This window comes from Lampris incognitus, chromosome 11 (genome assembly GCF_029633865.1).
Source record: "Lampris incognitus isolate fLamInc1 chromosome 11, fLamInc1.hap2, whole genome shotgun sequence".
In the NCBI taxonomy this organism is placed as follows: domain Eukaryota; kingdom Metazoa; phylum Chordata; class Actinopteri; order Lampriformes; family Lampridae; genus Lampris; species Lampris incognitus.
The window spans coordinates 12,965,532-13,069,617 of NC_079221.1; the positions used below are offsets into that span (position 1 = coordinate 12,965,532).

Genomic DNA, 104,086 nt, shown 5'->3' on the forward strand with positions numbered 1-104,086 from the left:
TCACTCATCTCTTTCCGGGGAGATCAAAGGGCAATGTCAACCACAGAACAACACCTCTGAAGCTAACAGGGGACTCAATGTCCCTCTTTCCACTAATGGAACTGGAACTTTTGGCACCTTTTTAGCACTAAAAAATGGGAGCTTTAGCATTTCAGTTGCCATTGGTACCTTTTCGCAAAGGTTTTGTTGTGGATTTTTGGTACCTGTTTGAGGTGTAAGACTAAACTGTACCAAACAGGACCTTGTGGGTGGGACTAGCAGCACTATTTATCGCTGATTGGTTATGCACAGTGCATCACTCGAGCATCTGTGAGTAGCCACCATTTTCAGCCAGATTCATTTCAGATTTCATTGTATCTTGACCTTGTGTTCTTTGAACATGTTCACCGTCAGTGGAAACAAAAACAGGAAAACGGTGCCAGTTATCATTAGCTCCTATTTGGCCTAGTTCTTGTTTTTTCTTGTGCAATGGAAAATGGCCTAATGTCTTGCCCAAGGACTCCTTAGTGGGACACTGGCACTTAAAAAACACCGAAGTAGCAGTAAGTTTTCTCCAGCTATTCAGGGTATACTCCTGCCCAGCCTAAAAAAAAAAAAAAAAGTTTCATTCACTCTTGATTTTTGGGGAGTCGTCATGAGGATCGCAGGGCCATGTCAGCTGCTTTAAAATGAAAGCGTGCATCAAGAGGGTGGAGGATGTTGAAAGCGTACTGACCTGAGTTCACAGATCAGTACTTTCTTGTTTATCACCCGCTTTCTGCCAAACGCTCCAAAGAGCTGTACCTGTTCCCAGTGTTACATCACCTCAGGCAACTTTCTGCAGGGAACCATCCAGGAAAGAAACATCTACTTAAAAAATGGAGAAAGTCATTTTGGAGAAAAGTCGATAGACGTCAACACCTGTGTAGTCTTTGCAATCTTTTGGCGTTCTATTGCAACAGACACAAACAAAACCAGGAGGACAGCCAGTGATTATGTGTCAGGTAGTTTTAGCAGCACAAGGAGATGACAGGTGTTAAAGTCCTCAAAACATGTATATATTCCAAGCAGTGAGGGCTTAGCCTAAAGTTGCCCCTTGACCCCTATCTCTCACTGGGGGATTTACCCTGATTTTAAACACTGACTCCCATCTCTAAGTAACAGTTTGTGAACCGATCCCATTTGATCCCAGTGATGATCTATGGAATAATCATCAAGTTAGTAACACAACCCGAGTTTGGTTTTTTTGTTGTTTTTTTTACCTCTGGCTGCCCATAACTATAATCCTAGTATCTTTTACCTTTTTTATTAGACAGTAACAGTGAAGAGGCAGATAGGAAATGGAAGCAAGAGAGGGGATGACTTGCAACAAAGGACGCCAGCTGGAATCAAACCGGCGATGGTTGTGACCATGTGGTCACGTGGTATGAGCTGTAACCATTCGGCTACAGAGGCCCCCAATCCTAGTATCTTTATACTCGAAATTGTGGACTGTATCATCAACAATAGTGGACACAAGATAATTCAACATTGATGAAACTAAAACTACACACCAGGTCACAGAGCTCACTGTTTACTCCTCCATGTTAATCTCAGCATAAATACATCAGCAGGAAGAGTCGGTGTCACACCAGCATTACACGACAGAGAAAACAATACGAGGTAATGAAATGTAACAGTCTAATAGATGCTATCAGGATTTCAGTGGGCAGACAACTGCAACTAATGATTTTTGTGTGCATGGAGTCTGTGAAATGACAGTACATTATAGTCCACAACAATTTGAAATGAAAGAACAATGTATTTCTGGGGAGTTTCTTCACCCCATATCTGTTGTACAATCTCAGGTCCTTAATCGCTCCAGCCTGTACTTGCAGGTTATTCATCTATACCATATATGTGCTTATAATGGATATTTAACCCAGCCACTGAGGATGCACAAGCCAGTGCATTCTTAGTGCCGTTCCCAAGCCCTGAATAAATGAGGAGGGTTGTGTCAGGAAGAGCATTCGGCATAAAACCTTTGCCAAATCAAATACTCGGATCATAAATCAGATTTCCATACTGGATCGGTCGAGGCCCGGGTTACCAATAACCGCCACCAGTACTGTTGGCCCGCAGAGTGCCAGTGGAAACTATGCTACTGTTGGACAAAGGAGAAGGGGGAAGGCATGTCCAGAGGGAGTGGGAGAGGAAGAAGGATAGCAGTATGGAGGTGAGAGTCGGGAACTTTGAATGTTGGCACTATGACGGGTAAAGGGAGAGAGCTGGCTGATATGATGGGAGAGAATGAAGGTAGATATACTGTGTGTGTGTGTGTGTGTGTGTGTGTGTGTGTGTGTGTGTGTGTGTAAGAGACCAGGTGGAAGGGGAGTAAGGCCAGGAGCATCAGAGGTGGGTTCAAACTCTTCTACCATGGTGCGAATGGGAGGAGAAATGTGGTAGGGGTAATTCTGAAGGAAGAGTATGTCAAGAGCGTGCTGGAGGTGAAGAGAATGTCAGACAGAGTGATGAGTATGAAGCTGGAAATTGAAGGTGTATTGATGAATGTTATCAGCATATATGCTCCGCAAGTTGGGTGTGAGATGGAAGGTAAAGAATTCTGGAGTGAGTTGGATGAAGTGGTGGAGAGGGTACCCAAGGAGGAGAGAGTGAGGAGTGGAGCGGCCTTCAATGGGCATGTTGGTGAAGGGAACAGAGGTGATGAGGAGGTGATGGGTAGGTATGGTGTCAAGGGAAGAAATGTGGAAGGACAGATGGTGGTGGATTTTGTGAAAAGGATGGAAATGGCTGTGGTGAATACATATTTCAAGAGGGAGGGAGGAACATGGGGTGACATACAAGACTGAAGAAAGGTGCACAGAGATGGACTATATCTAATGCCGGAGGTGCGATCTGAAGAGATTGGAGACTGCAAGGTGGTGACAGAGGAGCGTGTAGTGTGTGGCGTTCAGGGAGGAGTTAAGACAGGCACTGGGTGGTAGTGAAGAGTTGCCGGATGGCTGGGCAACCACTGCAGAAATAATGAGGGAGACAGCTAGGAAGGTACTTTGTGTGTCATCTGGACACAGGAAGGAAGATAAAGAGACTTAGAGATGGAATAAGGAAGTACAGGAAAGTATACGGAGGAAGAGGTTGGCGAAGAAGTGGGATAGTCAGAGATGAAGGGGACCAATTTCTGGCGCAGCGTGTCCAACCCAGGGATCAGGTCCACAAACAGTGGATCATGTTTCCATCTCTTCTTGTTCTCTGCATCTTCCTCTGTCACACCAGCCACCTGCATGTCCTCTCTCCAGCACTATTTGACACACCAGCGATAACTCACAGAAAGCTGAATCAGTTCATCTGGACACAACGTTTATTGACAGATATGTTTCATCACTCATCTGAGTGACCTCTTCAGTCTCAGCTGACTGCAGGTATCCCCACCCTTATAAACAATACAATGGCATAACGACCGAAACCAACGATCAGTTTCATATGCAAATATGGGTGCGACCATGAACTAGAGGTTCGATGGCCATGTGTACTACTCACAGAGGATTTGGGAATGGTTGTAATCACAGCATTGTAAGATGGTGACAGATGTACTCTTCGCCCCCTCCCCCTCCCCTCGGTTCAGGGATGGTCGTTCCCTCTTCACATAGATGGCCTCTTTGACTCCCCATTCAAATGATAACTGCACACTATTCTTTGCTAGCATGACACAGCATGCAGTGGCCTCATTACAGCCTCATCCAAAGGAATTGAATCAAGTGCAACTGGACTTGGTATATATCTGTGAAGACGTTTCGCCTCTCATCCAAGAGGCTTCCTCAGTTCGTGCCTTTCTGACTAGACCAAGCTAATCTTCACGGATATATACAAAGTCCAGTTGCACTTGATTCAATTCCTTTGGATAACTATGACCTGGATGAATGAGAACATTCACAGACATTACAACCTCAATATAATAATGCATAAATGATATAAAGGAGACCCTGTGACGGCCTGGTGCCCTGTCCAGGGTGTCTTCCCGCCTACCGCCCAATGACTCCTGGGATAGGCTCCAGCATCCCTGCAACCCTGAGAGCAGATAAGCAGTTTGGATAATGGATGGACGGATATATATTAAAGAAAAACAAGTGGTATTCAAAGTAGGCCTTTAGACTTATATGACAAAGGAAAATATTTGTTAGACCCAGCTTATATAGGCAGACCATATGGAAAATATTGGTTGGTTAGCAGTGATTTCAGGGCTCTTTTAAACTGCTGTGAAGGCAAATTCAAAAAATATAAAGGCAGATAATCCCATATTTTGGACCCTCTGTAGAATATACTAAACAGACTGGGAAGTACAGGGAAGGGGGGGGTCTAAAGAGAGAAGAACTGCACGTGGAGTAAGTATGAAATGTGATGAAAAAAGTGGGAGGATTCTTTTTAAGGAATTATGAACAAATAAACCAATCTGGAGATGGTTCACTTTATAAACACTGAGGACACCTAATTGAAGAAATGGAGGCTGAGAGGAATGTCTTCAATGTACACAATTTATTATTCTTAGTGCTCGTTTCTGAAGGAAGTATATGGGCTCACGTTTGGTCTGATGAATACTAGCCCAAGCTATATTACAATAATTAATATACAGATAAACCATTGAATAACGGAAAACAGACAGCTTATTAAGTTCTTCATTTAACACCTTAACGATGGTGTCAGGATTAATAGAAGACGTGTCATCTGCAAATAAAATTTTAGACAGCTTGTCTGAAACATTGGGGAGGTCATATCATTGTTTTCGATCGTTATGCCACTGTGCTGTTTATAAGTGTGGGGATATCTTCAGTCAGTTTAGACTGAAAAGGTCAGTTGGATGAGTGATGAAACGTTTCACCCAATGTGTCCAGATGAACTGATTCAACTTTCTGGTATAGCGAGAGAAACATTTTTCAGAAGTTTTTAATCACCGCAACCATTGCAGGTTCTTTATCATACAGTCATAACTTTGCACAAAAGCTGATAGGTCCAGTGGTTTTCGAGATTAGCCGCAGACACAAAACACACACGCATGTACAAACACAAATAAACAAATGGATAATCCCCTCCAGGGTGCCACCTTGTGGAGATAACAACACACAGCTGTAGCGTCACCCTAAGGGTGCCTTCATACATGAGCTGTTTGGTCTGTTTTAATCGAACCCTGGAGTGTTAACCCCCTTGGTGCCATTTGTTTGGGCAGGTGTGAATACAGCAATGCACTTGGATGCGGACCAAAACAACCGAACCGAGACCTTGTTGAGGTGGTGGTCTTGGACAAGATCTCGGTCCGGTTACAAACAAACTCTGTTAAGTTTTGTTTGTGGTATGAGTGTGATCTGACGTAGGTAGATCCGACCCATCTGCAGGAATCATTGCACATTTGTTGGATTAAACCAGCTTCCCTCATACATCTTTGCATAATGTGAAGCAACACATTATTATCTAGACGTTGCCTTTAAGTGTGTTCAAACGTGCTAGTCTGATGACACATTTTGGCTTGGTATATGACCCAAATGATAACCGCAATTATGAACAATCTGGTGATGGTCCATTTTGGAGAGCTATCCCGGAAGTGAAACAAACACTCCTTACTCTGCCTGCAAATGCCTCGAGATTTCTGTCCAATTAACGGAGTGACAGCTCCCATGTGGCTTTTGTTGATACATTTTGGTTCACTTGAAATGTTGCTGTGTGAAACCAAACCAATGGGAAAATACAAAAAAAGTAGCAACTAAACCAAAGCAAACAGATTATAGGTGTGAAAACACCCCAAGAGCTAGACTGCTCAAGAAGATGCTGGGAAGGGGATTAAATGGGGTTAGAAGAGTAGTATAAGGGAGCTGACAGACAGAGACACTAAATACGACTAATCTGCAACCCTCTGAACAGATTATACTGGCAGGTATTGTGACCTATAGACCAGATAGAGCCCCTCTCACCTGTCAGTAAGAAAGAAGACTATTTTAGTCTGACACTCGTCTGGACAAGGAAGAACGGTAAATAACGACAAGTCTTCTCAGGTTAAAAGGTACAATATGTAAGTTTATCAACTTAAACCAACAATTAAATAAAAATAACATCCACAGGAATTGTGTATTGTGCTAGCCAAAGTATTGCTTTTCCCACATGGGAATGTATGCCTTACCAGCTGATTAAACTTGGATCCATCCAAAATGAGAAATGTAATTGGCTGCTAAGGCATACATTCCCACGTGAGACCTGCTGTTGTATTTGAATTCCCAACATAACTGGTTTTGTAGGCCATCAAATTTTTTAAAACATAAAAATAAATGGGTATTACTTTTTTCGGGAAAAGCAATACTTAAGATCAGCATTTTTATACAACTCCCATGGATGTTATTTTTGTTTGTGTGTAAAAACTGCATATTGTGGCCTACCTTTAAGAAGCAGAATTTGGATAGAAATGTTAAGTACATGTCTGGCTCCAGTAAATGGAGCCAGAACCACACCTAAATGTCCCCCACATTTTTTTAAACCTCCAATGAATAGAAATACTCTGGTCTTTTCAGTGCAGCAGTCTAAGTTTCGAGGGAAATAAAATGCAATCAAATAAATAAAGACACAGAATAAGGAGAGTAGTTTGTTTAAAATGCTTTAACTTGTCCTTCAAACTCAATCAGAATTATTTATCTGACCCGATCAGTATACAAATCTGGCATTAAGGATGGCATAATATATCTTATGGAGGAAAACCAAAAGATTAAGAAAAACCATGAACAGCTCAATAAAGACTGATGTGTTGAGAGAAATTAGCAACTGAGCTGGTGGGCTGATGGGGGCCCATGTTTGACACATTCACCTGAATAGTCGCTGTCACAGAGGCCAAAACTTGTCAATGCAGATACTAAATAAGCAGGATCACTGGCAGTGTTGGGGGTCAATGCAATTTCGTTGTGTCCTAGTAGGATTGTAGGATCTCGGGTAGACTGTAAATTCAGGAAACTAGAGGGACAAGGTAAAATATGTGGTTTATTTATGGATGGCGTTCAGTTCCAGGGGATTTTTCCCAGTTACAAATTTTAATTTGGAAGTCAACGAAGGGAAAGAGGACAGAAAACGTCAAGTGAAAATGTACTCCCATCTTTTTCTTGTACATTAGCTGGAAGACAACTCGGAAACTGGACTCTTATGCCAGCAAACACAAGGTGAACGATTCCCTCTATGTCATGCCCTTGTTTTCTGAAATATCTATGCTTTAGCCATGTAGTCCAAGGCCACCAAAGGTAAGACCACCTTCAGTTTCCTCTGACATGGTTACATGGCTAACTGACTCATTAATAACTCTGGAGGCTAAAAATGCAGACTTGGAACGATTTTCAAATTGAAAAACCACGACAATGGCCTTAATATTAAGTAACATACACCTGTCAGTAACACAACTGAGCCCAAATAAAACACAGGAACGATTTAACAGTAGACTTCCTCTTTTTACTTTCAAATAATTTTAATAATAATAAAAAAAAGGATCACTTTGCAGATCTTATACAAAAAAGAATGCAAATGGTTTCTTTCATAAATTATGTGGTAGCATATCACGTAAACAATCAAAAGTCACACAAATTTATGACTATACCCCAATTTAAAATGGACTCTTCCTGCATGGAAAGCTGTAAAATTAATTTACCATAGAAATAACTTCTAATTCTCTTTGATACCAAAGACTGACACTCTTTAAACATGTTTAGTCCAAGCTGATGCATGACACAGCAACAGAATCTAATCTAAACTAAATAAGTTCATTTTACACTGAAATGTCCCATTGCTCAGTATGAGCAGTGTTTAGGTGATGGCTCCAGGAGCTACTTTACTCCATCAGCCAACATTTTCCAAATTTTGGCGCCGATAAAGGTTGAGAATCAGATCCCTTATCTCATCCCGTTTCCTCCGTACCTGCTGTCGTGAAAACCAGCGCTGAAGGCACAGAGGGAGTTCAAAGTCCACCACAGGGTCCTAAAAGATAGAGCATTTTTCTGAATTATCTGAGCTTCAGTGTAAACACCAATATAAAACATTGACAATTTTGCTGCGTACCTTTAAAAAACTTTCAACATACTGCAGCAGGTAGAGGCCACAGTCACTGCTGTTGTCCTGCAGGGGGACTTGGCAGTGTGAGCTCTTCATCCGCTCGCCGCTGAAGTCCCTTACCGAACCCCGTCGGACCTCCCATTCTGACTGCAAGTACCTGAAGCACGAGAATGGATTCCCTTTTTCTAACAATTTACAAACGTGTATATATTATCTATATCTACACATTTATATTAAGATATAATTATTAAGATATATCTCCTACATATTTATATATGCCAACTTTGGGAGAGGAGAAAAGCGATCATCACTGAAGTACTGAAGAGATTCTAGATTGACACAGCTGCCCTTTCCGAAACCCGACGGGCAGACGAAGGACAACTGAAGGAGAAGAGTGGCTACACTTTCTCTTGGAAAGGAAAAGATGCTGATAAACCCAGGTTCCATAGCGTTGGCTTTGCCATCAGGAATCAGATCATCAGCCACCTGTCTGAACTTCCTGTGGGGATCAGTGAGCGTCTCATGACCATCCATCTGGTGCTTGCCAACAACCAGATGGCAACAGTTGAGTGCCTATGCCCCTAACTTTATACTCTGAAGAGGAAGTTAAAAGAGACCTTCTACGCCTGCTTAGACAAGACATCGTCAAGAATCCCCAAGGATAATAAGATTATTCTCCAAGGAGACTTCAATGCCAGGGTCAGCTGGGATCAACACCTCTGGAAGGGCACTATAGGAAAGGAAGGCATCAGGAACATCAACTCCAACGGAGTTTTGCTTCTTAGCAAATGTTCTCAATATGACCTTACCATCACTGACACTCTTTCGCCAGAAAAACACATTTACGGCGTCTTGGAGACATCCAAAGGAGTTGAATCAAGTGCAACTGGACTTGGTATATATCTGTGAACGGATATATACCAAGTCCAGTTGCTCCAGTTGCACTTGATTCAACTCCTTTGGATAACCATGACCTGGATGAATGAGAACATTCACAGACATCTTGGGAGACACCCCCGCTCTAAACAGTTGCATCTCCTTGACTATGTCATTGTACAAACCAGGGACTGCCATGACGTGAACATCACGAGGGCCATGACTGAAGCAGATGACTGCTGGACAGATCATCACCTCATCCCCTACACAATGTCCATCAAACTCAAGAGGAAGAGGAAGGTTCAAAAGAAGCAGATCCGGCCAAGAATGAACCTTGAAAGCCTGAATGAAACTGCCACCCAGCAGTGACTTCAGCCCTCTCTTGGGGAAACCCTCCAAAAGGAATATCCTGATGACATTGAGAAGCACTGGAGCTTGCTCAAATTCACCATCCTCGACACCTGCAAAACCACCCTTGGGTACAAGTCCAGAAAACACCAGGACTGGTTTGATTAGAAAGACAAAGAGACAGAATAGCTCATTGCCAAGAAAAGGAAAGCCTTTGGTGCCTGGAAAAATGACGTAACCCCCAAGGCTAAAAGAGTGGCTCACTCCAGAGCCAAGGCAGACATCCAGAGATGGGTTATGGAGCTTAAGAACTCTTGGTAGACAAAAAGGTTCTGGAAATCCAGCAGCTGGCAGACTCGTGTGACACTAGAGGCTTTTTCAGTGCTACTAAGGCCATCTATGGGCCAAGCAACCGCGGCTTAAACCCCCTGGGCTCAAAGAATGGATAAGAGCTGCTGAAGGATGAGTCCATTAATGCCTGATGGAAGGAGCACTTCCAGGAACTCAACGTCAACAGCACAGCTGAACCAGACATTGCCAGCCACGTTCCCCAGAGCCCCATCAGAGAAGACATTGGGGAACCTCCGACAATGACAGAGGTTCAAGATGCCATCAGGAGCCTTAAGAACAAGGCCACTGGTCCAGATAGGATTGGGATCCCAGCTGAGATCTTAAAGGAAGGTGGACCAGAGCTTCTGTACCACATCCATGCCCTCCTCCTCAAGGTCTTGAGAAAAAAAACTTCCCTCAGAGCTCAGGGATGCTCTATAGTGGCCATATTCAAGAAAGGAGACATGGGGATGTGGAAACTACAGGGGCATCTCACTCCTGTCAAGAACAGGCAAGGTCCTCGCTCGCATCCTTGCAAAGTGACTGCTACCACTGGCTGAGGAAGTATTCCCAGAATCTCAGTGTGGCTTCTTCCCATCCAGAGGTACAGCAGACATGATATCTACAGCACATCAACTCCAGGAAAGATGCCGTGAACAATGGCAGCCTTTGTGCATGACTTTCATGGACCTGACAAAGACCTTTGACTCAGTAGACTGCCAGGCTTTCTTCTCTGGAGCATACTGTCAAGATATGGCTGCTTGACAAATACATCAGAATATTGAGGCTTTTACAAGACGGCATGTCAGTCACAGTGCTCAGCAACAGCAGCTCTTAGAGCTCTTCATGTGGAAACAGTGGTCAAACAGGGATACACCATCGCACCCACCCGGTTTGCCATCGTTATTGCTGCCATACTCCACCGCACAGGTGAAGAGCTCCCACAAGGAATCCGAATCCTATACAGAACTGACGGCAGGCTCTTCAACTTAAACAGGTTCAAGGCCAAGAGCAAAACCTGTAACACCATCATCATAGAGCTTCAGTATGCAGATGACAACGCCACCGCAACACACTCCGCAGAAGACCTCCAGTACATTCTGAATGCCTTTGCCAAGGTATACAGAGCCCCGGGTCTAGCATTAAACATCAAGAAGACCCAGGTCCAATATAAACCTCCACCCTACCAGCCATCGACGCTGCCCACTATAAAAGTGAACAACAAAATTCTTGAAAACACTGATCATTTACCTTACCTCAGCAGCCTTCTTGTCTCAAAAGCTGACATCGACTCTGAAGTCAACCATTGCTTGAGTTATGCCAGCGGTGCTTACGCCAGACTCAGGAAAAGTCTTTGAAGACCAAAAGGCCCAAACAAAACTCCTGGTCTACTGAGCTGTTGTTCTCCCCACCCTACTGTATGGAGCAGAGTCATAGATGACCTACAGCAGGCACCTGAGAGCCCTAGAACAATATCACCAAAGATCCTTATGAAAGATCATGAGGATCAGCTGGAAGGACAGATGCACCAACATCAGCGTTCTGGAAGAACCCAACATAACTAGCATCACCACTACAATAATGCAGCGCCAACTCCGATGGACAGGCTATGTCATCTGCATGTCCAACACACGTCTCCCCAAACAGATCCTGTACTCCCAGCTGAAGGAAGGTCAGCGAGCTCCCAGCAGGCAAAAGAAATGTTTCAAGGACAATATCAAGACCAGTCTGAAGAAATTCAGCATCACATCAAGCAACTGGGAACACAATGCACTGGATAAGACGTTCCTGGAAGAAATCCGTGCAGGAAGGAGTTGCACATCATGGAATGGAACTCCGCTGTGCCGCAGAGAAAAAAAAACAGCACAGCAAGGAGAGAGAGAAAAGGGATCCACCACCACCCCTTTCCCATCTACACTGCACCAAAGTATGTGGCTCAGCCTCTACAGCCATCTGCAGACCCACAAGTAGACAACCCAATGGAGAGGACAGTTATACTTGCTTCGAGTGACCGCCGATGATGATGAGATGGATAGATACATAGATAGATACGAACAGACCACGAGGCACGACTAGAGGCACTCTCACACACATGAATGAGATCATACTTACTCCCGCAAGAGTTTACAGACTCGTTCATGGAGAGAAAGCTTGAGGGAGTCCATGGTAAGAATGCAGGGCCTGGAGAGAAGAATGGAATGGTCATACAGGATTTAAAAGACAGCTCATTTCTGTTTACACGTAACTTTTTACCTCCAAAAGGTGGAGCTAGTATTCAATACAGAATTAATTTTATGAGGGTGCATTTGGCCCCAAATTATTTTTAGGGGGTAAATTTTATATGTGATGGTCTTTGGATGTTTATTACATTACATTATTATTATTATTGTATTGCTGGTTTAAAGATACAATCCTGAGGATTGTTGTCATTGTTAAACTGTGGCTCCTATGTAGGTGTTGGTAAGGTGAGTGTGTTTGAGCTCCATTCAAAATGAGAGTCTGCAGTAGTTGTGTCAGCATCTTCCCCAACACCCAACCTGGTTGAACCCGAGTTTTACTTACTGATGTTGTACTATCTGTTGGTAAAGGTCTTCTACCAGCTTGTTCTGTCATATCTGCTTGTTAGACACAACAGTGTCATTTCTTTTTCAAACTCAACACTACCTGCCTTCTTCCTATGCTTTTGAAGACACAAAAGGAGCCATTAAAATGAGCACCCCAAAAAGCCTTCAAAATTTGGATATTGGTGATTCATCAATAGTCTTGAATATGCCTGTGACATAAAGTATTGAAAAGGACATTTGTTTACAAGTAAACCATTTCAAGGATAGAGATGGAAATGTGCTGACAAGCAAGGAGTGTGTGCTGAGAAGATGGAAGGAGTACTTTGAGGGGCTGATGAATGAGGAAAATGAGAGAGAGAGAGAGAGAGAGAGAGAGAGAGAGAGAGAAGGTTGGATGATGTAGGGATAGCAAAATTAGGAAGTGCAGTGAAATAGCAAGGACGAAGTGAGGGCAGCTATGAACAGGATGAGTGGAAAAGCAGTTGGTCCTGATGACATACCTGTGGAGGCATGGAGATGTTTAGGAGAGATGGCAGTGGGATTTTTTCAACTAGATTGTTTAACACAATCTTGCAAAGTGAGAGGATGCCCGAGGAGTGGAGAAGAAGCATACTGGTACCGATTTTCAAGAACAAGGGCGATGTGCAGAACTGTAGCAACTACAGAGGTATAAAGTTGATCAGTCACAGCATGGAGATATGGGAAAGAGTAATAGAAGCTAGGTTAAGAGCAGAGGTGATGATTAGCGAGCAGCAGTATGGTTTCATGCCACGAAAGAGCACCACAGATGTGGATGTTTGCTTTGAGAATGTTGATGGAGAAGTATAGAGAAGCCAGAAGGAGTTGCATTGGGTCTTTGTAAACTTAGCGAAAGCATACGACAGGGTGCCGAGAGAGGGGGTGTGGTATTGTATGAGGAAGTCAGGAGTTGCAGAGAAGTATGTAGGAGTGGTGCAGGATATGTATGAGGGAATTGTGACAATGATGAGGTGTGCGGTTGGAATGACAGATGGGTTCAAGGTGGAGGTGGGATTACATCAAGGATCGGCTCTGAGCCCTTTCTTGTTTGCAATGGTGATGGACAGGTTGACGGACAAGATCAGGCAGGTGTCTCCATGGACGATGATGTTCGCAGATGACATTGTGATCTGTAGCAAGAGTAGGGTGCAGGTTGAGGAGAGCCTGGAGAGGTGGAGGTATGTACTGGAGAGAAGAGGAATGAAAGTCAGTAGGAGCAAGACGGAATACCTATGCATGAATGAGAGGGAGGGCAGCGGAATGGTCAGGATGCAAGGAGTGAAGGTGACGAAGGCATATGAGTTTAAATACTTGGGGTCAACTGTCCAAAGTAACGGGGAGTGCAGGAGAGAGGTGAAGAAGAGAGTGCAGGCAGGGTGGAGTGGGTGGAGAAGAGTGTCAGGAGTGATTTGCGACAGAAGGGTACCAGCAAGAGTTAAAGGTAAGGTTTACAAGATGGTTGTGAAACCAGCTATGTTATATGGTTTGGAGACAGTGGCACTGATGAAAAGACAGGAGATTTTCACTTGGAGTGACAAAGAAGGGCAGGATTAGGAACGCTTACATTCGAGGGATCGCTCAAGTTGGACGGTTTGGAGACAAAGCAAGAGAGGCAAGATTGAGATGGCTTGGATATGTGTGGAGGAGAGATGCTGGGTATATTGGGAGAAGGATGCTGAATATGGAGCTGCCAGGGAAAAGAAGAAGGCCAAAGAGGAGGTTTATGGATGTGATGAGGGAGGACATGCAGGTGGCTGGTGTGACAGAGGAAGATGCAGAAGACAGGAAGAAATGGAAACGGATGATCCGCTGTGGCGACCCCTAACGGGAGCAGCCGAAAGTAATAGTAGTTTACATGTAAACCATTTGGATTTACATGGATTTAAGACTGAGTGCTAAGGATAAAGGCATAATGTCAACCTAAATTTTACAGTTTGTCATTGACTGTCTTATAAATTTCCTGTTTGTTCACGGAATTAGAAGTATAATGTTACTCTGTGCGCGCACGCGCGCACACACACACACACACACACACACACACACACAAAATGTAATCCTGCCCCGACAATCTAATAACTTACTTCATGCTAGACATCTGGAGTTCTACTCTTTATAGCTTATTCCTAGCCCAAAGCACCACCTCCAAACACTGTTATTAACAACCTGTATTTTTTCTGCTGGAAAGTTTATAGCTTCCCACTTCCTGTGTTTAATTTGTACAATGACGCCCAAAATCTTACGTATTGCAAAATTCCCTCCGGAGAATAGTGGAAGAAAATGACAACTGTTGCAGGCCTGCAGAGGATTAATGGAGAACATCCAAAACTTGATCAGATTGTATTAAGGTTATTTATGAGGACCAGGGAGAACTGGAGTGTTGGCCAGTGCTTTCTGGGTTGAGGTACGAACGTTACGACTCTGTTGATGCACAGTGAAAATAGCAGGTCTAATAACGTGACTTAGTCTACAGAGACCATTAATAGGGTCTTCTTTTTTTTTTTAACCTCATTACATTAAATGTTAAGGTTAGGCAAAATGTAATAGTTTGGATTTTCACTTTATCAACTCTTACTGTAGAATATGTGTGCTTTATCACTTTGTATTCACCTACTCCTTTATCAATGAGAAGAAAATGTCTTGATATATTTCCCACACAGGAGAGGAAGTGAAGCATTTTTCTATATAATAGTGATTTTAGAAACTCTCATCAGTATAGAATGATTTTGAATCCGTGCTGCTAAATTTTTTTTTTTTTTTTTTTAATCAAGCACTTAATATTCATATGTAATAACAGAAATGTCTTGTAGCATGCACCTCAAATTCACATGGAACAGTTTATACTCTGGGGAGACGATGACGCAGTGGCATAGAATAAATCAAGTCTAGTGTGTGTGTGTGTGTGTGTGTGTGTCTCTTGATGCATGCTCAATAATCCAGGTAAGGAAATCCAATCAGTTCATCTAGACAACATTTAGTAGGAGAAATGTTTCTCCACCCATCTAAGTGACTTCGTCGGTCTCAACTGCCTGCAGGTATCCCCCAAACTTATCAACAGCACAGCTGCATAATGACTGAGACCAACGATCGGTTTCATATTCAAATTGCTGTGACCATTAACTAGAGTTACAATGGGGTCATGTGTACTATTCAGAGGGTTGGCGAACAGTTGCAATCACAGCATTGCAAGATGGCGACAGATGTACTCCAAGTCCCCCCCCATTCAGGGATGATCGTTCCCTCTTCACATAGATGGCCTCTTTGACTCCCCGTTCAAACGAGTATTCCTCCTTATCAAGGTTGTGCACATCCTCATCCTTGAAAGAGTGGCCCTGGTCTGTAGATGGTGTAGACTGTGGAGTCCTGGCCTGACGTGTTAGCTCTTCTGTGTTGTGCCATCCTCTTGGCCAGCGTCTGTTTGGTTTCCCCGATGTACAATTCATGGCAATCCATCTGGCACTTAACAGCGTACACTATATTGCTGTTTGTGCCGGCGGACCCGATCCTTGGGGTGGACCAATCTCTGGCGCAGTGTTTCCAAACACCGGGAGAACTGCTGTCACTTTGATGAGTGATGAAACATTTCTCCTACTAAACATTTTGTCCAGAAATGAACTGACTGAACTTTCTTGGATGTGTGTGTGTGTGTGTGTGTGTGTGTGTGTGTGTGTGTGTGTGTGGGTGTGTGTGTGTGTGCGCTTATATGTGTGTGCATGTCCATGGACTCACCTCTTGCAAACAGTCTTCTTTTTGCAGGTTTGCTCTGTGCAGTCCTACATAGGACATACAAATGGAGAAGGACAACGTTTGGATGAATACAAATACAGACTGAAACAGAAATTCATTCATTCAACCTTTATTGGATGGATGGATAAAATACTTGGATTAAAAAATGGCAGTAAAAAAGTAGAAGTAATAAAAAAAAAAATTTTTAAATTGGTGAAATACTAACATATCAAAATCTTAAGAAATAAAGCAATTTAAAATTTACAGCAAATTAGTCAGCTAAAAGCAAGAGCTTTTGGAAATGAAATAAGACGAAATTAAAATTTTAAATTTCCCTAAGGATAAAAATGAGGTAAGTTTTAGAATGTTCTGCATGTTATTCCAGGTTGCAGGTGCACAGTGCGAAAACTTTGATTTTCCAAGCTCAGTAAAAACAGCCGGCACCTGCAACGTAACCCAATCATTTGAGCCTGTTCAATAGGGACCCGCATTAAAAGATAACAACGAAATAGGTAAGGGGATGGGATAGGCTCCAGCATCCCCGCGACTCAGAGCAGGATAAGCGGCTTGGATAATGGATGGCTGGATGGTAAAAACCAATAAAATCCAGTGTTCATCATGCCTTACAAAGAGCGGGGGGGGGGGGGGCACCCAACCTCAGCATACTCAATGATGTGTATTATAATTATCACGGTAATAAATCTTAGTGCAGAGTGATAAACAAGAGTCCAAGGGCTTCAGAGTTGCAGCTGAAGCATGCATGTATAAAATGTCACCAAATGGTCAGTGATGAAGGGGGAAAAAAAAAAACTTGTCAATAGTAGATCCCAGCACAGAGAGATTTCCTACCGTTTGCCAAGGTGGGGGCTCTTTTGTGGAGTCCTTCCGCGTATTTTCTGAAAAATACATTGAAAATAATGATATAATTATCATCAATAATAGAAAATAATACTAAATATCAATAAAAAAATAGCCACTGTGAGCACCATTGTCATGGTCAGCATCCATGTGTCAGTCAAAAAGCTGCATGAGGCCCCTGATTAAACTCTAGCCTGACTGATAGATGATGTTAGCTCACACATACCAAGCGGTGCATCTCTGGAACTTGATGAAGCTGGAGCCTCAGGGACGTCATTAGATCCTTGGGCCTCTTCCTCTGCCTGGGGATTGTCCAACTTGCCCTCCCCAGTTCCCTTTTGCAAGTCCGGACCTCTCCAAGACTCAGATTGTGGCTCCTCCAGGCCGGGGAAGCAAATGACCACTAAATACCAATGAGCCCTGGAGAGATGAGAGAGGCACGTGATGAAATCTTCAACACTCAACAGCAATGTGTAAAACATACTGCGCGCTGGCCCATCTTGACACAGTTGACTTACTCCTGATTGACAGGCACAAAGAGGAAGTCCTTTTTGAAGATGTCAACGTGCCGAGTCCACGTCTTCACCCGCTGATGCCTCCTGTGCCTCTGACTTCTGGATACATTTGGAAAAGGGGGGGGGGGTTGCGATATTTATAATTTCTACATGGATATAAATGTGAATGTGAAACGTGTGTGTGAATGTGTGTGTTAGCCCTGTGATGGACTGACAGCCTATACAGGGTGTCTGCCTGCCAGCCGCCGAATGACTGCTGGGATAGGCTCCAGCATCCCACAACCCTGGTTGGGATAAGCGGCTTGGATAATGGATGGATGAACATGGATATACCAAAAGGACAGAAACACACACTTACGAGGCATAGGTGCTGTCCTCACTGGCGTTGTCCCTGCGTGTTAGCTGCTTGTAGAAAAAGCTGCTGAAGATGTGTGAGCGTTCGGTCACAGCTGCAGGAGCACTCTGAAGAAGGTATCTGATCAAGAGTCATACCCGCAGGTTAGTCACAGTTCATTCTGTCCAACACCAAACCACACTGAAGCCACACAGCTGACAATTGGTGTCACTTACTTGAGGTAGAAATCAATGATGACATCATTGAGGAACTGACCGCTGTCAAGGCACTTCAGGTCCTCCATTGTCACAGTGATACCTCCTTTTAATGGCGGAGGAGGATACTGGATCAACCTGAGGAAAGAGAAATAAAAGAATGGTCATCAGTGTAGTTATTCCTATTCAGCTATTTTCTAAATTAGCAGTTATGTTGAAAGTCCCAAGACTATAAAAATAAATGGAGACAAAGACGGTCCTTGTTATAAAATCTGCAAATAGATTCGAGTGTAACGGAGCTTTGTCCCCCGTGGAGAAACCGTTTCATTGTGTGTCATTTTGTTTGCGTAGATACTGTACTTTGTGTTTGTTATTCATCTGTCGCAGCGACAAGGACCATCTAGTCATCTTGTGATGGATGACAGACGACTTGCACAATGATTAAAATGAGGAAGAGTTGTGCATCATCAACCCCACTCTCTCGTCCGAGACTACCTACTACCAGTGGCAAGACTAGCGAGACGACTGGCACTGGAGACAGATGCAGATTTTTCCTCAGGGTTTCTTGTGCGGGTATACTCGTATACCCGCAAGGCAGTGGAGGTTTTAAATCAGAGTTTTCCTTCTCCTGGAGAACTGCCTGACAAGGCAGTTCATCTAGTACACATATAGTGTACTTTGTGTTACACAGACCCACAATCTGTAAGAAATTAAGGGCTACTTATTTCTATTCTACAAGTGTGGTTCCAGTGTATTTATCCTGGTTAAGATAGCTGAACTTGTGAACTGAATTTCAGTGCGTTTTAATGGGAGAATCTGCCTCCATCCAATTGGTCTTTTATTGTTTAACCGGTTCTGGTTACTTCATCGCTTTGTATTCTTCTTTTAATTTCTGTTTTTTTTTTAATCTCATTCTGTACTTCTCATTTAATGTCTTTAGTGCTTTTTGCAGAGCACCTTGTAATACCTTTGTGTAAGAAATGTGCAATACAAATAAAATAAACTTACCTTGTAACCCATAGTCATAATTGTATTAGAGGGGAGAGCAAGTGTTTTATAGCACTTAAAAGAGCTCTTATTTAGCTCTGCAATATAAAATTTTTACCCTCCTCCTAATGTACTGTCTTATTTATATCTACCTAAAAAATGACAGTCTACACAGTTTTTGAGGCCGTGCAGCACTCCTTCCTCACCCCGGCTAGAGGACTAGCTGGATGAGACCTACATTCAGGTCACTTGCCTGCGGGCCAGCCTCTGGAGATTGTATTTGGTCCAGCTGTTGTCGGGCTTGGAGAGAGACACAGAATAGGATTCTTTGACTCTGCGGTGGCACAGGGTATAAATGGGCCTGGTCTCCACCTTACTTTCCTGTGGAAAGATAGCCGTGATAGGTCACAGACCCCTTCATTACAGTAACAGGCTGCTGGTTGGTGGCGTTACACTACTGACCTCGGTGGGAGATTCCTGTTCCCTGTCCTTTTCCTCCTCTGGTTCGGGCTTAGGCTCTGCGTCTTTCTCTGGCGATGTCTGCAGGTCATTCTCCAGCTGGATTTTCAGTTCTGGCTCTTTCTTGTCATCTGAAAGAGGAAGGTCCTGATCCATGTCAGGCTTCCGGTCAGAGCCGTCCCGGCCCAGTAAGGCGAGCAGCTGGGGGTCCAGACCGGTTCTTTCGATCAGCTCCAGACTGTCGTCTAAGGAGAGGATAGGCGTGTGAAGGTTCTCCATCATGATGGCGGTCTCTTCATTTACGAGGCTTTTGAGACAAACAATGTCCAGGATTGAGCGCAGGACAGCCCCCTCCAAATCCCGCGGAGGAATTTTCAGGCTCAGTAAGAGAAAGGGACTGGCTTGGCCTGTTCAAACAGAAAATATACAGAGAACACACAATACAGATTTGTCTGAAGGCCAGTGTTAAACAAGGAACCAGTCTAGGGGGGAATTCTGACATCCATGTGTGCAACATGTTGTGAAATGTTAATAAAATAGAATTGTCTCTCTGTCATGGCTGTTAACATCTTTAATAGTAAATTGTACTCTCTCGTTTAAAAATTTTTTTTTTCTTTTGCTCTTGCAATCATATGACCAGAAACCGTTTTGTCTATCAAAGGTGCCATGTGCAATATTTTGGCATAATGACGAGTAAATATCAATCAAGAGTTAATGAGCGGTAGTGATTGAAAAAAAAAATTGAATGACTTAATGCCCCTCACATTCTCCAAATTTCTGGATTGAATAGCACAGGAACTGGACTGGTGGAAGGCGTTAAAAAATGGCATATGTTGGAAAATGTGTTATGTATCCATTAACTTTCTATTCAAATTACTTTGTCTTGTCTGTTTTGCTTTATTATTATTCACGTCACTGAACGACAGAGGTCAGGATCCATGTAGAATTACACACAGATCCTTTAAATGTTTAACATACAAGGTGGAGATTTGATTTTAATGATAGCATGATGACAGATCAATTCCCAACACGGTTCCATTACTGTATAAATAGTGTCTGGAGACATCTTTCTGGTGATAGACTGGCTTCTGTTGCATTTTCTGACAGTGTGTCAGAGCCGTTAGCCTTCCAGAGGGAACTCACCAGTGGGCAGGGTTTCCTGCTGTTTGACAGACAGCTTTTGGAGGTCCCTTTGTACGGCTTGCGCCTGAGTGTCCGACACATAGAGCAGGAGTAGACTGTCTGGGCTCAGCTGCTCCTCGCTCGCATACACCAGGCCTCGATCCTGCAGCGTCTCCTTCTCCCACACGCTGTACTTCCTGAGCTGCGTGCACTCCAGCGTTAATGTTACCTCCACCTGGCCGCTCGCATCTGAGGACAGAAAAGATGACGGTTTAGTACAACCACTTAGTGTAACGCCTCTCATCTATTATGCAGATGATATCCAGTCCTGTCTGCCTGTGACCCCTTGATTTGAACAGCTTTGCTCTCAGAAGGAGAGCATAATTCAATATACTCGCCTCTGGTCATTTCATAGAGTTTGCTGAGACAAAGAGAGCTGAGAGGGAGATGGAATGGAGAAAATAGAGTAGGGGAATCTCGTGTGGTGGGAAATATGTGGCTCCAGAGCCAATAGACAAAACAACTGTACAATTTTCTACATCGGATTAATTTGGGAAAATGTATCTCTGCCTGTCTGCTTTCATCTAATCTATCTTGGACTTTTGTAACTGCAAAGTAAGATTGCAGTGATTTAACTTCCTGGTTGAACCAGACACCTCAAATTCTCAGACAGAGCCTCACTGAGCATTCTACAATCCGGACAAGAGACTTCAGCGATAGGACTTTTGTGTCCAAGCTTGAAATGTGGTTATAAAAGTCAGTATTAAATCTATTATACAACTTGCATACAGGCAGACTGTATCTAATGCTGGAGGTGCAATCTGAAAGAGATTGGAGACTGCAAGGTAGTGACAGGGGGAGAACGTAGCTAATCAGCATCGGATGGTGGTCTGCAGAATGATTTTGGACATCAAGAAGAGAAAGAGAGTGAAGGCAGAGCAAAGGTTCAAAAGATGGAAGTTGTAGAAGGGAGACTGTTGTGTGGAGTTCAGGGAGGAGTCAAGACAGTCACTGGGTGGTAGTGAAGAGTTGCCGGATGGCTGGGCAACCACTGCAGAAATAGTGAGGGAGACAGCTAGGAAGGTACTTGGTGTGTCATGTGAACAAAGGAAGAAGACAAGGAGACTTGGTGGTGGAATGAGGTAGTACAGGAAAGTATACGGAGGAAGAGGTTGGCAAATAAGTGGGACAGTCAGAGAAGAAGAAAGTAGACAAGTACAAGGAGTTGCGGCATAAAGCAAAGAGCGGTAGTGACGGAAAAGGCATACGGTGAGTTGTATGAGAGGTTGGACACTAACGAAGGATAAAAGGACTTGTACCGATTGTCTAGACCAGCGTTTCTCAAAGTGTATGGCGGCAGAGGTATGACCCCCCCCCCACATGACGGGGGGGGGTGTAGTGTAGAACTACGGTTTTGACGTCGGAATCTTTTTCACGGCAGAACAATCAACAAATCGTGCTTTCAAGAGACAGAGTCTGTAGGTTCACAGAATGGAGATATATCTGACAGGGATGAAAAGAAAGACGGGCGATGCTTCCGAGACAAACAAAACAAAGTGCTTAGCTGACCAAAAACCAAGTTAAGAAAATATGACATAGCCTATCTTGCTCTTAGGTTCACAGTGAATGTGGGAGATGAGAGACCAGTGTGTATTTTATGTCTGAAAACTCTGGCAGCTGGTAGTGTGAGACCAAACAAATTAAGAAGACACTTAAGAGACATTACACCCCAGTCACATCAATAAGCCACTCGAGTTCTTTCAGAAAAAACTTGGTGCATACTGTCAGCAGGAACATTGCTTTGTAAAAGCTACATCAGTAAACAACAAAGCGCTAATGGCATCATACAAAGTCACATACAGAATTGTCCACTACAAGAAACCACACACAATAGCAGAGGAGCTCACACTTGCCGCAGCTTTAGATATGGTATCAACTATGTTTGATGAGACAAGCACCGCAAAATTGAAGGCTGTCCCTCTGTCCAATGACAGTTTGCAAGATGTATATGAGGCATTTCAAGTTACCTTGAAGAACAACTCATTGAAAAACTGAAAGACAAACGTTTTGCCTTACAAGTGGACGAGGCTACTGACAGCGATAAAGACTGCTTGTTTATTGCTTATGTTTGCTTTGTCACGACAGTCACTGTGTGAGGATTTGCTGTTTTGCAAGTACGTCCCAAGTAGAGCCACAGCTGATGAGCTCTTTAGGCTTCTTGACCTGACAGAACATGGGCTGAAATGGGAGAACTGTGCGGACATTTGCACAGATGGTGCACAGACCATGGCAGGGAAAACGAAGGGAATATGGGCACTAATCAAGAGGGTCTCGCCAAATGTGCAATGGACATACTGTGTCATACACAGAGAAGCACTAGCATTAAGACAGATTAGCCCTGACCTAAACGAGGTTTTGACCGATGATAGCGTGGTCAATTTCATCAAAACAAGATCCCCTGAGAGTGCAGCTGTTCTCTGCACTTTGTGATGAGATGGGAGCTGAACATTCAGCTGTGTTGTTTCACAGCGAGGCTAGGTGGCTCTCATGAGGTCAAGTGTTGTCACGAGTCTTTGAGCTCAGAAAGGAAATTCGGGTGTTTCTGGAGGAGGAGCGCATGCATGAAGTTGCAAGCAAGTTTAGTGATGAACAATTTCTGATGAAACTGGCCTATCTCAGTGACATATCTGGAAAGCTGAATGAATTAAATCTTCAGCTTCAAGGCAGAGAAAGCACCTTCCTCACCTGGCAGACAAGATCAGTGCAATTACTCGAAAGTTTGAGATGTGGGGCAGGCAACTTGATCAAGGAAATACTGATTTCTTTGAGAATCTGAGTGAATTTGTTGAAACCAGTGATTCTGGAGCCATGTGTGATTTCATGTCTTAAGGAGCACATCTCTTCCCTGACAGGATTCTTTCAAAAATACATCCCAAATAGCAGTGCTCAGTATGACTGGGAGACAGATCCATTCAATGCAGCAGCACCTGCTGATTTCAGCTCTGCTGAAGAGGACCAGTTCATCAAGATGAGACCTGACTCCACCCTGAGGCTGAGCTTTACAGCTCAAACACAGTGAATTCTGGCTTGGTGTGGAGAGAGAGTATCCACTCATAGGACAGAGGGTTGTGGGCACTCTGCTTCCCTTCGCCACATCCCATCTCCGTGAGATGGGCTTTTCTGCTGTTGCCTCACTTAAAACAAAGTACAGAGCTAAGCTCAACATTGAGCATGACTTGAGTGGCAGTATCAAGGCTGCAACCCCATTTTGAAAAGATGTGCAGTGCAAAACAGGCTCATTGCAGCCACTAACGCAGTGGTAAGACTTGAGCTCTCACAAACTGACTTGCTCATCATTTTCCCCAAATATCTGCATTTGTTCTTTTTTGTACAGATTAAACTTTGTTCTTGTTCTAGCAAAGTGATTTTTAAATTGTTTCGTTTTTGCTCTGTTTTTGAAAAAGGACACAGACTGATGGAGCACTGTAGTGAAAATTTCACAAAACGAGGTTTGATAAAGTTGAAGTGGAACTTGCATTTGTTATTTGCACAACAGAAATTACTGAAAGAAAAGTGAAAGGAATGTTTCATGACCTTGATGTTATTTAAATAAAGTTAAACTTGGCCCATTTTCTCACCATTTTGTTGGGGCGGGGGGCATGAAAATTGTTCTTCCCCCCAAAGGGGGACATGACAGGAAAAGTTTGAGAACCACTGGTCTAGCACTAGAACGACCGGGATTTCACTCCTACCTAAAATGACTCTGGGCAGTCAAAATGACCGCCGGTTTTTAAACTCTATAGTCTGTCAAGATAAATACCCAATTGAGATATTAACACATTGCATATGTTAGTATGTCTGCTGGGAAACGACTGACACCAAAATTTCTTAATTTTTATTTCTGATTTTTCCCATTTTCTCCCAATTTAGTGGCCAATTGAGCCCTATTTTAGTTCAAACACCCACCCTCATATTGCATGCATTCGCCAACTGCATCTCTCCGGCCGGCAGTCTCGAAGGAGATGCCTCGCCACTTTCGTGATAAGGTGAATCCAGGCCGAACCACTGCTTTTTCCAACACACACAGAGACGCATTCATGTGACGAACACAAGCCGACTCCGCCCCCCTCGCAAAGACAGCGTTGCCAACTATTGCTGCTTCATCGAGTCCGGTCATAGTCAGATCTGACAAGACCGGGGCGCGAACCCCGGTCCCGTGGGCAATTGCATTGACACAAAGCCGATGCTTAGACCGCTACACCACCGCGGACCCTGACACCAAAATTAACATTTTAACAACGACTACTACTATCCAGATGACATACTTGTGGAGGCATGGCGATGTTTAGGAGATGGTGGTGAAGTTTTTAACTAGATTTTTTTTATCCCCCCCCGTATCTGGCCAATTACCCTATTCTTCTTAGCTGTCCCAGTTGTTGCTCCACCCCCTCTGCTGATCCGGGGAGGGCTGCAGACTACCACGTCTCCTCCGATACATGTGGAGCCCCCAGCCACTTCTCCTAACCTGACAGTGAGGAGTTTCACCAGGGGGACGTAGTGCATGGGAGGATCACACTATTCCCCCCAGTTCTCCCTCCACCCCAAACAGGCGCCCCAACCAACCAGATGAGACGCTAATGCAGTGACCAGGACACACACCCACATCAGTCTTCCCACCTGCAGACACCGCCAATTGTGTCTGTAGAGATGCCCGACCAAGCCGGAGGTAACACAGGGATTCAATCCGGTGATGACACGATCACTGGCCAGAGGATCAACAGCCAACAGTTGTGACATTCTCCTATCAGCCTTCAATCAGTCAGTATGAGTGGCACCTGCGCACTGGTTGGCCTGTGATTAGGTGCACCTGTGCTGGGGACCATTTGACTGGGTGCTTTGCAGACATTCCGGGTCAAGTCTCGGAGAAGCTTAGCATCCGTCTGCGGAAGCCCGTGTCTCCTGAACCCTCGTCTGCCTCCTCTGTGTGAGAGAGTGTTTCCTGTGTTTAGTATTTTATGTTTATTCTTGTTTGCATTTTTGCCTGCCCTGTTTGGCAGTGGTTTTTTGGTTATTGTGTGTTTGCCAAAGTCCAGTAAAGTGACTTAGTACTTACCAACTGCCTATGCCTCTTCTCTGCAATTGGGTCCAAACACACTACGTTACAGGTGATGCCCGTGTTGGTAGGCAACGGAATGGACCACTATGCTATCCGGACGCCCTTAACTAGATTGTTTAACACAATCTTGGAAATGGAGAGGACGCCTGAGGAGTGGAAATTTGTATACTGGTACCGATTTTCAAGAATAAGGGTGATGTGCAGACCTGTAGTAACTACAGAGGTATAAAGATGATCAGCCACAACATGAAGTGATGGGAAATAGTGGAAGCTAGGTTAAGAGGCGAGGGGATGATTACCGAGCAACAGTATGGTTTTATGCCACGAAAAGAGCACTACAGATGCGATGTTTGTATTAAGAATGTTGATGTTGAGGATTTAGAGAAGGCATATGACAGAGTGCCAAGATAGGAGGTGTGGCATTGCATGAGGAAGTCGGGAGTGGCAGAGATGTTAAGAGTGGTGCAAGACAAGTATGAGGGCATTGTGACAGTAATGAGGTGTGATGGGATTACATCAAGGATCGGCTCTGAGCCCTTTCTCATTTGCAATGGTGATATACATGTTGACGGACGAGATCAGGCAGGAATTCCCATGGACTATCATGTTCATGGAAGACATTGTGATCTGTTGTGAGAGTAGGATGCAGGTTGAGGAGAGCCTGGAGGGATAGAGGTATGCACTGGAGAGAAGAGGAATGAAAGTCAATAGGAGCAAGATGGAATACATACTATGTGTGAATGAGAGGGAGGACAGTGGAATGGTGAAGATGCAAGAAGCAGACGTGGTGAAGGTGGATGAGTTTAAATACTTGGGGTCAACTGTTCAAAGTAACAGAGTGCAGAAGAAAAGGTGCAGACAGGGTAGAGTGGGTGGCAAAGAGTGTTGAGAGTGATTTGCAACAGAAGGGGACCAACAAGAGTTAAAGGGAAGGTTTACAAAATGGTAGTGAGACCAGCTGTGTTACATGGTTTAGAGACGGTGGCACTGACGAAAAGACAGGAGGCGAAGCTGGAGGTGGCAGAGTTGAAGATGCCAAGATTTTCATTGGGAGTGACGAAGAAGGACAGGATTAGGAACGAGTATATTAGAGGGAAGGCTCAGGTTGGACAGTTTGAAGACAAAGCACGAGAGGTGAGATTGAGTTGGTTTGGACATGTGTGGGGTAAAGATGCTGGGAATATTGAGGAAAGGATGCTGAAGATGGAGCTGGTAGGCAAGAGGAAGGCCAAGGAAGAGGTTTATGGATGTGGTGAGAGAGGACATGAAGGTGGCTGGTGTGACAGAGGAAGATGCGGAGGACAGGAAGAAATGGAAATGGATGATCCGCTGTGGCGACCCCTAACAAGATTAGCCACAAATAGAAGATATATATTATATAACTTGCCATACTTACAATTGTGTATTTCCAATAAAACTGCCATGTATTTTAAGATGGATTACTTAACATATCTGAATTTGATACGTTTCATTTTTTAAAATACAACTCGTCTTTTTTTTTTTTTGTGCGACCCGCTCTGAATATTGTTTTTGGAGAATCCTGACAGACAGTGATCTGGTGATAATGTTTATTCCTGAAAAAACCCACATTTCATATTCCCACAGGACCCACATCAGAGGTAACTTAGTAAGCACCAATCCCCCCTAACAGGAGGGATTTCAGGGGTTCGAAGGTCAAATGGTGTTCTAAAGCCTCAAGAAGGGTCTAATCCAGGGACATGGAATACAAACATGCACCCACCCACGAATGCACGCACGCACGCATACAATTTAAGTGGAAGCGGATGGTATGCAGACGGTGGGACCAAAACAGAATCACACAGGGTCCTGTAGGGTCAGGCTTTACGCAATCCATACCATAGGTCAAGGATGGGTTGTAGCAGATGTTTATCCCACATAAAAACATTCTAATCAGATCAGCTGGTCAAGAAGCAGCTCTTTGCAGGTTCGTGTCAAAAGAATCATAGCGGTTTAGATACAGGGAACCAAAAGCAAACCACTTAGGAAACCAGCCATACTTTTAAATCACTGCTTCGATATTTAGTGATCAATACAGGTTGAAAACACTTTCACTGCTTTACCTTTCAGTGGTATGATGACTCTTTGGCCTGTTATCTATGGAGGAAGAAATAATGTATTAGCGCTGTAGTGTAATATAGATACCAGCACATCAAGACACTACACATGGCTGTGGTTAGTGCTGGTTACCATGACGTCTCCATTAGCCTCTCCCTGGTAACCGCCACAGAGCAGGGTGTAGAAGGCCACGCCCACACAGTAGTCTGCAACGGGGGACACCTCAATGTCGGACTCAATGACGCCAGGGAAGTCTTCCACAATCATATGCAACGTCTGCAACACACACACATAAGTTAATGGGTCAGACAGACAGGAGTGGACTTAACCGAGTGAACCACACAAATCTTAACAAGTTGTTCTGGCCCCCCAGTGATTTCAAAAAGGCAGGTGTGACCAAAAAGTGGATGGTAAAATCATGGCACTTCGTAAAGTGAAAAGAAAAAAAAAAAGCTGATACAAGCGAATATCCTTTCACGAGTTTCACGGCGAGTGGCCTGCATGGTGGTGGAAGTAGTTGTGTATGGCATGAACAGGACAGTAGACCACATAAAAGCATGCCCATGTGCAAATTTCAGTGCACCTGGCACAGACTATTGTCAGGTGTGGAAAGCTACATAAAAGTTTAGATGCAGAGATTTCCAGTCTGGTCTTGGTCAGCTTACAGAGCTATTTGACACCATCTAATGTTCCAGACAGGATTTTGTTTGAAGCATGCAACACGCCTTAGGCTAAAATTATACCTAATCTTTATAAAGGCAAACGTTAAACTCCTCATGTGAGTCTGCAAGTATGGCCACACGAGGGTGCCAGTGTGCATGTCTTGCCCATGTACTGATCGGTCTATTGTTTCTCACATACTTTGCTGCTTGTCTGTGAGTTTGTGTATGGCCTGGCAGATTGTGGAACTGAATTGCCCTTCTGGTATAAATAAAGTTGTCTGAATCTGAACTCAGATAACTGTATCATGAGTATTTTAACACTCGAACGAACATGGCCATTTTGGATTTTCAAAGTTTAATAACTTTGTGAAAAAAAAAGATACAGACCCGCCGCTCCCCAAGTGTGCCAAAAATTGCATATATTTGCATTAAAATTAGTTTTAGATCAATTGCACAAAAAAGTTATAAGATCTACCTAAAACGACCATGGTTGACCGCCCATGGTTTTTAAACTATATTTTGTCAAGATAAACACCCAATTAAGATATTAATGCATTGCATATGTTAGTATGTCCGTTAGGAAACGACTGACACCAAAATTAACATTTTAACAACAACTATTACTACTTTTGACTGCTCCCGTTAGGGGTCGCCACAGCGGATCATCTGTTTCCATCTCTTCCTGTCCTCTGCATCTTCCTCTGTCACACCAGACACCTGCATGTCCTCCCTCACCACATCCATAAACCTCCTCTTTGGCCTTCCTCTTTTCCTGTCGCCTGGCAGCTCCATATTCAGCATCCTTCTCCCAATATACCCAGCATCTCTTCTCCGCACATGTCCAAGCCATCTCAATCTTGCCTCTCTTGCTTGGTCTCCAAACCGTCCAACCTGAGCTGTCCCTCTAATATACTCGTTCCTAATCCTGTCCTCCTTCGTCACTCCCTATGAAAATCTTAGCATCTTCAAATCTGCCACCTCCAGCTCCGCCTCCTGTCTTTTCGTCAGTGCCACTGTCTCCAAACCATATAACATAGCTGATCTCACAACCATCTTGTAAACCTTCCCTTTAACTCTTGCTGGTACCCTTCTGTTGCAAATCACTCCTGACACTCTTCTCCACCCACTCCACCCTTTAACATTTTAACAACTATAATACTATTTTTAAACAATTTAAACTTCAGAGAGACATGGTCGAACTTGAATAGCGAACTTGAAAAAGTGAAAATATTACCTGAAAAACAAAACATAAAAACACCTATTGCTAATCTAACAAACATTAAAAGGCCTATAAAATGTGAAATGTAAAAAGAGAACTGAAAATAACCATTGAAACAGTCCCCAACAGTGACAGGAACTTAAAAAAATACTACAACCAAAGTGGTCATTTTGGATTTTCAAAGTTTAATAACTTCTTTTTTTGGGGGGGGATACAGACCTGCCGCTCCCTGAATGCTCCTAAAATTCCATATATTTTCAGTAAAATAAGTTTTAGATCAACTGCACAAAAAAAGTTATAAGATCTACCTAAAACGGCCATGAGCGGTCAAAATGACCGTGCGTAATTTGCGCATCATGTCACTGTGTGTGTGTTGGTCGCATAATTTCCTTCGCAACATTCAGTTCTTTTTTTACATTTCACATTTTATAGGCCTTGTTACATTTGTGAAATTAGCAATATGTGTTTTTCAGGTATTATTTTCACTTTTTCTATTCAGTTCAAACATGTCTCTCTGAAGTTTAAATTTTTTAAAAATAGTATTATAGTTGTTAAACTGTTCATTTTGGAGTCAGCCATTTCCTAACAGACATACTAACATATGCAATGCATGAATATCTCAATTGGGTATTTATCTTGACAGAATATAGCGTTTCAAACCTGGCGGTCATTTTGACCGCCCATGGTCGTTTTAAGTAGGAGTGAACTCCCAGTCGTTCTAGTGTTAAAGGCTCCATCCCCATATTTTGAAAATGTAACGAAGGAAACATCCTCATCAAACTACTGACAAACAAGCATTTGTTCTCAGAGGAGGGTAGTTTATTTCAAATCTGTCATGTGTTATATTTCTAAGACATTGGAGATGAGAAATGGTTTTTAAAATAAATCCTTTTCTGAGCGCTTATCTCTGTGTGTCAGAACCGGGTAGACCTAGTCTTCATAGACTACCTTCGGAGAAAAGGCATTCTGGCTTGTTTCTTTAAATCAAGCCAACAGGTGGTCATTCCCCCCCTCCCCAACACGCGCGCGCGCGCGCACACACACACACACACACACACACACACACACACACACACACGGGGTGGTTTGAATTACAACCGAAAGGTGGATGTGGTTTTATGATTTCATAGCTATTGGCTACTGAAATTCAGGGCGGTCGTGTGGGTGTGGCTGGGTGTGCTAAACACTGGGGCTAAACCGCTTGCTGCAGAAAGCAGCTTTGAGGTTGAGGATGTGGAAGACGATTCCTCTTTCTCAGTGGAAGTTGACAACTCGCCTCACAAGTATGTTGCTAAGCCAATACAGCCGTATTCCTTCGAGCCAAAAGGGTGCGTCTCCACTTTCATAGCCTCCCACTACGGACACGCCCTCTGATTCGTGACACGGCAAGTTATCACATTTTCGCCAACTGGAAATCAGTTACTTGGCCGCTGATATCTCTCATCTGGCCATAAATGTAATTTTAGGGCTACCATTTGTCTCATCGATCACATCCACACTCCTTACATTGATTAACAACAGGAGAAGTCAGATTTTGATGCAAGTATCTCTTTAATGTCAGCTAAACTCAATTTAAGCTCTTTTAAGAGAATCTCTTTGTGTGAGCATGTGATGTAATAAATGAAAAAATCTGTTTTTCTGAGGGGAACCTTAAATATTTCTTCCCTGTTATGATGTCCTTTGTGATGCTAGAGTCTCTATGACATGACTCCTAAAGAAATGCGTATGTGTTATCATCTCAAGAGATATGCATGTCATGAACAGTGCAAGACAGAGCCATTTTCTGCCCACCTGCATGTCAGGCTCTTCCCCCTGCGTAGCAAAGACTTCCTGTGTGGGCGTTCTTTGATTCCTCGCCTCCTCAGCACTGATCAGTGGATCAAACAGCGGGTCGTAGTGCTGAAGGTCTTCAGCACCCTGCTCATCATCACTCGACAGGACAACTGAAATACACATTAAAAAAAACAAACACATTTTAGTCATGCGTTTTATATGTGATTCAACGTATTAGCCATTTTCCGTGCAACTCACTCTGGATTTGCCGTTTCTCACATTGATAAACACGCATTTTCCTAGATATGACAGCAAGAGTAGGGTGTAATGGGCTTTGAGGGAGAGTCAAGGACAATAGTAATCCCTGAAGAAACAAGTGAGGGAAACGCAGAGAGAGGCATCACCACTGGGTGACAGGGCTCCGAATGCATGCACACGTACAAAGGGCAAAACACAGAGCTAGCTAACTAGCATACCATCTCACAGCCATAACAGTCAATGTATCAGAATAGCGGAGACTTGGCCTTTTGCCTGAGAGAGGAAAACGGGTAGGATTAATATAGCATCAAATCAGATCCTGCTATTCTATGGGTTGTGTTTATGTGTGTGTGTATGTGTAGGGACAGCTAGTTATGTGCTCACTGGGTTCAGAGGGGCTGGCCTTGGCTGAGTCATCCTGGCTGGACGAAAGACTTTGCCTGAGAGCCACTCTTGAGTCTTTGGGCACTGAATCGGGACTGCCAGTTAAACTCACACCCCCCTCCTCTCCCTCGTCTGCTCCCAATGCGATCTCCACAAATCCATATTCAAGAATCTCCAGCCCTGTCTCTCCTTCACCCCCATCCAGGCAACGGCGCTTCGGGCCTAGCTCTCCATCTCTTGCTCCCTCCTTGTAGAGGCTGAGGACACTCCCTTTGTGGCCCATGGGTATGCCTTCTCCATTGTGGCAGGGCTCTGGAGTGTCTCTTTTCCTCTGTTTTGGTGGGATGAATCAGAAAAGGGGACACGTTAAAGTGCAAGGCAGACATGCGATTAAAATGGCTTTGTTTCTTTTGGATGTAGCATTGACATGGTTATGTGAAGAGGGTGTCTTTATGCATGCTCAATAATTCAGGTGAGGAACTCACATTAAGGTGAATCAGTTCATCTGGACACAACATTTATTGAGAGAAACATTTCATCACTCAGAGGTTGAATCAGATGAAGTGATTCAACTTTCATCACTCATCTAAGTGACCTCTTCAGTCTCAGCTGACTGCAGGTATCCCCACCATTATAAACAATACAGTGGCATAACGACCGAAACCAATGATGGGTTTCATATGCAAATTGCATAGTTAATGGTTATGGGATTTTGCATATGAAACCGATTGTTGTGCTACTGTATTGTTTACAAGGATGGGGATACCTGCAGCCAGTTGAGACATCATCACATCACACACCTGCAGCACTGCTGTGAACAAAATAAAACAGACTGAATAAAATAGACCAACAGGCCTACATGAAAAATATTTCACTTAAATAGTAGCCAAACTTCTTAAAAAAACAAAAACAGATTAACAAAACGAAAACACACACCGAATCCTCCGGCGCCAAGTGCGCTGTATAATCAGCATAATAGCCTAGATCTCCTGTGTAGAAAACTATTTTATAACTTTAGGAGCCAGACTTTCTAATGTTTACACAGATTAACCAAACGAAAACACACACTGAAACCTCTGGCTAATTAATTATCAAAAACAGTGGAACAGATTAACCAAACGAAAACTTGTCGCATTTTTGTTACAGGCTTTGCTACTGTTCGGTCAGACAGAACAGCTGCCCACCGTTGTTCAAGAAGTCTTGTGAACATGTTGCACACCGAATTCCAACTAGTTTTGCATGACTGGGTGAGCTGGAGGTTCATTTGTTCTTGTTTGGCCTCCAGTGCCTTGCATGGAGGGGTGCTGTGGTGGAAGTGCCTGACAAGCCACCCGGCTGCAATGATAACCCGACGCACATACATGTTAAATCTAAATCCATCATTTACCACCGGCTGCAGAGTATGTGCAGAACAGGCATCTGAGTCCCAGTTCACCCGGTCTGGGGGAATTAGCAGCAAGGATGTTACGTGCATTGTCGTGGACACATACAGACACATTCCCAGTAAGTCCCCAAGTTGCATCAATTAGTTTAGCTGTGGGGCCGTTAGGCGCGTGTCTGCCTGGCATACTGTGTTAATAGGACGGCCAATTTCACCTGCCAGTCCTCATTGGTATAGTGGCACACAGCTGTCACGTAGCTCTCCGTCGTGACAGCCATCCAGCAGTCGGTTGTAAGAGCCACACTCAGTGCCAGCAAGTCGCGTTTTAAGCTCTTGTTTTTTCCTCTGCAAAACAGGCTTCAATTCAAGGGGTAATAGTCAGTCTTAATGGGATTTGGGATTTATAAAACCTGCTGTGGCGACCCCTGAAAAACAGGGAAAACGCTTAAAGAAGAAGATGGGATTTGGCATTTAGGCTGGATATAGCCCAGTAGCTCTTGAAAACCCTCACCACTGACGAGGGCGAAGGGCAAAATGTCTTTCTCCACCCCTTAACAGCTTCTCGGAGTTTTCTCCTCCGACCGACGCGCATCACACCTTCTCCCCGCTGGAGGCCAAAGTTTGTTGTCCTCCATCACCCGATGCTTGCCGATGTTTGCTTCGCAAGTGGTATTGCATTGTGCTTGTAAAATCACCTTAATATCAGCGTAGGAAAAACCAACCATCGATCATATTGTAGCGAATTCGGGTGACAACGCAACCACAGGAACTGCCGTGGCCGGACGCGAACCCAATCGCCCGCACCGCAGGAGACATCGCTAACCGCTCGACTAAAGGGTCAGACCCGCGAGCCAGCGGCCAGCGTGACTACTTATCCATGCACGTTACAATACCTTCAATCGTCCATATACACTCCGATCACCAATCCACACTGGCATTATATGTTACACACACACACACACACACATATATACTATGTCTATATTAAGAGTGTAAAACTACTTTAAGACAACTTCATGTGACCTTTATTAAGAACGCCCGGGATTTCACTCCTACCTAAAATGACCATGGGTGGTCAAAATGACCGCTGGTTTTTAAACTCTATATTCTGTCAAGATAAACACCGAGTTGAGATATTAATGCATTACATACGTTAGTATGTCTGTTATGAAACTAACTGACACCAAAATTAACATTTTAACAACTTTTAATACTATTTTTCAAACAGTTTAAAGTAGCGGCTGTCCAGCGCCTGTAAGTGCTGCAATGCGTCGGTGATAGTCATGATGCGTGTGTAACGGCATCTGTAACCAGACATGTTGGCAATAATCAAAAATCAAATTTAGACTATTTCTCTGCACTGGAGAAAGCTTTTTTTTTCTAGGACAGAGTAATGAACTTCGTGAAGGAAATGATGCGACCAAAACACGTCATAGTAACATGACGCGCACAATCACGCGCAAATTACGAGACGGTCATGTTGACCGTCCATGGTCATTTTAAGTAGATCTTAGCGTAACTTTTTTTTTGTGCGATTGATCCAAAACTCGTTTTTATGCACAGATGTGATATTTTAGGAGAATTCAGGGAGCGGCGGGTTTGTATCTCCCGCCACAAAGTTATTAAACTTTGAGAATCCAAAAACGGTCATAATGACCGTCTTGGTCGAGTATGACTTCGTATTCTTCTTCAAAGAAAATAAGCACGCCAAGAAACACTTCTAAACCTCAAAATGCAATACTTAACTACATTCATGACCTCTTGGGTCCTTATGTTGACTTGATATGATATTTTACATTTCTGTCCAGTATATGCTGCAGACTACCAAGACTTTTGATTCTGTCTCATGTACAGAGCACTCACCTTGCTGTGCCCGTCACATCCTGCGCCAGTCTGAGTTTCCGTTTCCTTGCTGTTCTCTGACGAAAGCTTGTTGGTTCCTGGCTCCACCACCGCACCCGAACTCACTGACAACACACAGTCTGTCCAAAACATGGCAACACAGTTAATCAACCTCTGGTGCTGTAACAAACGTGCAACTAATCTGCACAAAGTGGGACAGCAAATGGAAAATAAAAACAGCTAAATTGTGAGCCGAGGTATGCGTGGGGGGAAAAGCAGGGCCAGCAATTTAGCTGCCTTTGGTTTTACAGCGCCACGACGCCCAAAGCTTGTCTTTTTCTTCTCCCTCTCTCTCCGTCAGTATATTACACAGTGAGGACTTTATTGCTTCAATCGACTGCTTTACTCATCAGTACACAAAACCATCAGAGATTTTCCTGTAACTCCCAACATCCTGCATTTCAATCTAGCCTGAGAAATGTTAAATCTCACTCCACACCTGTGTAAAGAGGCAATAATATATATAAAAAAATAACCTTTAGAAAGTGAAAAAAACAAACATGCCCTAGTGGCTAGATGGCGAATGACACGGGGGGGGTCAGCATTTGCATCTATAATATCCATGCGTTGCTGCTGCTGTTATGAAAGCACTCGTCACTCAACATACCAACTTGTAACACCTTCAGTATGAAACACCAAAGTTTGCATGTTGTCCATTTTTATACCACCCCCCCAAAACAAAAGGACAGATTGTACAGAACTAAAATGAAAAATAAAAACATGTAAACATACACAGACAAATGGCAAAATAGATCAAAATGTAAACAAATACACATACAAAAAATGTATATATTAGTTACAGTTGTCTATAGCTAATCTACATTGTAATTTGACTGAATAAGAATCAGTTATGGAAGAGTACAATTTTAGCATTTTCATATACGTCAGAAATGTTTGCCATATCTTATAAAATTTACGAGCGCATCCCACCGGGACCGGTCCTTGAACCCCATGGTCTCGGTTTGTTATCAAAGGAAATACACCACTTGTCGTGTAGCATAATGTTAGCCAAAAAGCTACAGAGCATAAGTAGTTCCATAAGCACGCGATCATTACACAAAAGAAATGCGTTCTGGAACATTAACAAAATCAAAGGGACACGTCAGTTATTAACATTAAAACTCTTCCCACAGTTAAATCCAGTCGAATGGGTCATTTTTTCCATTGATCAAACCGCCCTAACGTAGCCAGCCTATGTTGACAATGACAGCCTGTTGACAACGACAGATAGAACGAAACTTACAAACTCCCCAAATAGTTCAGGGATGGGCAAAATGATCCAGAAAGGGCCAGTGTGGGAGCAGGTCTCTGTGCCAACCAAGCAGTTACACACCTGATTCTATTAGTCAACCAATAGTCTTGCGCCAACCAAGCAGTTACACACCTGATTCTATTATTCAACCAATCGTCTTTGCCAAGGACCTTGATTTGTAGACTCCGGTGTGTAACTGCTTGGTTGGAATAAAGGCCTGCACCCACACCGACCCTGTCTGGCTTATGCTGCTCATTCCTGAGATTAAGCCTTAATAGTGACAAACAAGAATCTGTTGGGGGATAATGTTAGTCGAGTTATATAGTACATTTTAAACTTTTTTTTTCTCCCTCGCTCTTTTCTACTAAACTGGGGTTGGTCGGATCTTGGTCATGTTGAAGTCCTTCACTGCCTGTGGAGTTTGGAACATCTTTACTTGCCCGTTGAAGGAAACGTGCTGGATACAGAAGACCATACCAGATCACCTCTCCTTTCCAAAGAATTTTTTCCACCTCGTTGAATTGGTACTCTGCATCTACTTAAGTCAACGCTATAATCTGGGAAGATGAGGAGCTGCTTTCCTTTAAACTCCAACCGTCCCTTCTGACTGGCCAGACACTGGGTCCACTCCTTCTCCTGGAGATGGTGAACTCGAAAGATGAATGGCCTTGGTCAGTCCCCCTCCCAAGGCACCAGCGCCGCAGCACGATGAGCCCTATCCAGGATCCGGGGGGCCTCCAAGCTGTCAGGACCCCCGTGTAGTATGTCATATAGAAGTCTGGTGATGAATGTGTAGGACTTTCCCCTTTCCAGACCCTCAGGTATTCATATGCTACGTAAACTGCATTGTCTTCCCCTATTTTCCAGATTGTCAATTTTAATTGGAGAGATGGCTTGTCTGATCTTTTGTAGGCCATGAATAACTTGACTATCTCTAGGAATGCCTGTAGCATGTCAGCGTCTACAGTTTTCTTGCTAGTAGCCTCCAAGTTGCTAGTTTGCATGGCTTTAGGTTTGGGAGGCTTTTCTTCCTCCAAAAAACTAATACTTTAACACTCATAAGTCACTTAATTGGACAATTTTAACTTTTTTTTTTTACCTGACCCTTGGGGTTTCTTTTTGTGTGGGGGGGGGGTTATTGTGCGAAGCACTTTGTTACATTTGTACGAAGTGCTATACGAAGTCTGATTTATGTGCAAGACTACAAATGTGAGCTGCTTCCCTCCTTGCGTGAGGACTTTGTCATGATGAAAACGGAGGTTGTGTGGTCTTAGAGTGAAATGGCAATAATTGGAGCAGATGTTCGTGCACTTAAAAAGGGGTTTGAGGACTTTAAAACAGCCATGAAAACGGAATTAACCACACTGCGCAACACCATGGGGGATGCAGAACGGAGCCTGACTGCCTGCTCTGAAACGAGGGAAAGCGGCTGGGAACCCTGAGTCACTACAAGATAAATGATGCTCTAGAGTCTAAAGGGCCCCAACAGTAGCTCCACAAGTTCAGTTGCAGACCTGCTGCAGGAAGCATTTCACCTTGGTGACGCCCCATTGATAGGCGGGTCACTACAGCCGGTGCCAAAGCCAGGACAGCAACTCGGGACCGTTGTATTGCGTCTTGCCAGGGAGAAGCGGAGGATTAAGGTGAAGGCCATGACCATATGAGTCATCCCTGACTACACCACACAGGTGGCCAACGCCCGTGCAGCCTTCAATGGTGTCAGGCAGCAGCGCGGCGGACTAGAAGTCCAGTTTGGTATCGCTCGTCCGGCCCGACTTCACATCACGTATAACGGCGTGGAGAAGATTTTCCTGGACCCAGAAGAGGCCCATTCCTATGTCACGCAGACCATTAGTCCTCACGCTGCTCGGGCGGACAGACACCGTCCCAAGTTATTTGAAGTCCAGACCAAAATCAAGGAGAATAAAGACTCCTTGATTCAACATCTTTTGACACTTGGAAATATAGCTGTGCTAACAGCGGGCACAACAGTTACGTGAGTATTTACTCTGGACTGTTTCAATATTTTAGAGGTTTGGTGCTCTTTAAGGGCTATATTTTGATACAAATGTTTTCTACCTCAGGTTTGGGCTACTTTTGCCTGATTTCATTATGGTTATTGCTATTATGTATGTTACTGACGACATTGTTTTTGTTCGCTGTTTTTACTATTCTATTAGCTTTTTTTGCCTTACAAGTCTGACAAACCATGTACTGCTGGTCCTAGTTAGCTTGGCGGTTTCCTGGACAAGCACTTCATGTGCTTTTCCTTTAAAGGAGGTTGGTGCCTTTTTTCTGTTCTAATGAGTTTTTATATATTCATACTGTAGCGAATTCGGGGGACAACGCAACCACAGGAACTGCCGCGGCCGGGACGCGAACCTGTATCGCCCGCACCGCAGGAGGCATCGCTAACCGCCAGACTAAAGGGTCAGGCCAGCAGCCAGCGTGTCTTATCCGTGCACGTTACACTACCCCCCCCTCCTTCGGGAAGCGCGTTCCCGCGCTTAAGCATACCGGCTCCTTCGAGCCTCAGGGCGCCTACGCTTCCGATGGCCTTACGGTCGCTCCATCCCACTTCTGACACCAATGTAGCGAATTCGGGGGGGCAGTCTGGGAGACCGTCGCCACAGCCGGGACGCGAACCTGTCTCCCGCTCTGCAAGCGACAACGTTGACTAAAGGGTCCGACCCGCGGGCCAGCGTGTGTTCTTATCCATGCACGTTACACTACCCCCCCCCTCCTTCGGGAAGCGTGGACGGGGTGGGTGACGACTGTAAACTACTAAAACACGTTAGTCCCTAGCTAACGGGTCTGACCCTTTAGTCGAGCGGTTAGTGATGTCGCCTTGGGGTGCAATACACCCCCTATCGAATCCCGCACCGGGCAAGAAAATATTCGGTTACATTGGTGTCAGAAGTGGGATGGAGCCATCGGAAGCGTATGCGCCCTGAGGCGTGAAGGAGCTGATATGCTTAAGCGCGGGGACGCGCATCCCGAAGGAGGGGGGTAGCTTAAAGTGCATGGATAAGACAGACTGGTCGCAAGTCTGATCCTTTAGTCGAGCGGTTAGCGATGTCTCCTGCGGTGCAGGCGATACGGGTTCGCTTCCCGGCCGCGGCAGTTCCTGTGATTGCGTTGTCCCCCGAATTCGCTACAATACTTTTTTTTCCCCACTTGGAAAAGACTAAACATGGACTGAAAGCTATTCAGACCTGTACCACTTCATCCCATTGCACAGCCTATAATAAATTATGGCATCACCTAGTTCCAGCACTTTAGGCTCTATTCGACTCACCAGCTGGAATATTAAAGGAATCCACCATTCGATTTAAACGCAGCCATGGGTTTGCACACCTAAAACTCCTGGACTCAAGAAACTCACCTTTGCAATAATGAATGCATCAAAGTTGAGGCTGGATTGGGCAGATATTTTGTTCCAAATATGAGGATGGGTCCAGAAGCACAGCCATACTGCTGAAAATGGGAAACCCCTTTTGTCCCAACTTCAGTAATTGGCGATGAGAATGGCAGAACATAATTGTTCCAGAAACTTTTTGGTTGACATTGTTGTAGCTAAAATACCAGATCTCCACATACACCATCAAGTTTTGAGAGGTGACTTCAACTGCATGCTGCACCCAGGCCTCGACAAGTCCAGACCTAGACCCGATAGTGCGATTTATACCCCCCCCCCCCAAATCCAGTAAGGTTCTTGTCATTTATGGACTTATACAAACTTACAGGCCTGTGGAGAAACGCAAATCCTACAGCTAAACAATATTAATTTTTCTCGCCAGTTCACTCATCTTCACGAATCTGGGGGTTTGTTTTTTTTCTTCTCCCCCTCTTGCTCAATAGCGGTTAGTCAGTCACAAATTGCCAGTACCGCAGTAGGGTTATCTGACCACAGCCTGGATCAGTTAGATATGCGTTTTCCCAATAGTGTAGCACTGCAGCACACTTGGCAACTAGATACATTGTTGCTGTCCAGTGATAAATTCAAGTTTATAAATAAGCAAATTGATGCCTATCTAGACATTAACTCAACCCCAGGTATGTCATACACTATAATATGGGAATCCCTCAAAGCCTACCTTTTTAGAGGACAAATTCTTATTCAGCTTTTGAGAAGCAAAATTGCACAAAATGTCTTTCAGAACTGTCCACTCACAATATGGAAGAAATTTTCTGTTGACCCAAAATCTGAATTGTATAAGGAACTGCTACAGACTGAATCTGACAACTTGTCAGACATACTGAACAGCTTTTATTTAAATCAAGACAAACATGAAAATGGCAACAAAACGGGTAGACTGCTATCCCATCAACTTAAAACAAGCGGTGGCTAATGGAGCTATGTGAGACGTGTCGCACCTGGCGTGACTTCCATACATCCCAAAACTGTCAGTTTCAAAGACTTTTCTAGTAAACGCTATGCAACAGAGGCCAATGTAAATACTTCCAAGGTTAATGGCTTCCTTGACAAAATAAACATTCCAATGATCAACCCAGAAGTCCAAAGCAGCCATGACAAGAAATCACTTCAGCTATTAACTCAATGCAAAGCAGCAGGGCCAGATGGGTTTCCCATAGAATTTTATTAAAAAAAAAAAATTCTCCAATCTAATGCTCTGTATACCAAGAAACACTACTGGAACAAAAACTGAAACGGTGACAAAGGCAATCATTTCGGTTCTACCAAAAAAAAGGCAGCGCTCCATTAGACTGGTGCCTATCGGCGGATAAGCATTGTGTTCTGCCTCAAATTCTCACCAAAAATCCTCTGAACATGTTGAAACCGATTTCTAGCATCATTGCACCTGACCACACAGGTTTTATACAGAGTAGGCAATGCTTCTACAACATGCGTAGACTGATTAATGTGCTCTATTCTTATTCAACCCATCAAGCACAAGTTGTACTCCCTAGATGCTGAGAAAGCTTTTGCTCAGATTGAATGGCAGTACCTTCTGGCTGTTCTGGAAAGATTTGGATTCAGTCAAGTATTCATTACATGGACCAGACTACTTTATGCCACCCCAAAGGTCAGTGTGAACCAATTCCATAAACTATTCTCCTCCATTGCGGTGTTGGACAAGGCCCTGGCCCATCTCCATATTTATTTACTATTGCAACTGAGCCCTTGGCTTTAGAGCAATAGAAAAGATAGCTGTCATCGTGAGATGGGGCTCTACCCATAGTTTCACTTTATGCGGACAACCTTCTTTACATATCTGATCCAGTAGAATCCCTACCTCAGCTTATAGATGTTTCGCCACTTTGTAACACACAGGCAATAAATTAAAACTTCTCCAAGTCTACTTTTCCCTATTAACCAAATGGCATCCGATCTCGACTATTACTTTCCGTTTAAGCTGGAACACCATTCATTTAGCCACCTAGGAATCACTGATAACGTGATTGTTACGACCCTTGGTCTGGACAGGGTGCAACTATTAGTGTACTGAGTAACCGTGAGGTGAGGGTGCAACATAGACAAACGTATAAATATATGACAGGACAAGGGAACCAAACGGTTGCCAAAACAAACTATTAACAAAAGTAACCCACCCTTGACAGTGCTGAAAAGCACCAAACCTAGAGACAAAAAGTGGCAACCGCTGCTAACCTAGTGTGTCTAACAGAGGTAAGCTACGTGATGGGGTGTTTGCCCATGGGCATCTTACCTTGATCCCCTTGCCCAAAAGAGCTAAACATAACTCAAAATGCAAACTAAACCAAAAACGGGCCAGACGTTACAAACACAAAGTAGCTACATCACACAAACTAAACTAGCTGGCCGGTGAACTGAACACATGTGGGGGTTTAAATGGGAGACTGCACAGCTGATGAAAATTGGATGATTCGTTGACCGGTTGATTAGGTGATGAGCACCTGGCAGATACCTGAATGTAGAGTCAGAGTGATACAGGAGGCAACACAAAACTATACGGACACACCCGTGGCCGTAACACCCCCACCCATAAAAACAAGCCCCTACAGGCTTAACAAAAAAGAAAAACCCACAAGAACCAAAAGACAATGTGCTGCATAACAGCAACATGTGACCAAACAAAACGGCGGAGCACCTCAGCCACAACAAAGGGTCACCACAAGTAGCGCCGCTACATCCAAAATGTGACCCAAATATGGCCAGCACCTTCCCACCAACACATGGTCACCTACCAAGTGGCCCTCAACCACAACAAGTTACTGACAGACAACACAAAGTAGCATACACACCGTCACGGTGGCGACCCACGCTAAATGACGTAGCTGCGTTCGACCCGCAGGTGAACCAGCTACAACTAGTGACCATACCTCGGTCACCATGGCGACCCACGCCAAGTGACGTAGCCGCGTTCGACCCGCAGGTGAACCAGCTACAACTCGTGACCAAACAGTCACAACACAAGGTGTGCCAGCGTGGACCAGCTGGTGGTGGGAGCAGAGAGCGCAGCGCGCCCCGCACTCATAGCCTTAAAGGTCTACCGTCCGCAACACCCCTCCAGCCTCTCTGCCACAAATCCCGCCCCCCAAATCTCCCACTGGAGACCTGACTCAGCCTGCCTCTCAGGCGGGCGTCAGCACCCACGCCGAGTGCAACACAGGGATCGAACCACAACAGCCTGGCCGGCAGCTCCGCCCTAGCATCGGACCTCGTCCGCACGAAGCTCTGCCACCAGAACCAACACCATGGCAGAGGATGAAAGGAAGTGGACCAGCAGCCACAGCCGTACCCACCACCAAACCAAGAACACACCAACAACACCTGTTAACACTAAATAATGAACACTGTGCTTAACACCACCCAACGTTAAACACAGCACACTACAGGAAACAGCAACTAGCCAGACCAAAGCCGCCAATATCCCGGACAAGCCCCCATTTGTTACGACCCTCGGTCTGGAGAGTGTGCAACTATTAGTGTACTGAGTAACAGTGAGGCGAGGGTGCAACACAGTGAGACATAAAACGTATAAATATAATAAAAAATATATTTATTAACAATGACAGGACAAGGGAACCGAACGGTTGCCAAAACAAACTATTAACAAAAGTAACCCACCCTTGACAGTGCTGAAAAGCACCAAACCTAGAGACAAAAAGTGGCAACCGCTGCTAACCTAGTGTGTCTAACAGAGGTAAGCTACGTGATGGGGTGTTTGCCCATGGGCATCTTACCTTGATCCCCTTGCCCAAAAGAGCTAAACAACTAAACATAACTCAAAATCGTCAAAATGCAAACTAAACCAAAAAAGGGCCAGACGTTACAAACACAAAGTAGCTAGCCGGGGAACTGAACACATGTGGGGGTTTAAATGGGAGACTGCACAGCTGATGAAAATTGGATGATTCGTTGACCGGTTGATTAGGTGATGAGGAGCACCTGGCGGATACCTGAATGTAGAGTCAGAGTGATACAGGAGGCAACACAAAACTATACGGACACACCCGTGGCCGTAACAGTGATGTTATAACTATATGGCCATAAGTTTAAAAACTTACTAGACAGTATAAAACTTGATCTTGTGAAATGGGCATCAATACCGGTTTCCTTGGCAGGCAGGGTTAATACAATTAATGACTGTGCTGCCTCGTTTCCTGTAACTATTCCAAGTGGTTCATTTCTTCTCACTTAAATCTATTGTTTCGTAACCTTGACAAGTCACATCTCCATTTGTTTGGAATAGATCCTAGCCATGATCAAGAACCATTTTGGAGATGCCTAGGTTAACGGGAGGACTGGGACTGCCTAATTTTGTTTTATTACTGGTCAGCAAGCAAAGTTAAATTAACTTACTTGATTGCAGAGTTTGAAAATAAGTGTCCCCACCTGCTCCCTTATGGAGACCCATTCCAATCCCAAAGTCTCTCCAATATCCATACCGAGTTCTCCACTACCCGGGGGAACTAAACATGTCAACAATCCTGTGATAAAAAGCGCTCTTAGAATTTGGCATCAATTCAGAAAACACTTTAATTTCAATAGTACATGCAGCCATATGCCCTTGACACTTAACCATCTTTTTCCTCCCCAGACTGATGCAGCGTTTTAAATGTGACAACAATGGTTTGATCTTTTTTAGCTACCTATCTTTAATTGGCATTTTTGCTTCATTTGAAATTCTCCAACAGGACCATAATATACTGGAGACACCTTTTCAGATGCCTCCAGGCCCGCAGCTTTGCCAAAGAATACTACTCGTTTCCTGTCCTGCAGGAAAAGAGCATATGAGACATCATGTTGGACTGGGACTCGGATACCAAGGGAAATGTTTCTAAAATGTATAATATTATCCAAGATATTGGCTCACCTTTAACAAAATCACCCTGGGAACAGGATTTAAACATCAAGCTCACTGAAGAGAAATGGAAACATTCCTTACAGCGCATTCACGCTACCCCTATCTGCCTTAGGCATTGCCTTATTTAATTCAAAGTGTTACATTGTTTACACGTGAGAGAAACTGTCCAAATTCTATCCCAAATCAACCCTACTTGTATTAGCTGTTACCTGAACACAGCCACAGTTGGGTACATGTTTTGGGAATACCCACCTTTGACTACATTTTGGGGTCGTACCTTTGACGCTTTCTCATTTATTTGTTGTAAAACAATTGAACCCAGCCCAATCGCTGCCATTTTTGGAGTTCCCAGTGATGTAGACATCACTACACCCCAAGCTCACTCTATAGCATTTGCATCACTTCAAGCCCAGAGACTTGTTCTTTGCAATTAGAAGTCTGCTAAGCCCCCAGCATTCACAAGTTGGATCAAAGAAGTGCTATCTTTAATTCCATTAGAAAAACTCAGATACAACAGATGTAAGCCCCGTCAGAAATGTATGGATGTCTGGTCTCCCTTTATAGAATTCACTCTTGCTCCACCTTTTTTTTAGAAATGCCACAATAGATCCCCCCCCCATTACAGCAACTACCCTTTTATTCCAAGTATGAGGACTAGGAATGGGTGATGCTTTAATAATTCGGGATAATTTAGCTGGAATAAGTGTCTTAATTGTGTGTTATTGTCAATGAGCCTCTCTGCCAGTACTTAAATGTGTACTGAGATGTTATTTGTGTATATTCATGTACTATATGAATTTGTATTTGTGTGCATATGTATATATACTTAGCACTAGGTGTCTGACTATGGATGGTTCCAATTGTAACAAAGCCCCTTTTTCTTCATACATGTTTGGTTTTTTTTTTGGTTTTTTTTTTGGGGGAGGGGGGCTGTTTTAATTTTTGTGTAAATATTTTTAAGAAAAACAAAATCTATACAGTTTAAAAAAAAAATCCAGGACCGGCGCATTAATCATAACCACCTTGTAAAGCTCACTTAAGGGACGAATGTCGAAGAAGCAAGGAACTGACTGTTTGCAAAATCATGACTGACACACCAATGTACCAGCCAGAGCGGAGAAACCGCATTACTTCCTCAGTTGAAAACCCATTAAGAACACGGAATAGCTGATTAGCAATGTATGATGACGCTAGATTAGCTGATGAATGAATTTATTTCCAACATGTGAATAAGCAGGATATAACATACAGATAAACCATTGTCAATCTGAAGTAATCAATAAATCCTCACATCAACCTTGGCGAACAAATCTCCATATGCATGAGATTTGCTATATGCTGGAAAAGGAGTAGGAGGAAGTATACACTTTTTTCCTACCTTCTCACCCACTCAAGTTAATAAAGCTACTATACGTTTCAAACTCGATTGCCACTGTACTCTATAGTTCAAATACAATACAAACTCAACTGTGAAGAGAAAAAAAAAAACATCAAAACACAAGAATAAAAGAAAAACACATCCCAATATCATGTACCAAGAATAAATAGATCTCAATGCTACATACAACCCAAATACGCACTGTCATAGAAAGAAAAACGTAATGTTTGGAGATAAAACAGTCGACACAACTCTTCGTCAACTCTATATCTCTTGGTAATCAGACCTTTTTACTTCTTGAACCGCATATGTTCGTACTTTGTGTCCCATGCTCAGACTGTTCCACAATATTATCCCACAGACTGAAATGGCCATGCTCTTCAAAGTTGTATGAACATATTTCTTGACGTTTAATTTCCCTCTCAAATTATATTCCCCTTCTCTATCTGAGAATATTTTTTGTATATTACTGGGTAGTAGATTTTTTGCTTTGATCATTTGCACTGCATTAAATTCTACTAAATCCCTGAACTTCAAGGCACTTGACTTTGACAATAGCTTGTTGCTGTAGTTACGATATCCTACATTGTTGACTATCCTTATGGCTCTTTTTTGTAGTAGATATAATGGTTGTAGGTTGGTTTTGTATGTTACCTCATACCTCCACACAGTAGTTCAGCTATGGTAAAATAAATGAACACTACAGAGTGTAACATGATTTATGATCCAGAATGTGACTTGCTTTTCTCATGACTGCAACGTTCCTTGCCAGCTTTGCTCACACATATGTTATGGGAGGTTTCCAGCAGATTTTGTGGTCTAGTCTCACATCTAGGAATTTATTTTCATATACTCTTTATAGTTGGACACTGTCAATCACATTTACGTTGTTTATTTTATAATTTCCAAACAACATAAACTTTGTTTTGTCCAGATTTAAGGATAATTTGTTTTTGTCAAACTGTTTTAATTTTTCCATTTCTATTGTGGTCATCTCCAAAAGCTACTGTAAATTCTCACCAGAAAAAAATATATTTGTGTCATCTGCAAATGCAACAAATTTCAATATTTTGATATCTTGCATATATAATTTAAGTACAGAATGAACAGTTTTTGACCTAAAACTGACCCCTGAGGTACACCACAAGTAAAGTCCATGCATGACAATTTATGTTCACCTATCGTAACAAACTGCTGCCTGTTACTTAAATTGCTTCTTAGCCAATTCTGCACTACCCCTCTGATACCATACCTTTCCAATTTGTCTATTAATCTATTGTGATCATGAGTGTCAAAAGCTTCTTTTAGATCTATAAATATTCCCACAACAAACTTTTTTTGGTCTATGAAATTACTTATTTCTTCAATTAAATTCAATGAGCGCCAGAGATATCGATCCGTTTGGTCAAAACCTGTACTGGCTATCGGTCAGCAGATTGTGCTTCTCAATTAATTTGTCTAGTCTAGCATCAATAGCAAATAGTTTTTTCCAATATTTTGTAAAATTGTGACAATAATGAAATCGGTCTGTAGTTCGTAAATTGATGTCTATCTCTGGTTTTATATAAGGGTATGACTTTTGCTATTTTCATTTTGCTTGGAACTTTGCCAGACTGAAAGGACATTATAGATGTGGGTTTGTGGGTTTGCAATACCTTCAGTTACTTTAACTATTATCATATCAAAATCATTCCAGTTAATAGATTTTTTGTTCTTGCATTTGTTTAAAATGTTTGTGATTTCCTTCCCTTCTACTGCTCTAAAAAAAATGGAATTTGGATTTCTGTCCCCATAATCACTATCAATCCCCTCTGTGATTGTTCGTGTCTTTTTTTTCTGCCAGTTTTGGCCCACATTTACAAAGAATCTGTTGAAGCCATTGGCCACGTCTTCCATGTTATTTTATAGTCTTATTATCTGTAAAATATTGAGGGCAGCTTGGGTTTCTAGATCAGTTTCTAATAATACTATTCAACATATTCCATACACCTTTAGTATTGTTTTTATTGGTCTCTAATTCTTTATTGTAGTATTCCTTCTTGCATATCCTCATAATGTTAGTTAGCCTGTTTTTATTTTTTTGTATTATTTCTGCTTCAATGGTTCTGTCCTTTATGAATTCTTTATAGAGCTTATTCTTTTTATGAAAAAGTGTTACGTAGTCCCTTTGTGATCCATGGACTATCTTTATATTTCTGTTTACTGCTGAATTGTTCTATTAGGCAATTTTTTATCATATAAGGATTGAAATATGTTTAGGAATTAATCATTTAAGCTTTTGTCAGTGTCTTTTCTTTGTATACTATATTCAGGTTATGTGTTAGTAAATCAAAGAATGGAGAAAGGTAAGGCCAAGCTAAATTGTAAATTTGTTGCTGCACAACCTATGATTTAGATTCACACTATCAAGAGTGGTTGATTACCTCTTAACAAAAGTATCTAACAAAGGCAGGTCTAGCAGAAATTTTACAAATTTTGCAAACAGTGAATTAAGAGAGCAGTGTAATGTGTCTACGTTAATGTTCACCCACCTGCAACCTCTGAACAGTTCTTTACACTTTCCTGGTCCATTATCACCTCCTTCACCTCGCTGTCTTCCTTCTTCTCATCCTCCCCATCTGACCAGACCCTGAGGTTTAATCTAAAAAGCAGAAAGAATTAATTCTCTGACATTTTTCATAATGCCGCATGCAGTAAGAGACAATTTCACCTCCTGGAGACTTATATACTAAAAAGCAACTTAATTACAAAATAGCAAGGGAAACGGGAGATTAAACAGTAAAACCCACAACCAACGAGTATTTGAACCAGCATGTTGAGAGTCTTGAAACCGCAGTGTGTGTGGTATTATTCCAAATAAGAGTTTTCTGCCTGGAAAGTATGCAGAGCCAAGGGTATTATAAGCCAAGTCAAACTCCATTAAAAGGTAATTTTTCACAAAATATCTAAAGCAAACACCGGTAATACCACTAAACAAATAATATGTCCAGGGATTTTATAGTTATTTTTAGGCATTATTCACAGGTCCGGCTGAAAAAAAAAAAGTTCTTTTCCCCACTTTTGAAGATCAGACGTCTATTTGAAAAGTGAAACACATGAAGCATCTCATGTAAAAGGAAGAGAGACCATAAATACTCAAAATTCCTTTTTTGTAACAAATCAGCAAGACTCTTTTATACAAGTGATGACAACTATCCATGGCATCATCTACATGCATTAGCTATATCAGTATCTACAGTTCAATTGTTGGTGATCCCCTAATGCCACCTTCTGATTTTTGCACATTTTCTCAGATGGTGGCTGTGTGGAGACAGAACAGACCGGATGTTCTCAATGGGGAATCATTCTCAATCATCTCTCCCTCACATACACAAACACTATGATTGGTGTCTCCTTACCTTTGGGCAGACAGGGAAATAATCTTTGGGCTGTGTTTAGGAGTGGCGCTGCTGTTCTTACAGCCCGATCCCTGGTTCTTGGCCTCCCTCTGCTCCAACTGTCCACCTTTGCAGGTCTGGGGTGTCTCTCTCTTCTGACCCAACTCTCTTCCTGTCACCGCTGTTCCATTTCCCAATATCTGGCTGTGCCTCTCTCTGCTCAGATAAGCCTTGCCTTCCTCTGTCTTCAGGACATCTGTGAGGACCAGACAGGGTTTCCTGCTACACGTTGGGACAGAGAAGGAACCACTCATAACCATTCTTGGTGTTGAGACCCATCAGCATATTTTGACTGCAATATCTGCCATTGCAAATCAAGACTATATACATGTAGAATTTACTGACAAATAGGAGATAGTGGCAATGCTGCAGGGAAGGGTAGGGGAGTGGACAGGGGCAGATAAGCCGCGTATGCCTCTGTATGGTCACGATAAGCCCGACCTCAAGTCATAGCGGGTGCTAAATAATGTTACCCTTGAGCAGGGCAATTCGGTACATGGCACAAAACACACAGGGTACACACTGACATGGACAAGCTTCTGGTTGTGATGTGGGGGCATCAGAGAATCTAGTTTATGGGGGAAAGGTTGGTTTTGTATCGAAAATGGTCCCATGGAACCAAAGGCGTTTTACTGTGCTATTGCGTGGTTCGGCAAAAACAACTTATCATTCATTTATTTTTATGTGGGAAGAACTAAACTGGATCAGTAACATACATACGTGCTTTGCATGTGTGATGTGTCTGTGGACAAAAGCATTTGGACATGTGAACTTTTTGGTGCTTCTCAATAGTAAGACGTAATGGTTCTGAGCATTTTAGTGTGGGATGGATCCAAACCGTGTTCATTTCAGGATTTTCAGCACCATTTGATAAACGTGCTGAACATTACCAATTGTGGCAGTGAGAGGGGTTTTAATGACAATGGTGTTCAATGATTAGCTTTACATTCGCATCACTTCGAGTGACGTAACATCTGATATAGCGTCCATGTAACCCTATGAAGCCATTATTACATCCTGTACTGATCTTACAGCGCATATGGGAATCACAACCAGTAGCTATTTGTTTCCAATCAGAAAACAAAACAAAACTTGAATGTCTGAATCTGTGTCATGATCAATGGAGGAGATGCATCGCATGTTCATTATGTAGACAGATGCCATTGCATGGCGTCATTTGTTGTAGTCATAGTAGTTTTTTCTATTGGACTTCATAGTCCCGATTTCAATTTCACAGCTAATGGAAACATAAATGATAACACGAGTCCTTGCTGGCTCAGCGCAGCGCATAGTGGACTCATTATTTGCTCAGCATGATAATGGAAAAAAGACATTTCAGGACTACACACTTCTGGAAGAGTTCAATGAGCAGGGGCTGAATGTTAGAAGCTTTATTACAGGAAATGCGAATAATATATTAGCATAGAAATGTTGAGATTTCATCTCGGAATGATGTCTTTCAGTCAGCTGAAGCCATATCTTTCCACTCAAAAACAATCGTTAAGAGTAAAGTTACTCTTTACAAAAGGGGTTTCTGCAACTTCCATTAAGGCAAGTTTCTGGAGTTGAATCCAAAAGCACAAATTTCATTGTGGATAGGGAGCAAATTTCTTCTCTCACTCACTTATTCATAAAAACATATGGATCTAAATTCAAACAAGCAACAGAAAAACATAAGAAATCAGATTAAAATCCAAATGCATTTCTCCACTACACATTTATCATGAGGGATATGCTTATGCAGCACCTCCACTGAGATATTAATAACAGAAGGAAATGGGCTGTGAGATCCAATTCTGTAAAGGAATGAAGATAATCACCTGCATTATCAAATTAGTTCATTTCATCTCAAGCTTGGCAGACCAGTTTGAGAGTCATAAACCAAGATAATGAAGGAGAGTTTAGAATTATGAGTCTCATGTATAAGCCAAAATGTTGAATAAATAATGTCTATAAATTGCAAACGTCAGACTTTCATGACCCCTCAAAGTACTGGAAAGGATAGTGTGCTCTACTAAAGACGGTGTTCAACAGATTGCCTTCGGCGCTGTATATGAAACAGCTTGTAAGGAGGCTGGGAGATACTTAGGGTAAGCACCCCACCTTGTGAAGGCTCAGGAGACTGCAATGGCTTGCAGCAGCAGAATAGTACATTGAAATGACTGATAACAAAATTCAAGGCAAACAATACATTTGAGTTAAATCTTTATTATATAATATTTACCAGTTCTTGATGAGACTGTTTTGGTTCAATGTTGGCTCTTATATACTAATTTTTCCAACACAAATTTGACAACTCATTGGTCAAGACTCAGGAGTCACCCAAATAAAAAGCAGGGCACCGTCACTGTAAAACTGATTTCCTACTGGCTGCCTACCTGGTGACCAAGTGGAAACCAGAACTGTGTGTTCAGAAAAACTATGCCATCTATGGTTCAAATTCATTTAAAATGGATGGTTTTCTTAAAAGGCGCTGTGTGTAATATTTCAGCTTTCCTGATGCGTTATATGACATCAGCTGGAGTTGCTGAGGTGAAGACTGAAATAAAGTGAAGGACTCCAGGCCGACCCACTCCCCAGATTTTCACATTTAAAAACACAGCAGCTGGACTGGAGATGAGTTGTTTTTGTTTGACAGCATGACCCCAAAAGATGGGGTCACACCCGCAGTCCTCAGTGAACTACGCAGCGATCGCAGCAAACTGTTGTCTCCGAGAGCATTCAAAAATGGTAGGCGTTGGCAGATGTGTTGTTTAACCACTACCTTCCTATTTTGATTTGTTTTTGTTATTCACATCACTGAACAGTAAATGTCAGTGTTTAAAAACCTTTCTTTTCACAGATGTGTCTTACTGAGCTTTCAAACTTGTCTTTAACTACCTGGTTTACTTATGCAATCAAAAGCCACAGTAGTCTGTGATATCTTCCGTTGGCCGTGCTTACCTGGCCATTCCCAGTCTGACCATAGTGGCGTGGTTGTGATCAGAGAGTGTGGATCCATTCTTATGCTCGAGGTATCTGGACTTGCATTCTGTAATTCTGGTCAAGTGAATCTGATGGAAGGGGGGAACAAAATAAGTACCATCATATCTCCAGAACGGCCACATCACTAGAATGTCATTTTTCAGATGAGAAAGACCTGCTCTGGCAGGAGGCGACATCTACCTTTGCTTTTAAGTTCCCACACTCTGAAGAGAGACATGCCTTGGGGATTTTGAGTGGATTTCTGATCTAAAGAGCAAAAGCAGACCCGTTAATGTTACTGGGTTTATTTAATTACATGCGACAACCTGAATGCTGACTGTACCGTGGACACACGGTTTCTAAAACTCACAGTGTGCTATTGATAGTGGTGATGGCTAGATCTGAAAACAGCGCATGAACAAGAACGTCAGAAGCTGTTCGGTGAGATAAGGTGATAAATGGAAAAAAGGCACCTCAACATACCAATGAGTTATCCTTGTCGACAGTCAGTGAAATGGTTAACGCTTTTCTGTGCTCCATTCTAGTCCAAGGCTCTGCAAGAGGAACAAAAGACAAAAACAATGCTATTAAATGTTGAATCTGACCAAAATCATCCCCTTTATTGTGTGGTCCACAGATTTACATGACAAAAATACAGAACATTTTGAAATTAGAACAAGTCAAGTTGTGCCATTAACAGTCTGTTAAGTATGACATCAGCATCTTGGTTCACTTTTGAGCAATGTGTTCTTAAACCATGTTGCAAAAACAAGAGTAAATTCTGTATATCTAAACTTGAACATTTTTTGCCAGCTAAAAACCACACATTTCTCTCACCTAATTCCAGTAAATATATCACAAAGTTTCATTTTGATCCCATAACCCAGTTTACTCAGAAGCATTTTCCTAACATTTGCTCTTCACTCACAGCTCACAACTTAAGTTAGAATTTTTTTGCTAACAAGATTAACCATATTAGAAATGAAATATGCAGAGAATCCCAGGCTAAATTTGTACTGTTAAATCCACCACTTGACGTCCTCTCTGCCAAACCCTCCCAAATTTAGGTATTCCTTAAACTAATTTTGTTAACTTGTCCCTTGTTACTGGCGTCTTCCCATGTTTAAAACCATCATGATTAACCTACAACAGTGGTACTCACTAATTTTCTTAGGAGAGCCACTTATGAGTAAGACCATTCCTCAAAGAGCCACAGAGATTGCAGATATAACTCGGGTGTTTTTTTTTAATCATCACTCTCAAGATATTTACCATCTTTGTGTATGTTTAAAAAAATACATAGTACTATGCTTTCCATCCTTACATCTCTTTTTATTCTCAATCAATAATTACATTGCATCATTAAAATATATAATACTTGTTTGTGAGTTTGTCAGGCTAGGAGTGGAACCCATCTTATGTATGCATGTACATATGCAATTATACATAAGCATTATCAACATGAAAAAAAGTTCACAAAATGTATATATTGGCTAGCAACAGAGATGAAAAAAGTATTTTTCTCTGTTATATTTGTATCAATGTGTTGAGGCTGTCATGTGTTTTAGCTGTCCCTTGACTTTCTCCACGCAAAATACATAACATCAATATGTTGAGGCTCTCATGTGTTTTAGCTGTCCCTTGACTTTCTCCATGCAAAACTTGTAGTTAGTGGTTGCAATCCTAGTCAAACAATCAAGATGCAAGATGCAAGATGACATACCAAGTCCAGTTGCACTTGATTCAACTCCTTTGGATAACCATGACCTGGATGAATGAGAACATTCACAGACATCAAGATGCACGCGTGTAAGCCTACTTCTATGTTTTCTTTTGACAATGCACAATATAGAAAACGTTGCCTCACATGAGTAAGTGCTCACAAAAAAAGCTCATTGCCTTGTGCACACAAAGCTTTAAATGTGGATAATCCGAGGCTGAAGAATCACTTTTCTCGTTCTGCTTTTTTCTAATAATAAATCTGTCCATTTTGAGAGGGGTGGAGGTCGAGACAATATTTGATATAACCTTACGTGCTAAACTTGCAAAACATTTCGCAAATACAAAGCTACACACATAGGCTATACGTCTACCTGTGATCCCACGCTGTTACGTAGCCTACGTTCTTCGACGTATCTTCAGTATGCTGCCATCTGCTGGATAATTCATTTCAATGTGCTAAAACAGGACACAAACGGAACCTAAAGAACTAAGTTATAGCTATGTTCTTATTGTTATCAGTGGATCTATGAGGCGCAAAACAAAGTCTCACGAGTCGCATGCGGCTCGCGAGCCGCGTAAAGAGTAACACTGACCTACAACAAAACAAACCTTAACCACAACTCGGGGGAACTCAACAACTACAGACTGATCTCAAACCTTCCTTTAAAATCATGGTTAAACAACTCACCTCCTTTATGTCAAACAATCTTTTTGAACAATTACATTTTCATGCTAAAACATTCTCACAAAAGCGATTAATAATCTTCTGCATGCAATGGTTTCTGATTCTACCTCAGTGTTACTGCTTCTTAATCTTACTTGATCATCATTTTGACAATACTTTAGGCATCACTGGATTGACTCTTTCTTGGCTTAGGTTGTTTATCTGAAAGAACACAATGGATCTTTCAGGGTAATGTTATGTTTAAACACTCCAAAGTGAAATTTGGTGTTGCCCGGGTTCAGTTCTTCGTTCTTTCCAATCGTCTCTATGTCACTTTAAGCTACCTCTTGGTGAGATCATTCACTGTTATCAAATCAATTGCAACTGCTACGCAGAATACTCAGTTGTAGGTTAACTAGGAAGATAAAAGATCATCCCCAGTTTAGAAATTTAGAGATATGGGACTTCAGGTTATGGAGGTCATGTAAGATGATGCATCTCACACTGCTCTGCTATATCCATCCATTATCCAAGCTGCTTATCCTAACTAGGGTCATGGGATGCTGGAGCCTATCCCAGCAGTCATTGGGCGACAGGCGGGGAGACACCCTGGACAGGCCGCCAGTGCATCACAGGGTCAACACACACACCTAGGACATATTTAGTATGGCACCACCGAGAACACTAATAATGAAGTTTCTTAACTACAAGGGCAAGTTGGCAGTTATTGCTACTACAAGGGCTAAAAAAAAGACATCCAGTAAAAGGACCAGCAAAGACAGTTTTACTCAAACCTAGCTGCGGGAATACATCAACTGAGGAAACAATTCGACCCAGTCCGCCACGAATTGCACAATCTAGAGATCCGAGTGATTCGCCCTGCGAGACTGTTGGTAAAACATAAAGAATGAACCCACACTTTCAAAACCCCAACCAAAGTACAAGAGTTCCGATTGCAACTATTCCCCAATCCTCTGTGAATAGTATGCATGGTCATTCTAAGTCTAGTTAACGATCATGGAAATATGCATATTAAACTGATCATTGGTTTCTGTCGTTACGCCACTGTATTGCTTATAAGGGTGGGGATACTTGCAGTCATTTGAGACTGAAGAGGTCCCCAGCCTTAACCCAGCCACTGAGGATACACAAGCCAGTGCATTCTTAGTGCTGGTCCCAAGCCCGGACAAATGGGGAGGGTTGCATCAGGAAGGGCATCTGGCGTAAAACATTTGCCAAATCAAATATTCGTATCATAAATCAGATTTTCATACAGGATCGGTCGAGGCCCGGGTTACCAAGGACCGCCACTGGTACTGCTGGCCAGCAAGGTGCCGGTGGAAACTATGCTACTGTTGGGAGAAGGTGAGGGGTAATGGCATGTCCAGAGGCAGCGGGAGAGGAAGAAGGGTAAGGGTGTGGAGGTGAAGAGTCAGACCTTTGAATGTTGGCACTGTGACTGGTAAATGGAGAGAGCTGGCTGATATGATGGAGAGAAGGAAGGTAAATATAATGTGTGTGCAAGAGACCAGGTGGAAGGAGAGTAAGGCCTGAAGCATAGGAGGTGGGTTCAAACTCTTCTACCATGGTTCGGATGGGAGGAGATATGGGGTAAGGGTAATTCTGAAGGAAAAGTATGTTAAGAGTGTGTTTGAGGTAAAGAGTGTCAGACAGAGTGATGAGTGTGAAGCTGGAAACTGAAGATATGATGATGAATGTTACCAGCACAAATGCCCCACATGTTGGGTGTGCGATGGAAGAGAAAGAAGAACTCTGGAATGAGTTGGATGAAGTGGTTGGGAGTGTACCTAAGGAGGAGAGAGTGGTGATTGGAGCAGACTTCAATGGGCATGTTGGTGAAGGGAACAGAGGTAATGAAGAGGTGATGGGTAGGTATGGTGTCAAGGAGAGGAATGTGGGAGGACAGACGGTGGTGGATTTTGCAAAAAGGATGGAAATGGCTGTAGTGAAAATGTATTTCAAGAAGAGGGAGGAACACAGGGTGACGTATAAGAGTGGAGGAATGCACACAGGTGGACTATATCTTATGCAGGAGGTGTGATCTGAAAGAGATTGGAGACTACAAGATGGTGACTGGTGAGAATGTAGCTAGGCAGCATCGGATGGTGGTCTGTAGGATGACTTTGGAGACCAAGAAGAGGAAGAGAATGAAGGCAGAGCCAGGGATCAAATGATGGAAGTTGAAGAAGGAAGACTGTTGTGTGGAGTTCAGGGAGGAGTTAAGACAGGCACTGGGTGGTAGTGAAGCATTGCCGGATGGCTGGGCAACCACTGCAGAAATAGTGAGGGAGACAGCTAGGAAGGTACTTGGTATGTCATCTGGACACAGGAAGGAAGACAAGGAGACTTGGTAGTGGAATGAGGACGTACAGCAAAGTACAGAGGAAGAGGTTGGCGTAGAAGAGCCTGGCTAGTCAGAGAGATGAAGAAAGTAGACAGGAGTACAAGGAAATACAGCGTAAAGCAAAGAGAGAGGTGGCGAAGGCAAAGGCGTATGGTGTATGGTATGAGAGGTTGGCCACCAAGGAAGGAGAACAGGACTTGTACCAACTGGCTAGACAGAGGGACCGAGCTGGGAAAGATGTGCAGCAGGTTAGGGCAATCAAGGATAGAGAATGAAATGTGCTGAAAAGCGAAGAGTATGTTGAGAAGGTGGAAGGAGTACTTTGAGGGGCTGATGAATGAAGAAAATGAAAGAGAGGTTGGGTGATGTGGGGATAGTGAATCAGGAAGTGTGGTGGGTTAGCAAGGAGGAAGTGAAGGCAGCTATGAAGAGGATGAAGAGTGGAAAGGCAGTTGGTCCAGATGACATACCTGTGGAGGCATGGAACTGTTTAGGAGAGATGGCAGTGGAGTTTTTAAGTAGATTGTTTAACACACTCTTGGAAAGTGAGAGGATACCTGAGGAGCGGAGAAAAAGCATACTGGTACCGATTTTCAAGAATAAGGGTGGTGTGCAGAACTGTAGCAACTACAGAGGTATAAAGTTGATCAGTCACAGCACCATTCGAATATACTTTTGCGCATTATGCCCATAAGAGGGCAAACCAATACAATGAGACATAACTACTTGTACAGACATATTTATTTCAATGTAAACATGTCTTTTAAAAGATCCATATACCTACACGCTACAAAATAAACAAATAAAATAACATTCTATACCGTAAAACTTCATTTAAAGACCATAGACCTCTCTCTCTTGCTCTTTCTCTTGCTTTCTCTCTCTCTCCGTGCCGTGGTTGGTGCTAGAGTGAGAAATAGGAACGCACCGTCTATCGGAACGAGATGAAGGATTCGTAACTGATGTGTTATTCAATAGATTTTTATAGAGATTAGGTAATATTCACACTGGTTTAAATCAAATTAAACAATTTGATAGTACTTTTCAATCTTTGTTGAGCAAGAGTTTTCTGACCAAAATCTTAAGTATTTCCAAATGGGGCTTTTTAGATTGTTCTTGGTTAAAATCATTCTCTCTGCAGCTGAGTTGGGTTGTGAACTCACTGCCATCTTTACCACATGGTTATTGTTGAATTATTCGCTCACTTCAACTTGACCTAAATTTCACTTTCAACCAATGAAGTGGAGTTGTGTGACTCCTGTCTGTAAGCGTATTCAGTGTAGCGGCCAAGGCCCTCACGAGAATTCACGAGGCAGACAGCCGCAGTAGTCCTCTTTTTCTTTTTCTTTTTTATAAATGAATATTAATTTTCACTCAAATGTCTTTTTTTCATAAATCGGTTATATATTCGAATTTGGAATATTCAATGATAACCATAGTATGCACTAGAGAGAAGAGGAATGAAAGTCAATAGGAGCAAGACGGAATACATATGCATGAACAAGAGGGAGGACAGCAGAATGGTAAGGATGCAAGGCGTAGAGGTGACAAAGGCATATGAATTTAAATGCTTGGGGTAAACTGTTCAATAACGGGGAGTGCGGAAGAGAGGTGAAGAACAGAGTGCAGGCAGGGTAGAGTGGGTGGAGAAGAGTGTCAGGAGTTATTTGTGACAGAAGGGTACCAGCAAGAGTTAAAGGGAAGGTTTACAAGACGGTAGAGACCAGCTACGTCAGCAGTGGCTAACCACGAGCCATGAAGAGCCACATGTATGCAGGTTTTCACTCCAACTCGATGCCACAAAAGGTGATTTCACTGATACATTCTTCCTCTTTGGTTGAAGGGTTGCTAATCAGTGAAATCACCTGGTGTGGAGTCCGGCTGAAATGAAAACCTGCATACACATGGCTCTCCATGGCACATGGTTAGCAACCCCTGAGCTGTGTTGTATGGTTTAGAGACGCTGACGCTGACAAAAAGACAGGAGGCGAAGCTGGAGGTGTCAGAGTTGAAGATGCTAAGATTTTCGTTGGGAGTGACGAAGAAGAACAGGACTAGGAATGCACATATTACAGGGACAGCTCATGTTGGACAGTTTGGAGACAAAGCATGAGAGGCAAGATTGAGATGGTTTGGACATGTGCAGAGGAGAGATGCTGGGTATACTGGGAGAAGGATGCTGAATCAAAGAAGGTTGAACCAGTTCATCTGGATACAACGTTTATTGACAGATATGTTTCATCACTCAACTAAGTGACCTCTTCAGTCTAAACTGACTGCAGGTATCCCCACCCCTTATAAACAGTAGTTGCATAATGACCGAAATCAACGACCAGTTTCATATGCAAATATGGGTGTGACCACAATGGCCATGTGTACAATTCTGAAAGATGTACTCTAAGAGGCTAGGGGAACATCTGTCTTCAACTTACAATGATGTTATTGCAAACACTCCCAAATCCTCTTTAAATAATACACTAGGCCATTGCAACTGTAGTTAATGGTCACACCTATATTTGTATATGAAACAGGTCCAGTTTCAGTCGTTATGAATCTTGTCACCACCTTACAATGCTGTGATTGCAAACATTCCCAAATCCTCTGTGAATAGCACACATGGCCATTGAAACTCTAGCGAATGGTCACACCCATATTTGCATGTGAAACTGGTCATTGAGTTCGGTCGTTATGCAACTGCAACTGCATTGTTTATAAGGGGTTGGGATACCTGCAGTCAGTTTAGACTGAAGAGGTCAAAGTGATGAAAGGTGTCTGTCAATAAAAGTTGTATCCAGATGAACTGATTCAACCTTCTTTGATTTTCTTACCTGGATTATTGAGCATGCATCAAGACAAGGATGCTGAACATGGAGTTGCCAGGGAAAGCCTCCTACAGACTGTGCGATTTTAGCAAGCCTATAAGTTTACTGCAAGCCACACTGTGCGATATAGATCTAATAAACTTGGGTAGGACATCAAGTTTGATGTATGTAGACTGTACGATAACACCTATTTAATCGCAGGCTACGACACAAGTCCATAAAACCGTCACCAGCATGCATGCTGCATCAGCATGCGTAATCAATCTACGCCGCTGGTACAGCAACATTACGCCAAGCAGGAATTGAGTCCTTTCAATAGTCGCCGCAGCTTGTTTTGCTCATTTTGTTGCTCATTTTGTTTGCTCGTTTTGTTGAATCCATCGCATTTGGGTCACAGATGCTAACTGTCTGTTTGTTTGTGTTTAGCGCCAGTAAAGATTCTGTGTCGCATTGATCAGTGCATCATTTTGTGCTGCATTTCTATTGGTTGGTTAGTAGACGTAGGTCGTAGCAGCAGTCACATTGTGAGATGGTCATCCTAAATTTCTGACATTGTCAGACTTTTGTCCCAGGTTATCTTTGGTCGCAAGACTATAATAACGGCCATCTTTGAACCTGTCTCACAGCGCGACGTAGGACCACCGTTTTAGAGCCATGACCAAAGATATCAACAAGTTTAGTCATCTTTCGTCTGAGACGGCCCAAATCGCACAGTCTGTAGGAGGCTGAAGAGGGAAAGAGGAAGGCAAAAGAGGAGGTTTATGGATGTGGTGAGGGAGCACATGCAGGTGGCTGGCGTGACAGAGGAAGATGCAGAAGACAGGAAGAGATGGAAATGGATGATCCATCATGGCGACCCATAACGGGAGCAGCTGAAAGTAGTAGTAGTAGTAGTAGTAGGATACCTGCAGTCAGTTGAGATTGAAGAGGTCACTTAGATGAGTGATGAAACGTTTCTCTCAATAAACGCTGTGTCCAGAAGAACTGATTAAACTTTCTGTGACAGTAATAGTAGTACATTTGTTACATAGTAATTTTATCTTAGTGGTACATTGGTAGCACTTTTGATACATAGTATTCATATCAAACTAGTACTATATGAAGTAGTAGAGCATTTACTAAATAATCATATAGTATAATAGTAAGTATTTGTAGCAGAACATTTGCCAAACAGTAATCACACAGTAGCACTACATGAAGTAAAACCAGCAGTACATTTGCTAATATAGTAATCATATCATAGCTGAGAGTGCATGTCACGTGGAGTGTATTTACTGTACGCGCTCCTATCAAGAGGTGGTGAGCAGGAAAATCATAATACAAGGTAGATTTACATTGAAACATAGCAGTATTAATGTCTTGATGCATGTCAGTTGATAATGGTGTTAAAATAAGGCCACAATAGTAACTGCCGACACCAATAGTAGTATCAGATGATTTGTGTTTCCCCGCTACGTGTTTACAAGTCTTGCTTAGAGACCACTTAAGGATTAAAGTAGGCCTGGAAGTGGAACGTTTTAAGGCCTTTCTTGAAGACTGAACACAAGACTACAAGGACGACCTGGTCTGCGGCTAACCTGTAATACTGAGCTGGATGAAGACCATTCTTTGTCTCCGATGTCGATGTTTAGGATGAAGCTCCAAACCTCTGGCACTTGCATTTATAACCAGTATCGTACATCACTTCCGCGACTACATTTAGGGTTACCGTTAACTTCCATCTAGTGTTAACAAAAGACACGGCAGAAGAGTGATGAACCGGGGCTAGCTACATTAGCTTAGCCACAGCTTAAATAAGAGGGACGCTTACCCAAGGGCTCGGGCTTCGGTTGTGATTAAAAAAGAAACGTAGAATAACCTGCAGAGAATTTCTGGTTTCTCTTTAGAAGCACCCACGAGTACCCTAAAATCATAATTAAAACACGTCGTTGGGCTGTCCGTGTTTTCAAAAGAGGTTTCCTGGTTTATTCGGGACATCCGATAAACACCGGAAGTAGACTTGTTTTGTTTTTTTCAAAAAAAATTTTAAAAAAAAATTATTTTGCAATTACAAAACATTACAAAAGGCATTTATACACAGATATACATACATACATGACCAAATGCAATTAAAACACTTGCCAGCAAGGGAGGGAATGCATATTATAAAGATGCCACAAACACTAACTCAATATTATGAGACCACAGATGAGTATAGATGTAGAGTTTTCATTCCTTTCACATTGGTGGAGGACCTAATAGTATCCAGATCGTATCCAAATGTAGACTTATTCTCACTGAAAATACTCGTCACAGTCACTGCCCGAGCCCCACCGGAAACTCGAGCTCCGCTTCCCTCTGCGTTATCTTTTTTCTTTTTTTTTTAAGGGTTTTGGCGCTCGGCAAACACAGATTTGATGCACTACCGCCACCAACTGGAACGGAGAGTGGCTCACAATGTCTACTTAAAAAAAAATTCATGTCTTCTCAATTAAACCGGTTATTTCTCACCTCTCTAAGAGGGATTAAAAGCCTCTCTCAGCAGCTGTTGCACACCTTCTCCAGAAACTCCTACAACACCCAGAAGTGTCCTTGCTGCATCTACAAGTATGTCAATTCTCTCCGGTTTCTTTCTACTCCAGCAGTACAGTTAATTACAATTGCCAAAAGGGCCAAAACTTCATCTGGTCCTTACAAAAGCAAAACTCGGTGTGCTTTTTGACTGACTTGTCATCCTTAGGTTCTTGTCTCACATCATTCTCATTGTTTCTCTCTGTTCTTATAGCAGTTTCAGCATAATGTAATCCCTTTTCTGCTCTCATCTTATTCACCTTCTCTTCCTTAATTCTTTTTTGACACTGTACTGACCCCGTATCATGATTTCCCTTGCAGTGCCGGTACTTTTCTTGCGCTTTCTCAACTTTACAATGTTCCACATTGCGGTTGTCCTCCCACATCTCCCACATTTTCTGATTCCATTACATACTGTAGCAAAATGTTCATATTCTTGACAACAAAAACATCTGAGAGGAGCTCTCTCATATGGCCTCACCCTGTAACTCATATAATCAAGGTACATTCTTCCCGGCAATCCATCCATCCATCCATTATCCAAACCACTAATTCTGCTCTCAGGGTTGTGGGGATGTCTATCCTAGCAGTCAGTGGGCAGCACGCAGGGAGACACCAGGCCGCCAGGCCCTCACAGGGCCTCTTCCCGGCAGTTCCCCTTCAAGAGGTCAAACACACAGATCAGAGAAGTTTGAATCAGTTCATTTGGATAACACGTTTATTGACAAATACGTTTTATCCAGATGAACTGATTCAACCTTCTTTGATTTTCTTACCTGAATTATTGAACTTGCACCAAGTCAAACACACAGACTTACTATCCCCCTTCTCACCTTCTCGTCATTCTTCTTGCCGCACACAAACCTGCAACATCCCGAAATGACTCAACCTCTACTGACAGCGGCACGCCACTTACCATTCCCTTCTTCGAGTTATTTAGAAGGTATCTGTGTGACTTGTGTGACACCTTAATCTCTGACGCCTTGATAAACAATCAGTGATAACCATCCCACTTCTTGCTATCCCGATCGATTGGACATCTCCAAGATTTTCCCCTACAAACTTTCCGACATCATGTGGATCCTGGAAAATCCCGTCCTCTCTTGTTACGGCCATCATGTTACAATTTCATTCAGCAGAAGCTTTTATCCAGGGCGACGTACATCTGAGAGTTAACACAACACAAGCAAGGATCTAGGCAAGAGGCGACAGCGCCACTAAGTGGCAAAAACAAAAAAAACTAGGTTCAGGTCCGATAGGACAACAGGCAGTGCACAAAGTCAATTCATACGGTGCATAGAAGCTAATTTTTTCATTTATTTTTAATATTGTAACGAATTCAGGGGGCAGCCGGGAATCGTTGCAGCCAGGACGCGAGCTCAGGTCTCCCTCACCAGTCATTGGGCTGTAGGCGGGGAGACACCCTGGACAGGCCGCCAGTCCATCACAGGGCCCACACATACACACACACACACACACACACACACACCGAGACAATTTAGTACAGCCGATTCACCTGACCTACATGTCTTTGGATTGTGGGAGGAAACCGGAGCACCCGGAGGAAACCCACGCAGACACGGGGATAACATGCAAACTCCACACAGAAGATGACCCGGGGCGACCCCCAAGGTTGAACTACCGCGGGGCACGAACCCAGCACCTTCTTGCTGTGAGGCGACCGCGCTAACCACTGCGCCACCGTGCCGCCTCCCATTGGTTATCTTTGAAGACGAATATATTCTCAATGTCATGTCTTTGAGATGACATGGTGTCCCAATACATTCCATATCACACAATCAAAATGGTCAGGTTTCAATATGTGTTTTTTTAATATATTTTTATTATCATTTTTTGACAATGTCTGACAAAGTTACTGCAGCGGGGAGACATCAGGCCTGCTCATGCCCTGGAGAGAGGGGTTGGTGAGCAGGCCATCAAGCACTGCAGACAGTGAATGTGAGCCTGTGGTCTGGTACTGAATACAGACCACTGACTATGGTATAGACACTGGACAAGGATGAGAGCTGGGGAATAACATTATTCTGTGCCACCAATCAAGATCAATGTCGGTAGTCACAACATCAACGAATTAGTTTTCGGATTTCTAAACAACCGCAGTAAACTTTAAAACACTTTTTGTTAATCACCGATGTGAGTATGTGTATGGTTATGCGTATGCGGGAGGGATTCTGCTCCAATCGACACGTATTTTAGCCAATAACCGTATAAAACAAATAATTAATTTCAAAGGCTAGCATTTGTCATTATTGGTTTGCCTTGTCCTGTTATCCAGTGTCATCTTTAAGCTCAGGAGCCGCACTTCTGCACAGCTGTCTCTGTGGACGGCCCTGGGACTGCTGTCTTACTGATGTCTTCATCATCAGCTCCGGGGACCATGATGGTTGCTTTTGAATTACCGCTTGACCCGTGCTGCTCTCTTCTTTCAGCTTCATAGAAAAATGGAAACACATGTGACTCAGTAACATGTAGGACGTCTGCACATTGTCAGTTCATCCATGCACATACTTTTTTAACCTCTAATCTCATGGCTTTCTTAGATGACATAATGGTCTGGTAATTTTAGAACAAAGACTTCTCATCCATCTAGCCTCTAGTCTCTTGGACTGAGCAGTTTACTGTCTATAAATACAGCCAGAATACAACCTGAATACAAAGGGTTTACCAGTCTAGCTTCCATCATGTGTATGACGTACAGCATTCTTCAACGGATAACAGCAAGATCATCTAGAAGCTAACTATTTACAGTGCATTTACATTACATGTTTTGCAAGAAAGACAGAATCAGAAGTCAAATGAAGTAACATGGGATGCAGGTAATATTTACAAATGTCTACTATTCTCTCAAGACTTAAGTCAATAAGCTGCTTGCATTGCAGATGAAACCTTAACTCCAGGGATGATATAAAACAGTTTGTCCATCAGAGCACAGATGGCTTTAGGCTTTCAGTTAAGAGCATTTCTTTCAGTTGCTGGATTGTTTAAAATCAAGGATCGCGCTTACCTAAAGCACTACATGGTGTTAAGACTGGCTTTTCCAATTGCTCGCCCTCAGCAACGGAAGCCCGGATCTTCCTCACCACATAGATGCTAGCTATAGGATGTACACAGACAAGCAAATTAGTGATAAATGAATACAAATTCAGCATTGTCAGTTGCCTCTGTAGAGGTCAGTGGAACACTATGGGAAAGAAAACTCAATGGTTAGTAAATTTATTTTAATTCTAAAAACAGTTAGTAGGGTTTGTGGAAATAACATTAAATCAAAAGACCTTTTAAAAAGACAAGTTTTAGTGTTCGGCATTTGGGGTGAAATCTCCCTTTAATTACAGTAACAGCACTTCTGCCATCCACAGGTATGACATTTGTGAGTAAGGGTAGGATTTATATCTCACTCATCATCCTCATGACATCACCTTGAAATATAAAATGTTTTACTCCAAATATTGCATTCCTCCGCATGCATTTTTTTTATTTTATCTAAATTTTACATATAGGATTCCTCTTGTGTGTGAGCAATACTACCATACAGCCATACCTTACTTGGCGTATGAGTAGTATTGTACATTAGTATCATTTTTTTGTAGAAAAGTATAATAGTATTAGTATGTTAGTCTAATATATTAGTACAATTGTGATTTACGCGCAATAGTTATATTAAGTGAACTACTAGAAAGCATACTATATATTAGTGCAATTTATCAGCGTATTTTATTCATCAGCTTTAAACGTACAAAGTTCCTTTCTAAAAAATAAAGTTATTCTATTATATTCTATTATATATTCATTCAGAGAAAGACACAAACTGCCCCCCTCCGTGGGCGTGGTCAGTTAAGCTTTTTAACACAGTGAAATACGAAGCCCCCGAGTGCCCGTTGTAGTAAATCGTTCGCTCGTTGCAGTACAACGTAGCACAACCAGCAAAACCAGCGAACGCACTACACATTTTTTTTTTTTTTTTTTTACGGGACCACTCAGGGGCTCCGTACTGAAAGACCAATACATAAATAAAATAAAGCCTACCTTTGATCAACAGTCAGACCATCGTTTTGTTATGATTCGTTATTATTTGTTCGTGGATAATCCCCGTCCAGTCGTTGCCCCCGCACTCCTCGCAAAACACGGGACAGGAAGTAAAGCGGGAGTACTTGTGCAAGCGTCTCGCGTGTCACGTGAAGAATATAGCGCTAGGGGAGGGATTTAAAAAGTTGTCTCTCTGCATTCTGATTGGCTTTGAGAGATGTTGCACAATTCATTATGACCACAGTCATGACCCGAGCAGCCCGTCAACATACTGAGTTGCGCCAGTGGATCTCAATCACGTCCTCAGATACAACCAATACTGCTGGTTTTCTATTCTGCCGGGTACTTCCTTACATTAATCTTTTGTTCCAGGTATTCCACCCCCCACCCACCCCCATAACTGGAACAACAAGTGAACATGATTAACTACTTGGAAGAACAGAAAACTTTAAGTTACTTTCGTAACCCCGGTTCTCTAAGTAGCATGAGTGCGATGCCTCACTATGGGATATGCCCCCTCGTGTAGTCACAGAAGCGCTTGTACCATTATGCCTGCCCTGATTGGCTGGCAGGCATAATGGTACCTTCCTTATATGACTGACGCAGCATCACTCATCATTCAAAACAAGCACACCTCTGGCCGGACCTGATGAAGCAGCAATCATTGGCAACGCTGTCTTCGGGAGGGGAGCGGAGTCGGCTTGTGTTCGTCACGTGAATGCGTCTCTGTGTGTGTCGGAAAAAACAGTGGTTCGGCCTGGAGTCGCCTTGTCACGAAAGTGGGGAGGCGGTCTCCTTCGAGACTGCCGGCCAGAGAGATGCAGTTGGCGAACGCGTGCAGTACGAGGGTGGGTGTTTGAATTAAAATAGGGATCGATTGGCCACTAAATTGGGAGAACAAAGGGAAAAATCAGAAATAAATTTATTAAAAAAAAAACAAGCACACCTCTACTCGCTACACCCCAGCAGCAAGAAGGGCGGTCTGATGAGACATCTCACTCATGCTACCCAGAGAACCGGGGTTACGGAAGTAACCTAAAGTTCTCTTTCATAGCATTCATTTCGATGTCTCACTATGGGATATGGAGACTCCCGTATTGACAGACAAGCTTATCTCAATGACTGACCACCAGCCCCCCCCCCTCCCACGAAGAAGTGTGTGGATGAGGCAGGTCCACTGAGGAACCCACACTCAGGACAGCATGAACAAGGCTTGAAGATGTAACTTTCGACTTATAAAACCTTGCAAATGTGAGGGGCGATGACCAAGTAGCTGCCGCACAGATATCCTGGATAGAGACCCCTCTAAACAGTGTGATAGTATCCACTATCCAGTGAGAAAGTATTTGCTTGGTGATGGGCTTGCCCCTGTGGGGCTTAGCCCAGGACACAAACAACTGATCCCTTTCCTGAAGGCCCTTGTTCTCTCCACATAAGTGTGTAAACGGCGAACTGGGCACAACATATGCAGCCGCTGCCGCACCACAGAGCTCTGAGGAGGCAGCTGAAAAGCTGTCAGGTCCACTGGCAAGCATGAATTGACCACTTTAGGGACGAAAGCAGGATCAAGCTTCAGGGTCACTCCAAGGTTCCCAGGGGTGAACTGCATACAAGCAGAATGCACAGACAGAGCGTGAATATCATTCACACGCTTAACGGTAGCCAAATCCAACAACAAAGCCACCTTAAGAGACAACATTTTCATGTCTATGTGTTTCAGTGGCTCAAAGGGATGACTGGTGAGGGCCTCCAGAACTACAGTCAAATCCCAGGAGGGTGACATAGGCTTAGAGCTGGGTAACAGTTTCCGTGCACCCTTCATAAACCAAGAAACAAGGGGATGCTGGCCTGTCGGCTTACCATCAAAACCGACATGGTAAGCGGAAATAGCAGCCAAGTAAACCTTGACAGTAGAAAACGCCTTCTTCTTGTCAATCAGGTCCTGTAGAAAGGACACAATTGCCCCAACTGAACATTGAAAGGGAATTTCCTGTGCTCTACCACTGAACAATAAATTCTGAATTATACCAGCAAATTCTTAATGAAAATGTCAGGACATCTGTCCGTGAACCGAATCTCAAGAGAACATGGATCATGCAGCAAGAATATGACCCTAAGCACATAAGTCGTTCTACCAAAGAATGGTTAAAGAAGAATAAAGTTAGTCCAAAGGAGTTGAATCAAGTGCAACTGGACTTGGTATATATCCCTGAAGTCCTGACCTTAATCCAATCAAAATGCTGTAGAAGGACCTGAAGCGAGCAGTTCATGTGAGGAAACCCACCAACATCCCAGAGTGGAAGCTGTTCTGTACAGAGGAATGGGCTTAAATTCCTCCAAGCCGATGTGCACGACTGATCAACAGTTACCAGAAACGTTTGCAGTTATTGCTGCACAAGGGGGTGGGGGGTGAGGGGGGTCACACCAGATACTGAAAGCAAAGGTTCGCATTCTCCATCTACTTTTAGGACTTGTGTGAAAATCTGATGATTTTTATGTCATATTTATGCAGAAATATAGAAAATTCTAAAGGGTTCACAAACTTTAAAGCACCACTGTAGGCCCCGAACGGGACGAATTCCATTCTCCCCTTCTTTGGGACCAGGAAACACCTCGAATAGAGACCCTCTAGCCACTGCTCGTGTGGCACTATTCGTATGGCGTTTTTGTTTAACGAGGCAGATATTTCTTCCTGTCACACACCGGGCTGACTCCCTCAGCACGGGAAGCAATGACGCCATTGAAACGAGGAGGCGCCGTGGCGAAATGAAGTCTGTAGCCCCTGACCAGTGTCTTCAACACCCATTTTGACGCCGTGCATGTTTTCCAACTCTATCCGTAAAGACAGGCGAGTGAGTGAAGCTCTGTCTGCTCTACGCGATCTCTCGGAACCTCTTTTAACTGTACGACGCTCGCTCTTAGCGGCTGACAGTGGTCGGTACACCTGGGTGCTACTGCGCATGCGCGAACTGGTAGACTTGCTACAGCTGCCCTGGGGTGAAACAGCCTAGGGCATTGGCCCCTTCTGGTGGTGTTATAGGGGGGAAATACTTTGTTTTGCAACTTTGTCTTTATCGTTTTCCCTTTTGGAAAAAAAAAGCAATACTGCGCCCTCAGCCGTGTGCTCGGATGCGTCAATAAATGATTTTTTTTCTCTGTGTGTGTGTGTGTGTGTGTGTGTGTGTGTGTGTGTGTGTGTGTGTGAGAGTGCTCATGAGACATGATTCCCAGTCTCCGCGGCACGCTTACATGCACGCTAGGCGGAGGCTGTTCGCCCTCTGATTCTCCGTCCTCCTCAACCGCACCGAGCTGGGGTTCCTCGGAGGTGGGGCAGGTGAGAATAGGGTCCTTATTCGAGAGGCTAGCGTGGCGGGCTAGTCTTCGGTGGAAGCTCTTAGCCGTGAAGCGAACGCATGGTTGTTGGCGGCCCGGGACACGCGGGGCAGACCTGGTGTGTGTTGTGTTTCTGCAGGGGCGCAGGCTGGCGGAGTCACCTCGCTCCAAGGTGGCGAGCAGCTTGGCAACTGTATCCATTTAGCTGCCGTGCTAAACTTAAAATGGCTATCTGGAGCGATAACCTCACACTTACCAGTGTCCCTTACCCCCATTATAAACTAAGTGCCGTTTACTCCTGTGTGATCCAATCTTAGTTTAGTTACGATGATCTCCTCCCTTCTGTTCCTTTCTTTATAATTCTTTGTTATGACAGATTTTTATATCTTGTAATACCCCCTTCCTTTCTGGTCTTCCTCCCGCCTTTTCTGCCATACCTCCTTTCCTTCCCTCTTAATCACTGCTCCTCCTTTCCTTTTTCCAAGTGGAAGGAGTGCTGTGTGCGTCAGTATAAGGCGCAGGGCCCTGACGCCGACGTCATGACTGCCAGCCAAAAAAAAACTGATCCGTTTCAATAATTTATTCTGCATTTTGCAGGTTTTATCATAGTATTATTTGACAGTCCAATCCGATCAGCAAAACATCTTATCATGTTTTATTCCAATCGACATGTATTTATCATTAAGAATCCATGGAAGGCGCAACCGTCCTGGCATAAACATCATACAAGTCTTCTCACAATAACAATACAGCAGTTTCTCATACAATTGTATTTCTATTTCCAGTATATACACAGATTTATTTAACTTAAAACAGTTTCATGTAGCAAGACAAACACAACAACCACACATACATTTTTCTTTCTTTCTCAGAGCATTACATTGATCACCACTTACACACACAAAAATACAATCACTGGGAGAAAAAAAAACCAAAAAAAACAACAACAACAACATGACCGGTGAGAAATTAGGTCGAGGAATGGTCTAAGCAATGTGACTGAAGGGTGGAATTTTAGGAGAAATACACCTTGAACCAAGACAGCAATATCGTCATGCGCCGGTCCGAATTATGAAATATTAACCTTGCTAACTCACTAAACTGCAGAGCAGCTTTAGCCCCCAGTTTTTGTGCCCCTCTGGTACTGACAATGCCAGCCATCTCCTAGTGCCCTTTAAGTGTTAAAAAAATACACATTTTGTAATGATACTAATCACTTATGGTTTTTTTTTTTCTTAAATATGTCAGGTGTAAAGTAGGGACCAGAGGAATTCGATCATTGGTCTTCCTACCCTCCATCACCCACATTTTTTTTCACTTTTCTTACTTAAAAGGGAAACCACACAGAACAACAAACATTCACAAGTGGGGAATCTAATTGGACGGTTGGAGTGACGAAAGACGTGAATCAGTCCATCCGGATCTTCTGATTAGTCATCCTATAGATGATGCTGTCATAGCCCGGGTCCATGTTCCATAGGTTGTATGCAATGGCGATGACGGCAAGGGCCAGAGCAATCATCAACCACAGCACAATGTTGAAGATCACAGAATAGTGGAAGTTGTACTTGTAGGCCAGGTTATATGGGCTGTCAGGGTTACTCTGAAGAAGAGCACAGAGAAACATGTGGAGGACGGCAACAAGAGCAGAACGGTTGCATATTGCTTAAGTCATCAGTAAGGTGAAAAACTGAAAAGCAGACCAGCTAGAGACTTACAATCTGTTTGGATTCGAGGATGGATCGGGACTTCCTGGTCAAGGGGGACTCAAAGCTCTTCACGGTGACAACCTCCACAACTGAACTGTTACCATACAGACTGTACATATCCTCTCCAAACTGAAAAGCAGAGCAGCCAAACACAGGTATTAACAGAGGTTTACATTCATATGCAATGAGTTTTGGTTGATCAGACCAATCTTTACCTTCTGTAGAATCGAGGCCAGAATGGAAGCAGCGTCGCTGTACTGAGGAGAGTCTGCGCCATAGTGCAGACGCAGCTCTTCCATGCCAGACAGCTCCAAGGAGTATAGGTCCGGGGAGTGGTCCTTGGCTAGATGCCTGTGTCTCTGCAGCTACATGACGAGGTGAAAAGCACAAGTGTTTTAAGTTACACACTAATGAACACATCCTTAGAAACAGTTTAAAAATAAATGAATCACATATCTTCTGATTTCTGCCCACATAGACAACTTACCAGGGCCGTGATGTCATGCAGCACTTGAACCTCAGACAGGAACAGCAAATCAGCCTGAGAAGAGACAGGATAAAGAGGTGAAGACAGAAGAACAGACAATTACCCACCTTACTTTTGCCAGCTAGACTTTATTGTTTGAAGGAAAACACACCTTTAAACAAATAGGGCATAGTAACTGTATCAATTGAGGGACACAATCACAAAAAATGCAGTAAAACTATTTGACATATTAATGACAGTATTCACTAAATAAGAGCCAGACTTACCAGCACATATTATCTGCCATTTTTGCAAATCAGAAAAAAAACTTGTACTGAACAGGGGACCGCAAACCAAATATTTACATTAAAGGTTCTTATACTTGTGAGAATTACACCATAAATCCAGGTAAAATTCTTACATAGCTTCTCTTTAAAGCTGCAATGCTGTTGAAGTTATGTGCCATCATGGCTGTATCCCTCCCACTCCATGACGTGCTGGTCAGGCACAGGAGTGTTCTGCCGAAATGCACTACAGAACGCCACAGGAGGTCATTCCTGCCTGTGACCATCAAACTTCACAACTCTTCCCTCAAAGTGTCAGACACTGAGTCAATAGTCATTAGACTGGCCCTTCAACTTGTTTTACCCTGTCGGGTGTTTGTTTGTTTCAAGCTGCAGTAGATAGGGTGTTATATGCTGGAGCATGGTGCACGTTTACATATTTTATTCTTATTCCCATTTCTTATTTTATCTTCTATTTCTATTTATTTCTATTTTCTTGTTATATTGTATCTCGTTAGTTTGTCTTTACTGGAGTGTGAGTGTCTGTGATAGGACCCAATTTCCCCTTTGGGATGAATAAAGTATTCTGAATCCCGAGGATCATCATTTTTGTTTAACTTACTAAAGTGTTACTTGAACTGAATAGTTATTTGATCCCTCTTCACTTCATAGAAGCATTCAAAATAAATGAGTCACCAGTATTGTTGTGTCAGCAACTTTCCCACCGGCAAGCAAAACCAACAAAGGTTAACATAGGATTCAGATGTTCATGTTGTATTATCTGTTGATAGAGGTCTTCCACTACCTGCCTTCTTCCTCATTTAGCTGCTTTGCTGAGAATGTAAAACGCTATGAACCCAAATAATTTTTCACAGGAAACCATACCAGGCAGTAACTAATTAAATGAGCAACTGAAAAAGAATTCGTGCTTCATCTATTCATGGAGTAGTTTTTTTCTTTTTGGTATTTTTTTATACCTTTATCAGATAGTGATAGTGGAGGCAAACAGGAAACGGGGGAGAGGGGGGTACGACATGCAACAAAGGTTGCTGGCTGAATTCAAACCGGCGACAGTTACAACCATGTGGCATACACTCTAAACCAGGGGTGGGCAATCTTATCCAGAAAGGGCCAGTGTGGGTGAAGGTTTTTGTTCCAACCAAGCAGTTATACACCTGATCCCACTAATTAACCAGTTGTCTTTGCTGAGGAACTTGATTAGGAGACACAGATATGTAATTGCTTGGTTGGAACAAAAACCTTCACCCACACTGGCCCTTTCTGGATAAGACTGCCCACCCCTGCTCTAAACATTCGGCTATGGAGGCACCCTCATGGGTTAGCTTTTCATTATTGAAGTTGTTGTGGTGAACAAGCAGATTTGGTATGACCCAATATTAGCTCTGAAACTGTTATATGCTGACCTCCACGTTGCGGCTGAGCGAGTTGAGGGGCAGGGAGGTGAGCACAGAGCCATCTTGAGACAGGCGAGCACGGATCTGCTGCAGGGTGACTGGCAGGTCCTCAAACACAGCATTGGCTTTGCCCAGCATATAGAGCCTCTGAAAGGTGGAAAGAGGTTGCAAGATGTTAGAGAAAAACACTTTTGGACTGATGTCAGATTTCACATCAGGCTCACAAAGATGGATGTCAACCATTCTTTAGGCTCTGTGCCATTTCACACACCTCATCACTTGGGGCCAGCTGCAGCACCACAGGGGTGTCCTCAGCAAACAGAGTGTGGACCGTCTCTGCAACACTATCCAGAGTGAAGGGCACGGGCTGAGAGAGAACAAGAGCCATCAGCAGATGGATACAAATCCTTTGTAGTGAAATAAAATCGTAGTCTTTACAATCATGCATGCAGTAACGATGTTTGAAATACAAGAAGCGCTCAACAGGACTACTTGCTGTCATCTAATATTTCATGCACCACATTTAAAAGCCCAGACAGGGTATTTCGCTATGTTAACACCATGAGTCCACAAGCCAGTCTTACTTACATTCTCCATTGGGTAGGAGGCCACGCTCTGGGGCAGAGCCAGGCTGTCAACCCCCCTCACCACCACCAGCACATTAGCTCTGGGACGCTGGAACAGTGGCCCAGCTTGGAGACCTGGCCAGGATAGATCCTGTACAAATAAGCCGAGACTTTTAAGTGAGATCAGATAATCAGATGCCTCAGGGTGATGCATCAGATGGGTGATAATCTAACCCTTGCAGTCAAACAAAAATATTCATGACTGTCGGGGGGGGGGGGGGGCATGATGTGCATTGGCGATGAGGAGCACCCGTCACCATGGCAGCAACGAGCAACACTATGCTATGCTCAGAGAGACAAGTTGAAGTGGAGCTGAGGTTAAATTTATGCAAATTATTGATGACATACTGAAGCTGCAACCAATTACAGACAAGGATTTCTTACTGCCATCATTCCATACATACAAGTGGAAGAGAAATTAATCATAGCCGTCTCAGATTTTCTGGAGTTTATGATGTGTCATTTCTCTACTCTAAGATAGAAATGACACATGGAAAAAAAAGTGTCAGTGTTATTAAGCCAACTACGCAGTGTTTGGAGGGAAATGTACTACAGCTTAAAATGCCAGTAGCATGATGCATAATTTCCGTGAAACTGTAAAGGCAACTAAAAAATTGCTTTTTTTATGAATGAATAATGTGTAATACATAAAAAAATAACAAACCCAATGAATATCCTTAATAACACTTACTTTATAATAAATAGGGATATCTAAAAAATAGTTTATTTGATCATGCTTGAAGCAGTTCATGGCTGGCTTGTTTAATAACTACAACAAACTTGATAAGCTGTTAAGAACAACCCATCTTAATGTCTGCAGCGCAGCTAGAAAGACTGTTAAAGGACTGTCAGTGAGCAGCTAGCAACAGAGCGACTGCTAGCACTCATGAATCCTGATGTAAACAGACAGGAACCACCCACTGGTAAAATTAAAATGTATTGATTCATGTGCATTATGCCTGTTTAACAACTTGCAATAAAACTCAAGTATGCACATATGTATAACATAATATAGCACCTCCTGAATAGAGAAGCCCATAGTTAGAGCCACCAGGTCAGGGATCTTCTCTCCGGAGATTGGCCATTCTCCTTTCTGGAAGGACACAAACTCTGGAGTTTGCAGCACTGTTAAGTTGTCCCCCCAAACGCCTTGAGGAAAACCAGAAGAACAGATAAATGGGAAAGAAGTGAATAATAATGTCAAAATTTTAAAAACACGGAGAGTCAACTTTTTCTGCTAGCACAAGTTATTTTTAACAGCTATGAGTTTTAATATTATAAACCTTCAGATTTTATTGGCATTACTACATAGGCGTATGGCCTACGCAACTGCTAAAGTCTGTATTACCCCTTTTTTTCTCACTCACTCAGGCAACCATTTTCAATTTTACCCACATCCAATGTTTGCATCAAGCCACATCAATTATGCATATCACATATTTGTGATATGCATAATTATTTTGACACAGGGATAATATTAACGTATTCCATTGACAGGTTGCGACACTACTTACATTTTCTCAGCCTATAAAATGTTAGCTTTACACGTGATAAGTGGATCATTCTGCACCGGTTATTATTCGGGTCATTTATTAAGTGACAACGACATAGAGATTCCCTATCAACCAGTCTATGCTGTCAACACATAGCGGTCTCCAAGAGCTCATTTCAGTCACATGCTGTGGGATTTTACACAGTTGCTACTGAGAGCAAGACAACTAGAGAGCGAGGCTGTAATCCATCTGTCAGTAGTGTCACAATGCCCCATTTTAACTACAAGCAACCACCGACTTTGACAGAAGTAAACTGGTAACTAATTCATTGAAAGGGCGATTAATGGAAAAGTGTTTGCAATTGGTAAATAACTGATAATTAGGTGTGAAGTCGATCGGTAACAGAGAGCAGAGATGAGGAATGAATGAACGCGAACAGGAACTTGAGGGAGGTCACATGACGAGCCTCCCTTGACTGACTCAGACCGGCCACAGCACAACGCGGCCAACTGCTCAAACTGACCATTTCGGGCAATCAAGTGTACGTGGATTAAGCTATCATTTTATTAAAACGTGCCGTTTTGATGATTTACCATTTCAAATGAAAGAAGAAAAAACACATACGTACGCACTCGTACACACACACACTAAGTACACCCGTACACACACGCAAGGTTTGCAACCGCAGTTTTTACGATTCGTCCACATTTTTCAGTCATCTTGGCTGAAGTCCGGAGAGTGGTAGAAGCAAACTAACGCCTATTTCCACCGCCGCCTTCAGCCTCAACGCTGGAACCGCGTATGATCGGGGAGCGGAACGGCTAAAACGCCCTTGTCCGGGACAAGACGCGGTCAAAGGTGCAGGTTTTAGACACGTAACGTTGTGGAATCTCACCCGCCTTGGTAGCGAAACAGAAAACAAACGCCACAGCGAATACGACCTCCATCCTTCCACTGTTTTTCAGCGACATCTTCCTCACCGCAGACCCCGAGATCAGCTGACCGTACGTCACCCACTAGCACGGCAAAGGATTGTGGGAAGGGTTCTTCTTCGCTCTGTGTATTAATGGTGGTTGGAACCCTAGCCTTAAAGTGGATTACCGCTACCTACTGTTACAGTATGCTGAAACTGGTTGAGAAGCTACTTAAGAAACAGGCAACAATTTACATCAGCATGCATGGATATGTGAAATAGTTTATTCTGTACATAACTGATATATGCAGAGTATCCAAAATACTGAAATTTGTTCTATTTGTGGACGACACCAATATTTTCTCTTCTGTGATCATAAGCGAAATGAGAGCATCATAAAGGTGGTTTGACATTAACAAATGTATCATTAAATTTGAACAAAACAAACATTATGTTGTAAAACACCCAAGCAAAAATGATGATAGACAATGTCAACATAGAAAGAGTATATGAAAATGATTTTTTTTAGGTGTTACAGACCACAAAATCTGCTGGAAATGAAAGGAGCATTGCAGTCCTGGGAAAAACGAGGCCCATTCTGGATCATAAAGCATTGTATACACCACATTGTTCACTTGTGTTGCCATATTTGCATTACTGTGTTAAGGTATGGGGTAACACCTACAAAAGCAACCTACATCCATTATGCATACTGCAATAAAGGGTCACAAGGATCATTAACAATGTAGGATTTCACGAACACAGTAAGACACTGTTTTTGAAGTTCGTGGATCTCGTAGAATTTAACAGCACAAGTAATGCATAAAGCAAGCAATATTTTACAAAAAATATTCTTCGACCGAGAGAGGGGTTATAATTTGAGAAGAAAGTTTAATTTAAAGAAACTGTTCAGCTATGAAGAGTAGTATGTGTATTTGGATCTGTGGGGTGAATTTGTGGAATAGTTTGGATGTGGAACTCAAGCAAAGTACAAACATTATGCAGTTCAAAAAAGTGTACAAAAATTATTTTTAAGAGGTATAGGGATGAGGAGGGACTGTGATAACTAAGTTTTATATTATTGACACTGGTGGTATGTGGGTTGTACGTAGAACTGGGATAATTGTTTATAAATTGTATATAAAATAAAGTTAACTGAGTAGTGGAGAATGGATATGAATTAATAAGTGTAAACTTCCTCCTACTGCAATATTTAAGTTGTTTTGTTAATGAGAATGTGTTGGATTTGTTATTGTTAATTTCATTGTATTATTGTTGTTTTTAATGGGTTTTTTGTTGTTGTTTTTTATGTGTTCAAAATAATTAAATCAAATCAAACCCATATATAGGTCAGTGAGCTCAAAGTACCGTGGAAGCTTATTGTATAGCGCTGCAGATAGTCAAAGAAGGTTGAATCAGTTCATCTGGACACTACATTTATTGACAGAATCGTTTCATCACTCAACCAAGTGACATCTTCAGTCTAAACTGACTGAAGGTATCCCCACACTTATAAACAATACAGTGGCATAACGACCGATACCAACTACCAGTTTCATATGCAAATATGGGCGTGACTATTAACTGGAGTTTCAATGGCCATGTGTACTATTCACACAGGATTTGGGAATGTTTTCAATCACAGCATTGTAAGATAGCAACAGATGTACTCTTAGCCCCCCCCCCCCCCGGTTCAGGGATGGTCGTTCCCTCTTCACATAGAGGCCACTTTGACTCGCCATTCAAACCAGCGTTCCTTCATATCAAGGATGTGCACATCCTCATCCCTGAAAGAGTGGCCACTGGCCTGTAGATGGTGGAGACTGTGGAGTCCTGGCCTGACGTGTTAGCTCTCCTGTGTTGTGCCATCCTCTTGGCCAGCGTCTGTTTAATGTCCCCAATGTACAAGTCACGGCACTCCTCCTAGCACTTAACAGTGTACACTATATTGCTCTGTTTGTGCCAGGGGACCCGATCCTTGGAATGGACCAATTTCTGGCACAGCGTGTTTTGGGGCAATATAGTGTACGCTGTTAAGTGCCAGGGGGATTGCTGTGACTTGTACACGGGGGAAACCAAACAGATCCTGGCCAAGAGGATGGCACAGCACAGAAGCGCTAACACATCTAGTCAGGACTCCACAGTCTACACCCATCTACAGGCCAGTGGCCACTTTCTCAAGGATGAGGACGTGCACATCCTTCATAGGGAGGTAACGCTGATTTGAACGGGGAGTCAAAGAGGCCATCTATGTGAAGAGGGAACGACCATCTGTTAACTGAGGAGGGGCCTCAGAGTACATCTGTCACCATCTTACAATGCTGTGATTGCAAACATTCCCAAATACTCTGTGAATAGTACACGTGGCCATTGAAATTCCAGTTAACATTCATGCCCATATTTGCATATGAAACTGATCGTTGTGCCACTGTATTGTTTATAAGGGTGGGGATACCTGCAGTCAGTTTAGACTGAAGAGGTCACTTAGTCAAGTGATGAAATGTTTGTCAATATAACATATTATCAGTATAAAATATTGTGTCCAGATGCACAGATTCAACTTTCTTTGATATATGCAAAATACTTTAAGGGTACAGTCCTTAATCCAAATGTAAACCAAGGGGTCGCCCCACTACCAAAATACAAACCACAGGACAGGAAGCTGCCATCATTCCCAGATTGATTGGCAGGTCTCTTAACGCAAGGACTAAGAAAAAAACAACTAAACTGTGCGTTTCCAATTTTTTTTCCTGGCACTTAACAGCACTATATTGCACTGTTTGTGCTGGGGGACCCGATCCTTGGGGTGGACCAACTTCTGGCGCAGTGTGTTTTGGGGTTTGAAAGTAACTGACACTCCTGTCACATACAGAATCACTACTGGTTTACGCTTAGGCAGCTGTTGTCTTGCTGTTATGCAACTCTATTATTTATAAGGGTGGAGATACCTTGCAGTCAGTTTAGAATGAAGAAGTCACTTAGTTGAGTGATGAAACGTGTCTGTCAATAAATGCTGTGTCTGAATTGATTCAACCTTCTTTGATTTTCTTACCTGGATTATTGACCATGCATCAAGGCAGATAGAAAAACTTCCATTGAGACTTTTATTTATTGTGCATTTGAAAAATGCACTGTACATCCATATGCATTCGGTGCCTAGCCCACAGCACTTGAACCCGGGGGGGGGGGCACTAAGAGTACGCCTGTCGCCATTTTACAAGCTGTGATTGCAAACATTCCCCAATCCTCTGTGAATAGTACACATGGCTATTGTAACTCTAGTTAATGGTCATGGCTATTTGCATATGAAACTGATTGTTGGTTTCAGTTGTTATGCCACTGTATTGCTGATAAGGGTGGGGATATCTGCAGTCAGTTGAGACTGAAGAGGTAATGAAACGTTTCTCCCAGTAAACGTATCCAGATGAACCGATTCAACTTTCTGAGGCGTAACCCAGGTTTCTCTATGGTACCGCCCGCCCTCCAGTGGTCGTTTGGGACCAATAGGGGGTTCCAACATAGGCACCAGTAAGGACCCGGTCACACGAAATGGGGGCATTCATAGCCTTCATAATCTTCACAACAGCCAATCATTTCAACTGACACCAGTGAATGAAGTGAGCATCAAAACCTGTGACTGTCCAGAAAGTTGACATTATAGTTGTCTGGTCCGTACAGCGCCACCTCACAATCGCCACGACGAGATAGCATTGCTAAAGGGACATCGCCCTCCTAGATCAATATACCCAGGCCTAAATTACACCTATACCAAACTAAACTTTACCAAACACTTGCCTTAATTTAAAAACCACACCAAACCCCAATCAACCATACCTAAACTGTATCATAATGTAACAGGTAAACTATACCCATGTAGTGGGGTGTTGCATTTTGTGTGCTAGTATAGGCCTAAGTGAATGTGTACCCACCTCACAGCATCTCACCCTCTCTCTTGCTAGCAGACAGAGTTGGTAGAACGGTGAACTGGAACAATAACACATTTATTTAAACTTAACACAGCAGTTAGTTTCTAGTAAAATACAAAAACAAAAAGAAACTACAAATCATTAGTATAAAGTTAGTAAATTTCTACTCATTTAAACCATCAACAGTGTCCATTCCGCTGAAGATCGACAGCGCAGCGCCTTGCCGCATGCTGAACAATAGCCGAAAACCTTGTTCCAAAGACGAATTCCTCCTTAAGCCCAGTGTTAAACTGGACGATGCCAAGTGGCAGGGAATACTCACAGCAGGGAGGTGGGAGAAAAGGGAGGGAGAAACAGCCAAACTTGCCAAACAGATTCACTGATGATGCTGTGTCTACTGCAGCATGGTCCGTTCACCTCAAACACGGCAGCCATCATCCATTTCCTTGTGTCCTGACAGCCTACCTGAACTCACACAACTCCATTTTGCAGCCACTAACCTTTTGGTTACGTTATCACAATCAAACATCAACTTCTCATCCTCACTCAAACTCCTCGTCTTCCTTGGTTAGCCGCCATGTTCCTCTTTTCCCCTTAGTCACACAAGTCCCACCCTCTGCCACCGTTCCTCTCCTTCCAATAGGCCCACAGTTCCTGACAGTCACTGATCGGTCGATGAAGTGCCCACCAATCACCAGAGGCAATTCAACCCTCTACAAGCCAGTCAGTCCCATGTGGCTTGCCACATCCCCCCTTTCCAAACCTTGCCACAACAGAGACTTTTCTACAGTACTGGGACTCAACAGCAATTGTCTTTCATTTACCACTGCTTAACATTATTATTGTTTAGCTGGTAGGAATTAAGGCAAAGCGTTCACAACCAACAATGAAAAGTATACCATCCATTCCATTCTATCCATTATCCAAACCGCTTATCCTGCTCTCAGGGTTGCAGGGATGCTGGAGCCTATCCCAGCAGTCATTGTACATAACATACATCAGTGGAGCAAACACTGATAGTGCAAGACAAAATACAATGATATTCAGGACTATTTTATGGTATAGTCCTTGAACCTAATGGAGAGTTGACCCCTTGTACTTCTCTGAGGCCGACTAGGCCTTGGCATATCCTCACTATCTGCACTGGATTCATCTGCATCTTCAGATGGTGCACCCCCTTCTGAATCATCCTCTGTGACCATCTGGTTTTCACCCACCCCTGACTGCTCACGTTGTCCTCCCTCCCTGTCCATGTCGCTGTGTGATGTACTGTGGGTGGTGTGTGGTGAGTCTGAATTATGCGATGACAACTAAGGGGCAAATACACTACATCATAGCAGTGGCATAACCAGGAATATTTTTTTAGGTGGGCCTGAGGGAAAATGGGTGGACCAAAATTTTCCAGCAATAATCCTTCAAACAAGATGCAAATTCGAACACATTACAGCAGTAATGTGTTGCGGGGAACACTAATTTAGGCTGCGAGGGTGGCTCATCCACAGCAGACAAATCTGGTGGTGGCATGGTCAAGGGAATCGTCTCACCGTCGTCAGAGGGGGAAGGAGAAGCTGCCTGCAACGGAGAAGCTGTAGCCTCCTGTCGTTCTCTCCGGTGGTATCTCACTCTCATTGGGCGGCTCAGTCGGTGCTGGAGCAGGTGTGCTTTCCTCCTCCTCCATCCGTGGCTTTTTAAAAAAGCGGAAGACTGAACTTTGTTTCGCCATTCCATAAGTTATGGCTAACTGTTGGCTATTGGCTAGTTAGCAGCAATGAAAAATACAGAGCGTGATGGTATGCGCGCTCAGATTTTGCAGTTCTACGTACGTAAAAGGGGCTGGCCTACGTGCTTGTAAGCCAGCGTGATTGGGTGGGTCTGGGCTTGAAATGGGTGGTCCTGTGACAGGCCAGGCCCACCCATGGTTACGCCCCTGCATCATAGGTGTCGGATGTGGACTGATACTGGGCCCTTTTATGAGTATGGGGAATGTTTCTTGAGCTAGGGACTTCAAGGACACGGCGTTTCATCTGATCCCTGTACACGACTCTGTCACCAGCCTCAGGCCTAACTGTGAACACTGGCATATCAGAATGGTTTTGAGCCACGGTGAGATAAGGATCTGACTCCCACCAATTCTGAATCTTGTTTCTGCCCCTTGGTCGATGGTTTCACAACAGGACTCTGTCTTCTGGTCTGAGGAGAGCCCCACATGCCTTATGGTCATATATCCTCTTGCGCTTCTGAGAAGTCTCCTGTGATGCTGTCCGCGCCGCATCAGCTGCTGCCTGTAGTCGCTGATGATGGCTTAGGACCCAGTCAACCATGTTGTCAACGTTGCTAACGTCCAGGTCCTTGCCTCGTAGGATGTCTCTGGGAAGACATGTGTCCCTTCAAAAAGTAAGTAAAATGGGGTGTATCCAGTAGAGGAATGGACATGGCTATTATATGCCATTACCAACTCTAGAGCAGTGGTTCTCAACCTTTTTGGCGTCCTGGACCCCCTGCGTATTTTTGATCTACCCTGAGGACCCCTCCACCTGATCTTGGGGGAGGGGGGTTGCAATTTGATAGAAACAGTAGAAACTGCATTTTAAATTGCATTATAGCATTTATTCACTCTTTGGGACAAAAATAAGAGCTTTCAGTTGTAACTTAGATATAGTTAGCAAAACAGAATTCTTATGCAGTAACTTTCAGATATATGTAACAAAACAGAATATGTATTCAGTAACTTTTAACAATGCAAACGGGAGCGAGATCTCTTATTAAAATACAATAAATGACACTTGTGAAACAGATGTAATTAGAGAAAAAAGTCCTGTTACCCTTTATAGTTTAGGTAGATAAAGGTCTCAGTCACATTTGAGTAAAATAATCCTATTTCTATAAATGTCATAGGATCTTTTTTTTAAAGATATTTTATTTTCACGGACCCCTTGCAATTACACCACGGACCCCTAGGGGTCCGCGGACCCCCGGTTGAGAACCACTGCTCTAGAGGATGCTCCTTCCAGTTACTTTTCTTTTCCACCGGGAGAGACCTTAACATTTCATGCATTGTGCAATTAAAGCGCTCGCACTGGGCGCTGTCCTGTGGGTGGTAGGGACTTGTTCTACTCTTGGCAATCCCATAAACATGGCAGAGCTCTTTAATCCCACTGGCCTCAAAATTCCCGCCTTGGTCGGCATGCAATCGGGAAGGGCAGCCATAGTACACAAACCAATGTTTGATTAGCGCAGACGCTGTGGTTCGTGCAGTTTGATCCTTCATTGGCACTGCAATGGTGAACCTTGTAAATATATCAGTAAGCACCAGGACATTTTCATACCCCCCAGCCGATGGTTCCAAAAGAGTGTAATACATGGTGAGCACTTCCAGGGGAGCTGTGACATTTGTGAAGGTCATTAGGGCCTGTCCCTTTGGGAACACATCTCTTGCCAGGGCACAACCCTTGCATTGCTGTACCCAAAATTGTACATCTTTAGCAATAGTGGGCCAATAGTAGCTTCACCTCAAAGCCTCCATGGTACCCCTCTCACTAAAGTGCCCACCATGGTCATGTTGTGTCTCATACACGATCCGTTGTAAGGATTCACGTACAACCACCTGTTGCACTTCCTCACAATCTTGGGGTCTCATAAGCACTGAAACAGGACGCCATGCTGTAATGTCAATCGCTCCCACTGTCCAGTCAATTTCCGTTGTGACCAGCTCATCGCATGCAGCTTCCGTTTTCGGGTCTTTCATGCACCTTAACAGAAGTCAACACCGGACCGATGTCAGGATCTTGCATCTGAAGTTCCTGAAGCTCATTCCAGTTGTGTCCGCAGACTTGGCTCTTCAGCCTGGACTGAGCTGCCAAGTGTGTCACCAGCTCCTTGGACCTAACTCTGTAGGCAGGCCAAAAACAGATGCACACTTCATCTTCCTTTATCACCAAGAAGTCTTTCTCTGTGTCCTTGACATCTGGCTCTGAAGCCACTGGGATATGGGACAGCACGTCTGCATTTTGGCTCAGGCTTCCAGGCTTATAATGCACTTCAAAGTTAAATTCAGCCAGCTGGGCCACTAACCTTTGTTCCATCACACCGAGATTTGCGATCTCCAAGTACTACAAAGGCTTGTGGTCCATAATGACAGTGAACTTAGAATACAGCAGCAGATCTGGTAATTTTTCAGAGACTGCCCATTTGAGAGCAAGAAGCTCTAACTTAAAAGGTGCTATAATTCTTGTCATTCCTCTCGGACCCATGCAGACCTTGGTTGGTGAAGGCTATCACGCATTCGACCCCTTCTTGTCTTTGGCTCAAGACCACCCCAAGGGCCAAGTAACTCCCATCCATTGTCACAATGAATGGGAGATTAAATTCGGGATATAAGAGTACGGGTGGCACCATCAGACACTTCCTCAGCCTATCAAATGCTGCTTGTCACTCTTCACTCCACACAAAGTGTTACGGTAGAGCCTGAATGCCACTTTTTTTTTGCTTTACCCATCAGGGCATGCAAGGGCCTCACTAGCTGAGCAAAATTATGAACAAACCGCCAGTAATAAGACATGAAGCCCACCACTTGCCAGACATATTTTACTCAGTGTGGGACAGGCCAGTCTTCCAAGACTTTCACTTTCTCCATGTCTACTTGCACCCCGTCAGCTGACACTACATGCCCAAGAACTTTGACTTCTGTCTTGAGCAGGAAGCACTTCTTGGGATTGAGTTTCAGGCTGTGTTCGCGCAGTCACCCAAAAACCAGAGCTAATTTCGCAATATGGCTTTCAAAGTCTTTGGAAAATACTAGGACATCGTCCAAGTAAACCAACAAAACCTCGAATGCCAGATCGATCAGGACCGCCTCCATTAAGCACTGAAACGTCACTGGGGCATTACTTTTCACACTGGCCAAAAAACCCACTAATGTCCACCTTTGGTCAGTGTAAAACGGCAGATGTTAGCGGAGGGTTTTTTGGCCAGTGTGAAAGGGGTATTACAGAGCCCAAACGGCATGCCAGTCCATTGGTACAATCCAAATGGTGTGGTTACGGCAGTCTTCTCGTGGTCTTGTTCAGCCACAGCCACTTGGAAGTGTCCTGCAGTGAGGTCCAAAGACAAGAAAAGCCGAGCATGACCCAGGGCGTCAAGTGACTCGTCCACCCTAGGGAGAGGGTAGGCGTCTCTGTGTGTTACATTGTTAAGCTTTCAGTAACCACAACAGAAACGCACAGACCCGTCCTTCTTTTTTTAATTTTTTATTTATTTCTGATTTTTCCCTTTTTTGTCCCAATTTAGTGGCCAATCGATCCCTATTTTAATTCAAACACCCAGCCTCGTACTGCATGCGTTCGCCAACTGCATCTCTCCGGCCGGCAGTCTCGAAGGAGACCGCCTCCCCACTTTCATGACAAGGCGACTCCAGGCAGAACCACTGTTTTTTCCGACACACACAGAGACGCATTCACGTGACGAACACATGCCGACTCCGCCCCCCTCCCGAAGACAGCGTTGTCAATGATTGCTGCTTCATCGAGTCCGGCCATAGTCGGATGTGACGAGACCGGGGTGCGAACCCCAGTCCCCAGTGGGCAACTGCATCGACACAAAGCCGATGCTTAGACCGCTACACCACCGCGGACAGACCCGTCCTTCTTCATCGAAACTACTGCAGGTGATGTCCCAAGGGCTGCAGCTCTCTTTTAGCACACCCTGTGCAACCAGGTCTTGTACCTGTTCCTTAACTGCCTGAAACACATCTTGTGATGTCCTTTGCTTGATAGGGTGCACACTGCCTGTTGGGATACAATGCGTCACCGTAGTGGTGTAACCATAATCACGGTCATCTTGCAAAAATACAGTGTGATGCTTCTCCAACAGCTGGTTAAGTTGATGCACTTGATCTGACGTGAGTCCCTGGAGATTAGCTTGTATGGGAACAGATAATGGCCCAGATCCGGCAAGCTTGGACTCAGCTCTAACCTCCCTTACAAGCGCTTTGATAGGCAACTTCCCAACGGCCTCTTCAAACGCTACCATCTCCTTGTGCAGCACCTTCTGTGGTGTATACAGCTCAGGCTCAATAAACTGATCCACAAGGCTGGTGACGTTGTTGGGGTGGAACTGGATTCTCTGGCGGCAGTTTCTGAGAGGAGGACGCTGTTGAGATTATGTGCCATCATGGACAATGTCTTCCACCCACTCCATGATGTGCTGGTTGGGCACAGGAGTACTTTTAGTAACAGACTCATTCTGCCGAAAGGCACCACAGAGCGCCACGGGAGGTCATTCGTGCCTGTGGCCATCAAACTTTACAACTCTTCCCTCAGAGTGTCAGACAGTTTGAGTTAATGGTCATTGGACTGACCCTTCGACTTGTTTTACCCTGTCGGGTTTTGTTTGTGCCACTTGTTTTGTGCTGCGGTAATGCAGTATAGATAGGGTGTTATGTGCGCCATGCTTGTTGATATATTTTGTTCTTATTTCTATTTCTTATTTTATCTTTTATCTCTATTTGTTTCTGTTTTTCTTGTTTCTATTTTCTTGTTATCTTGTATCTTGTTAGATTTTAGTTTTTTCTTACTAGAGCTTGAGCATATGTAATAGAACCCAATTTCCCCTCAGGGATGAATAGAGTATTCTGATTCTGATTCCGCCATGTTCCCCTTCTCCCCTTAGTCACGCAAGTCCCGCCCTCTGGCACCGTTCCTCTCCTTCCAATAGGCCCACAGTTCCTGACAGTCACTGATCGGCCGATGAAGTGCCCACCCATCACCGGAGGCTATTCAACCCTCTACAAGCCAGTCAGCCCCATGTGGCTCGCCACAGCAAGGTGGGAGGACTTGGAGGTTTCCATCAGTCCGCCCCCAAACTCTCTCGCACTGTTCCCAGTTTTTTTTTTTAAATCGATGGTCGCAAATTTCGGTATGACACCTGAGGCAACAAAAACTCCACCCTGGTGTTATGCCGCATTGATTTCCTGTTGCGTTCGGTGACCGTTAAACATTCAGATTCGCTCTTGGGAGTCAAATGAAGACGTGCTGGTTACGCAGGCACGTTTTTACTGCGTCGTCTTTTTCAATTTATCCAAGATTGGTTTCAACATGTTAAAAGGATTTCATACTAAAACATAGCTTTTGTCGTTATTCTCTAAAAATCTGAAAGTCAAAAATAAGAGTTGAAAGAGGTGATAGTTTGAGGTGGGCGGTGTTTAACCCCAAAAAGGTCAAGGCTCAAAACACAAAAGACTGCTGTTCAGATGAGAAGTTATTATCTCTCAATGCTGATCTCAGATGATTTCAAATCAAGCTTATTCGTCTTACTTTGAGGTTTGACCAAGAAAGCCACACTCCGTAGGAATTCATTATGCTCTGTAATGGCCCTCAGTATCGCTGCAATTCATTTGCTTTTAATTACATCCGCTTGTGTCTCGGGTCAAAATGTGGACAACGATCTCGGAAACTTCATAACCTTCCGTTTTCTGGGGGCGTTTCAGACCTCACAACATGAACATCGACCATGGAAACTGAATAACCCAAGACTTAAACATGTGATGTTACTGACACTTAGAAGTCAGCCATTCCATTATTGGTTGACTCGGCAAGCCACGCACAGCTTTTTAACATCACGCTGGACATGGGTTTCTCTAGACACCTCGTTGCCCTGCTTCAGGGTCGATATTGTAACGTGCATGGATAAGAAGACACGCTGGCCGCTGGCCGGCGGGTCCGACCCTTTAGTCGAGCGGTTAGCGATGTCTCCTGCGGTGCGGGCGATACGGGTTCGCTTCCCGGCCGCGGCAGTTCCTGTGGTTGCGTTGTCCCCCGAATTCGCTACAATATGCTGGCCAGACAGCAGTGGTGAGATGGAATGGTGAGAACACAGAAGCTTTTCCAGTAGAGGAGGCAGGGTGTACGTCAAGGCTGCATTGTATCACCACGCTTATTCACACCACACACACAGAGCAAGTGATGCGTGAGGCAGATACAGATGAATATGGAGTGAGCATGAGATAAGCAATCTCAGATTTGCAGATGACACGGTACTAGCAGCTGATGGACAGCAAGCTCCAAACGAAATGTCGAGTCGAGTAAAGGAGGCAGGGGAAAAGGGGGTTGCTCAGTTTGACTGTGAAAAAGACAAAGTGCATGGAAGTGGGTGAGTCGGATAGTGCCATCTCAGTAGATGGACAAGATGTAGAAGACCTGGGGAGCTTCAAATATTTGGGTTCGGTTAAGAAAAGTGACGGTGATTGCACAGATGACATAAAAATCAGAAAGAAAAGAATGATGGAGATGGTACAAATATGGAAAGATGGGGGAATAAGGAAAGAAGTGAAAGTCAGTCTACTTAAAGCACTCGTCTGGCCAGTGTTGTCATACGGAGCCGAAAGTTGGACATTGAAGAAGGCGATGGTAAACAGGACTGAGGCTGCAAGAGATGCGGCTTTATCGAAGGATGCTTCGAGTAAGTTGGGCAGAGAAACGAACGAATGCGAGCACCCTTAATGAATTAGGAACAAAAAGAGGACTAATGGCACATATAATGAAAAGAAAGCTGTCATTCTTTGGGCATACCTGTCGTCCGGGTGGAAGTAAATGAACAAAGACCGCGATTTTGGGAACTACACCAGCAAAGCGCAAGAGAGGCCGACCGATAAGGCAGCATCATGACGCCACCAAAGACTGGCTTAGTCTGAAGATAGCGGAGGCAGCAGGATCAGCTCAGGACAGAGAGAACTGGAGCAGACTTGTTTGGCAAGCGTGTCATCCTGGTGGTGCTGGCAGGGCGTTTTCTAATTAAGTACGTTCGCTTCGTAGCGTGCCTGAATACGACCCCGCCCCCCCCCGGCCAGCCCCCCCCTTTTTTTCTCTCTCCCCATTTGTACTTGGCCAATTACCCTACTCTTCACACTTCCTACCCGCAGACACGGCCCACTGTGACCCCCCCCCCCCAATCAGTTTTCACAGCGTTGTTCCCATCCGAGTACACGTGATCTGCACACGCGGTCGGCGCGTGCTGCGTGCATGCGCAGATGTCCGAGGAGACAGGCGGCGCTGAGAAACGCCTTAGCAGCACAGCAGTCCACTTCCTGTAATCTTGTGTTGCTAGCCCATTGCTCAGTTCCTAATTCTTATTTAATCAATGGCTCGGTTCTCTCTAATTATATATTCCTTTTATCTTGCTTTGTTTACCTCAACAGGGCAATCCTGTTTTGTTTTCAACCGTAAATATTTCGTTATTTCCCATAAGCAACTGATGGTTAGACATGCCCTTTGCATAAATAGAAAACATTCTGTCACGTGATTGCATTTTGTACAGGAGACTTTACTTGATTGATACAACATTGATTCTCTCACTGTACTTAATCATCCATCCATTATCCAAACCGCTTATCCTGCTGACAGGGTGGCGGGGATGCTGGAGCCTTCCCCAGCAGTCACTGGGCAGCAGGCGGGGAGACACCCTGCACAGGCTGCCAGGCCATCACAGGGCACTATACTTATATATATATATAATATATGATATATATATATATATGTGTGTGTGTGTGTGTGTGTGTGTGTGTGTGTGTGGTTCTTTGCATATAAAAAAAAGAAAAAGCATGGCAGTCCACTTCCGGGTTTTGGTCCAGTTGTTTTCAGCCATTATGCAAACCGTATCTGAGCAGACAACCGTACTCAAGAACATCTTTTCAAGTGGACCCGGGCACGGCTCCAGGACACAGTGTTCACACTTATCAAATGAACTGGACTTTGGGGTCAAATGTACTCGGATCCGGGCTCGGGTCCCTATAGCGTGCACCTTTAAAGACAGAATGGACTGAGTTTTATTTTCATAGTTTTTTTTCCATCATACATATCAGTTATGACGGAAAAATCTATGGAGATAAAACATGTCATATGCAAAGCTGCAGCATCTGGAGATGGATAGAAAAGGGATTTGGAAAATTCAATCCTAAGGCTTAGAAATTGCAGAAAAGTTAGGAAAATGATAGAATTATATTGTTGGGCAGTATCAATACACTATACGTTCACGTCACATTTTTGCATGGTTTTGGACCTTAAGTCATCTCAAATATTGCAATATTTCTTATCATGAGGGATAATTATCTCTAGAGTAACACAACATATTTACTGTGGGCTGACTATCAACATGTTTGACCATCAACATGAATAATACTGAACACCAACCTAAACCCTCAAATCTATAGTGAGGAGATTTAAGATCTGAGGGAGGTATTGGATTTTGAAATACAGAATATATGTGAGCTGCTGAAATAGGGCCCTGTGATGGGCTGGTGGTCTGTCCAGGGTGTCTCCCCGCCTGCCGCCCAATGACTGCTGGGACGGGCTCCAGCATCCCCACGACCCCGGCTGGGATAAGCGGCCTGGATAATGGATGGACGGACCTCGGCTCTTAAAATATCAGCGCTTTGTCACCCAAATGGACTTCCTTTTGCAGCTTTTCCGTTAAAAGCAAACAAGAGAATGTGTGACCGGCACAAAAGAGGTCTACATAACTTTCACTGGCGACTGAATCGAACTGGACTGAGTTCCATGAATTTATGTCCGTCCCTGGTCTGAGGGGAAAACACGAATTCAAAAGTGCGCCCAAATAACAGAAATGAGGCGACTCAGGAATGCTCGTTTGGCCTAAATGTTAATTAAGCGCTTGGTTGGTGGAAATTGTTCGAGAACACGAGACAGCCGTATTTACTCCTTTAACTGTAGTTAACATACAAATAAGAAGAGGAGTGCCGCCTCTTCTTCAGCACAGACATGTCACTAGTTGCTATTCTTACTGCTAATGCCAACACCCTGACAAGCCATGCTCAGTAACACTTTCTCATCAGCCCAATTAGCCCAATCCACCACAACTCAAATCAAAGGGGAATCACTCACAGGCAGGGAAGGCAACATGGAGTCTGTGATCTCATTTTCTTTTGTAGATTACAATGCATTTGACTAAGATTGGAGGGGGTGGTTAATACATTTAATTGTGGAGTGGGTAATGATAACGTAGGGTCAGCAGAGCGGTCTGGCGACTTGTAATTTGTCATGGGCTATTTACGTGGGTCCGTTTTGCAAAGACTGACAGCTGCTGACAGCTATAATGACGTGTCTGTTTTTGATTTTTGGAGATACTTTATTGATCCCCGTGGGGAAATTGTGCTCTGCATTTAACCCAGCCTAGCTGTGCAGCTATAGGAGCAGTGGGCGGCCGCCGTGCAGCACCCGGGGACCAACTCCAGTTTGTCTTGCCGTGCCTCGGTCATGGGCACAGACAGGAGTATAAACCCTAACATGCATGTCTTTTTTTTTTTTGACGGTGGGGGGAAATTGAAGCACCCGGAGAAAACCCACCGTAGACACGGTTAGGGTTAGGGTTAGGACGACCTGGGATGACCCCCAAGGTTGGACAACCCAAGGGTTGTAACCCAGGACCTTCTTGCTGTGAGGCGACAGCACTAACCACTGGACCACTGGGCCTCCCTTGGTTTAGACTCCGCTCTTATTCCCGGAGAGAAACTCCTAGTGATCATGAAGTTCAGCCATAAAGTTTATGGGTGTCTCTCTTTGCAGTAATCTTAAAGCTGTTGGACCATTCGGCCTCTGAGCAGGATGCTCAGATCCAACATTCTGGGCTGGGGGAAACCCAGATCTGCACGACTCTCTCTCTCTCTCTCTCTCTCTCTCTCTCTCTCTCTCTCTCTCTCTCTCTCTCTCTCTCTCTCTCTCTCTCTCTCTCTCTCTCTCTCTCTCTCTCTCTCTCTCTCTCTCTCTCTCTCTCTCTCTCTCTCCCCAGCCTCCGGTTCAGCAGAGAGGCTGCTGTTCGGTGCTCCATGACTTTTACCTGGCTGCCTTCGATGGGCCAACCCCTGCCTCAAGGTGAACAATAGAGGGTCGTGGTTCAGAGTTCACTTCCTAAAGCTCGCTGTGCATTGTTGCTGAGTGGGTCAGGCATCCGGACCAGACTCCAGCCAAATATTTTAGCGTGCTCCTCAAGCGGCTCAGTCCGTCAATCCTTCTGCTCCTACGATCCCAAATATGACAGCAGCATTGTATGTTGTACACTTTTCAGAGAGATGAACTCATTTGGCAGCATGAGAACCAGCTTTGCTGATGTTCATCTCCACAGGTCCATCATGGAGGGACAGGGTTAGATGGTTGAAACTGCTGTAACCTACAAAAAGACTCACTGGCCGATCGCCAGGGGGTCGGCCCCCTTTAGTCGAGGCTAGCGATGTCGCCTCGTGGTGCAGTAAATCCTCAGACCAAATCCCGCGACTGGCGGAAATACGCTCGGTTACATTGGTGGCAGCGGTGGGATCCGGAAGTGTCCGGAAGCATGCAGATCCTCGGCCAGCAAGTCTTTTTATAAGTTACACTACTACTACTACTACTCAGTAGTGGATCTAGAGATTTTTTCCTGGGGTGGCAAAGGGGTGGCAAGACTGTGTCCCAGAGGTGGCAGCTGCCACCCCTTGCCACCCCGTAGATCCGCGCCTGTGAGGGGGAGGGAGATTCTAAATCGGCGACTTCTGTTTGAGATGAGTTTGGTGTGGGTCTCATTGACCTTCACCATGCATGTACATAAAATATACTTTAAAAACATATTATCTGATTTATAAATGGGGTGGCAACAGGGGTGGCAAGACTGTGTCCCAGAGGTGGCAGCTGCCACCCCTTGCCACCCTGTAGATCCACCCCTGCTACTACTACTACTACTACTACTACTACTGCTAGTACTACTATTACTACTACTAGTACTACTATTACTACTACTTGTTGTTGTTATTCTTCTTCTTCTTCCTCTTCTTTATTTTTCTTCTTTTTCGTCTTTGTTTTTATTGGCGGATTAGTATGTAGTATGTAGAACAGGATCTAGTTTACATTAGTCTATAATAACAAAATACATCTCATCTCATCTCATCTTCAGCCGCTTCTGCAGGGTAGGGTCACGGTGGCAGCAAGCTAAGTAGGGCATTCCAGACATCCCTCTCCCCAGCAGCGCCCTCCAGCTCCTCCCGGGGGATCCCAAGGCGTTCCCAGGACAGATTGGACATGTAGTCCCTCCAGCGAGTTCTGGGTCTACCCCGGGGTCTCCCCCCAGTTGGACGTGCCCGGCAAACCTCCAAAGGAAGGCGCCCAGGAGCATGGCCAGATTAACCCACCAGGGGGCCCCGAGGCACGTATGTCCATTGCCCCCCTCCCGCCCCGTCAGATAGGCTACGCAAACAATACTAAACACTGTTAAATGTAAAACTAATGCAAATACCCAACATGGTAGTCGGCGCTATGCCAATCCGCATGGGATTCGGATGGCGACTACAAAGTACAACACAATTTTGAATCACAAAACAAACAGAGAGGAGAATAGCAGCTCACAGCATCACAAACATATTGCGAAGCCTTCCTCCCACTTACACTTGGGCCCTGCATCGCGACGCAAGGTCAGAACAAACATCCCTGGTAGGGTATGATTGGGGATCCCTACTACACGCGAACACAATACCCCTGACCTTTTGGGGCCCCTCGTGGTCCGGGGCCCCGGGGCACTCGCCCGGCATGCCATAATCAGCCTTGCCCAGGAGGCATCCTAATCAGCTGCCCGAACCACCTCAACTGGCTCCTTTCGATGTGAAGGAGCAGCGGCTGTACTCCGAGCTCCCTCCGGATGTCCGAGCTGCTCACCCTACCTCTAAGGCTGAGATAAAATACAATAATTAAAAAAAACTGTATTCTATTAAACAAGCCGGTGTTTATTGGGGAATCTATTGCCCCTCTCTCTGTTTCCCACACTTTATCTCCATTTGTTCCTAATATCCCTTCCGAATCCCATCATCGACCGGCCTCTCCCACCCTTCGCTGCGACCTTACCCTTCATTATATTTGTCACAGTGCGTTATTACATGTTCCGCATTTTCAGTTATATTACAGTGCACACACATTTGTGAATTTACTTTTCCCATTAGAAAGTCTTATTTAAACCAATGTGATCAAAGCTTAACCTGGACAAGACCCCCTCCTCTCTTCCACTTCTCCTTTAACACCATGCTCGAACTGTCTTTTGTATTCTGTAGTATCTTCTGCCCTTACTGTCCTCATCCCACTTTTCTGCCAAAGTTCCACTATTTTCTTTTTGGTTAGTGCTTTAACTTCCCCTTTTCCAAATGGGGTCAATTTGCCTCATATTTAGTGACCTTTTAGCCAGCCCGTCTGCAGACTCATTGCCCTTTACTCCCACATGAGCAGGTATCCAACAAAATTCTGCAAAACAAACCTGGAATTCAAGATAAACATTGAACATTTTAAACACAAGATCTTCCCTGGTTGACTTCATAGTCTGTAAACTTAAAAGTACTGCTGCAGAGTCAGTACACAACAGCGCCCTGTCTGGCCTCTCCTCCTCTACCCACTGAAGCCCAACAACCACTGCCATCATCTCAGCTGTATAAACCGATGATTTATCTGTAATTCTATTCCCCAAATTAATATTTAGGGAATAGAATTACAGATAAATTTAAATGATCAGTTTATATATATATATAGATAGACAGATAGATAGACAGATAGATAGATAGATAGATTATAGATAGACAGACAGAGACAGATAGATAGATAGATAGATAGATAGATAGATAGATAGATAGATAGATAGATAGATAGATAGATAGATAGATAGATTATAGATAGATAGATAGACAGACACAGACAGACAGACAGACAGACAGACAGACAGACAGACAGACAGACAGACAGAGAGATAGATATAGATAGCTATAGATATATATAGATATATATAGATATATAGATTATAGATAGATAGACAGACAGACAGATAGATAGATAGATAGATATATAGGATGTATACTCCTGTTTCTACATGATCCTTTCCATTTTTGGAGCCATCAGTAAATATCTATAAGTAGTTTTAAAAATGATTGATGGTTGAAGCTCATTTTGTTTAGACTTTATGATGACGTGGTCCTGTGAGGGACTGGTGATCTCTCCAATGCATGCGGCCCAATGCATGCTGGGATATACTCCAGCCCCCCCCTCCGAATTTGATTAAGCATCTACATGGATGGAAGGATTGGTTTATAATGACGTAGTGAGTTCCGCTAAGGCCATTTAAGTCCGGATCATTAGTGCCTGATTGGACAGCTCGTCCTGCAAAGGTCAAGGTTCCATGTAAATCTCCATGAGGGCTTTTTTTTTTTCACATGCGATGCGCAGATGCAGCAAATGTCCTATTATCCACAAACGTATTCAGAGAATTCCTCCTCTTCTTCTTGTTTATGCAGCATTCAAACGGAAAATCGGCGTGGCTCTTTTCCAAGGAGCACATTTGATTCCTCAGCTAGGGCTTTACGGTGATCATCCTCCCAAAGAGAAGAGAAACCCCTTCCCCACCACCGTTCACCGTTGGTGGCGATGTAAAGGATGAGATCACCTGCTTCTTGTTCATTACTTGGGTAGAAACCATGTGTCAAAACACTGAGAGCAACAAGGTGGGCGATTTAGCGCCAGCGCCATTACGTCATCTATTACGTGTTTGCGTTTACTGTCCACTGGAGGGCGCCGCAAACAATCATCCCCCCCCCCCAGTAAGGTAGGAGGCAATGGGAGTTGGCCGGCCATACAAACGGGTGGGGTGGTGAATCGTGTGGAACCTACAATTCCCCAACTATTCCACAAGATGGCAACAAAGGACCGCGTTGATACGTAGGCCGCAAACAATACACGTTAACTGCACGGCTCAGTTCGCTTACAGTAAGACGAGGAAGAACGGACCAAAAAAACGTCATCTTGCTGTTTGTATATTTATTTTAAAGCAACTTTTTTTTTGTAAAATATAAATACAAATGATGAGATATTTTAATTACAAAGTTAAAACAAAAAAAACAAAACAAAAAAACAAAAAAAATGAACACACCAAAAATTACTTTACTGCAATAGGCTCCCTGTTATGTACAAGCTCTGTGCCGAAGGGTGAATATCAACATTATCTTAAAACTTTATTATACAAAGAATTTTGTAGTTTTGCATGTTAAATTAGGGACTAACTTAGAAGCAAAATCTGAACACAGGTTAAAAAAAAAAAAAAAAAGCCCCTGAGGCTCAAGCGAGCGCTAAAGTCTGAGTAGGAAAAAAAAAAAACCCAGGACATCATGTGCTTCCTATAAACACAAATGCCACATTCAAAAGCACAGCCTCAGTTCTCTGCTGTACAGCGACGCACAAATACAACGTGCTGTGCACTCACACACTCCACCCAGTCATTAACAACACAGTTACACGCATCTCTCAAATGCTGTACAAAAACGCTGAGGAGTTTTGAGCAACATCCAAAAGAAGAAGAAGAAAAAAAAAATCTCTTGATATATTTATATTTATACATATATTAATCCATTTATAAAAATAAGACCAATAGGTTTCACGAGTCACCTGTTCGTCGACCCTCAGTTGAATGGAGGGAAACATGTCAGCGGCCCCGGTCCGGCCAGCTAGTCGGTCCATCTGTACAGCGCACCAGTTCCGGTCCAGAGACGGACCGCAGCTTGGGGACAGAGGTATTCGGGCTAAGGCGGGTCATCGATTAACCCCGGTTCCTCTGAAAGCAAGCCTCTCTCTGGGAGACTCAAAAACAGGAGTTTAAAGGGTCCCGGGGGGTCACAACGAGCCAATCTTTGCCGACAGCCTTGATTTGATCCTTAATCTTGTCCTTTAACTTGTCGCCGGGCTGTCCCCAGTGGTCATCCAGACACTCCAGGGTGGAGCCCAGCAGGGGCCGCCAGCTCGGCGCTGCCCTCCACCAGGTCCAGCAGTTCCTTGCTGTCCGGCTGGAAGGCCTCCAGCTCATCGGGGCAGGAGAACAGCTGCGACAGGGAGGCCTGCCGGTAGAACTCAGCCTCCGCCACCGTCACCACCTCCATGTGGGGGAAGGCTTGCCGGAAGCCTCGAGCCGACATCCGCAGACGGCGAAGCACGTCGGACAGCAGCAGCCAGTTCCTGGGCCCTGACAGACAGAACCACGGGTTTAGACATCAGCACATTTCATGCACAACGGCAACTCCAAGTGCTTTACATAAGGCATAATGGACATTGAAGAATACTTCCGGTTTTTGTTTTTTACAAGCTGGGTGTCATTTTTGTAGTGTTTGCCATCGTGAATATCATTTATATTGATTCACCGGTTTCACTGTGTAGATCTCGCATACGGGGACCGCCACCGGACATAGCTTTACACAGACGGAGAACGGACCACCACGGACGCAGTCTGTTTTTGTTGTTTAAAGGACAGGATTGTATTCAGCGGCCCCCTAAGACACCACTGTAAACGTGGGTCCAGCAGCGGTCCCACGTCCGAGATGTCCAAAATGAAGCCAGGGAGTAAAAATGATACTATAGCCGACGTGCACGGCGGCAAAAAACGATGAAAATGAGGCCCGTGTTGTAAGAAAAAACGTAATTGTCCTTTAAATAAAAGACGCAGAATGAGATAAAACGACGTTTAAAAGACAAGTGGAAAGAGACCAATTCACAGGTGGTGTGTAATTCTAACCTGCGCCCTGACCTCTCGTGCTCAGCACATGTCATTAACAACAACAACAACAACAACAACAACAACCAATCAAAGCAAGCAAGACAAAGTGATCCTAATAAAAAAGGTAGCTGGGTACACGGCACGTTTGCAGACGTCGGTTCAGGGAGAGCGGACGGAGAGTAAGAGCCACGTTTTGAAGGGAGGTGTTGTGTAAAACAACAACAGAAAAACAGCTTAATGGGCCCAGCTCGTGTTTTTAACTGCAGAAATCTGAAATGGGGGTCAGCATCATTTGAATCAGTACCATTTACCAACCCGCTGATATTAACTAATTTCATCATTTTATGCAAAATATGAAAATAGTATAGACAGCACCTTTAAAGAAGGCCAGTATCATGGTGTGTGTGTGTGTGTGTGTGTGTGTGTGTGTGTGTGTGGGTGGGTGGGTGTGTGTGTCTCTACTCACCCCTGGGAGAGGGACACCTGGATGTTGTAGCAGGGCAGCAGGGGCCGGTCGGAGAACTCGAACTCAAACACCTCCCTCTTGTCCTCCTCTTCGTCCTCCTCCGGACCCGGAGGGTCCGCTAGGATGTCGAACACACCGCCCTCCTCGGCAGTTTCTGAACACAAGGCAACACAATACGAATCAGCGGTCTGAGGCGGTCGTATCAAATATCGCTGTGTTACTGTTTAACACGGGGGGGGGGGGGGGGCAACAAAATGGTTAAGACGCTCGGATCAGCTTGGCTTCACAAACTCACGTGCTGACGCTCCCAGTCCAAAACACAAACACACACACACACACACACATACACACATACACAGTTCTAAAGTCAGATGGCCACAAGAGTATTCAGAATAATCAAGGCTATCTGAAAGCACTACCACACACACACACACACACACACACACACACACACACTCTGAGGTAATCAGTACTCACCACACACAGCGCTGCCATAGAATTCCCAATAAAGTCCTGGGTCGTCATCCGAGCGGCCCTGAAGGTCAGCAAAATAATCTACGGAGAGAGGCGAGGGACAAAGGGTTGTTATTCAAGAGCAGGGACCACAGCGGAGGGAGAATTACCCTCGGAGAGTCCACAGGATCATCAGTAAGGAGCACAATTAAAGCAGAGAGGAGGAGGAGGAGGAGGAGGAGGTGGGGTGAGTGTCAAGAGAGGGGAGAGTGGAACAAACAGAGCAAATGTTTTTGGGCTGGGGGGGGGGGGGTCTGTACCACGGGGGAGGAGAGCGACGGTCTCCGCTGGGTTACAGCCGGTTCAGTTCAGGCCCAGGCTACAGATGCCTGCCAGGAATCAAACTCCAGCCACACACACACACACACACACACACACAGACACACACACATACACACACAGACACACACACACACAGTCACGTGGAGCATGCACACGCTCAAGCGCACAAAACAAACACACACACACACATGCACACGCACGGACGTGCAGGCAGAGGGAGCTGGTTTAGCGCACACAGTGAGAGCAGTGTGTATTCAAAGAGCATGTGCGCGCGCACACACACATACACACACACACACACACACATACACACACACTCCCAGAGTGAGAGCTGGGCTGTGTGCCAGTGCTGAGGCGTGGGGCGTCTGGCGTGTGTTTGCAGGGATTAACGGCCTCCAGATGAGTGGGACCAGGTGGAGGGAGGGCAGCAATCGTTCCCTCTCTCTCTCTCTCTCTCTCTCTCTCTCTCTCTCTCTCCCTCTCTCTCTCTCGCTCTCTCTCTCTCTCTCTCTCTCGTCTCGCTCTCTCTCAGTCTCTCCTCTCGGACATTCTGACGATCTATCTGGCAGGTATTGCTCCATCGATCTACCCGTCCTAACCTCGCTCAGAATTCGATGCCATCCTTCCACCCCGCTCTGTGTAAATCTATCTTTTGTGCTGAATCTGTTGATTCCCCTGTCAGCTGTGAATTTATGGGAATTCTTTCCACTGGTTTCATCTTTTATCTCCCATCTGCCTCGCTGAGGCCCGCCGTCTCCCTCGGGTGACCGGCTTTTACTAGTTAGGTATGTGTATGAAATGAAATAAACGGCTACGGAAGCATTGGCGCGCACACATCCTCTGATTTCCTGCCATTATGCATGGAATAAAGCTCCTGGGTATGTGTGTGTGTGTGTGCGTGTGTGTGTGTGTGTGTGCGTGCGTGCGTGTGTGTGTGTGTGTGTGTCTCACTCACAAACATTCAGGCATACACCACCCAAATTCGGAGCACTCGCAATCATGTGGCAGCAGCAGCCTTGTGATGACACACACCAATACAAACACACTAACGCAAACACAAATACACACACACACACACACACACACACACACACACACACACACACACACACAAAGGCCGAGTCTCCAGTTGGAGCGAGCGCTCGCTGCGCGGAGCCCATTTCCGCACGTACGCTAAGCAAACACAGTTGGCGTTGCTAAGTAACCAGATAGAGCGGCTCAGCGGCAGCACGCACCCCGGCAGGCTGAGGCTCCCTGTCTAACAGGTGGTCGGGGAGGTGGAGGGGGTGGGAGGGGGAGTGTGGGGGGGATGACAAAGACAGACATGTCTGGCGGCGGTTTGGAAGGCGCGGCGGTGGGGGTCTGGGATTTACAGGAGAGAGAGAGAGAGAGAGAGAGAGAGAGAGAGAGAGAGAGAGAGAGAGAGAGAGAGAGAGAGAGAGAGAGAGAGACGAGAGAGAGAGAGAGAGAGAGGGAGAGAGGGAGAGAGAGAGAGAGGGGAGAGAGAGAGACCAGAGCCAACAGGTTGCTCAGAGGTCGGGGCAGTGAAACAACAGATAGTAATGAATGAACGACAGGAAGGGAGGTGTTTGGTGAGAGGGTACGAAGAGGGGAAAAAAATAAAAAGTGGTTGCCATTGTTTGAGAAGCTTTGTTTGCAGCTGACCGGGGTGGGTGTGGTGGTGGTGGTGGTGGGGGGGCCATGTGTGTGCCTGTGCAACATTCCTAAGTGGGGGGATTTGACGAGGCGGGTTTCATACCGATGAGGAAGCGCTCCATGTTGTCGCTGTGGGTCATCTTCAGCAGGCCGCGGCCCGAGTAGGTGGCCAGGGTGGGGTCGGCACCGTAGGACAGCAGCACTCGCACCACGTCTAGGTGGTCATTCTCCACCGCGTCATGGATGGGTCTACACACACACACACACACACACACACACACACACACAGAGGCATACATTTTTATTTTTGAGGATTTACCCCCTCTTTTTCTCCCCTCGGCCCAATTACCCCACTCTTCCAGCAGTCCCGGTCGCTGCTCCACCCCCTCTGCCGACCCGATGGAGGGCTGCAGGACTACCGCACGCCTCCTCCGATACATGCGGAGTCGCCGGCCGCTTCTTTTCACCTGACAGTGAGGGGTTTCGCCAGGGGGACGTAGCGCGTGGGAGGATCACGCTATCCCCCCCCCCAGTTCCCCCTCCCCCGAACAGGTGCCCCGACCGAGCAGAGGAGGCGCTCTAGTGCAGCGACCAGGACACATACCCACATGCAGCTTCCCGTCCGTGGACACGGCCGATTGTGGTCTGTAACACCGGGATTCGAACCGGCGATCCCCGTGTTGGTAGGCAACGGAATAGACCGCTACGCTACCCGCACGACAGGCGCACATTCCAGTTTGTTTAGGTAGCCACAGGGCCGAGAGCGACGGCCCACATGGGGGGATCAGCCATGGGCGCGGGGTAAAAAGCACACAGTGAAGGCAGAGCTATCGTTCCAGTCAGACGGGTGCTCCTGCCGGCCATATTTAAAGAAAAACAGGTCGGGGAGCCGTGCTCAGGGCCCACGCTGAGTGACAGGGGACTAAACCCTGGCTCGGCCTGTTTGCAGGGTGCACGAGAAGGGTTCGAGCGAAAGAAAAACAAGCAACAAAAAAAAAAAAAAAAAAAAAAAAAATCCGTTTGTGCGTGTGTTGTGTGTTGTTGCGTGTCGGCGTGTGTGTGTACCTGGTTCCGTCCTGCGCACTGCAGTTGATGTCGGCTCCCGTGATCCAGCAGGTGCTGGACGATGCTGAGCCAGCCGCGGGCACACGCCTCGTGGAGCGCACAGTAGCCCGCGTAGTCCCTGTGATTCACCTCGCACAACTCTGTTCTCCAGACAGTACAACAACACCACCTCCTACAGCCAGGAGAGAGAGAGAGACAGAGAGAGAGACAGAGAGAGAGAGAGAGAGAGAGACAGAGAGAGAGAGAGAAGGGGTTAGTGTGTGTGTGTGTGTGTGCGTGTGTGTGTATGTGGAGACAGCCCAAGTAATACAAGACAAAACACACAAGGCGGACAGGCAGACACATGCGCAAACAGTTCCCCTCTTTACACTTCCTGTGGGAGAGGAACAAGGGAAAGGAAGGACTGAGTGTGCTCCGACAATGGACCAAACACACGCACACACACACACACACACACACACACACACACACACACACACACACACACACACACACACACAACTGCTCAATAATACTACAGCTGGCGTCAAAACACAGCTAGAGGACGATGTATGACTCAACTCTTCTCATTTGCCAGATTCTGTGTGTGTGTGTGTGTGTGTGTGTGTGTGTGTGTGTGTGTGTGTGTGTGTGTGTGTGTGTGCGTGTGTGTGCGTGTGTGTTGGTGTGGTGCCCGTGTGCGCACGTGCGTGCCACAGCTGAGGCTGGATGCCACTGTGGCAGCCAGTCGCAAGGGCTGAAATGAGAACACAGCTCAATGCCAACAAAACAAAGGGGTCTAAATAGAGGCGGTCCGGGTCTGGTCCCGGTCTGGCTGCCGACTCCCACAACCGGACAGTCCAGCACCGACTGGTAGGCCGGTTTCCACGGGACCGGAGCGATGTCTCGTCTGACTAAACACAGACGCGCGAGAGATGTCGGTCGATGTCAGGTCTGTCAAAACAAGGAGTCCTTGTTGTGGCAGGGTGGTTGGTCGGTTGTGTGTGTGGTGTGTGTGTGTGTGTGTGTGTGTGTGTGTGTGTGTGTGTGTGTGCGTGTGTGCGTGTGCGTGAGGATACACTTTACACATACAGTAGTACACACTTAAGTGTGGAACGGTGATATGCACAGTCGACGCAAAGAGAAATTGTCACAGCATCCTCGGCCGCCCTCGAACAAACAGAAAATACCCCCACACACACCCACACACATACACGCACACACGCACACTGAGAGGCTGTCCTGCTAACCGTCGGCCGCTGAGGGGAGGAGAGCCGCTCATCTGAACCTGGGGAACGACTCCAAACTTCCATTTCTATGCTAATTCTAGTCCGCTGTCTACTTCCAGTGTTTATCGCCCCCCCCCCGCCCCCCCCCCCCCCCAGCAAAGATAGAGGGGAAAGAGAGGCAAGCTGACAGAGGGATGAGTAGAGTGCTGGTGGGGGCAGAAAGGGACGGGTGGGGCAACAGCCAAACACATGACAGGCAAACTCAAGCCGCGGAAGGCGTCAACTCGCAGCCGCCTCCTCCTCCTCCTCCTCTGCTGCTGCTGCTGCTGCCGGTAATAACACGAGATGAAGGAGACGGGGAAGGAGAGAATGAAGAGAGGTAGAGGAGGTCGGAGACAAAGGGTGGCGGGTGTAATGTATGTGTGTGTGTGTGTGTGTGTGTGAGTGAGTGAGTGAGAGAGAGAGAAAGAGATGCTCTAACTGGTTTTTGCTTGCTGCCAACACCGTCTGTCTCTCT

The 104,086-nt window shown here is 44.2% G+C and overlaps 3 protein-coding genes and 1 long non-coding RNA gene across 7 annotated transcripts in view; all 4 read right to left on the reverse strand.

The window, feature by feature from the left end:
• Positions 1-6,535: 6,535 nt before the first annotated feature.
• On the reverse strand, positions 6,536-62,029 carry senp7 (SUMO specific peptidase 7). Of its 4 annotated transcripts, none has more exons than XM_056289533.1 (24): positions 61,890-62,020; positions 60,985-61,076; positions 52,990-53,060; positions 52,708-52,773; positions 52,486-52,595; positions 49,504-49,764; positions 48,637-48,746; positions 35,125-35,243; positions 31,881-32,211; positions 31,257-31,408; positions 27,717-27,860; positions 27,590-27,623; positions 20,414-20,641; positions 19,274-19,677; positions 19,065-19,192; positions 17,846-17,962; positions 17,634-17,750; positions 17,279-17,374; positions 16,987-17,180; positions 16,752-16,798; positions 15,906-15,949; positions 11,710-11,778; positions 8,050-8,200; positions 6,536-7,968 (listed from the first exon to the last, which is right to left on the reverse strand). In XM_056289533.1, exons 3-24 carry the CDS (start codon positions 53,044-53,046, stop codon positions 7,831-7,833), a joined length of 3,117 nt encoding a protein of 1,038 aa, XP_056145508.1. In that variant the 5' UTR covers positions 53,047-53,060; positions 60,985-61,076; positions 61,890-62,020; the 3' UTR covers positions 6,536-7,830. The 4 variants fall into 4 exon arrangements, with proteins under 4 accessions (XP_056145508.1, XP_056145506.1, XP_056145507.1 ...); XM_056289531.1 differs by having other exon boundaries at positions 61,657-62,004; XM_056289532.1 differs by lacking the exon at positions 60,985-61,076 and having other exon boundaries at positions 61,890-62,029.
• Positions 62,030-64,442: 2,413 nt separating this feature from the next.
• Positions 64,443-66,821, reverse strand: LOC130120836 (uncharacterized). Its single transcript, XR_008811011.1, has 3 exons — positions 66,674-66,821; positions 65,655-65,744; positions 64,443-65,079 (listed from the first exon to the last, which is right to left on the reverse strand). It is a non-coding gene; the product is annotated as an uncharacterized LOC130120836 (long non-coding RNA).
• A 3,756-nt stretch (positions 66,822-70,577) lies between these two features.
• atp6ap2 (ATPase H+ transporting accessory protein 2) lies at positions 70,578-77,008 on the reverse strand. Its single transcript, XM_056289729.1, has 9 exons — positions 76,895-77,008; positions 75,525-75,655; positions 74,469-74,597; positions 74,152-74,247; positions 73,890-74,027; positions 72,203-72,256; positions 71,931-72,080; positions 71,725-71,844; positions 70,578-71,609 (listed from the first exon to the last, which is right to left on the reverse strand). Exons 1-9 carry the CDS (start codon positions 76,968-76,970, stop codon positions 71,415-71,417), a joined length of 1,089 nt encoding a protein of 362 aa, XP_056145704.1. The 5' UTR covers positions 76,971-77,008; the 3' UTR covers positions 70,578-71,414.
• A 19,638-nt stretch (positions 77,009-96,646) lies between these two features.
• Positions 96,647-104,086, reverse strand: part of bcor (BCL6 corepressor) — a 28,287-nt gene continuing 20,847 nt past the window's right edge. The window contains 9 exon segments of the mRNA XM_056289887.1: positions 96,647-97,620; positions 97,622-97,849; positions 98,845-98,999; positions 99,323-99,400; positions 101,400-101,545; positions 102,362-102,399; positions 102,401-102,496; positions 102,498-102,533; positions 102,730-102,734. Of these exon segments, the coding sequence (XP_056145862.1) occupies positions 97,474-97,620; positions 97,622-97,849; positions 98,845-98,999; positions 99,323-99,400; positions 101,400-101,545; positions 102,362-102,399; positions 102,401-102,496; positions 102,498-102,533; positions 102,730-102,734 (929 nt within the window). The 3' untranslated portion in view covers positions 96,647-97,473.

Bases quoted from the DNA above. Each gene is read 5' to 3' on its own strand.
- senp7 (XM_056289532.1), bottom strand. From the start codon at position 53,046: ATGGAGCACAGAAAAGCGTTAACCATTTCACTGACTGTCGACAAGGAT. The intron at 27,624-27,716 runs GTAACCAGCACT...CTTCCTCCATAG, and splicing joins AGGCTAATGGAGACGTCATG to ATAACAGGCCAAAGAGTCAT. The intron at 17,375-17,633 runs GTAAGTGTGTGT...AAATGTATCCAG, and splicing joins GAGGACAGCACCTATGCCTC to AAGTCAGAGGCACAGGAGGC.
- atp6ap2 (XM_056289729.1), bottom strand. From the start codon at position 76,970: ATGTCGCTGAAAAACAGTGGAAGGATGGAGGTCGTATTCGCTGTGGCG. The intron at 72,257-73,889 runs GTCAGCATATAA...GTCTCTTCTCAG, and splicing joins CGCTCAGCCGCAACGTGGAG to GCTGATTTGCTGTTCCTGTC. The intron at 71,610-71,724 runs GTAAGTCTCTAG...GCTCTTCTTCAG, and splicing joins TCCTCGAATCCAAACAGATT to AGTAACCCTGACAGCCCATA.